We start from the raw sequence: 134,336 nt of genomic DNA, 5'->3' as shown, positions 1-134,336 counted from the left end.
GTTCCCAAGATGATATTTAGCATTTGTGTTACACACATATTTACGTGTTAGCATTTAGCATGCAATGTTTTGTTAGCCATAGAACCAGCAGTACATATAAAATGCTAACATAAGAATGTACATTTAGCATGTTATGCTTACATTTAGCATGTTACATTTAGCATTTTCTCTTGATACCATGTACAGTTAGCATGGTAATATGCAAATGTTTAGCATGTTAGTATAACGAACAATGAGTTGAAAAGTTGGAACTCTGAATGAATGTCCAATATTTGTGGACATATTACACTCTAAGAGAAAACATTACTTCCTGTGTGTCTGTGCTTGCATGTGTGTGCAGGGACACACCTGTGATGAGGCTGGAGATGATCAGAGGCAGGATGAGCATCTTCAGCACCCTCATCAAGATTTCTCCAGGGAAGGAAACCAACGTGAGGGCGGAGTTGTCCTTCACCGACATGTAACGCAGCAGCATCCCAAACAGCACTCCCATGACAACACCTGAGGAGAGGAGAGGAGATGAGAGGAGAGGAGGGGAGAGGAGAGGAGAGGAGATGAGAGGAGAGGAGATGAGAGGAGATGAGAGGAGAGGAGGGGAGAGGAGAGGAGAGGAGATGAGAGGAGAGGAGAGGAGGGGAGGGAATGGGGGAGGAAGGGAGAAAAAAGGAGAGGAGAGGAGGAACGTAAATAAAGGAAGGGGAGAGTTTAAATAGCAGATACTGTGTGTTCTTGGTTAACTGTAAAGAAAATGAAAATGTGTTCAAATTATCAGCCAAATATGAGAAATATCTAAAACTCTGTAGTTTTAACCACATGTTGATTGACCCTCTAGTTTCTAGTTTTTTTGAGGACTCTACTTCTTCTACTTCTCTTCCCTCGCAAAAAAAAGTGTTGTCTTACATCTGACATGTAAGACCTCTGACTAATGAGATCCGTCTACTTTAATGTAAACGTGTTTAAATCTGGGTGACAAATGACAGAGAAAAATAACACACGTCTCTACTTTGCAGGGCCTTTTCTTTGACAATGTAGAAACATACCAGAGTGTTTACAGAGGAAGACTAAAGACAACAACGAGCCACAGACGTCTCATGGGAAAATGATCGCAGACTCTGTACATCAAGTGTGTTTATATATATATATATATATATATATATATATATATAGTGTGTGTATACACACTATATATATATGTATTCTGCAGCACAAAAGGCTATTTTTACAACAATAAAACTGACCGCAAATGGAATTAATTTTGGGATGTTAAATGAGGAGAGTAGGGGAGAGGTGGGGGGGACAGGAGGAAAGGAGAATAAAAGAGAGGAGGGGAGGCAAGGAGAGGAGAGGAAAGAGGGGGAAATAGAGAAGAGGAGGAAAGGAGAGGACGGGAGAGGAAAGGGGAGGAGGAGAGGAAAAGAGAGGAGGGGAGGGAAGTAGAGGAGAAGAGAGGATAGGAGAGGAAAAGAGAGGAGGGGATGCAAGTAGAGGAGAGGAGAGGAAGGGGGCAGGAAAGTAGAGAAGATGAGGAAAGGAGAGGACGGGAGAGGAACGGGGAGGAGGAGAGGAGAGAAGAGGAGAGGACGGGAGAGGAAAGGGGAGGAGAGAAGAGGAGATGAGAGGAGAGGGAATGAGGAAAGGAGGGGAGAGAGGAGGAAAGGAGGGGAGAGAGGAGGAAAGGGCGGAGAGAAAGGAGAGATGGGAGAAGGAAGGAAGAGAGAAAAAAGGAGAGGAGGAAAGGAAATAAAGGAAGGGGAGAGTTTAATAGCAGATACTGTGTGTTCTTAGTTAATAACTGTAAAGAAAATGAAAATGATCAGCCAAATATGAGACATATCTAGACCCTCTAGTTTCTAGTTTTTTTGAGGACTCTACTTCTTCTACTTCTCTTCCCTCGCAAAAAAAAGTGTTGTCTTACATCTGACATGTAAGACCTCTGACTAATGAGATCCGTCTACTTTAATGTAAACGTGTTTAAATCTGGGTGACAAATGACAGAGAAAAATAACACACGTCTCTACTTTGCAGGGCCTTTTCTATACAGAGGACGTCTCATGGGAAAATGATCACAGACTCTGTACATCAAGTGTGTGTGTTAATATTTTCTGCAGCACAAAAAGCTATTTTCTGAACAATAAAACCGACCACAAATGGAATTCAATTTGGGACGTTAAATTAAGTTAACCAAAAGCTTTTTCTTCACTTTCATTCTATTTTCTTTAACAACTACAACACAGCTTTCACGAGCTAATGGAAATGTGCTGCAGTTACACACTGAATAGCGTAATAATAGAGAGTTTCACGGTCCGTGCATACCCAAAACGGTGAGTGCCAGCAGCAGGTTGTGGGTGTTGCGGCTGCAGTGGCCTGCATCTTTGTATGCAACGTCTGTGTTGTCATCTCGCTGGCTTTCCTCTTTCTCCTTCTTGTTTGTGTTGGACTGGTTGGCTGTCGACTGGTTTGTCATCCTGCCTGTGGAGACGGTGGGATGAGATGGGGTTTAACTGCTGCTGTGGAAAAAAACCCAAAACATGCTTCAACATCCTTCAGCACATGCTGGCCTGCACAGCGTTCAGTGTTGGTTAAAGATGTGCTCTTAAACTGATTCATCAAATGTGAAGACGCTGGATTGTTTATAGACTCATCTTAACAAAGCGTTCGTCCCCAGTGGCTAGTGAGGGTTCACATAGTTGCCATTCTGGCTGGCTGACTTCGGCTTAAAAAGGGGGTTGAGGGAAGACCAGGAACAGGAATGTCCTTTGAGCACTTGGTTTGGGTTCATTAGGGAAGTAAAGACGCACGACTGCAGGCAAACCAAACACAGCAGGCGATGACTAAACAGGACGTAAAGAAACAACTCAAGAGACGTAATCGTCTCTCTCTAAATGGAAACTGCTAGAATGTTAATACTACACAATATGGAGTCACTGATATTGCAGAGATATAGCTGATGAGTGAGTCAGTTAGGAGCCGTGAGATGTGGCCCCTGGCTGTCTGACTATCCGTGACTGACGGGTCGGAGGGGAAGTTACTTACTGGTGGAAGACTAAGAGCCTGCAGCCATGCGAGCTGCTGTGTGAAACTGTACTGAAGGGAGCAGCGGTGCTTTGATGCTAAATGCTAACAGCACTTCAACATGCTCACAATGCTAACAGGCTGATGTCTAGCAGGTACAATGTTTACCATGTTCAACTTCTTAGTTTTTTGCGAGTTAGCGTTCTACATTTGGTAATTTGCTGATTTTGACTGAATTTGAAGGTATTTGGTCGTAAATAAAGTATCAAACAAATGACAAAATCGCAAAATTATGACATGATGATGGCGCAAAATGAGAGGTCCTGAGGAGAACAAGACTATTTGTAAGAAATTTACATCCATCAAACAGTTGTTGAGACATTTCTCAAAATCACAAATGTAATCCGCATGGTGGTGCTAAAAGGATTCGTCGTCTAAGAATCATATATTTAGCTTTCACGGCGGATCACTTGATCACTTGAGAATCACAGATCTTGTCAGGCCTCGAGTAATGTGTTCTGTAATGAGTCTGGGGAGGAAAGAGCACGGACCAATCAGCATCCTGTGAGGAGAGACTGGTAGCTATGGGCGAGTTTTAGGTGTGTGAGACGATCCAGAGAACCGGCTGTTTGTTCTAAACAACAATGGGTTTCTGAAGGGGTTTAGATACATAGATGCTATAATAGCCTCAGTTATATCAGAGCTGGAGAGTATTTTCTCCATTGAAGGAAGAACAAAGAACGGCACTGAAGGCTAATTTCAATGAAAAATATGTTTTCACTATCTCCCAACTGGCTTCAATAAGGGTTTGATTTGGTTTGACAGATGGTTCATCCAATCACCTGCCAAGTATTTTTTTGAAAGCGCCTGCACTATTCCAAACAGTTTCCAATGACGGCTTCTCAGATGGTGTAACAAACCATCTGGCGGCTCAGATGAACCATAAATATCTTGATAAGACAATTTTCTGCAAATCCAACTTGTAGATATATTTCACTGGATAAGTGAAGCTTTTGACCTGCTGGTGGCGCTAGACGACAAGTCAAGGAATTACTGAAATCATTAGGATTCATCCTCTTGGCAACTTGAACATTTATATCCAGTTTCATTGCAATCCATCCAATAGTTGTTGAGATATTCCACTAAACACCAAAAACTTATGGTGAGACTAGATGAAAAATCAGGGGATCACCAACGGTTTAAAGATTCATCCTCTGTGGATCATGAATGTTTGCAGAAAAGTTCATGACTTTCTATCCAATGGTGGTTGAGCTATTTCAGTCTGATCCAAAGTGGTGGACGGTTCAACCGACAGTTATGCTTTAAGCAACAGCACTGGCATTGTTAAAAAAGATAATCTGACATTGATGAAATTCAAGTTTTGTATCTGTCTGAATGCAATTAAGTTCGCAAACAGCCAGCTCCAATAAACACCCGCCAACTGTTACTAATCATCCGTCAAAGTCTATTTTAGCTCCTGTGTGGTAAGGATTGCTATGGAAGCAATCAAATTTTCCTCCGAGGCAAAGTCATCACCTTCAACACGAAAGAAAGAGTCAACCAATAAGAATGTGTCCACTGTCCAATAGCACGTTTCTACTCAACGGGGACCCCACCGCCAACATCTCTAAACATTAATCGTATATAAACACATCTTGAGAGCGGCGCAGCCATGCCAAATCCTTGTCAGAAGTATGAATGTCACATTTACAAACAGTCTGACTCAGTGAGACAATCGCAATCAGACATGATTATAATCCATCAGCTGAGCGGATAGCATTTTCTGCAGCGGTGGGGAAACAGTTGCAAAAAAAAAAAAAAAAAAAAGTACATTAGACAAGGGGATCACAAAAAAATGTAACCTACTAGTTGGTCTGCTGTCACGCTTTCACCTCCACTCTCCGGCCATATCTCTGCCCCCCTTTCTAGTCTATGCAACAGTCGCCCGTTCTGGCACAAAGACGGATTGCCGGCGTGATCTGAAATTGTATATTTTGGGGGCGGAGAATGTCCTGCTAGGTTTCAATTGCAAAGATATAATCCTCGGTGAGCGGAGCGCGGAGGAGAGGAGGGGGAGGATGTTCCACTGTTACAGTCTTCACAAATCCTCTTTTCAATCCTTATGTCATTCTCAGCATCAACATTGTTTGGTAACATCAGTCGACCACATTCGAGATGTAGCTGTCTAATAGGGGAAGGGATGGGGGGAATCACCCAAAACAAACCTGGTGGACAAACTCAAAATTGAGGTCAAAATCAAGGCGTGGTAAAGGCTGCTTTGCTTAATACTTTTGACAATGCGGGTAATTCTGTTCCAACATGTACGGAAAAAGGTCATGAACTTCCTAATATACGACTGGGTATCATTTAAAAAATGGGAATGCCAGTACCCTTAAATGATACCAATACCAATACCTACAACAGTTCCCGCTGATATTGCTGTTGCAGAAGTGTAACGCCCACCCTCCGATTCCCCCCCAAGGTTAAAACTGTTACGTCAGCACTGTTGCCGCACTTCGCGCTGTTTGCACCGTTAGCTGCTAGCGGCCGGCTCAGACATCTCTGTGTTCAGGGCCGTGTGCAGGCAGGCGCTCTCAGCTGTATGGGTGGTAGCTGCTGCGACTTTGCATTAAGTCGAAGAACTTTTGTGGTGATTGGCTACAAGCAAAACCATGCATTTTCTAGATCCGTGCACAAAACAGAACAATCATAGGTATCGTTCGATTTGAGTTTCCATGCTACTTGGTACTGGGTTATTTCGGGCCATACCTTCAAGGTATTGAGATAAGATACCCAGCCCTGTGTACATGTGTAAAGCAACTTAAGCCCCAGTCACACGAGTCACAGTAAGAATAAGGATGATTAAACCTTTGTTCCCTGAGCAGGTCAGATGGAGGCCCTGAAATAATAAAGCAACAGCATGTATCCTGCGAGGAGGGCGGCACAGAGGAGTATAAGCTGCAAGGACACACTCAGGGACCTGAAGCTGCTCTGCAAATCTGTCTTCCTTCCCCAACAGGCAGATTATTTTCCTGCTCCAGGAACTGTCAAGAGCCGCCTCAAGACGAAACGTAGCTGGCCTCGAGGAACCAGCTCCAACTGCGCTGTCCCGATGGCAATTACAACTGAGGGAAACAGAAACTATTTACAGCCTTGTTGGGTTGAATTTCACTCCTTCATTTCTAACGACTTGCTTGAAAAGTACTTACCAAAGTAAGGGGATGCAGTTTATAGGGACGCAAGAAACAGATGCCGACCAGAGAATCAGAGCAACAGCCAGGCGAGGAACGAATGGTTGCAGACACGACTGTTACATCATATTACTGCCCAGCATCCCAAACAAAACACAGCAACTAAAGTCAGCAAGTTCAGACTGTTTGGTCAGGCAGCTTAGAGTAAATCCTGGATTTCGTAGCAACATGACAGAGGTATTACTACTCTGCCAGGTAGGCTGTGGACCAGGAGGCATTCCCCCTTTGAAGGGAAGCCCAGTCTTTGAGAGGGAGCTTTGAGAAACACATGTTAGTGATGAGAGCTGAAAGCAGGGGTTCAAAGTGAGTCCAGCTCAGGGGCAAAGAAACAAGGAAGCAGCTCCTGCTGGCTTGGTGGTGATGGCGTAGATGTTTTCGTGCCCTCGTGGGCCAGACAGAAAAGTCTCCCACAGTGACTCTCTAAGTGAAGCAGACTGGATAAACATCAGGGTCCTCAATGTAAATACTCTCAGTCCATCAGCCGTGTGATGGCGACCTTATGCAGTGCGTGATAACCATCACAATCAGCCTCCACACGCAGTCATGTACTTACGACACATCTTCTTAATCGTCATGGTTTCCGGGACGGCCGGCCCACCGATGACAGAATGAGTTAATCTCCCAGAGGAGAAGGCTCTTTGATTGCTGTAAATGAGCCCAAGCTGCTGGAGATGGAGGTGCACATACCATCAGAGCAGCACACGACGGACTACCTCGGTGCTCCAACAGTCCGGCTGTTAAAGGCTTGTCAGTGTTAACCCCCCCGCCCCATCCTCATATCCACATTAACGATCCAACCAGGTCACCAGCCAATCGCTGATGTGGATTCAAGAGATCAAACAGATGCACGTTGGCTATACATACACTCATACCTCCCCCTCCCTCCAACTCCGTCTGCCTGCCTCTGATCTGACCTCAGATATTACAGGAAGTTTCCATAGCTGTGATAGAAATCAACACAAAAAGATGACTGTATGTATTCTGTATGTACACCACTTATTTAGCTGATACTATTAGCCGATACGCCGATTAATACACATCTGTGGTCTGGCTTTAACTATTCATTGTGTGCATCAGGATTATGAATCTAGTTTTAAACAAAATCATTCTCTGTTTCCAGCTTTTCACGTGAGGTAATTTGCTGCTTGTCTTTGTCATAATTCATCATAAACTGAATATCTTTTGGTTTTGGACTTTTGGTTGAACAAAACAAAGCATTTGAAGAAATCACTTTGGACTCTGGGGAGTTATGATGTGCAATTCTAAAAGAATAATTTACATTTCATAGACTAAACGATTCATTTGGGGAACATAATTGTTCCCTAAATGCAATGTTTTTTAAAATCATTTTAGACAGTTTAACACTATAAGAGAACATGGAATTAGTGGAACTTAATATGCTGCCAGTGGAACATCAAAATGACCAAAACAATAAAAACTTGACATAATTGATTTTACCTTGAGATTATTATACGTTCTTTATATTTACAGATCAACACTAAACTGCTCAGTGAAGAGATCTGTAAATCGACACGTTGTATTGACATGTACGTGTGTTTGTAACTTTGTGCGGGTGTCTGTGTGTCTCAAAGGATTATTTTCAAGGGTTGATTGTTTGGTGTGAGCTTTGCAAAGGGATCGAGATATAATCCCCCCGTCCCCCCCGTCCTCCCCTCGTTCTGCAGAGGGAGATGAGGATGGTCACTGCAGCTCTACAGTGCTGCACTACAACACACTCGTCACATATCAAACACGCATACAGCTGGAATTAATGCAATTAAGAACAAATAAAGCACAATAGACACCAACTAGGGAATGAATACTGCACTTTTAAAAGCGAGCAATTTTAGCATGCACCTTGGCATTTTCAAGTAATATTGTCATTTTTTTCAGTTTTAATGCAGTTTATATACAAAACATAGTTACAATTAGTAGATATTATTCAACCGGCAATTAGTTCCTCCAATTAAATTTGGGTTCCTCTAGCTGCAGGTTCCTTACAGATCCGGTTCTCCATCGGTAAAATATTCTGAAGTCTGTTTGTGTTTGCTTGTATCGACAGTATGGAAGCAGAACAACTACATGATTCAAGTTGAATCGGAACACATTTCCTATATAAATATCAATAAGGGCACAGAAACATAACTTTCTCTCTCTCACACACACACACACACACACACACAAAGATCAAAGCAGAGCTGCATCTAATTCCTCCGACATATGCACAACTGCCACAAAACACGTGTGATGCTTGGCTTTACCAGACTGCTGCAGCAGGAGGTTGAACAGTGCGTATTAACCCTTTCACTGAAGGTCAGAGTCAATCAGATGTGGACGACTCGGCTCCGTCGTGACCACACGTGGGTCCAATACGTGTCCTCACTTGTTTTTACGCCTTATGATGTATTTGCCGCCCGACTTTTGACTGAAACCAGGAAAACAGATCACATGACCGGTTTTGTTTTGGGATTACAGTTTTACTGGATACAAACAGACGTCATGGCCGGAGCTTTAAAACGTCTGTCAGTCAAAATTAAAACTGAAAAGATTATGAAAGGAATCAGATTTTGTATCAAAGTCGAATTTGATCAATTCTGTTAAACAAAACAGTTTGCATTGGAGAAGCTGGACTCATCAAATGTTAGGGTCAATTTTTGCTTATTAAATGACTTAAACTTAATAAATACATTTTTTTGATTTTCTCTTATTGATTAATGAAGACGGAGCCAGAAAAACCTTCAGGGAACAGATTTGTGTGTGTGTGTGTGTGTGTGTGTGTGTGATTGTCAGTATTTGAGATTGGAGGGACATGGAGTGTGAGTGAGAGAAAACATGAGCGTGTGTGTGTGTGACTTACTCTGCATCTGTGTGTGTTTCCACACATGTCAGACCCTCCTCCCCCCTCCTCCCCCCTTCTCTCTCGGACGATAATCTGAGTGTATTAATCTGTTGTTTGAACTCCTTAAGTACAGACTATCACATCTGCTCTCTTCACCCTCATAAAGCTCTACTATTTATAAACTTTCTCCCCTCGCCTCCTTTCTTTTCTCCCCTTCTTTCTGTTTCTCTGCAGCAGGACTGAATTTCACACAGCTCATTCCCTCCGTACAGTAAATCCATCTTCTCATTTGGCCAACAGACGCCTTGGAAACTCTTTAAAGCGGACGGACATGCTGAAACAATGCTGACGATAACTGATGTAGGATGTCACAGGTCGCCACATGTTCAAACAGCAGGTTTAAGAAGGGAAAATCAACAGTTAACTTAACACCAATAACTTAACACTCATTCAAAATGACTGCAAGCTGAACAAATGTCTCCAAGCCAATAATCAGGAGAGATTGAGTTCCAAACAATGAAAGCGATCCAGCCTGAGACACCAAACACATCACCGCTGTCAAAGGTGACGAACGGTCCGAACCATGTGTCAGCTGTGAATGAATGGGAGCACGCTGAGGGAGGAGGGGGGGGGGGGAGGCGACCGGGCTTACCTGCTGTGTGTCGCTGTCTCCCATCCGACAAGAGCGAGGCATCGGGAGAGGACACGGACGAGAGGAGGGACGCGGAGACGAAGAGGGAGAGGGGACGGAGAGTCTTTGCGTCATCTGAGAAAATTTGCAGATTATTACAACAGCTTGGTGCTCTGAGCCTCCCCCCTCCCTCCCCTCTCCCTCCCCTCTTTCTCCCTCATTCACTCACTTCCTCTCCATCACAGCTTTTTTTTTAAATTAACCTTATTTGAACTGTTTGTTGTCAGTGATACGGGAATGCAGGAAGTGATGCAGGAAGCATGCTCTCATCAGGGAGTGGGGTAGTTAGGGACCTCCACCATGAGCAGAGGTGATGGTGGTGGGTGTGGGGGGGGTCATGATGGTTACCCTCCCTACCACAGGAGGGCGCTATGACTCTGCACTGAGTGGGGACATCTGCACACTTGTCTCCCCGAGAGGGATCCTTTGACAGGTATCGGTGTCAGCGTGGGGGCCCACTTGGGTGGAGCTGCGACATACTGTACATACAAGGGCCCCGAGCTTCTCCCACGAAGCGTGACACTTTATCAATACGCAGAATTAGAAAATAACTGGGGAGGAAGTTGAGTAGTTTCAGGTTTGCCACACGGTGCTGCAGCAGGGAAGAATGTCGGGCCTATGACTGGGCTTCATGAGCAGGGGGCCGGGATTGATTTATGAGCACAGCGTCTCAACTATCAAATACAATGTTGTGTAACGACGGGCTGACTCCGTTGAGGCCCTTTAAATCCAAACTTAACTCTCAGTGAGCGGCTCATTCTTTCATTACTTCAGGCCTGTTGGGTCTCAATAAATCCATCGAGCCTCATTCCTACCGTCGTATGTTTTACTGTCGGTGCCTCGTTTCCAGATGTTTGGATCTGGATCTTGGTCCTCCCTCTTGGTCTCTCGCCGTCTTGTGTGTTCGTGTGTCCTCTGTCCAGGTCCTCGTGGTGGACGGCAGGTTGAGAGGTTCAGGTCTCATCTGCTTGGGAGACACCTGGAAGCTGCTCATGAAAGTCATCTATATTTTAGTCATCCTCATTGTGTACTTTATCATGTTGGTCTATTGTGTTCACTCTACATCTAGTGGTTGTCTGTATGCTGAACAGACTTTCTAGCTCCTTGATCGATGTAAATAAAACTGACTTGACGTGATACTTGAACTTCTGGTTTGATGTCATCGGTTGCCGAGTCTGTTCTAATTTTAATGCATTTACCAAATATTTAGGTCAGTAAGACATTCATAATGTCGGTAATTTGATCATTTGCTGGGAAACACTTTACTTTAACGCCCCCTATATAGCATTAATAAGTAGAACATGAACATTTAATAAATGTTTATACGCTATATTGTAGTTATAATGAGTGTATTAAGTATTTGTCTCCTGTGAAGTCATATGTTATATTGTTACAGCTGTATTTTACTATATTGTCATTGTCATTGTTTACACCAGCATCACTTACAGGAGGAGTGATGATTGTTTATCTGCTCATAACCACATTACTGTGTTATACACGGAAGCCGGGAACGTTTTGTTATCTTCTGTCTTCTCGGGATCACAGGATGATTATGGAGAGTTTGAAAACGAGCGTCTGGTTCATTTAATCACATTTGATTTCAGCCTTAAAGATCACAACTAACTGAACAGTAGTTTAAGACATACAACTGTAATTTAAACCTTGAATTACTTATTTATTCCCAGCCGGGCTAGTCTTCTGAGAGGGCTGATCTGAATGCTATTTCTAACAGATACACCTTAATTAAAGTCTGATGCGTTGATCAATAATGGATAATCCTTGAGCAGACAGTTTCATCTTAAATATGCATGCTGATTTTTGATAAACATTATGATAATAAAACCTTTAGTTTTCTCGTGATAATGGTTTTATTATTTCATCATCTCGAGATAAAGAAGTAAATAACTTGTGATCTTGAGATAACAGCAGTAAAAAAAAAGCACGGCTTCCCGAGTTATAAACCTTTTTCTTTTATTTATAAAACTGCTTATAAATGCTAAATTGGGGGATTAGAAGTAAAGTGCTGCCATTTACTGCATCCGGTTTACTATCCAGCACTAATACTAAGAAAAATACACCTCCACGCACACGCAGAGCCACACACACTGTAACACACCGTGTGTCCCACAGGGGCGACAGATGGAGAGGGGCAGGACGGGGACAGGGGCTCGTACAACGGGGCCGGTGCCTCCATTGTGCAGTAGGTGCGCTGTAAGTCTATCCTCTACTAATTGCCAGAGCAGTTCAAACACAAAGTCTGCCTCTGAAATCCAATCCTGCGGGGTGTTGTACAGTGAGTAAAGTTTACAATGTGTAACATTTTTCCTCTGGCAAGAAAAAAGGGACAAAAACGCGGCTCATGGAAGAGGGCGAGGGGGACGCGGAGGAGAGCGAGCGAGAGGACAGTGGGGTGGACCAGTGCAAAAACACAGGGAGGCAGTGGATTGTTGCCGAGTACGAAGACGTAACTGTAAATAGACCATTCACTATTTAGGCTGCATGTCTCATCTCGGGGGGCCGTCCAGACTGCAACGGCTCAGTGACAAGTGAATGAAAGTGTAGCCGCCGTAGGTGGATGGAGGCCTGTAAGGAGACACTGAGGGGGTGACAGATAAGGAGGCGAGGACGAGTGATTGAGAGGTGATCTGTGGAGGGAGAGAGAAAGAGAGAGAGAGCGAGGCGCTATAAGAGGAGAGGGATGGGGGGGGGGGGCAGACGATGTAAACAAGACGAGCAGAGTGTGTGCGCGGCGGCACGGTGGCGTCCAAATACTCATAAACTGACGGCGACCCGACCGGCTTCTACGCCACCGAGGCCACACAGAGCAGAAAATCTAAACAGACAGACCTGGAACGGGGGCAGACTGCCAGTAATGTAGCGCAGCGCCAGTCTGCGTTTTTTGCACCCATTGGAAACCTGTTTCTCGTTAAGCATTAAACAGAACCAAACTAAAGTCCTCCACTCCCCCTAATGAGGGGTTTGCAACTCCGACGCTCTCGTGTTCCCACTCCCTCCCAATCCGTTTCCCCAACGTGAACATTCCATACACTCATTTTAGTTTCACGCAGGAAAGGCTTGTAGGTGCATGTGTTGTTTGTTTGTCGGCGCAAAATCGTATGTATGTGTGCGCATACTTTTGCTCAGCGTGCATGTGTGTAGTATGTGTGGTCTGGCCCCAGAAGCTGATCCTCAGCCTCTTTGACCTTTAGGAAGCTGTGAAATTTAATTTCAGGCTTGGGTGGCTTTTTCTGCACAATCCTCCATGTGTGCCAAATAAATAAATAAATAAATAAATAAATATATATATATATATATATATATATATATATATATATATATATATATATATATATACACACATATATATATATATACTGTATGGGGTAGTTGGAAAGCAGCTAAAGCGCTGCAGCCAGGTATGTTTAGGACAGACTGTGAGACAGACGGACAGACAGGAGGTGATGCAACCATCAGGGTCCGACCCCCCCATGTGAATGACCTCACCTTTGACCCTTTACCTCTTTACCACCATGGCTGCCGACTGGGGCATTTCCAGTAGGCTTCGGCTAATTGGGTCAGATTGCGCAGAGAGGAGCATTACGCCTGAAATTGGAAACATGTGCAGCTATACCTCAGTGTGTGTACGTGTGTGTGTGTGTGTGTGGTAATAATGTAATAATGGCAGCGATGTTGGTGCAGCTCTTACTAGTGAGAGGTTTGAATTTAGGGGGGAGGAGGAGGGAGTGGAGTGTGGTATGTGAGGCGAGTGATGAAGGGGACGATAAAAAGGATTGAAAATGTAAAACAAATTAGTGGGAGAGAATCAAAGTGTGAGAAGATGGAGAAGAGGAGATGATGAAGGACCGACACACCGCGCTCCTCGGAGGAGGCCGAGGATCCGTAATTGAGGTCTGACGTCTGACTCGGTGGACAGACAGACTGTCGGACTCGCCCTGACAGCTCGGCTCAGCTATTTGCAGTAATTGCCCTAATAGCTACCTTCCAATTACGCTCAGATCCGAGTTTCAAACGAAAAGGAGGAAGTCCAACGCGAGAGCAATACGTTGATGTGTGATGGCGCTGCGCGTGTGGGAAAGTGAAGTGACATCTGGAAATGAGAGTCGGTTGAACATGTCAGGATTGAAAAAAGGGGGATCGTGAGCAGAAGAAAGTGATTCTGGTGAAAGTGATATCAGCGCTACGAGGCACAGCGAGTGATGTTGCCAGAGGCTTTGCAGGTTCCTCAAGCACAAGGCAGGTTCAGAAAGAGGATCGGTTTTGTTTTTCGTGGGGCTTTAATAACCGAAAATCTGTTCACAAATCATATAAAAACAGATTCTCTGCATCGTATTGTGACTTAACTTTAAAGGCTTTTGGTGAATCTGGGATTTAGGAAATCTTTTAATGTGACGTGTGAGAGCATGAAGGAAAACTGTCACTGTGAATAAACCTTGAATAAACCTCGAGGGCTGGTTTGCACCAACAATGATTCATTGAATCTAAGATTAGAGTTTAGCAAAAAACTAAAATGAGTTGCACAATTAAAAACTAATCTCTGTTTATTAAATCAAATTTTAAACCAACATAAGAGTTAAATCAATATGGAGATGTTTGCTTACCCAAATTAGAATACATTTTAAAATAAATAAATACATTTGCATGTTGTCGGGATAGTAAGTTATTAAAGAGAGCGAACCTCAACAAAACCTGAAGTTGTTTTCTAGCTCACTGAAATGTGAGTTAGTAGCGTCACGGTACTCGTTAAGACTCCACAGAGTCTAATTTCTCCTCGTTTGAGAAAAACTTGGCCGAATAAATGGAGCAATAAGGCCAACTAATAGACGATAAAAATAAGACTGCCTGTTAGCCGAAATTCAGCAGCAGCATCATAAAACTGTCACTTAACTTTCCTCAAGGAACTTGATCATTTGGCTCAATCCATCTGAAAAAGCAGCCATTTTACAAGTTAAACCTCCTCAAGTGTCAGTAAATGAATACTAGGATCACAGGTTTAGAGTAAAAACTAAAGAGAAGTTTAAATGTAATCTTTCTTAATTCTGAGCCAGTTTTAAAGTTTGGTGCAACATGATTTAAAGCTAAACGATTTAATCAGGTTTAAAAACAAATCCCTGTTGGTGCAACCCAGCGGATATCTCCTTGATTGTGAAATGGTTAGTTTTGCATGTCTGAATGTGCGTGTGTGTTGTGTGTTGTGTGTGCAAAAGCGAGAGCAAGATAAACCTTTTCAATCGTCATCTTTGTTTGACCGCCACTCCTGTCCACACTCTAGCTAACAACTTTGTCCCTCGCTCTCTTTCTCTTGACTCCAGCTCTCACTGATGCACCCTGAGGCGGAAATATCCAAGTGCATGCAGGGCAAGTTCAGACAAAGATGGAGATCGAGAGAATGGTGGGAGGGTTGCAGGGATTTCGGGTGACTGACACGAAATGCCAAGAGGGAGGAACGCCACGAGGGAGACACCAGGCAGTGCGTATATGTGTTAACGGTGAAGAGAGAACATTCCCCCAAATCTAAATGTGGTGCTGCTGTACGGTGGGCACGGTTAAGAGAAACCTCTGAGAGACTGTGTGTGTGTGTGTGTGTGTGTGTGTGTCAGTCAACGGGTGCAAGCAGCTACATCATCGCTCCCCTCCATCTGCGGGTATTGACAGTGTTAAATGTCTCCGTCCCTCAGTGAAGACTGCACTTTAGTCCGCCTCTCTATACAGAAGTGACCCGTTTTAGCGGCTTTGAGTTTGAAAAACCTCTTTTCATGATCCCCCCCCCCTCTCTGTGTCTCCTCTCCGGTCCCTATCTCTCCCATCCCCAAACTCTTTCATGAGCAGTCTCTCAGGGGCAGGGTTGTAACGTAACCCTCCCCTCTTTTGTCTCCATTCTTTTCCTTATCCTTTCATCTTTTTAAACATTCAGGGGGAAAGGGGTTTGGTGAGATGGAAACCACTACTTGGTAAAGGAAAGAAAGAGATAGTATGTGAGGAAAGGGGGAGGCGGGAGGTAGAGGGGGGGAGGCAGAGTCTCCCCCTCCCTCTGCTCATCCGGCAATTTATGGCTCTCCTTTTCAACAAGGCCATTCAAGGTGGGGAGGCTCAGTGGACGCGCTGTTCTCGCGGGTCAATATCAGTGAAGCCTCGTCTGGTTTGTATGGGGGACGACTTATCTGCTCAGAGGACCCGTTGAACTGTCTGTCGGCCTGTGTGTCCTCCATAGACCCCCATTGTGTTTCCGCTGGGCCTTCGCCGACTTCCCCCCCCCCCCCCAAAGACCTGTGAGTGGACAGAGCAGCCGGTCACCAGCTCCTCTTTCCGTCCTTTCAACTTTCCAGGAGTCCTGAAGCCGCCTGCACTCATCTAACCGACATAAGCAGAAAGATAACTGTGTTTATGACTTATTATAACAACACCAACTGCAGTAGTTAACAACGTGAAAGTTTCAAATGGGAAATACCCGAGTGCACAAAGGTAAAGTTTAGACAACATATAGAGAACTTACATTCAGAGTGGGACAATATTACATCGAGAGAACACATCCATGTTGTGAACTTACGCAATTGTCTAATTTTGTTGGTATAACAAAAGAAAATGTGGAAAAATGCAAAAATGGATCAAAGGATAAATGTGTCAGATTTGTAACTTTTAGCACAAACATAATTTTTTTTACATAAATGATAAAACATGTTGTGGGTTCAATTTCTTTAAAAGATCTCTTTGGAGGACAAACAAAAACAAATCACATGCTTCTTTGTCCGCTGTGTCAATAAAGGATAAATACATTTATGTATTAAATAAATACATCTTTTTGCAAGCAAATAATAAAAAATATCACTAAGAAGCCGCATGAACGTAGAACACTGATGTTAAAGGCAAATGTTTTATACACCACTGAGAACAGCCGGCAGCACATTTCCTATAACAAATAAATGTAGAATAGTTGCTTCAGAACAAAACCCGTAGAAGACCTGTAGTTTTTAAACAGAGGTTATTCCAGGATGCAGTATTTTTAAATAACGGCTGGTTCGGTGTGATGGGGGTCAGGGTTCGGACCATGCTAACCATTGCCTAGGGGCCCCCAAATCAGTGAGTTCACCCCTGTTAAAACGTGTGTATGGAAGTTAGGATTTTGGCCTGTGTCCATGTTGAAACACGCATCTCTGGTGTTTGTGTGCCATCTGTGTTTTTACTTTTGGCATCCACTATATTTCGGATATGGTGTCCTGTGTCCAATGACGTATCAAAGCACTAATTGCAGCAGATGAAGTCAACAAGAGTCCAACCCATCCTGCCAAAGTGCCCTTCAGCAAGACATTCAGCAAAGCAGGAAACAATCTGAAAGCAGACTCTGATTTGGCATTAAAACATAAAGTTACATCCTCAGGTCTGACTGAGTCAGAGGAGATTATGTTGCACTTGCAGAACGAGAGGGCTTCGACGAATTGCGCCAGCTTCACTACAGCTTGTTTGTAATAATTCGCACTGTTACCAACCCATAATGAACTCGCATTGCCTGGATCCGTGCCAACGCAATTCATCAAATTGTTTTCAAGGGAACTGTGGGGCGGAGATGAAAAAAAGAAAGAAACGTGTGGGGGGAGGTAAAGGTAAAAGAAACCTCAGTCACGCACATGGGAAGTCTGAGTTTACAACTCGCACAATGTTTGTTTGAATGCATCATATCTAGCTGGCATGTTGGGGCTAATTCTGCTTTAAACCCTGGCTTACTGTTTTATATTGCATGCATGTGTTTAGGAAACACGTTTTAAGACACATCTGCTCTCCCAGATGTTACTCGTTGTGTTGCTGTAGGTCTCTTTTAATATACTAACCTCCTGAGGAAGAAAAAAAACAAAAAACTCCGGCTCGTCTTTGCGCTTCCCAGGAGAAACCGGAGGAGTAACTGCAGCGGAGAAGAAGAAGTTGCGCCGGAAGTGGCTGTTTTTTGTCTTCGAAATAAAAGTATCGCACTACTCATATCTCGCAGTGGATTTTACTTTGAAAGTAAATACCGGAAGTTATGTTAGCTAGTCATGCTAGCTTAACTATCTCCTCCGACTTTACGCGTTTCAGGCGGAGTTCAGGTCTTAAAACATTTGGCCAACTTCTTCACTGACATACTTTTCCACCAGTCTGCCTTAGAGGAGTAACAACTCATGGAATATCTCAACTTTGTGGCACGTTTATATTTTTGTTACACGTTTCTGGGCTTCATAATCTAGCTTCAGTGGAAGTGCTCCCAGGGACAGGAGAGGTTTCTTAACTCTTTTATTTTTGCTTTACTTTCTCCCTCTTCGGCACATGCGATGTCACGGAGTGTCAAAAGAAGAAAGAAATGTTCGTGTTTAGTTCTGTGGTTTCCGTGCGACGGCGTGTGTTGAGTTTATGTTCTTAAAGAAACCCGTTGAGTAACTGGCGACAGGACTCTCTAATCAATGTGGTGTCAGCTGGAAGGACGCGGGGTCCGGATCTCACCTCAACGGTACGTGGCTTTAAATCACACACGGAGGCCTTAAATGTGTAGTATTATGAACATAATGAACTAATATACAGACACATTTATCGTTGGATCCAGTCAGTAGCCCTAGTAACCACTACGTTATTTAATTAGGTCAATTTATTAGCAGTGTTTACTTATTTATGCATTTAATTATTCAGTTTATCAATGCATGCAGACATAAATGCCATACTGTTTTATTTATTTAATTTAAATATGTTTTACATATTTCATGCATTTTTTTTAAAAACTCTTTTTACTTATTTTTTTGCACAAGATTGAAGCATTTTGAACACAGTGAGAGTCGCGTCTCACTTGTTTTATTGTCTCTGGCAGTCCTGCAGCCTCGTTGTTAATGTGCCATGTTTTCGTTGGCAGTCAGTCAGGTGAGGTGAGAGCTACCGTGCCACAATCTTCACCCGCAGGTAGATCACACAGGTGGAAATAAAAAAACAAACCTGCTGCTGATGTCTTCATTTGATAAAGAGGCCGGACCGGCACAGTGGGAGGTTTATTATGGGGGGGGGGGGGGGGGGGGGGATCAGTAACCACTGAGAATATAACATTCAGTATTACAGCTTTTATAGTTTCTATAGAGTTGAATTCCACTTACTAAATGTTTCATCACACTCTACTATGTGATGTCAGGTCAGCTTTTTAAAAAGTGAATATGTGTTGTGCTATTGTATTGCAGTACTATGTACAGTACCTCATCATCAGCAGTGGTGGAGGAAGTACTCTACAATAACACATTGTAGAAATACTCACACAAAAGTATTGGCATCAAAATATAAAGTACCAAAACTAAAAGTATGCAGAACTTTTCAGTGTCGCATATATATATATATATTAGTGCTGGGCAACGATTCAAATATTTAATCGCGATTAATCGCATGGATTTTTTGCGATTAATCTCGATTGTCTGCGTTAATTAACGAATGCGATAATAACGCGTTAACTTGCCCAGCACTAATATACTAAGCACTAATATATATATATATATATATTATATTGCTGGATTGTGATACATATATATTATCAGCTGCTAAAGGTGGAGCTTATTTTAATGACCTCATACTTTATCTGCTGGGTAGCTGGTGAACTTCCCCACAGGGATCAATAAAGTTTAATTTCAATCTATAATATTACGTCATAATGTATTTATTGAGTGTCTGCAAAGTAATTAAAGCTATCAGATAACTGTAGTGGAGTAAAACGTATACTTCAAGCTGAAATGTAGCGTAATGTATAAAGTAGCAGAAATACTAAAGTACAAGTACCTCTAAAGTTGTAGTAGACCAAATATACTTGGTTACGTTCCACCGCTGCTCACCAGGAGTGTGTGTTGTCATGTGAAAGAGAAAAGAAAGATGTTCATGTGATGTGACAGATGTGACAGATAGACGTTTCATCTGATGTTAGGAGAGGAGGAGGAGGAGGAGGAGGAAGAAGAGGAGGAGGATCTGTGGTATGAAACGACCACAGAGCTGGAACTAATGTGCTGTTTGCACAGTGGGCCTGTTACTGTACCCTCACAGAGAGGACAAACATTTACCTGCATGTGTGATCTTAGTTTTTTCCACGTCGCATGGCGTCGCAGCCACTCCTGTGTTGTCACTGTGTGACGGTCGCACTCGGATGCGTTTCAGACAGACTTTATCAGCCCTGAACTTGTCACAAAGTCTGCTGAAAGATGTGATGTGAGGTGCAAAAACCGGCCTCCAGACATCTTCCACCCCCGTCGACTTCAAAGTATAGGCAGGATTAGGTTAGGACGGGGCCTGGTCCTAACACTAACACAGAGTGCATTAACTCTCTGTCAGGTGGACGTGTCTGACATTAGCCACGCATGAGGAGGGGGGGGGGGGCAGTACTTTGTTAAGCTATTGGTGCAGTAGCCACTGCCAGGTGTGGGGGCTGCTTTATGGCATCTGTTTCCTGGGGAGGGTCTCTCTGTACCATAACTCCCCCTGATTCCTCCTTCACTCAGGCGGTCTCGTGTAGATTAAGCCCCCGCCGTTCACACTGGCAGCACTCAAAACAGGAGTCAGACCAATCTGCCAGAGGCCAGATTTACTACAGAGACACTTTCCTTTATTATTCTTCTGTGTTCGTGTTTGTTGTGTTTTCAAGAGCAAAGCGCCTGAAGCTGCTGCACGTCAACAAGGGCGTTGGACTCGTGTGTTTTAGTCATTTAAACTAATAATCATAACAGTTTTAGAGCGAGAGGATTCTTTTAGGCAATTAGTTGATCAACAGGAAAGAAATCGGCGATTGTTTCGGATGTTTTTAAAGCAAAAACAATAAGCATTCTCTTCTAAAACGTTAGGATTTGCTGCTCTCTATTGTTTTACTTTATAGTAACGTGCAATCTGTTCGGGTTTCAGACTGTTGGTCGAACACAATAAGAAATCAGAAAACATCCTCTTGGACTGAAGGAAATTGTGTTATTGTTTCACAGTTTTTTGATGTTTTATAGACCAAACAATTAATCCACCAATCAAGAAAAGAATCACTAGATTAATCATTTAATATTTATATTTAATAATTGCTAGTTGCAGCCCTAATAATAATCATATAACACCCTTTAATGTAGGCCTAGCTCAGGGTGCTTAACAATAAGAAAACCAGTGTCATGGTTAAATAGAAACGAGTACCATCAGTAATAACATCAGTGACATAATGAGCTCGTGGTTGAGAGGGAGGAAAACACTGCGTGTTGTAAGACTCGTTGAAAGCAAAGTGAAATGGATCCGTCTCGAGCTGTCACTTAAAAATGTTGTGCGAGGTCGTCTCCCTGATATCCTGAATGTTACAGTATTGCTCAGTTTCTCCTCTGGAACATAAAACAAGAAGAAACAGGCGGCTTCTCCGCCGTTTGATTGGTGTTCGGTCTCACAATTGATGGTGAATAATTCCGGGTGCCACTGTGGCTTGTGGAGGCCTCGCCGCTAATGTCATAGTTTATTCTGTTAAGTCTGTTTATTGGTGGAGTTCTGCTGGGTGACGTGGTCGCTTCCTGTCTGTTCGTTCAGGCCCTCGTCCTGTGGTTTCATGCCAGTATTCCTGTGCTCCTCTGGAAGAACATCAGGGCCACGGAGGTTAGGATTAACACATGTGTGTGGTGTTGAGTGCGGTTCTATCCAATAAGTGAGGTCTTTTTTTGATTTAGACAGACTGTGTGTTTGTCTGGGGGTGTCCAGAGTGCTCGGGTTGGGTTTGGAGGGCGGGGGGCCGTCGTGGTGCTCGTCTAGCCTTGCAGGGAGCGGCAAATGATGCGTGTCATTGCAGCAAATGGAGCGTGGTGATGAAGTGCTGCTGCTGTTTTACAAAGAAACCACTTAGAGACTGTGCTCGCCTGCCGTCTGTGTGGTGCCTCCAAGAAAACCCTTAAGAAGCATAAAGAGTGCCGCAGAGACGGGGAGCTAGCGTCGCTCTGGTTCCCTCCACAAAAGGCCAACGGGCCAAAATAATCTCTGTGGCAAAGTTACAGGGTTTGTTCAGCAAGATGATCTTCACAAATGAAGACCGCTTTTATGATTTTTGAAGCATGAATACAATTGTCAGACTTAAAGAGCTAATGGCTGTAAAGGAGCTCCACCACGGTCACATGACTTCACGTCACCACCACTAAAGGAGGACTAGTGTTGTAGTGAGGACGGTTAGTCGTCTCATTTAGACTCTTGTTAGCGCCCACCTTTTTTTAAGACACTTAAAAATTCACGAGAAGTATTTACTTACTTATTTTATCTCGTTGAACAAACACCTCTGAAGCTTGTTTTAACCAGACGGCAACCTCCGGTTCTGACATATGAAGACGATCAGGAAGTGTGTTAAACCTGCATTCTCTCTAGTGTCCACCAGGGGGCGACTCCTCTGGTTGTATAGAAGTCTATGAGAAAATGACTCTACTTCTCTCTTGATTTATTACCTCAGTAAACATTGTAAACATGAGTTTATGGTCTCAATCTCTAGTTTCAAGTCTTCTTCAGTACAGCATGATGTTCATTTAGTACATTATGGTCCATTTAGAGTCACACAGACCATAAAGCAGGGTATGCTTTAGGGCGGGGCTACACAGTGATTGACAGGTCACTTTCAGAGACATATACAGCGTCTGTGCGTCACTCCTCAGTCCAAATATGGTCACTTCCGCTCACTGGCTGCAAAAAAAAAAAAGCACCAAGATGGCGAACTCGAGGCTACAAAACTGCAGTTCACAAACCAATGCGTGACGTCACAATGACTACTTCATCCAACCAAAAACCCATTAAGAAAAAACTATTGACTTCAAGACGAGGGACCCGGAAGTGGAAAAATGCTAAATAATGTTTGAGTTTTACAATAAAAGACAATAAATCTTTAAAGTCCACCAGAGTGGACGCTCCTTCAGGACTCTATAACTCTTCTGCAACAGAAGACACACAATAATCCTGCAGATTCTTCGTGGATATATATCACACCGTACCACCTCCTCGTCACCAGTTGGCTCATTAGAAATGATCTTCTATTACAGACTGCTTTCACATTTGCAGCACACACGCACGCACGCGCGCACACGCACACGCACACACACTTTCTCAGCCGCTGGCTGGCCTCTCCGTGTGTTAACAGCCCTTTTTGTTTCACCGTTTAACGTGCTTTCATCAGCCCAACACACCTGGGTTTATCTGGCAGGCCCGGTGGATCGGTAGCCAGAGCAAACGGGAAGCTCAACGCGCTTTGATGATATTCATCATCGTGGTGACGAGCGGGCACTTTAGAGACGCCCCGAGGCGACTGCGTGAGTGATGCGTCGACCAAACCTTGCTGCTGCTCGGCAGCTGCATGGCGTCAAAGGGTGTGGCCCCGCCGAGCACACACGACCTGTCACCGAGAGGCTTTGCTGTTGTCACTCATGTTGTCATTCATATATTCACACACACACACACACTCAGTCACCTTTGAGCAAACAAATCAAGCAGTGACATCCACTCCTTCACACTTACTTTCTGTGATCTCTCTCTCTCTCTCTCTCTCTCTCTCTCTCTCTCTCTCTCTCTCTCTCTCTCTCTCTCTCTCTCTCTCTCTCTCGCCAGTAAAGCTGCATCCTGACATTCTGATCATTCCACTTGTTTTAACTCTTCGCTAGTGACCTCCTCCCTGCTTTCAAGCAAACAAACAACAGCGCTCACCAGCTCCTGCGCGTCGGGTGAAATGCCGCCCCGCTGCATGGAGGGCTGGCTGGGATATTTATGCAGTTAGTCACAGGGGAACCTCACTGTGAAACACAAATGAAATGTGACTCACGATTCAGCCGGATGATGTCAGACGTGACAAACTACCGGAAAATGTTTACATTTGGCTTCCAGGAGGGAGTGTGTGATTTGACTCATGTACAGTTGTTATAATGACTTTTCAGTGTCACCATTACTGTAACATTTTTGTATTAAAATAATTTAGTTAGATATAGTTAAAGGCACATTTGATATCATTGTAATCTCATTAATGTCAAAGAATTAAATACAGCTGCAACTATTATTATATTATTTTAATTTAATCTACGTTTTTTGTGTTTTTGATTAAAAATATAAAATTTATAATAATATGAGACAAGAAAAAGACAAATGCTCACATTTTAGAGGATGAATATATGTTTTTTATTTGAAAAATAACTAATGTGATTAGATGATTATTAAAACAGTTAATAGTCTTTAATTTTCTGTCGATCGACTAATCGTTGCAGCTCTTAAATAAACTTTAAACAACATTTAGTAACATGGTCGACCCTGTTTAATCACAGTTATTGAGACTGTAAATGTCACCTGCTGCTGCAGCTGCATGACTGTTATTACAAAGATTCTGCAATATTTGTTTAATATTTTAGCGGCACAAAATCAACTATTAATCCCTTTGTGATAACAAGCTGCACACAGTTTAAATAGTGCAGGTCGTGGCAGGCTGGTTGTTTACACTAGCCATGAATGCAGATGAATTATATCAAGTTCAGGCATCATCTTCTCTAAGGAACCCCCCCCCCCCCCCCAGCCCAGGTGTAGTCCACTAGAATACCTGAGGTCTGCCTCGGCAGTACTCGGATGCTTTCTTCTAATTTGTGAGTTTTTACAAGTAGATCCGAGTTAAACCGTGTTTGTTGAAGACATTCCCAGATTCTCGGATGATAGAAAACAGAGCAAAATAAATAAAAAAAGCCTTTTAAAAGGAGGGCAGAGGTTCGACCTCGCTGTGCTTTTTTTTTTTTTTTTTTCACGAGTTCTGCCAAAGATGTTGAAGCCTCAGCGGTTAAAGCTGCGGGGGCCCCAGTAAAACCTCTCATTTTACATCTTAATTCAGGTACTTGGGGTTAACTTGTCTCTCCCGTCTCTTTGCTTCCTCAGCTGATACGTCTTGGGAGTGATGCACTGGCTTCCCCTGGTTGCCATGGTGATTGCCTCGGCCCTGCCATTCCCCCACGACCCCGTGTCCACGATTGCTGCCGCGACGACGGAGCACCGCCATGACCCGGCCGCTCGCCTCGCAGCGCCCGCCGTGGACCACGACTTCCGCGGAACTGCCTCACAGACGGACTACAATGCGGCTGCCAACAGACAAAACCTCCAGAACCGCCGGGATTATGTGAAATCCTCCGCAGATGAAGAGACGCTCAGAGTGGAGAACCGAGGAACCGACCGGTCGAATAGCAACTCGGGCAGCGATGGCAGAAGCAGAGCCAGCATGGATGTTCCCACGGAAGGAGGGACGCTCGGGGCCGAGGATATTAACCAGGATAGTCCTCTACCAAAGGACTTAAACGCTGACAGCAGCAGCAGGCGAGACTACTCCAGCTTTGTGGACAAGAAGGACAATCTTCAGGACTCTACAGAAAGACTGCAGGATTCTACAACGGAAACCAAGATTGCAGACAGTCCTGCTGCTAGTCTGAAGGGTCAAAGAGGACCAGGTCCAACTGTTCCCTCGGAGAAGCCGAGGGATGCGCCTACAGTCGGGACAGGAAGCACGTGGACACCGGGGGCTGGAAGAGGTCTGACCGAGGACGCGGGGCTCGGCACGGGGCTGGACGAGATGTTCCTGGACGCACATCCGCGAGTCCTGTTCTCTCCGTCCCCGTCGCCTCCGGAGCACCCGCCTCTCCTGCTCATGCTGGAGACCGGCCTGCTGGAGGACAGGGATGGAGAGGAGCAGGAGGACATGCACATCGAGGGTCACGGGGACCGGGCCATCGACAGGACTCTGAGCTGGGCGGACTCCCCGGGCGTCTCCGAGGTCACCCGGCCCGTTAAAAGGGACAAACGCTCACACTTGAACGACAGGAGGAGAGGGGAGAAGTCGGTGTGCGAGGCGGAGAGCGTCTGGGTCACCGACAAGAAGACGGCCATCGACTCCCACGGTCAGAAGGTCACCATCCTGCAGGAGATCCAGACCCAGACGGGACCACTCAAACAGTACTTCTACGAGACTCGCTGTCGCGAGGCCGAGCAGTTAAGCAACGCCGGCCGGTCGAGGGGCGGCGCGCCGCCGAAATCTGTCGGGACGGGCGTGGCCGGGGCCGGCTGCTTGGGCGTGGACAAGAAACAGTGGGTGAGCGAGTGCAAAGCCAAGCAGTCGTACGTCCGGGCGCTCACCAAGGACGCCAACAACCGGACGGGATGGAGGTGGATCCGCATCGACTCGTCCTGCGTCTGTGTGCTGCTGTCCAGAACCAATCAGGCGGTGGGGAGGGAGGTCTTAACGAGGAAGGGGAGAGGCTGAGAGGGAGAGAGAGAGGGAGGGAGAGAGAGGAGGGGGGAGTAGAAAGTGACACAGACCAGAGCAGCTGCGACATCCTTCTGTGTGCACTTCCTTTGACATGATGGATTTGGGTATTTCTCCCCCTCCCCCTCTCTCCCTCTCATCCCTCCCTCCCTCCCTCCCTCTCCCCCTCCCTCCCTCCACCACAACTTCAAATGACTTTTGAAAAAAACAAGAAGACCTCAATACTAGATCTTAGGGAAAATTGTCATATATAGAGATTTTACTGTTTTTGTATGATTTATCTTTCATAATCTAAGTTATTTTTTGATTAGTATGTAAGCATGTGTATGTCCTTGATATTAATATATTCCTTTTAATATATATATATATATATATAAATATATATATATATATGACACCAGTATACCTTTATGTATGAAGCTATGTATATCTGTGTATTTATAGAAGAAGTCTTCATGGAGTGGTAGGTCTCTCCAGTGTCTGATGATAATTCCAGCCTCCGGGCCGCTCGGCTTGTGAGAGGAAGCAGCGCCACCTACCGAGGCTCCGTTTCACTGCTCCACACCGGTTCCCATATGGATCACCATGAATGTGACAATAACCCGAACCCTTGTGTGGAACTCGCTCAATGTGGGTCATGAGTGAGAGTAACAACCATGTGGTTTGTAAATGACATGACACCTAAACAAGGTAGTTTTACCATCTGTTTGTTCAGTTTACCCTGCCAACATGTGGTAATAAAGGATCTTTGTACTCAGCACTTTATCTTTCACGTGACTTTGAAATCTCAAAGCACTCTGGGATTTATTTTGGAAAAGAAATGTTATCATAAGTCGTACATTTCAGGTGTTTTACTGTCGTAATCTGACCATTCCTCAAACGACAGCTTCATAAAGAAGTATTCAGATCTGCTATCTGTATAAAAGTTGCATCATTTAAAAAAATACTCCATTACAAGTAAAAGTCCTGCATATTTATACGTGCAAAATCTTACTCTGCCACGTAATTAACGGCTCCATCTATCAAATAAATGTAGTGGAGAATAAAGCACAATATGTACCCGGTACATGTGGTGCGGTGGAATAAATAAAGAACAGTAGAAGTACATTTAACATGTAATCAACAACAGTACTCAAGTAAATGTACTTAGTTACACTCACCTCTGCACACAGGTGACATCCTGCAGAAGGGAAAGAATGAAACGAATCAACGTGGAAAAGAAAAACGGAGAAAGGTTTGTGATGATCAGCGGATCCACCTGGATCGCTTTATTGTTTCTTTTACATCACCGTTTTCATCATCGTTATTGTTTATTCTCCAGATGATATTTTCAATTTGTATTACTATCACTTTTAATCATGGAAATCTGTTAAATCGTTGCACAATTTGCATCTCAAAATGTACACACACAGTAGCGTATTTGAATGACCGTTTTCATATTTAAAACTAGTTCAAATTAAGCCGAGAAGGAACAGAACGTGTACATACATTTATCCAATACATACCCTAAAGAAAAATAAATAGATATCGTAAAAAATAAGAAATACAACTGAAAAAAATACACACATTTTACAAATTGATCCCCAGGCTCCCGACCCCTGTAGGTCTATCGTACAGATATATATTGTTTAAAGACGCATATCTTCACCACCAAAAAAATGTATTCAGGTCATTGTCGTTTGTTTGACATGCATCGTAAACACAGAGGCTAAAGGTTTTGTTTCCTGGGCTTCCTCTCTCACCCTCTCACCCTTCCTCTCTCTGATCCCCCCCCCCCCCCCCCCCCACACACACACAGAGAGCTCTTGGTGGTCTGTTATGGCTTGTGTGTGCAGTAAAATGATCGGCTTCTGTCCATCTGTTCAGTTTAGTTTTTCTCTCTCCTCGCCCGTGAGTCGCTGTTTTGTCTCTCTGACAACTCTCCCTTTGTCAGGGTGACCCAAGACCCTGAGCTGATGAGACACCGTGGAGTTTAGTTAAGTCTGACCTAAATATGTGTCACGTCCGAATATAAAACACTCTGGTATCACTTTCTAATGAGACGTACTTTACCAACTATTTTAATCCTGTTTCACTTTGTACGCATGTTATTTATAGGCCTGTTATAAGATACCGTATTATTACAAAGTACTTTTGGGTTGCAAGGTTGTGAAATGTCTTTTTAGTTTCCTCTTTGTTCCATTTATTTACAATTTAAACTCCAAACAGGATAGATTTTTAGAGTGGAACACCTCTTTAATAATGACTAAAACAGATGTAATGTCTCTTTATGAAGTCAGAAAACTTTTACACGACGTCCCTCATCCTTAGCTACCAGAGTCTGCAGTTAATAAATGTTAATATAATGTTGATAACTGGTTAATAATTACCTTTTTCCACATGTTTTTCATGTGTTCGAAAATGGGAATGGATCTTTCACAACTCGGCAACCAAAAACTAGCAGCTTTTTTACTGATCTATAAGGTATTAATAGATGATTTATTAAATGGTGCTCAGTCGTTTTAGTATTGCGCTTCGGCGACTCCGATAAAAAAAGAAATTGTAAAGATCGAAGCATCAGAGGGCGAGATATCCGAGACATTTTAGTCCCAAATTTGAGTCGAGCTTTAAAAAAAAGCTTTTCCCTTTTCCCATAATGCCACTTAGTTGCGTCTTTGTGAAAAGCTCCCCCAGCACCACAGTGGACATCATACAACTGTTTTTTACACGCTGAATAGTGCAGTGCCCGTTTGGAGCGCGTGGCCTTTCAGAGCGGGCCGATTACTTGAGTCCCCCAATGTGCTGCAGCGAAGTGAAGAAGAGTTCGGCTGTAACGTTAGTATATTCAGCATGCACAGCCCTGAAGCTCCGAGTTCGCTTGTTTACTCTAAATGTATTAGTATTGACCAAATTGCACCAAATGTGCACAAAGCACTTCACAGGGTCTCCAGCAAAACACCCACGAAAAGTGAAGTAGACCGGAAGGGCGGTTCTGGAGAGATGCAGAGGACACAGACAGAGATTCCTCGCTGTCTAGTTAGATAAACGAGCAAAGTACGTCTTTTCAGAAAGTGGTACCAACACAAACTTGATGGATTTCCTGCCGTCATGAGCACAAAGCCTCTGTGGCCTCGCTCCACCCTTTGATCTCTATGACGGGGTCCCTTCAAAAGAGATCGGCTTTCAGGGTGCCAATAGACACAAAGCCTGAGGAGGCTCTCTGAGGCCCTCTGAAGTGGTCGGAGGTCTGAACTCGGACGTGTTTTACTACACCACTCCGACCAATTGGGGACACTAGGACACCCACTGACGGGACCATGGAAGCCAACAACAGAGCCATAATGGCCGACACTGGACACCACGGGCAGACAGGAGAACACCGGTGTTGTTTAACCGCCATTAACGGCCAATTCCCCCCAATGTTAACGTCCTTCCAGTCATTTCCTCTTGTTTATCAAATCCAAACTTTACGGTGAGGTTAACTTCTGCCCCCGGGCTCTCATCGAAAACACCTGTTGCTGAGCAGAAGTTATAAGGCGACTCGTTTAGTTGTTTTCCAAACTGTAAAGAGAATAAATGGCAGCAAGTAGCGGTTTCCTCTGAAGGTAGGAAAATGAGCCCTGATATTGCCAACTCTGCTGACTGTGTGCAGACTCCGACGGGAATGAAGAGAGGAGGGAGGGGGGACCGGCACAGAACCGAACCAACACCGGTGTTGTCCTTCATTAACCCCACACAGAGAGAGAGAGAGAGGAAGAGCAAAGACAGAAGGACAGGAAGAGAGAGACAGAGAGAGAAAACAGCTGATCGCATTCAACCTTCCCGGTCCGGTTGGAAAATACATTCATACATTCTTCATGTCATTTTCCGCCTTCGTTCCTTTGCTTCTGTTATTGCAGAATGGTCAGACCGATAGATTTATTTTTAAAAAGTTAAATGGTTATATTCATTGCTTCTTTCTCCGTGGATGAGCGAGCGGCTCCTCTAGTCCCAATCCAGTCAGCGCCCTGCGGAGAGAAACAGCGTTATGCACACGTCACTGCGTCCGCGGCCTTAATTCAACTCTCAGTCCCCACCGACCAAACCCAGCACTTAAAAAGACCTCAACATCCCGGACTCAAACCGATCCCCACCCCAACAAACGAATACATAAAAACAAAGAAATGTGCTCGGCACATGTGAGAGTTGTGTCTCACCGCACAGATAAAAAAAACACTACGAGACGGTTTCATTATTTGGGTGTTCTCACCTCAGAGCCCTCAACAGGAGTACGTCCTCACTGAGGCGGAATCCCCCCGGGCACCAGAGCTGGCTGTGTTGGAGACCGGGGAAACAACAGACACAGACGGGGTCATTATCGTAACTGCGATGCTCTAAACATGCACTGACCTTCAGCAGGCATTCCTATTAAGAAGTGGAACGAGGGATAATCGTCTTCCTCTGCTTTGAAGCAGTCTGCTCCTTGTTATTGACAGTTCCTTTGCTGGAAAGACAAAAATTCCTCCGCCGAACTAATGGCACAGTAGCATGAAAACAACCAAGCGCTCTGTGCACGTGAGTCTTATATAACATGGCTGAAAACAAATGTTTCTGTTCAGGGCTATTATTAGTATTAGGGCCAGACACAAAAATGAGAGGAGGAAAAATAATTTTTTTCATTTAGATTTTTTTTGTGAGTTATTCTCAAAAGTTCTGCGTTTATTCTCAACATTTTGATTTTATTCTGAAAATTTAAATGTTATTCTCAATTTTTTGACTTTATTCTTGACATTTCAACTTTATTCTCGCACAAAAACAGAACAAGAAAACATCTTCCTGTTGTAATTGTGTCTGCTATGCCTGTTGTCCCTCATGCTCTTCCTCATTCATTTCAAATGAAGATGTTATGTGCAGAATACCTGATCAGCAGTAACCTCCTGCCCTGATTCCTGCCATGCTCTTCATGTGAGTAATGCCATATAGAGTAACAGGTCTCGACATATCGTCTAAATTGAGACGCGCCTCGAGGGCTCAGAGGAGCCGAACATATGTGAATACGAGAGCGGAGGTGTCAGAGGTCACGGGTCGTACTCACCATCGCTCTGAACCTTTCTCAGGGTAACGGAGGGCGTGGAGATGGCTGAGGCACGGAAGTTGGCAGGCAGGGTCTCGGCGGAGTCGGAAGTCACGCCCCGGAGGTCTTTCTCCCTAAACATCTTCCTCCAGGAGGGCGAGCGGGTGAACGTCTTCGCTCCGTCCTGCTACAGAGACAGAGTGTGTGAACAGAAATACTTCGCTTTCACTTTGCTTTTTTCTCCATATTTCTTGGCGCTCGATTTAGCGTGCTGACCTCATCGGGTCGTCTCTCGGTTCCCATCAAGATGAGGGAGTTGTACTCTTGCTCCAGGAGCTGTCTGGCCTGCAGGAGAGAGTTGATGTAGAGCTTTGACATTCATTGGGACTCTGCAGGTAACACATTTTCATTACGTTTGAGTATCGCGCCTGCTTTAAACCAGCACGGTTGGGAATCTAAAGGGTCAGATGAGACTTTAAGTGGATGTTTTGAGCCCTTTTATTATAAATAGGAAATGATGGAGCGAGAGATGCAACAAAGGCCCCCGGGCTGTTCCCTTTTAAGGTTTTGGACACATATCATACAGATAAGTATGTATTCTTTAAGACAAAAAAACACCGCTTATTATCGTCAATATCTTTAAAGGCCTGACAGAAGACAATATTTCTTGCTGAAGTAAATAAAGGTTCCAATCATGCCTGTAAAAATGCCTTGATGAAAGATGCTTTTTAAACTAACATGAATGAAATGATGGGGGTTTAAATTGACAAAGATATTGATTAGTGAAAACCTAAAAGTCCTCCTCCACTTGTTGGCCCTTCACTGTGCAGAGCGATGCATGTGCAGAAGTATGTTTTACTTTACATCTCACACATGAACGTATGAGCACGCTTTGATGACATCACAACTCGCTTTGAGGCCAATCGTGATCCGATGTGAAACTTGGACTTACACACGTGTGACGACTTGAAGCCTCCAGGTCACATCTTGTGTTCATTTGAAAAGAAATATAGCTGCAAATGATAGATTCTGGATTTTTCAACAAGTGCGAAGAATTAGATGTAATGTATTTAATTTGTGGTAAAGCTGGCGCCCCGATAGCTTAACGGTCGGGGTGCATACCAGCACTAAGTTGATGATTTGATTCCTGCTTGGCACCTCTCTCCGTGTTTCCTGTCCACTCTCAAATATATTAAAAAGGGGGAATGCCAAAAAATACTAATGTAAAAAACATGCTTGGAGGCGGTGGGTCTTTACGTCCCCTTAAAACCGCTCTTCTCTCCGTGTTGCAGCTCTAGTTCCTCCTCATACAGTTACCTGTGTGTTCGGATTGGGGATCTGCAGCAGCAGCGCCAGGTCAGTGTAGTCAAAGGTGTCGTCCAACGCCAGCAGAGCCCCGTGGACGCCGCTCTCGCGCAGGTTGTCGCCGTACTCCTTCAGGCCGATGGTCTGCACCCAGCACATCACGCGCTCATTGGACCACACCATCACATCTGAGAGGGGGAGAGGAGGAAGGTGAAGGGAGGGAGCGGAGGCATTCGTCTGCAAGCTGTCCGCTCAATGTTTTTAAAAGCCAGATCAGGTTTCTTAATATGCTGCTCACTTCCTGAACTTCCAGCTAGATGACACATGTCCTCTGAGGGGGTTAAATTAGCTGTTCAGTGCTGATGAGTGATAAAGAGAAATAGTTGAAATGTTCCTGCTTCACTGATTTATTCTCTGGCTGGTCAAGCTTATCATCAGACGAACCCAAACCTCTCGCACATTTCCTCACTTGGGGAATTCTTCTGTGAGGAAATCAGCCAAGATGAACCGACTAGAAAATGTACATGTGTATCCCAGGGCGCAGCGGTGGGAGAGCGAGAGGTTTTGGGGTTTGTTTAATGACCGAGCCTGTTGACATTTATGTAATCGTCATCCAGCTCTAGAAGGCTGCGGTTTATAAGGGGAGCAATAACCGAGAGGTGGTCCAAACATCTTCCAGAAACGTGGACCACTGCGCTAATCAAAGGAAATGTTTGTTTTGTTTGTCGTTATTAAGTTTGTGTGTTTTTAGGTTTGCTTTATTTCATATGTTAAAGATGTAGTAAGAAAGGGAATTATTTTTAATGGTTTATTGACTTTGTGATGTATAATTACTTATTTTATCTCTCTTTTCTCTGTTGTTAAAAGTTTAAAAAGTAAAGTAAATGACACTGCAGCTGCCACTATTAATAACATCATGTTTACTAGCATTAGCTCTAAAAACATGAGGTTTGAAGGTCTCTTTATAGACCTTCATAGACTTGCTTTGTTATTTGATTTAAGGTCAGACTTCATGTTTTTTGTTCATTATGTGATGAGTCAAGGGAAACATGTGTGAAGGGCACAATGAATAACTTCTCTTCTTGCTCTTCTATACTCTGCTACCTATTTCTATAACATTATGCATTATGTCTCTATTATTGTCAATATTGTATAAAGTGTTCTCTAGTTATTTCCTTGTATTTATGTCTCATGTTTTCTTGTAAATGGCATTTACAGTAGAAGACAAAGGAGGAAATTGTAAACGGAAACTTTTAACTGACAATAAACGCTTTGACTTTAACTAATAAAAATAACAGACAAAGAAATAAATGAAGCGACAGAGCAAAATACACTAATAATTGTAATAATAATAAATAAAAAAAAGTGTTGTTAATAGTAATAATTGTGTAAATTGTGTTTATAAAGTAATCACTAAGGTATACTTTGAAAGAGACGGTAGCACAGCATGAATAGAGGAATTAGCTGGGTGGACAGAAACGTCTCACACCGTGAATAGAGAGACAACGGGGGAGACAAAAAGAGCTCACCTTTGTTGTGGTGGACGCTCTCCTCTCTCCTCCTCTCCAGCTCCTTGCGGTCGTAGTTGAGACGCTTCAGGCACATGATGCCGTAGTGCAAACTGACCCTGGGAGAAAGAGCCAGAGGGTAGAAGCAGGTTAACCGAGGGCGTGTTTCCACTCTCACCTGCACTCAGGAAGCATAAACACTTAACTTTAAACAGAGAGCCTGGAGACACACCCCTGAACAGAGAGGAACAACGACAGGACCTCTCCCTACGCATCTTTTAACACCTTCATATTTCACCACACGCACAACAGACTCAACAGACAAACAATGAGACTGAAAAGTTGACGAAATTGCGCAAGATATGGCGAGAGCGGCCGCGCAGAAGCCGAGCTCTACCTGTGGAAGCTGTCCACCATTTTGAGCTGTCCTCTCAGCTCCTTCTTAGTCAGGTGGTCCAACATGCGGGCGTCCACCAGGGACTCCATGAAGTAGCTGCGGTACAGTGGCAGACCCAGGCTGGGCAGCCAGTCGTTGCCCACCCACTCATGATTCATGTCGCCGTAGGCCAGTATCTGGAGGGGGACAACCACAGGCCATCAACGCTGATTCACGCTCGGCTTCATGTCTGACGGTAGTGCAGGTCAGCAGCTCGTGAGTCACTGCCGTTTAGACTCACTAGAGATACAACGACTGACAAACATCTTGTTGTGTTAAAGAGTGAATCGGGTAAAAATTTACGTTTTGTTAAATTACAGACATTTTGAAGACGCTACAAGGGAAATAATTCTTAGATATCAGCATGAAACTACCTCAGTTGATACTCATATTAAGACAACTATTTTTTGTATTACATGTTTTCTGAAATGTTATGTTTGAATATGCAAATTAAGCATTCTCTTATGGTCACTTTTGGTGAATTTAGGAGAAATCTACAAATGCAAATAGACAAAGTAGTAAAATAAACACTTTTATGTGTATTTTGAATTTAGCAACATTGACCAGTGCGTGAAAAAACAACCAATGTTTTTGCCTTAATTCAGACTTTTCAGTTGATCCTCACCTGATCCCAGCTGAACTCTTTGAGCTCCTGCAGCGATGAGAGAAGAGACAGAGAGAGAGAGAGAGCCAGAGAGAGTGATGTGGAGGTGGAGAGGGGACAAGAGGTCAAGAACGGGGAGGACGGATGGAGAGATGATGGAGGCGAAGCAGAGGAGGAGGAGGGAGCAGCAGCAGCAGCAGGAAATGAGGACAAAAGGAAGGAATAGTGTGTTAGTGAACGGGTAATTAGTTGGAAGCAGTTCACACTGAAACAGCAACCAGAGGGAGAGAAGAAGATGCACTCCGTCCTGGGCCACAAAGACAGAGATAATAAAGAGGCAGAAAATTCAAAAAGAGAGAGAGAAGAGAGAGAGAGACAGTGAGAGGAAGAGGAGGGAGGGGAGAGACTCGTCAACATGATTCAGACCAGACGAGCCACTTAAAATAATTTTAAAATAATAATGAGACATAAAAATAGTTTTTTATCAGACAGAGACGGGGCAGTGGGGGGGGGGGGGGGGGCACTAACCGGAGGCTTGGTGGCCGCGTTCAGGGACTCCATCTCTGCGTGGGTCATCCACACGTTACTGGTCGACTGTGAACAAGAGAAAAGTGACATTTTTTAAAAATGTATTTTGCACCATTTCAACTCGTTAATATGCTGTTCATAAATAAATAGGAAGCCAAACTCGTCTTTGGTTATTTGTGACTTTATCTTCTTTGGAACAGGAGACATTAAACGCATGTGCGTGCAACACTTTTACGACATTTTTCAACATCTGGTTTGTTTTTGTCGCTGTGTGAGAAGGCAACATTTGGATAAAAAGTTGCTTTTGTTGCCAAGTTTTGTTACAAGGCGAAATAGGTGGAACTTTATCAGTGCAGTTTACTGTCACTCTCCTTTGGAAAATACACTCGTATTTTGTATTATGACATTTATCACATGCAGGATTCGTTTCATGTCCTATATTCCTCCTAATAGAATCTGCTTTTCATTTGACATCATTCATATACTCTCAATTATATTTAATTGTTAGTCTTTCTGTATGTTGTTATTAGTTTCTGCTGCAAATCTGCCAACAGGGATCATTAAGATCTAATCTCAAAACTACAAACACCTGTTTTAACATGTCCCCCATACTGCTAACATCAAAGTGTATTATCGTTAAAGTCTCTGCATCTGCACGGAGAACACTGTGGGATTTGTTTATGACATTAAAGTCTGTATTCTCACAGAGCGGGTGCTGGCCGGGGCAGAGGGGCTGGTGAGGGACACCATCTCCTGGATGGCCAGCCGCAGTTTGAGGCGGTGAAGCGGGTTACTGATGCCGATCTCCCTCTGGATCTCCGTGTCCGACAGGTTGGCCATGATGGCGCCGCTCTTCACGTTGGCACGACAGGCGGCGACGTACCAGGCCGGCATTCCCACCCACAGCTGGAAGGAGGAAGACGACAGATTAAATAAAAGGAGGAAATATAAGAGAAAACGATGTTGTCTTATGGATCCAAATGGATCCTTTTACAGTTTGTAATGAATGATGACGGACGTAAGTGTGCAGAAGTCAAGCTGTGTAAAGGCATTAACCACCAAAGATGGCGAATGCAACCTAAACAAAGTGACTTTCCAGATCCGTGTGTTATTAGTGAGTGTATTTGGTGGAGAAACCTGGCGTTTAATGTTACACCAGAGAGACATTACGAGCTACAGGTCATTAAATCAGACATTTTGATGCTGGTAACAGCCTTAACTCAATGTTTAAAGGTTGACAACTTGTCTCGATGGTTGAGACAACACCACTTCTGTTGCAAACTGTAAAAGGATGTCTTGCGTTCTTTAATTACTATCTCTTTAGGTTTCTGTGATGGCACAGTACCTCCAACCAGGATACAACAGTGGGCCCGTCCCAGGATGCAAAGGGAAGTCCTTGGCGACATGCTTCCTCCAGTAGCTCATGCCTGGTAAGAGGAAGAGGAAGAGTTACATATTTGGTGAAGTTCAAGTGAGAGATCAGAAATATCCATCTGACATCCAAGTCAAAGGATAATCCACAAACTTCTTTTTGCTGCGGCGGTCTTTATCTGCCGGACCCAGAGTCCCAGTCTTGTTCATCCCCAACGGGTCTCCAGAGGGCATGTCTTCAGAGGGTGTAGACGCTGGAGGAGATGCAGTGAGGTCAAATGTCACACGAATGAAAGATAATACAGAGATGAATACAGTGTGGGTCACTAGTGTACACTCAGTGTTATCCTCCATCTGGTTACCAAGAGAAGCAGATCCGTCCCGCCCAGGTTGGCCCATCCGTCCTTTCTCCTTCTTCCCAAAAAGCCGCCCGATGGAGGACTTGATGCTTTTCTTCTTACTGGACTTGTGGAGAGAATCCTGGCTGCTGTTGGAGCTGCTGCCGTCTGCCGAGAGACTGGGAGGGACAAGAAGGAAATCACTGAGGGGCGAACGAGGATGAAACCGTTTTGTGTTGGATGTATTTAACGTGCGGCCGCTTTACCTGCGAAACTCCCGTGGGTCGTCGAGCATCGCCCCTGGATGGGTGAGGGTCATCCTCTCCAACCGCAGTGCACGGGGAGTGGAAGGAGGCGTGGAGTCAAGAAGGGCGAGGGAGCGGTCATCATCTTTGCTGTTCTGCAGAACGAAGAGTAAAAATATTTCTCAAAGTGTGAAGCTCGGATGATTCAGGAGGCTTTTTCAAATCAGAGCGGCCGAATCATTGAGAACCTGGACTGCTTGGAATGAAACTTTATTACTGTAAAGAAGACCGACTCTTTCAGACAAATCCAGGCTACAGAAGACAAAAGACACATTCTTTTACCAAAACAAACATGGACGCCAACCAGCAGCAGGAACATAACGAGTGTTAACGAGCTGCACACCTATTGATTGTGAAATGTTTTGGTAATTAGTTTCCCGCAGAGTAGCAAATTGATTAATCACGTCAATGTTAGCATCATTTATTAACGATTGTCTCACTGTTTTGGTCACTACGTTACCATCACATTGTTGGTTAGTATCATCACGGGTTTCGTCTTCCTGCTTCCTAACTTGAACCACTCTGTTCTTAACTCCCACCTCGACATTATCACTTTCACCATCACCGCTGTCTGCATGTTTGGTTTTCCTTTTATTGCACCATCGTTTGTAATCCATCCGCCCGTTTCCAAAATGCTGGAACCAGCGTGTCTGGCACCAACCGTCATACCATCCTCCAAGTTTCCTGAATCAGTCTTGCCCAATCGAACAAGCTGCTGTTAAAGAACAGCTGAACTCCTCTGACCCCGTCTGCGTGATTTACTTGTGCTTTCTTCACATGACTCACTGTCTGGAGGAGCTGTTTGCATAAACAGGGAGGTGGAACACGGAGGCGAGATATCGCAAAAGGTTAACGTGGGACGGGAATAGAAGCGGTACCTGTCTGTCCGTCTCGCGGGCCGGGGAGTGAGACAGGCAAGGGGTGGAGTGTCCAGAGCTGGGGGGAGAGGGGGAGGCCAGGGTGGAGGACGTGATGGACGAGGGGATGAAGCACCGCCCTGTGCTGTCTCTCCCCAGGGAGGACGGAGGGTCCAAAGCCACGCTGACCCGGTTCTCGATCTCTTCGGCTCGCAACTCCGTGTTCTCCTTCTCCTCCTGGATCAGTCTGGGTTTGAAAGTGGAGGGTGAGAAAACAAGAGGACTGAAACATTTGGACGATATGATAATAACGTACTGAACAGATCAGAATAGACTAAAAGAAATTGTTTAACATTTTGGAAAATAAGCGTAATCTTTTTCTTCAGATTCTTCATTTTTGTGCAATAAATAAGAAGCTACAGCGAGAAGCCAGTTAGCTTAGCTTAGCATAAAGACTGGAAACAGGGGAAACAGCTAGCCTGGCCACTATGCGACCTAAACAGACAAAGAAGACCATCAGCAAGAAGATTGGCTACTTCTTTATATATAATTTGCGGTGTATTATGCAGAGAGGTGCGTCCTTACTTGATCTCCTTGTTGATGGCCTCCAGCTGTTCCTGCAGCATGATGGCCAGAGTCTGCACGTCCGTCTGTCCATTGGGGGACATCAGCTCGGAGCCAAACCGAGGGTCCCCGTCGTCCTCGTCGTCGGAGCAGCCCACATCCAAGCCCGGCTCGAACCCGGTCCCCAGCAGAGCCCCGCTATCCCACTCTGGGTACTGTACACAGAGAGTAGTACTGTGGTTCTTCGATGAAAAAACAAAATGTCACGTTATGTTAATTCTTTTATTTCTTTTTTTCATAGAGGATCAGGATGAAAGTAATATGAACTTGCAATTAGTCAGCTCCTTTTTTCAAGTGGAAAGAACAACAACGCTGATATTATTGCAAAAAAGATTGAGGGGAAAAATGGGAGTTTACGATACAGAGGAGACACATTTCCTTCCTGATGTTAAGGTATTAGATATATTTCCATATTTTACCAATGTTTGTTGTTTAACAGAAAAGTAACTGATGCTTCTACAACGTGCAAAAAGGGGGGTTGTAGAGACGTTACAGCAGATTCTCACCTTGGTCGAGTCCTCTCTGGCGGAGCTCCAACGGGCCCGGTGACTTCGCCTGACCACGCCCCCGGCGGAGGCGTTACCGAAGGGATCCAGGTGAGTGGTTGAGCCGGTTGGGAGCGAGCCACTCCCGTGGGAATACCTCAGCTCCAGAGCGCTACCCGGCAGAGATCGACTGGAGAGACGGAGGCAAGAAGATCATACAAGATGAGATAGAAAGGTGCAAAGACGGTACAACACAGAAAAAAACAACACAGCTGGCTAAACCAAAACTAAAATATGTACAGAAGAAATATTTCAAAAAAGAAAATATGTCAAAAACATATCTGAAATTTGAAAAATATTGTGATTTAACCTCATATACTGTGTCAAAGTGCTTCATACTATATATACTATATATACATTAAAAGGTTTACAGAAGGCTGTAAGTGTCAGGACGTGCAGATGAGAAAGTGCTAATTGGATCATGTATGTGTGTTTGGGCACCGAGTCAACGCGTGTATGTGGAGGCCACATATCAACACTGTCTTAGCTCGAGAGTGCTGACAGTGTTAAACGCCTCCAACGTGGGGTGATTGATCGACAATGTCTGGCGAGATAAGAGACACAACACTGGGCGTCTTTACAGTCAGACGCCTCTGGAGACTCAGAATAGTGTTTAGAGCTCCGTCTCTCTCGGGGTCGGAAATGGCAACAAACCTGGAATAAGAGCCCCCGGGCCTCGCTCTCAGCTGATCTAACTCCAGCTGAATACGCTCCAGCTCCGCGATCAGCTGGTCCTGAGGGGGCAAAAGAAACACAGTCGGTCGAAAAAAACAAAGTTACACATGTCGACCAGGTTTAACTGAGAGCGAAGCTTAGAGGCACCTTGTTTGCCAAGAGATCGTCCTGGAGTTTCTTCATGTTGGATAGTTCCTCGGACAGGGCGTTCTGGAGGAAGAACGAGAAGCTTTATTACGGGGAAATAAAAACAGTATGTTCTTAATGAGAAACTGGTCTTGAACTGGCTGCACAGGAGAGAGGGGATTCTTTAATTCCTATTTTCAACCAGATTTTATGTTCCTGTGCTTGTGAAAAAAAGACACTAATCTCTGAATATTATTATTAATAATTATTCCAGTGAAAAAAACTGAAAAACAGATGGGAAATGCTGATAATGCACTGTAGTAAGTAGGTTAAAAAGATAGAAGACATTGAAGAGCTTGTGCTCCAAATGCTGTTTTCAAAATTCTAATTTCACCTCCATTTACACTCATCATTGAGATGCTTTAGTGAAGTAAAAGTAGCAGCACGACAGAATACTCAGTACAGCCACAGCAGTACAGTGCTTTGCTCCCGTGCTGGTACTCTTTTCTGTTTCTTCAAACTCCATCTACTGTAGTAAAACAGTGAATATGGAGGAAGTACCTCATACAACCACACTTCAAAACATCCAAACTATTACTGTAAGAGTAAAGTTGAGTTACTTTCCACCACTGCTCTGGATGAAGGACTGTTTTACAGCAGCTTACTTCTCCTAAAAATGCTTAGGATGGTTTATATGCAGAGGTAGAATATCATGTATGTACCCATATGACCATGAAATAAAGTTTTAACTGGTCACTTCCTGGAGGGCAGAGGGGTGCGTGAACAAACCTGACACCAGGAGTTCATTTGGGGAAAAGGGGGACACATCTTTAGGGGTCTTGATTTGGGGGACTGAGACATTTGCTTTAGTCTGAGCGGGTCACCTTTTCTTCCAGAGCGGCCATCCTCTCCTTCAGATGCAGCTGCAGCCTCTCGTTGGACTCGGACAGTAGCTTGTCCACCGTGTCGGAGAGACGCTTGTTGTGTTCGTCGTTCATCCTCTCCCTCTGCCTCGCCTGAGGGCGGGGAGAGAGTGAGACGGGTGAGAGCGAAAGAGAAGAAAGGGTGCGGGGATTTAATAACAAGCATTTTGCTTGACTGAGAGCGACAGACAAAGATTTCTATCTGAATGTACACGACCAAATAGAGGGTTTAGAAAATTAGCGCGCTGACAAAAGGAACGGCACGAAAGAGGGGGAGGGATGAGAACAGAGGGAGAGAAAAGAGAAAGAGATGGAGAAGCGAGCGTGACTCACCCTCTGTAGCTCCTGGTTCTTCTCCTCCAGTTGCGCCTCCATCTGTCGCAGTCGCTCCTCAAAGTTACCATGACGCTCCTCCGCCTGGATGATTGGAAAGGGGGGGGGGGGGGGAGGGAAGGAAGCGGGGGGTTAGAGCCTGAACTAACACAAAAGGAAACAGCTTGTTGACCGAGTCTACCAATTAGTTACATGCCTGTACAGATCACAGCGGAGCGGGAAACCTTTAGTTTGCTTGTGTCTCACAGGGCATTCGTCTCCTCCTGCCAAGGAAGCCGTCTCCTGCCCCAACACGCAAAGGAGTAAGTGTAGCCAATTTGAGAGGTTTGGCTACCTGGAGGAGAGCGAGTCTTTTTTTTTTTTTTTTTTGGCAAGAGGGAACATTGTGTTTACGGGAATGCTGGAGGTTAACACACGAGCAATCAAACGAGTCGCGTATATTCAGTTCCTGGCGTGTCGAGGCGCACCGAGGATCAAATAGCTGAGCCGACTCTGCGCCCTGAGCTGGCTTTCATCTCCAGATCGTTTGCTTGTGAATTACTGGCACCGCTCGATGAAAATATTTGCTATTCATCCTGTCATTTGACATCTCATGTTCTGCTTCACTCATGCATGAACACACACACACAGATATATATATATTTATGTACTAGCCTGCATGTCCACACACGCTCACACACACTTGTGCACTTGTGTCTGTGCACATATGCATGCATATATTGCTGCTGTCAGGTGAAAATAGGACTATTTTTATCTCATTGTATATAACTGTTAGATAATAGGGCACACACACAGACACACACACATACACACGCACACACGCACACACCTTGTTGAGTGCTGCCACTCTCTGGGCGAGCTGGGCCTCGATCTCTGGCAGCGTCTCGGCCCTCTGCAGAGTCTGCTGCAGCTTCTGTTTGGCGTCATCCAGACGCTCCTGGAGCTGCCGGTTCTTCTCCTCGCTCTGCAAGAACACAGGATGAGAGAAGGACCGGGGGTGAAACTCAGGTCGCGAGATTGCCGAGGGCAGCAGACGTGATTAAAGGCACCGGGGGAAAGAAGAAAAAAAGACATTGATGCCTCGCTCTAAGTGCCAATGTGAAACGTGGCCAAGCTGCCAATCAACAGCAGAGACATGGACACACACGGGGATGAGAGAGACTTTCCCCCCACCTGTCTGTACAGCGAGTCTTTGCTGGCCAACTCGTTCTCCAGTTTGTCTTTTGTGTCGTGGAGAGACGTCGCCTCCCTCTGGGCACTCAGGTACCTGCAAACCAGAACAAAGCAGGCAGACAGACGGAGCAGCAGTGAGCGCCGGAGCAGGTTTTTTTTTTATTTCTATTTTAGAGGAAGGCAATGAAGAGTTCACGGAGAGGAAAACACAAACCTGCGCTCTAACGTGGTGATTCTCTCTTCCATGTCCTCCCTTTGACAGAGAGCCTGGGTGAATTAAAGTGTGTGTGTGTGTGTGGGGGGGGGATAACGTATGTAAAAGCAAAGAAGAGCAGACAGAGAAAGTGAGATAGGGAGAGAAGTTAGGTTTACAAGTGTTGATCAAAGGGAATTCACTGGGCTTCAGCAGCTATTAGCGGAAGAATGATAATGACTTGTTAATAGTTGTTGTTGACAGCTTTGCAGTTGCACAAGTCAAAGAGAGACAGAGGGGGGAGACAGGGGGAGGGGGGGGGGGGACAGGGGGAGGATAAAAGAGCAGCGAGAGAGGAGAAGCAGTTCGACGTGGAGAAAAATGTTTGCCGAAGTCAACCGACTCGACCGCCTCTCGTCCGGAAAAACGCCCTCACACCTTTCGAATCGGCAAACCGGCACACCGGCTGATTTGATGGCACTGTCGCCATGGATACAGGGGCTCTGGTGCGTTCAGTAACAGCCGCCGCTGCCAAGGAGGCAAATGGCTTCGTTGCCATAGCGAACGGTTACATATTTCCTTTGGGTTTGAGTGAAAGAGGATCTTTGTGCCACTGAGAAACAGACCAGAGTCTCACCTCCTTCACGTCCCGCTGTAGCTTCTGGTTGGCCTCCTCCGACCGGGCCAGCTCCCTCCGGGCGGACGTCAGCTGCTCCTCGATCTCCCCGACCTGGAGTGTGTGTGTGTGTGTGTGGGGGGGGGGGGGGGGACACAGGGCTGAGCGTCTGATATCTATGTTTGGCTTTTGGTGAAAGCATTAGACGGCGAGAGTGCGTCCGATTGGAGTACCTGTCTGCACATGAGGGCCAGTCTCTCTTTCAGCTGACCCAGCTCTGACCTCTGTCGCTCGATCTCGCCCTCTCGCTGCCTGTCGACGTCGGCCTCATCCAAGATGGACGAAGGGCCGTTGGGAAGCCGCTGAGCGAAGGGAAACGATTTGAGTACAGTGATCATTATAGAGCTGATCAAGTTCAACCAGGGTTACTCATCAGCTGGGTTTAAAAATAAACATTTTAGTATTTTGTTTTGGAAGAAATACCTCAACTCAAACATCTAAATTATTGAGGATAGTGGCTCTTCACATTCAGTGCTCATCAGGTACCTTCATGAAAAAATATGAACCAAATCGGAGGGACGGTGAACTTCTCAGCGACCAGTAAAAAATAAAGTAATAAGTAACGAAAACCTACTCTGATTACTGGAAAATTAAAGTCATTACAACTCTTACAAAAATCCAAGATGGCGCCTAACTTCCTCCTCTCTGAGTGAGCTGAGTGCCGCTGGCTGGAAGCCATATTGCAACAATACTGATCAAAGATTAAACTGGAGGCTGGAGGCAGCAGCTTCTGGCTCCCGATCAGCTGGTGATTGAGAAAATAAGTGATGCAGCATTTTAATGTACTGAGATAAATGGAAATAAACCCTCGGTGGACGGACTGAATCTCAACTCTATTTAAATAGAAAGCCATGAAATGATGGCTGCCCACATCGTGAATCCTAACAACGTGTCTCTAGCGCCACAAGCAGGTCCAAGAATCTCGACATCTACTAAACAGCTTGGCACAAACTCTATTCCAGACATTCGTGGTTCCCAGAGGATGAACCTGAAGGACTTTAGAGATCTTACACCACCGAGACATTTGTAGTTTTGATTAAAATGTCAACTCAGCAACCGGAATGATTGACATGAAATTTGTTTCAGACATTCACGCCTCCCTCTGGATGAACTGTAATCACTTTGGTAGTTCTTCTCTTCTCCATTGCCATCATCAGATTTTTTTGTGACTGTAGACTCTCAGTCTTGTTACGTTACACCGGTCTGACATTGACCCTTGTCTCTGGTTGAGAAGTTCACCTTTCCACTGGTCAGTTTGTTCATAAGGTTTCTTCTGTCACTCTGGACTCATGGATGTCAAAGCAGAAATAGATCTGTAGCGTCCTCATCTCTACAGGAGGACTGTGATCGTGCGATCCACAGGCTGACCACTATCTTTCTCAGATTGTATAAGAAAAGCATCCTGTTACCTCTTTGCCGTTTTCTAGTCCTTGCTGCCGTCGCTTGATTTGTTCCCGTAAAGACACAACCTGAAACACGGAGGGGAACCGTCAGGAGAGACTCCATCACCTCACTCACCAAAGAGAAGCACAGAAAGAAGGTGGACTCACCTCCTGAGAGGAGGACTGCAGCTCTTCCTCCAGGGACGCCACCCGCTCCAGCGCCACCCGTAGTCTCTCCCTCACCTTCTCGTCCAGAGCTTTGTGGTGCTCGAACAGGGACTTGAGCGCCTTCAGGACCTCCACCTCGCTGGAGACCCCAGCCGGGGACTGGGACTGCCTCTTCACCACGGTCATCCTCAGGCTGCGCTCGTGGCGGGACACCAGACACTCCAGATGTTCGAGCAGCAGCTGTTAGACACATGTGGTTCACATACAGTTAAAACCTCTTATCGGTTATAAACAGTCGCAGATGATTAAAGTTCACGTTTCACTGTGAATTCTTTCCAGAGCAAATAAAAAAATGCCAAAGGAACCAGAACTTTAATTAACCAAATAAATGAAGAAGATAATACTGACCCGTGTGTTGTTCCTCTCGGCCTTCAGCTCTGCTATCTCCTCCTCTCTCTCCAGCAGCTGTTCCCGGCAGAGGTTCAGCTCTTTGGTCAGCACTGCAAACTCCTGCAGGGTCACAAGAGGGAGCCGTTATTGACTCCATGCTTCTGCTGCTGCATGAGGTCATAATCTCTCTCACACACACACACACACACACACACTTTATTTATTAAGCGCTGCACTTTCCCACTTTCCCCAAAACCGGCCCCGGCTGCTTCATCTTGGATTGGCGACTTTCCTTCATTTCCCAGAATGCCCTCAGAGAGCGGGCAGTGAGCCGGCTGGTTTGACAGTGAGAAGCGGGTGGAGTGAAGGTCTCCAGGTCTGATTGGCTGCGTTTGCGCTGAATGTGCACCGTCAGTAAAACGTTTTTATTTCCTCTGTTGCTTCCTTAATGGATTTTCTCCCCTGTCTGATTGATAAATGTCGAGTCAGAAGGTCTGAAACCAACAAATAAAGATCTCAGCATGAGGTCGGCCGCTTCTAACTTTGGCCAGTTATCCAGAAGAATAACAATAAACACACGCTATGAAACATAAGAACAGACGAAAAGACTGCAGACTGTAACGTTTACTGCCAATATTTCCCGTTAAGCCACAGAGTGCAATTAACTCCAGAGTCTCAGACTTTCAATGCATTTAAACAAACATGCTCAGGCGTGCAGCTATGTTTTGGCTGAAGGAGGAAACCCCTCCATACAGAATAATCCACATAACAGCGGCCAAGCGGGAGTCTTAAAGCAGGCCTCGGTATAAAATCTAACAACCAGGTTTATTGCACGTGTTGCACCTGAAATTGGTTTAATTGCTCAATAACCACGACTGGCTGTGCGTTTTGCCCGCCATTAAAACAAAACGCCCGGAGGTTAAACAAGCATGAGAGGAGCTGGAACCAAGCCAGCGCTGCGTAATGTTTTAGATTTCCAGATGACAGCAGTTGAGCTGAATTCTTGTGATTTTGTGTAATTTAATCCAATTATGTATAATGTGAGGTGAGCTGCATGATAGTTATGAAAACAAATATGTTGCCTTTAGTCAAACTAAATGGTATCTGTGGCAACGAATCAACACAGAGAGGAGGAGTGACATCATGGAGGGCACGTTCAACTTCACGCACGGATGATGTCGGCTTCCACGGAACACACACGGCCGTGTGCACACACTCGCTGAGCAGCGAGCGCTCGCCCGTGCACTGATCGTCCACTCTGCTCGAGTGTGATGGCAGCGTGACGCACACATGACACACACATACACACACACACGACACACACACTCACACGACACACGACACACACACACACGCACACATGACACACACACATGACACACACGACACACACACGACACACAAACACACACATGACAAACACACACATGACACACACACACACACATGACAAACACACACATGACACACACACATGACACACACACACGACACACACACGACACACAAACACACACATGACAAACACTCACACGACACACACACACACACATGACAAACACACACATGACACACACACATGACACACACACATGACACACACACGACACACAAACACACACATGACAAACACACACATGACACACACGACACACACACACACACATGACAAACACACATGACACACACGACACACAAACATGACAAACACACACATGACACACACACGATACACACGACACACACACACATGACACACACACGACACACAAACACACACATGACAAACACACACACACACATGACACACACATGACACACACACTCACACGACACACACACACATAACAAACACACATGACACACACACACACATGACACACACACGACACACAAACACACACATGACAAACACACACATGACACACACGACACACACACACACACATGACAAACACATGACACACACGACACACAAACATGACAAACACACACATGACACACACACATATGACACACACACATGACACACACACGATACACACACACACATGACACACACACGACACACAAACACACACACTCACACGACACACACACACATAACAAACACACATGACACACACACACACATGACACACACACGACACACAAACACACACATGACAAACACACGACACACACACACATATGACACACACACACATGACATGCAAACACACACATGACAAACACACGGATGTCCTCCAACCCACGTGTGCTCTGGACCAATCATGTGTGTTTTCACAAAGTGCAAACGAGCCATTAAAGGCCACCGATGCAAGCGAGGCAGTGTGGTAGTCATGAACCAAGAACCAAGAACCAAGAACCAAGACCAAGACCAAGACCAAGACCAGAGCGAGTCCCACACTGCATGAAACGCTTACGATAAACATGCAAACCACATCCACATTCCCACAGAAAACACATGAAGATTCCTCATCATTCACCTCTTATATATGATGAGGTCATTATCATATGTACTATAAGTCGCATTATGGGCGATACGACCAAAATCTTTTATCGCAGTAACGGTCATTACATATCTCCATAACGATATATCATGATGTTTTTTTATGGTTGTTGAATAAATAAATAGTCTAATATCAAATAACCACATAAATACTCGACGAATGAAAAGTATTGTCTCATTTAATTAAGAACTTTCGTGCCAAATGAACATAAATAGTGAAAGTAAAGAGAAATAAATGAATATTTTCCAGCATGTGTTTACATGCATGCACACGAATACAGAGTCATCAAATCAATACAACAGTTAAGGTAATTTGAGCGAGTCTGTGCCTGTTATTATCAATATAGACGACGTACTTGCGCATCACGATATCTCGATGTATGAGTTCATCACGATACGGTTCCCCTGAAGGACGATAAACCATCATGTTGAATTATCTATTACCTACCATGTGTGAGAATGTTCCTCAGTGTTCTATGAGCCATCACAGTAATGATGTTTGACTACTGAATCAAACGGGAACAATTAGACCAGACCGGGTGAACACGTGGTCGATTACGAGACCCTCAGAAGCCGGTCTGGGGACCGAGCCTGATGTGGAGTCCCACAACAACACTGGCGCTGCTGTTATCTTTGCACCGTGTTCAGTGATCAGTTTACCCACACAGGCGCCTCACCTCACACCCTCTCCCAGACAAAAAGTACAGCATGTACAGTCTGTAGCTGAGCCTCGTCGTGAAAGGAGGAAGCTTCGTTTGAAAAGATGGAAGTGAGGAGGATCAAGGAGGGAAAATTTGCTGCGTGCAGATGGCACGTTCTGGGCCCGAAGGATATCCTATAATTCTGGGATTAATTCATGTAGAAGACGGAGCGAGAGAACCAGACACTTTCGACATTCCTCTCTGTCTCTTTTTTCGGGGCGCCGTCATTTTAGGTTGATGCAAATCATTGCACCATCTCCACCCCCCCCCCCCCCCTTCATCCATGTCAGTCTCCCCCCTGTCATGATACACCACATCGAAAACAGCCTCTAGAAGCCACCTCATTAGTATGCAGCAATATGCAAATGAGCTTGATTTGTTAGTCTCTGTGTGTTTCATATCACCAGGTTTTTCTCTCTCTCTGTGTGTGTGTGTTTGCCATGCTGTCACTCTCTCCTGATTTTTCTCTCTTGGCAACGTCGAACACACACAGACGAACTGGCTGAACTCATCTACTGTGGAATGTAGCTCCATGTGCTGCTCTGTCTGTGTCTGTGTGTGTGTGTGTGTGTGTGTGTGTGTGTGTGTGTGTTTCTGCAGATATCGATCTCCTTATCGGTGAGGTAACATTGCTCTTTAATGTCCAGTCGCTCTCTCTGCTAAGTCTGTCATTTCATTTTGGATTGTTTTCTCCCAGCGTAGCGACAGTGATGGAGACGTCTAACAATGAGTCCTACCTGGAAATAGAGTCGGAGCACTTGTCTGTTGAATTACAGGATGATTGGCTCTCGGCCGCTACGATGTGCGATAATATGGTAACTGTAACATACGGCCGGGTCAAATCATCCCTCAGTTTATCCCCCATGACGTTTCTATCACAAAGCTCCAAAACATTTTAACCATCTTTGAAAAACCAAACAACACAACTGAACGTCTTTCCACAATCCTCAAAGACTCTTCTCACAATCTGGAGGGAAAAATATGCCAAAACAATAAAGATTTTTAGTTTGTTTGTCAAGTTGCGAATGTATTTCCTGATTTGAACAAAGATGACGGCTTGAAATTGCACATCTCCGTCCTCAATTTGTGCCACACGACCCACAATTGTATCCCCACGTTGATGATCCTCTCAGATGATTTATACCTTCATAAATAACACAATAGTTTGTTTGTGCTTTACAAAACCAGTGAGGACAAGAGTCATCTCCACAGCCCTGGGTGGTAAATACAGCCACAGGTCTTTTCTTATGATCCAACAGATGGAACATATTTTGAATCCGGTTGGTTAGAAGAACCTTCTGGGTTTGTCAAAGATCAGATCTTTTCAGAAAAATCTGATGAACTGTGAATTCAATAGAGACACAAAGAGGCACAAACCGGACAAAAAGTGTTTAAAGCAGCTTTTCTTAACGTGCAATGCTGGCAACTTTTAAAGAAACACTTCATGGTTACTGACTCATCATCCAGCATCATTAAGGAACATTTTGATGCATCGGTCCATGAGGTTTTTTGTGAGTAGCCATTGAATTCACTGATGTTTTCTTTTATTGTTGCTCTTCTTTTAAGTGAGAGAATATTTTAGGAGTCTTATCAAGATTTTCAAAAACAAACATCTTGTTTTCACACAAGTTTAATCTGAGGAACATAACTAAAAGCATGAATATCATATAATCAAACTGAGATAATTATGTTTTAGAGTAATTATAATGATTGGAATATTGACTGTTGGTCCATTGATCCCATTACGGCTATAACAACTAACCCAACCCTCTGGATGGTTTACATTCTGCCCTCAGATGCTTTTTGATTCGATGTTTACTGCTGAACATACAACTCTTCTTCTCACAGCCGTTTATTTTCATCTCTCCAAGTTGTTGGGCATGTGCCAGCACCTGTCCTTATATAGTGTTTAGTGGGCGTTACCTAATAAATAAACAATGTAGCCACACGCTGTGAATTATGACCACATGGGATTCATCATTCAGTTTCCTGAGGAAGAGCAGATTTGGTTGAAAAACGTTTGGAAAAAAAACTCTGAACAGAAAATGTAAAGAATGTTGCTGCGTGAAGTTTTATGTGTTTTGTGCAACTTCGCAGAATAAATCTTCATTTCAACAAAGAGCTCATTAAATAACCTCTGTCATATCTCGGCCGTGTTTTACCCTGACGACGTATTTGGGCGTCACATTCGCAGCTTCACCTAAAGAGCTTTAGGAGAAACAGAGGAAGGTGACGTTGATGTCGGAGGTGCGATGGTTGCTGTGCTTTAAACTCCGCAGCAGCAGCAGAAGAAGAAAGGAGTCAGACTCAGCGCCACCTGGACCGGCTACAACATTAAACCCTGCTAACAGGTTAACGCATCAATAATTCAACACTGTGAAAGGAAGCATCTTCACCACGAGCACTTCTGATACAGAGCAGGACTCTACTGATGATACTTGTTTACTTTGACTGAGGTCGGCCTTTGAATGCAGCATTTCGTCTTGAGATGGAGCATCGTTTAAAAAAATAACATTTTGGATTTGAGTGTTCGATTTTTAGTACTTGTCCTGCAAACTCACGAGGATGAGTCTTGAAGTTGATCTGGTGTTTTTGTACCGCATGTGTTTATTTATTTAGATGTTAATCTACAATAACAGGAACATGATGAGAATATGATCCCTGTACTTACAGTAATGTGCTAATGACATAATAAGACATCGACAACATGTTATATATCCTGTTCATGTCGTCTACTTTCTAGTAGTTTTGTGTTTTTACGGTGTAATATTTTGAGCTGAGCAACAGACTTGAGATAAGATGCTTAACTTCAATAGACTTTGAGTTTTAGTGACTTTTAATTGCATTTAAATCCTTTTGTTTGATGCTGACATGAGCTGTTTAAATGAACCTTTCTAAACGTGTTCATGACACGCAGCGTGAGACTGCATGCACATCCTAAACTCTACTGTAACCTCGAGTAGAGCTCTGAACTTAAAGGAGCAGTTCACCAGGAACCAACAGTGAATCCTTACCAATACTTCCATCTCAACCTTCATCCAAACTATCAAAGCTAGTCATCGCTTTCCTTCAAACATACTAGAGAACTCCCCAAAAACAGCTTCTTACAGATGCAAACGTTTTGTGGATAAAATACATGTCCAGATATTCACCCAATCGTCTCCTCTAATCCCCTCAACGGTGAAGCTTCGGTCACACGTGTGCATCCGTGCATGCTACTGTAGGACGTGCACGTGTCTGTCAGCATTGTGGGTAACAAACAACATGTGAGAGATATGTGTTTCATTTGGATGCAAAGTCTAAAAGAGACATTCTACTCTGACTGGAGCTTCATCTTGTAGGTGAACTCTTCCTTCAGTCAAACACGCACACGCACACACACACGCACACACACACGCACACACACACACACACACACACACACACACACACACACACTATGATAATGTGATGTGAATGAACTTGTCATTTCAAAGCAGTTGCATGGATGAAACTTTTCCTTCAGTCTGACCTTGACAAAATATTACAATTCATTTAATAAGAATAATAAAACCCTCCCACAGTGAAGGAGCTGTGTGTGTGTGTGTGTGTGTGTGTGTGTTTCCTCCACAGCTCCTGAAATCATTACGTGACGTAGGGAACAGGTGTGTCGTACCTGCGGCAGGGCGATGGACAGCTGCCTCTGGAGCGACTCCTTCTCGTGGCCCAGATCTCTGAGGCGCAGGTGGGCCGTCCCCAGACAGTCCTGGGTGTCCCTCAGGCTCTCCAGCAGCCTCTCCCTCTCCGTCAGCATGTTCACCATCAGTGACTCCAGGTTGCCCGTGCTGCCGCCCTCATCGCTGCCGCCGCCACTGCTATTACTGTTACCACTACCACTACCACTACCACTACCACGGGGCTCCCTGCTGCCGAAGCCCCCAATGCCTCCTATGCCTCCTCCTCCGCCCCCCGCCGGGGAAGACGATCCGCCTCCTCCGCGCCCGTCCTCCGAGATGGTGGGCATCACCTCGCACATCATCTTGAGGCCTGGGTGTGAGAGGCGGTATATCTGAGAGGCGGTCTAGGACACTTGACGGCAGCGTCTGGTGGACCACCGACTCCTAATCAGACGGCCAACCGATACTTTAGGGTGGGTGGGGTGTGGGGGGGGGGTTCCTCTCAAGCAGGAGACAAGTGCAAGAGGGGGGAGACGAGCTCTGTGGACTTGTGGGTGAGAGTTTCAACGTTGTTTTAGGAGGGGGGAAACAGTGTTGGGTGACGAGGGTGCTGTGGGTCTGGTGGAGGGGGGGGTGCAAGGGGTACGAGGGAGAGGTGCAGGTTTTAATGGATGACCTCTGACCCCCGGCCCAGGCTTCACTGAGATGAGAGACGGACCTGGAGAGAGAAGAAGAAGAAAGACATGTTTAGGAACACAAGAGGTTTTTATAAAGCCTAGATTTCTCACCAGACACACACATGTATCACACACACACACACACACACACACACACACACACACCTTTCTCCAAACCACTCAAAGACACAACAACCACCTCTGTTGCAGCACAGCCGCTCTCCTCCACTGACTTGGCATCGCGATACTCAACGTGTGGACTAACCCGCCCGTCCATCAGTGCATGTCTATGGATCCACAGACAGTCGTAACGGTGCAAATGAATGGCGCATGATGCACGGAACGAGTCGTTACCTCAGCAGCCTGTTCAAACACAGCCGTCACACACACACGGAACAATCATCGGGCCTGCAGGCTGGAGCAGAGAGACGCGGCGCTGTTTCATACATCTCATGAGGGGGGTGAAGAAGAAAAAAAAGGGTGTCATCATGAATTGTAATTACGAGCTGTATCCAGGAGGAAATTATTTTTTCTACGGCTCCGGAAGCCATCTGTAAAAATATATATTTATCTGTGTGAATCAGGTTTAACGTCCTCAGGGTTTGGACGGGAAATAAATTGCTGTCTTTACAAAAATAAATGGCTTAAAAGGGTGAAGCCTATTTTTTTAAAGCATGTATAGGGCTGTGCACGAGAGGAGGTGCCAATCACGCTGTAAATGATGGAGGCCTAATTAACACGTTCAACCGGGAGATACATATCACGCAAGTGGGTTATTTTTAGTGATATGAATGACCTAAATGTCGGAAAACGGTGCGTCTCTTTGGCTTTTATTCCGACTGCAAGGCGTCTATTTCCTATCAACTCCCCTCCCTCCCTCCTTCCTCCCCCCCTCCACCCATAAAAACAGCTGGACGGTCTAACGCACAGCTAGATCCGTGTGTGCAGCGAACATCACGGTGGATTTCGGCCGCAGCCGCCGAGCGATGCGTGTGTCTTACCCTCTCCATGATCGACAGAGACAGGAAGTAAAGGCGCCTCGGTGGCCGGTTCACTCCATCGGAGCACCTGAGAGACGGAGGCTGCAGCTTATCCCCCCGTTACAGCCCGGTTACCAGCCTGCCCCATCCCTCTCTCTCTCTCTCTCTGAGGGGAGCGACGCTTCGGCTCCGGCGTAAAGACGCACGGAGGAAACACAGGCTACATCCGGTCAGGACCTTTCAGAATAAAACGTGCAACAAAAACAGCTGGTGTGACCTTTTATTTAGTGGAAAATACACAACCCACAAACGCAACATCGACTCAATATTCTTGAATATTTTTTTTTAAATAATTACATATTTCTAAATATTTTTTTCTCATGGAAAATATATTCTTTAACTTTCTTTTTGTTCTGATTATCAATTAGTATAGAATTAATAATAATAATATATTGTTATTATGAATAATAATAATGTGTTACAAGACAATAAAAGGAGATTAGTGAGGCAAAACTAAAAACAAAACAATGATTATTATTATAATTATTAAGTCACTCTGCAATTGACTGCACATATTCTACCAGGTGACAAATAAAACCCCAGAATCTGATTAAATCATTGAGACTTACTCGAGAGTTTTACCTCTTCAGGCGTTTAAAAACTATCCAAATCTAACACTGAATGGAACATCCACTGACGGGAACATCCAACCTTTATTCTGAAGATAATTAATACAGTTTCCGGTCCCCTTTCTGATGCTTTGTGTAACTTGACGCCCTCCCATCGTTTCTCTCCCCTCGTCTCTCCTCCTCGGTAAAGATGCTGGGTCTTAAAGAAACAAACTCACAGCAGATACATGAACTCCCCACGTCCTCAAACTCACTTCCAGCTGCACGTTGTTTCACTTTCACGTCTTTAAACACAAAACAAATGCACATCAGCAGAGTGAGAGGTATTTCATTAATATGTTCTCACGCTGTGGTCCACAAAAACTTGCTAAAAATAATTAAACAATTGCGCTTTCTGGCGGCTCAATAAGGAGAATACAAAGCACTGATGTCTAGATATTAAATAACCTAACCATCATGGATTCACTCGTTTATGTGTAAAACTGAAGAGTATGAAGAACTTTTTAAAAGGTTACAATCAGAAATAAATAACCTAAAAATGACCAGAACTTCAACTTTGAAAGTTGATATTAAGTTTCGGGGATCTATGAGATATTAAGTTATATTATCCAAATAAATTGAATAAAAATGTTGACAATTTTCTTTCTTATTCAGCTTAATATGTCAGAAACAGTGTAACAGACACCTTCAGCAGTCATGAAAGGATTGTCAGCCAATCAGAGCGCAGAGGAGGCGGGACTTAAGCCTGTATACAGAGGGGGGTGACGTAATGCCCTCTTCAGAGAGGGTGATGTACAGTAGAGCCACCAGTGAGATTCAAAGAGCGTCCACATTTAATGAGCAACAATATGTTTTAAAGAGAAGAAAAAGAAACAAATAAAAAGTATATTTTTTAAGAAATTTACAGTTCAGAGTATTTTCTTTTTGCAGTAAAGCAGCCTAAAAACACAATAAAAACACAGTAATACAACAGATGCTTTAAATTCATTAAAGTACTTGTCAGTGTCCTGTCTGGTACGTTTTAGAGTCACTCTTAATCAGTGTGAGAGTGATAGCACTCTATATATATATTTATATTTATTTACATATGTTTTTATGTTGTTCTTAACTTTTGTCTGTTATTTGTGTTTTTATGTAGTGAAATAAAATAAATACAAAAAATGCCTCGGAAATATTTAATATTATCTGCAAAGGCCTGAAGATGAGTCCGCCTCAAATAAAAACTTCCTCTGAGATTCTTAAAACATAAAGAGACCAGAGAGGAACAAACACACACACACACACACACACACACACACACACACACACACACACACACACACACACACACACACACACACACACACACACACACACACACACACACAAGTCTATTTACACCATTTACAGAATGAAGAATTTGTTCCTCTTTGAGGGATCACACAAGTCACAGAGACCACATTCACAGAGTTGTATCCTTTACCTTTAATACTTAGAATATTAACATCCTTATCGTGGAATAATACTCCGTTATCAGCACAAATCCTGCTCCCGTTACAGTCAAATAGAAAGAGTCAGGTTATTTTCATTGTGTTAAGTTTTTGCTACTGCATCTTGTTTTTGAACAGATACATATATAAATCTGGGTACTTTAAACTATAACAGTGCACCAAATAGTGTGTTTATCTGCAAAATAATAGTGAGATTTTAAGAAAGAAAAGGAGAGAAACGGTATAATAAGTGTAGTAAATGTACAGCGCCTCAGTGGTCCAGTGAAGTCTCAGTACCTGAACAGAGGAGCCTCTAACACCTCACGACGTCCTAACAGACCCGCTGACAGAGTGTTGACAGCTGCAGAGTCTCCGCTGCTCACAAACAGCTGGATGAGATGTCAGAGGTCCTCTGAAGACCAGCAACACAACACAGACCTGTTAGAGTCCCACCGGGACCCGAACCCTCGCTGCACCTTCCACAGGGAAGACAGACAGTCCTACTGCATGAATAATAAAAACACATATATATATGTATCAGTGTTCATTATTGAATGTTGTGCATAACAATGCGATTAATTGCGATTCATTTTTTTAAAATAAGTCTGTTGCTTTATACTTCAGCTTAGTTTTTTATTCATTATTTCAGTTCTAAAAAGCATTTTAAAGACACATCTATGATGTATCTCAGCACACTATCTGAACCCGTCATCATCGGATATAAAACATCATTTTGGTATCTTCCAGTATTATTCTACGTGGACTGATAAAGAATCTGCACTTTTTCACGAAAAGTTTGCTTCTTAATAACAGAATAAAAGCATAAAGATTTGCCTGTTTTGCACCTGCGTTTGAGCTAAAACTGCAACAAAAGTGCGTTAAATTATTGATATTGGCTGAAAAATATCAAAATTATTATATTTGCTTCTACACACACCAGACTGAACATTTCTAAAATCAGCCCTCTGTGTCTGAACTCTGTGGATTACATCATAACAACAAACACTGACTTGATGATCCAGGCGGCTTCCTGAAGACGTCTCTGTTTGGGCCGATATGACAGCGGTGACGGACAGCGGGCAGCTGGGTGGACACCAGGAGAGGAGGAGGAGGACCTCCCACCCCCGCGGGGGTCACGGGGGGTCAGTGGGCCGGAGGAATGCTGATAGGAATGCCCTGAGCGGCGGGCCAGGGGAGCATCTCGTCAGCAGGACAACAACAAGCATCAGCTGATCTCTGGGGAGCCATGACAGTGGACAACAGGCCTGCAGAGAGACAGCCACCCGGAGGAGGAGGAAGAGGAGGAGGAGGAAGAGGAGGACGCACATCTAAACACCCACCCACACTGTATTATTACTTATATTATTCTACTCTAAAGTATGTTGTTTGTATCAAATCACTCTTACAGCTAAATACAATATTACAACAAATCAAATATACAGTCAAATAGATGCAATATGAACATTTTCAGAGTTTAGATTTTCTGCTTTTCATTCAACAACCTGCTGAGGTTTTGGTGACAGTTCTGCAGCTTCTTCTCGGTGTGAGCTACAGAGACATTATAACTACATTAGTTTACAAGCATGCAGGATTTTAGGGATCATTTGAGCACTGAAAGTACTTTTATGTGGTGAAAGTTTTACGCTGCCATCTTGGCCAGGACTCCTTCATCAAAGGGATTCAACATGTCATCAACGTAAAGATTTTTACAGATGTTTCATTTATAGTAATAGCCAGGCTGCAGAAAGAGAGCGTGGTGATTGGCTCTTTATTTCACATTTAACGCTGCTTCTGAGGAAACCTGACGAAGAGCTTCAGGAAAGTGAACTGCTCTGTGACCGACCTGCGCGGAGGAAGACGACGCTCTCCAGGAAAACAATCGTTACTGTGGGATGAGACGCGGCAGGAAGACGAGAGGAGACACTTTGGAGTAAACAGTGAAAATCTGTCCCCCCAAAAACTTTGATTTCAAGACGTTTGGTTTAGAGGTTTTAAATTAATTCTTTATTTAAAGATGATTTTACACTGAAGACCCTGCAATGAAAACTTCACTGAAACTGAAGATTTCTGAAAACACACACACATATACACATGTACAGTATATATATATATATACTGTATAAGTGTGTATGTATGTGTGTGTTTTGAGATCTTTAAATCTAACGGAGACCACAGAGATGAACACACAGTAGAATATGTCAGGATTCACGAGCCATATACAAACACTCCACGTTATTCAGTTTGTGGAACCCATCTGGATATCTGTGTCAGTGCAAATCGTGTGCGTGTGTATGTGTGTGTGTGTGTGTGTGTGTGTGTGTGTTTGTGTGTTGTTTGTGTGTTGCACTAAGTGTGTATAGGCAGATTCTGTGGCGGCTCTGCAGGCAGATTATTGTGGACCTCGGCCGGGTGTTCAGCTGTGAGAGAGAGAAGAGAGAGATCCAATAAAATAGAAGAAGAAATTCCACTCCAACAACAAAACACACTTGTCATATCTCAGATCGTTTACCTTTATCGTCCACTTTTTGTGCCTCTGGTTGGAACTGTAGTTCTCCATTAGGACCCGCGGGAGGCTGCCCGTCTGCTGCCTGCTGCTCTTTCTGTCTCTGGGACATTTCTAACACTGCCTGAAATAAAAAAAATGACGATAGAGTTATGATCTGTACGTGCTTCGGTGTTACTACAGGCTGAAAACGGACCCCTACATGAGCGACGCGTTGCACAGTTACCTGCTGGTACTCTTTCCTCTGGGCCTCCAGGGCTTTGCCTCGCTCCTTCAGCAGCTCCTGCTGCTGATGCAGATTCTCCGCCTTCCTCTTCAGCTCCTCCTCTCGGTCCAGGAGGTCGACCTCGAACCGCTGCAGCTCCTCCTCCGTGTACACCGGGCTGGTTTCCAGAGTCTGCAGACATATTTAGCGTCTTTACAGAGCATGCAAATGTGCATATTCTACAAACATATTGTGTATAGTCCACTGCAATAATTATACGCCCTCCTCTACTGGAAGATAATTCTATATTATGGTGTTCAACTACAAATATTCAGCGTTCACGCTCATGATATTTTGCTCACATTAAAACTCTTCACTGACACATTTACAGAATCGCCTCAAAGGAGCGGCTCAGAGTCTGTGAGCTGATGAGGGAAAGAATAGCTTCACCCGTTTAACTTCACCGCCCACATCCTCCCAGCTTGTCCCAGGGATTTGAACCACAGACCCTCCGAGCCGCCCGCCCGCCCACCTCCCCCGACCTGCAGCCCACCTCTGGGCTCCTTACCTCCCACTCTTTGGGATTACTGAACTCCTTCTTCTCCGTGGATTTCAGGAACTCCTCCAGGGTGACGAGACGATCTTTATTCACGTCCACCTTTTTAAAAACACGGAGACGAAAGCGGCGTCAGTCGAATAAAAAATAAAAGAGCAGAGAGATAAAAGCAAACAGTTCAGACTCACATTCTTCATCACATGCTCTCTCATCCTCAGCCTCTCTTCCTCCATCTCCGTCATATCGTCCTCCTCATTCTTTGCGTCGTAGACTTTCTCCAGCTGGAGGAGGGAGATGAACAGATGTTACAGGGCAGATGTGCACATCACTGCTGTCGGGTTCAAAGCTTTTACTAAAATAAAGTCTGCAGGAACACAGATGAAACAGCTGTATTTTCAAATGGATGATCATCCATTTTTTGATATTTTGTCGTTTTAAGGAGTTCATTGTGAAACCGAACCAGTAAAAGAGTTTGAAGCCGCGATGTTCTTCAGGGTTCTTTACCTCTTTAGTGAAGAGAGCCTCCAATTCCTGCTCATCTAAAACTCCGTCTTCATTTGTATCTAAACAGGGCAGAGAAGCACTTTATTCATATTCACTCACATCGTAACAAAGACCAGGGGTTCAACAGCAGAGGCGTCCCTCACCATGCAGTTTAAAAAAGGTTTTGGGGTTGAACTCCTGAGGATCCAGTCCGTCCGTCTCCTCCCAAACTTCCCGTAGCTGATTAACACTACCCTGCGTGTGGAGAAACGTGTTAGAGAGCTTCACTCGCTTCCAGAGAGAAGCAACACGGGTGCATTTGAGCATACCGGAGCGTTGACTTTGGGGTGCTGCCGGTGTTTGTCCTTGAGCTCCTGCATTCTCTTCTCCTCTTGCTCCCTCTTCTCCTGGTCCAGGCCCTTCAGGTACTCCCGTCTCTCGTGCTCCTTCAGCATCTCGTAGCGTTTGAACTCCTCGTGTCTCTCGGCGTCGTAGTTCTCCAGGTCCTTGGTGGCCTAAAAAGAGAGCCAGAATCATCAGATAAGTGGAACAGTCAGTAACAGGCCCGCCATCGTGTTCTGACCTGTAACTGTAGCCCCCTCGAGCCTGATCCGTGTAATTATGAGTCTGCAGGACTGTGAGGGGATTCATCACTACCCCCCACGCTCCATTTAAATCTGGTCTGAACATATAAACCATGCACTGATTCTCCGGTCTCTGGGGTCAACGATAATCCAGCTGTTGTTCTCTCTGGATGATCTTACCGTCGTGATTAGCAGCTCGAGGTCTTTGGCCTCGAAGGTGTTTTGATTGTGGGGATCCAGATGTTCAAACTGCTTCAGCAGGGAGGCGTGGTCCATCTGCAGACCTTCACAGCACACACACATCGGTTAACAAGGACATGCTGCACTTTTGACACGCATGACTTCCATTAAGTCCTACGCACACTGAACACATCTCTCTACATCCCTCTCTCAATAGAAACCTTTTTATATTTTGCAAGTAATGGCACACATGTTACTGTTGTGAATGTGCTGTATCCATGCACATGAACGGGTATTACACAATAGTATAATAAGTCTACATGAACATGAATCCACACGCTCTCGGTGGATAAATGAGTCCTCTCACTCTGTGTGTTGGTGCTGTCCAGTTTGGCCTTGAGCAGCATCCTGAGGCGAGAAACCTCCTGACGCTTCAGCTCATCCAGGCGAGTCCTCACGTGGTGACCGACCAGGTCCAGCTCTTTACTGAGACGACCGTTCTGCCGGAGAACACGAGACATCCAGGTGAGAACAACAGACTGAATGTGAGATCCTTAAAATAAAACGAAGGAAGCTCTGCGAGCGAGACCTTGATGTCCTCCGTGTTCGCCGTTTGCAGTTTCTCTCTGAAGTGAGGGTCCGTCTCCAAAACCTCGATCACCTCTCTGAGATACCGGTCATAGTACAGGCCGGTGTCCTGCAGGGGCGCGTTGTAAAGGGAAAGTTATTCGCAGCAAGCTGAGTCTCAACTTAAGTACACGACTGAGAATTTTGGGACCGTTACCACGTTCTCCTCCGGCACCTCCGCTTTAGCTTCCTGGTTGTCTGCATTGCGATCGATGGGCACCGACCAGACCCCGGCACAGACGGAGAGCAGCAGCAGCCAGCCAGGTTTGAGGTTCATCCTCCTTCAACATAAACAACGACGTCTGTAACAATACTGTATGTTTGACTGAACAGCTTCCATCTCAGCACAGGAAAGGAGAGGCAGAGGCGTGTGGCAAATAAAAACCAGTTCTCCACTTCTTTTGTTTTCTCCACATGAAATGAGTCAGACTCATTTAAAGGTGCACACACACATTATCACAACATGTGCGTAGTCATCACTAACTACACATATCAAGTCCAAAGCACACCTGAGAAGACACTAACTCAGACCCATACATGTAACATTGACAACTCATCATATTCAGATTTTAGTGAAATAGGTTGGTGCCTGGTGTAAACATTACCGGGAGACTTAAGAGATTTGAAACACAGTAAGATTTTAGACGTGAGTGTCTTCTCCGATGAGAATAAACAATAATATCAGATTTCTTAAATGGCATAACGACCAATGTTGAGCAGCAACACATCTCTAGCATGCTGCATTAACAGCACACCTTTAGTGTAAGACGTCAGAGTTACTTATCGGAACAAACAACACGGTTTAATTAGGATGTCAGTATAATACGAGGTCGTTTCTGTAGCTAGCTAGCCAACGTTAACTTACTTGATATCTATTTCCGTGATAGTTAGCAGTGAGCTACAGAAAACGTCCTTTACCCGTTACGTCACGATTTTCTATGAATTTCCTTTAAAATCCGCCGATATTAAAAACGTACTATTAAAAAATGTGTCATAACATAAAATATCTTTCAACAGCTCGTCTCGTATGTGTTGTCTGTAATACCTGATCCGAGATGCTCTGAACAGGATCTGATGTCGCGTCGGATAAAAGTGACGTCACGGGAATGCGGCACTGGTCCAACATGATGCCTTCAAAGACCGTCGGAAATAGTGGACGTATTTATTTCCTATTTTTGGACAGATTCATATTTTTTTTTTTCGTACTACAGCCGGTAATAGGTCAGAAAACCTTTCTGATTAAGAAAGAAAATCATCAGCCAACAACATATGTGCTCTTACATCTGTCCTTTACCGGGGTGATTATGTCCCATCAAACGTAGATGAATTGTAACATAGGCTTAGGACTCAGAAGTACTACCCTATGATTAGTAAGTGAAGGCAGCATTTCCCCATTGGTAAATAACACAAAATAACACACAACACGAGTACAAACGTTTTAAACGTTTAATTGCTTTGAAAAATAGATCTGTTGTATATTTAATTCCACACACAAACACAAAGTCATGGCAAGTTGAAATAAATTAACATAGAAAGAGCCAACAATTGCACGTGATAATAAATTAAAGGGTATAAATATTGTGCAACAAAAATAACATCTAGGCCTACAATAAAATTAATAGAAATAGATAATAAAATATGGCACATGCAAAACAGATAGCTGCAAAATTGTTCACAAATAAATAAAGTTTTAAAAAATAAATTAACAGTCACTCAATAAAGTAATTTTTAAAAATATCAAGACATGAGGTCTTGATCAATTTATATCAGTTTGACTGATGGACTTTGATGTAAGGTTTTTGATTGATTCACACTTCCAATGCAACCGTTGATTCGGTGTTTAGAAATCAATCTCCCTCATGTCTGTAGGTGTCCCGGGTCTCTCGTTCTCCACCTCTTCCTCCTTCTCCATGGGGCCCTGCTGCAGGCCACTCCTCAGCCGCTGCCGCAGGGAATATTCGATCATATCACTGTAGCACTGCAGCACTGCCTGGGATGCAAGACACAGAGAGAATACATGATTTTGTTATAGATGCAATGACTGTAGAACATGCAGTATTCTGAGTTTGCTTGCTTAACACTGATTGGTCTTGCAACTCTTATCCCTGCACACCAGAATAACCCCTAAATGTGATCAAATCAGATAACTAGGACCGAGAAGAGCCTCAGGCTTTGCAGGTGTCTCACACTCACCAGGTCAGCCTGACAGAGCTCCGCCAGCGCCTCACAAATCACAGCCAGCTGAGTGGGGCCCTTGTTGCCCAGACCCCGCAGGGCACAGTTCAGAGATGCTGCGGCGACGAGCGACGGCGGGGCTCCCAGAAAGCGGGAGTCGCAGGCACACATGGCGGCCAGCGTGTCGCTGTGCCGCCGCAGGGTGGAGAGCAGCGCCTCCTCAGAGTCGCTGCTGTCTCCATCTCCTCGCTCCTCCACGGAGGCAAGAAAATGTGGGAGGAAGTCCTGCGGAGTCACTGCTGCTGTGTCCCATCGGAGGGTGGCGAGGATGACACGCTCCATCTCCTAATGGAGGGAAGACAGGTGCATTTAGAAAGGCTCGTGTAATACATGTTGTAATTCAGACATTGTGATGTTTGAATAGATTTCATATTATATTGTGATACATAGTATGGTCTTCTCCTGGGCTTAAAGTCTGCATTAAAGTTCAGTCCGTTACTCATTTACCCTAATTTTAAATTCTAAATTTAATAAATGTATCAATATTGAATTGAATTGACTTTTTCTTTTCAATTTAAAACAATTATTTTGATGATTAAAAGTATTATAGAGAACAGAATACAACATTTAAAGACATTTAAAGATGTCTCCATGGGCTCTGGAAAGTTGTGTCTCTGACCAAATGAATAATCAATTAATAAAAAACAAAAACAACATTTGGCAGATTCATTGTTCATGAAAAGTTTGCAGTAAAAGCCTTAATTGTTTTGTCAATGTCATCCATTTGGGCTCTGGTCACTTAATCTTATATCCAGTATAAACCCTTTGATTGATCAGTCATTTACAAGTGATGAAAACAACATTAATAAAATAGTTGTAGCCCTCTTGGATTGTAAATTCAAGTTTGAAGTGGATTGTCATCCAGTTGATGGATGAACGAAGGCATCACAATCATAAAAAGAGAAGAAAATCTGTTTGTTTATTGTTTCCTTTTATGATCTGTCTTGACATTAATTTGAAAAAAGTATAAAGGCGGCTCCAACTCTTTAGAATAATGGCAACCTGAAAGGCTTAAAACTAGGTATTAATAATCAATCCAGTCGCAAGCCGGATTAAATATGTTGAATATATGAGAAACCGTGAGCTGAAAATTACCCCAAAAACTCTACTAGGGTTGTTTTATTTGAAAGAAAAGAGGAGAGAGCAATGTTCTTTTAGAACTAGCTCCACTACAGCCACGTCTCTGCTGACTCACCCGCAGGTTGGAGGGCTGGAAGCTGTACTCGGCTGCGGCACAGAGGGTGTCGGCGGTGACGTTATCGCACTCTGTGATTTTGGAGGCGATGAGGATGCAGCCAGCAGCCAGGCAGTACGGCGAGACGGGCAGAGACAGCGAGGCAGACAGGAACCTGTCCATCAGAGAGACGGACAGGGGGAACACGGCCTCGTCGCAGCCACACTCACAGCACACCTGAGGAGAGAGAGAGGGGGGGAGAGAGAGAGAGAGGCATCAGCATCACAGCTGCAGTGTTGACATCCAGGTAAAAATAGTATGGAGCACTCTCATACCTCCAGGGCCCATTTGGCGAGCTCGTCCCTGCGCTCTGGCTCCCGCTGGATGAGGGTGATGTAGAGGATGGAGGGCGTGTACCTCTGCTCCACGTGGAGCAGCCTCTGGATCACACGCTGCCCGGACACCGTGGGGTCCCAGGCGGCTCGCAGCTGAGACGAGCTCACCGTGTGGCCCCGGGCTTCAGTCTGGCCCCGGTCCTGACTCTGGTCCTCCTCCACCTCCTCACACCACAGCGACACAGACATGCCTCTGTCCATCTGCAAACGGCCTGCTGGGTGGAATATCAACTTGTTTTACGTCCAAATGGGAAATAAAAAAAAAACAGCAGCTAGTGTCCCTCTGTCACCTTTGTGTTGTGCAGGTAAACAGAAGCTGGGAAATCCTGTTTTCCCTGGGTGGAGTGGTTTTGGCTCCCTGTGGTGCTCTGATGAATGTCAGCGCTCATCTATCAGCTCAGACTTTTATATCCAGCAGGGAGAGAGAGAAAGAGAGAGAGAGAGGGGGAGAGTGGCACAGAGAGGGGAGGAAGAGGAGTGTAGAAAAAGGGGGCGTGGACCCTCGTGAGTGACATTAAATAATAAGAAGACAACAATATGGTCCGTGCAACAATTGCTTCAACAGGTGGGGAGAGGGAGAAGGACGGGAGAGCAGGGGGGAGGAAAGAGGAGCAGACAAGTGAGGGAGTGGCCCGGAGGGACGGAGCAACAGCTTGTCTTCGACAGTGAAAGAGAGAAGGGAGGACAGAGAGGGGAGAGAAAAGGTCATATCCAGACTGTGACAATGGGAATGGATGACAAAAGGAGGAGGTGTTTGTTTACAACGAGAGAGCCGGAGGAGATGTGTCAAAGTCTGGATGGATGTTTAAATCCTGCTGCCGGACCATCAAGATCCTCAAAGTACTGATATGTGTTTGTTCTCTTTAAGACATACTCACCCCTAAATACTTTGATAATACAATACTTGTTATACTAAAAGAAAATGATTTGATATGTTCAAGTCTGTCGTCTCTTTTATGTGAATTTCTTTTATGTTGTTTTCAAACGTGGGTCACAAAATGAATTTAGTGGAAAAAAAATATATACATATTACAAAAGTTATTTACATATTTTTAGACATTTCCCTAATCTTAAAGGTAAATAGAGCTGAAATATGTTTTAATTGTATTCATTATTTAATCAACATGAAATTAATCAGCAACAATCTTAATCAAAAATGCCCCAAAAGCAGCTGATTCCATCTTATGAATTTTTTTTTTTCTGTATTTCTTGATCGTATATGTATGGAAGCCCATTTCCAACAGCGGAAAAAAAAAGGTCACTAAAAAAATAAATTAAAAAAATATCCACCCCAAAAAATAAATAAATAAATAATTCTAATAATTAATTTATTTTGCGAAAAAAAGTAACAACAAAAAAAAAACTGATTAAAAAAAAAAATGGTGCATCCATCTGTAACCATAACACTGACCAGATGTTTCCAGTTGCTATAGAAAGTCGAAATGATGAGTCATAGAAGCAGCTCTTCATAGGTTACCCTACATTTGACATATAAATGGATTGAGAGTACATTGAAGACTTCTTTAAATGTGGCTTTACAACAGATGAAATACTTAAATTGCTTGATGTGTCACATGGATTGCACTGAGTTAATAGAACTTTAAGCAAGAAGCAGCTCTGGAGTATAAAGAATAAAACCAATGTAGCTGAGGTGGCGACCTTCAATAAACAGCAAATGGAAACCTCTGTTTGTTTGTTTTACTAAAAAAATAAATAATAATAATCAGGTTTTTTTTTCCGTTTTTCCCACCAGCAAAATAAAATTGAAATATTTGTAGTTTTTTTTGGGGGGGGGGGGGGGGGGGTATTTTTATTTTTTTTGCTGGCGGAAATGGGCTTCCATATATACGAGAGTGAATTGACCATCTTTTGGTTTTGAGTGTTTTCAAGACAAAACAAGAATTTTGAAGACTTCACCTTGAGCTCTGGGAAATGAGGTCAGACATCTTTTCTGACTTTTCATAAACTAAACAAAAGCAAAACTTCCCAAAAGTGCAGCACGCGACCTCCAAACACGATGGAGCTGAAACAATCACTCGTTGTAGTTTTTCTGATGAGGGGACGACAACAGATTTAGTTTGGGAGCCACTAGTGTAGATTACAGTAGATTACCTGGCCTTTAGTAGTGTATTGATCCCATATTACCATAAAATAAGGATAGATGCTTTTCAAAATAAAGTTACAAAGTGCTTGACATGGTTGAACCAGGATTAAAACATTTCAGGACCGCAAAGAGGCACAAATAATTAAATAAAAAATAAAATGGAATAAAATTCAGTGACATAAGATGAACGGTTACATTGCACATACATATTTAAAAAATAATTGTATTTTTAAACATTTTATTTGATTTTTTTTCCTATGGTCATGTTTGACAATATTTGACAGTAAACTGGATTCTGATTTAAAAAATTAAAAAATAACACGTTGGAAATAAAACTGTAAGAGTGCGACTCTTTAGAATATGAATGTGTTCATCATTAGTTTTGGCTCTGCCTCTTCTTGTCTCTGAGGTTTTCTCATTGTCAAAGCAACCTGTGGACCGCTGCCCCCCCCCCCCCCTTCACTGCAATCTGCTGCTCGTGTTTAAAGAGCAGCGAGGCCAGCGGGGAGGGCCGGGCGAGGTATGTGCAACAGACAGTGGAGCCTGCAGGTCAATGAGCCGTATTGTCTCCCTTTACAAATCAGTGTCAGACAACGGCCCCTGGCCTTCTGCCTGCTGCTGCCCCCCCTCTCTCTGACGGGGTAGGTAGACACACTTCTCACACACTCTCCTGGGACTCCTCTGGTGGTCACAATGGGGTCGCACTCACCAGAGGAGAATACAGATTGCATGTGACAGTCATTACAGGTGGCTCTTCACACATTAAGGCTTCAATGGCAGCTCGCGTTTCAAATGGGAGTTCAATGGACGACTTGATTTCAGCATCAATTATTCATTGTATTCAGTGGAGCCGGTGGCCCTTTTCACTAACTATGACAGCAGAGTCAGGTTCATACACGCAGAGTCAAAAGTTACCAGACCAAAATAAATACATTTAATTAGAAGTGGTATTTGAAGGATTATCATGAATTTAATAAAGTTACTTTGCTTTTACTCGAGCTTCTTGATTTAATTAGACATCCAGTCCTGCCTTAAAAGTACACAAGTATTATCATATCCAGAAGTTCAATATCTTACTGTCTTTATAGGTCACAACAGTTACATATTTGCTATTTAAATAAGACATATTCTATTTATTTTTGATATATGTGTGTGTATGATGTTTTACTTTATGATAAAGGAATTCTATTCTATTCAATTAGCAAAATAAAGGAACAAAGCAGAGCGTTTTCATGATTGTTGTTCTAATTACATATTATATTATTGTATTATTGTTACTGAAGCATTAATGCGTAAGTAACATTTAGCGGTTACTGCTAACTTGAAGTGTTTTCTACATTATGTTTTAGTTGAATCTATACCAGCTCGTCATATTTTAGTAAAGCGTGCAGTATTTCTCTCTGAAGTGTACAAAGTGTCAGGAAACAATAAAAGTACCACTGCAGACGTAAATACATTCAAGTAACGGATGTGGAGATGTTAAATATAAAAAGGTGTACTTTGGAAAACAACATTAACAAAAACTATATTTCGCATTTTACAAATAGAAAATCCACCCTAAAAGTATAAGATTGAATTATAATAAATACTAATAAAGGGTTTAAATGAGTTAATTTGAGCAGCATGTAAACCAGATGGGCTCACTTTCTGATGCATTCCTGGAATTCCTGCTGTTAAATAAAACCCACTCGGGATCAATCTGTCTGAAACAAAAAGACTCAGAGACCAACAAGCCCCACCTGACGACATTTAGACATCACGTCTTCATGGCGTCTGGTTTGACGTTGATATGTGCAGAGTTTGACTTTACTGAATTCAGTCTTTATTGTCCTGCATGAGAAATTTAGCCTGCAGCTCCAACCGATTAATACAAAAAAAAAGACTGAGAAGTATCAAAATAACAATAAATAAATAACAATAATGAACAATGAATACAAATAAAAACTCTAAAACCAGCAAATAAGAAAAACAAACGGGGGATAAATAAATAGTTTACATGCAAATTAAGCGATTGAGTGTTTGAATTTATCTTTGGACTCTGGAGAGGAAGCAGCTCAGACTCTCTATTAAAGAGTATCAGTGCAAACCAGGTTTACCTTCTGCAACAACATGTTTTCTTGTCGGACGTCCGCTCACCGATAATCTCGCTGCATACCGAGGACGTTGGGATGAACTCTCTTCTGCAGATAAAAACATGAGGTAACAAACATCATTCAGGCTCGTCTACATACATGTTTATGTTCAATTTAAGCTAAATAAGAGACGACTAGGGACAAAAGAAACCCCACCACACAGAAACACACCTCCAGATATCTAAAGGGTCACACTCGTGGGTTTTAGATCTTGAGCCACATCATCTACTTCTTAGACACGGAGCATAATGACAACATGAAGAGACCCTAATCCTCTAACACCTAGTCGATTGTAGCATTAGTGAGAGGATATGGGGTTTAAAGCTGTCGACAAGGCCTCGGACTCATAAAACAGGCTTTGAGAGGGGCTGAAAGCAGATTGAGTTTGAATGAGGGGCTGAGTGAGTTCGTCTCTGGAGGTCAGGTTGGGGTTGGACGGAGGGGAGGAAAGAGAAGCAGGGTGACAGATCGGCGGCCTGTTTAAGCACCCTGCTAAATTCATACGTCGCAGCTGTATTCAAACAACACGGCCGGAGGGGGACGGAGACAGCGATGAGCCAAAAAGAGGTCCTGAGAAAGGGGGCGTGGTTCTCCGCCCCTCATTTTCCAGCTCATTTCCCGGGACAGTGGAGAACAGAGGTCCCATTCACCTCACGCAGACACCTGCTGGCCGGAGGGGGAGGAGGGGGGGGGGGGGGCAGAGTTTAACCAGTTCACAAGTTAAGACACCACTTAAACAAATAGTTACTGTTACACTGGATAACTCATCTTCAGAGTTTGATCTGTTATTTATCATCTAAAGCCTGGGGGGAGCACGCTGCCCGAAGGAATTGTTAAATATAAACTATTTCTAATACAGTACACTGTTTGCATAACACATTTTCTGCCTGTTCTGTTTGTAACTTAATATTAGACAGATTTAGATATTTCATTTACATCGAACAGAAACCAATATTTGGCGATTTCTGTCTGTCTTAACTTAACTGATTTACACAGAACATCTTAACATTTTGAATAGGCACTGAGACCATGCGCTGTATTAGAGTTCTAATAGAGCAGCAGATACAGAAGTACTTTTAGTAAAATGTGGACGCACCAATAAACTACTTTAATGTCTAATGTTAAACTTCTTAGTAGTTCATTTGATATAAAATTCATTTTCTATGACACATGGGGGTTCCTCGTCTACAAATACAGATTTTCATGAAGTGAAATTGGTTGAAAATTACACATTTTATTGTTTGGCTCGTGATTCATTTTATATTTATATATTTTTTGTATATAACCCACAATCAAAAACGTTTCACCACCACTGATCTAAGCAGTACTTCTAATCTAGCTATTAGTCGATATAATGACATTATAAGAGTTTTTTAACATACAATAGTTTCAACAATTATAACTTCTTCTATGAAGACAAATTCTATATTATTACAACTGTGTTATGTCGTCATATATTATGTGTCATTTTCCCAGTTGTGGATGCTTCACGGGAGTTATAGTTGCTGATGAATGAACACGTAGGATATAGTGTGTGCAGTTTGCTTATAAGGAGTTTAACATTAAGTGTCGCACTATAAGTTGCTTGTATTGAACTCACATAAATGTGATAAATGCAAATAAGCAGGTTCCTCAGTGACATGGTGGATCCTCTCGGCCCTCTCTCTGTACCGACGACTTTCTGTTAAGAGCATCAATATGATGAACTTGAGAGTCTGTCCACAGACCTCAGAGTGGATCATTACTGGGATCATATAGACTCAAGGTAGAAGAGATAATAAAGAGGGATCAGTCACGAAAGATCAGCTGCTTGTCTTTGAGTTTATAGTCAGTTTCCTGCACATTTTCTCATTGATTTTTGCCGTTTTTAATACTTTCTTGTTGCGTTTTGTGTAATTTTTCTATTTTGTTTTTGATGCTTTTTCTTTATTGTTGTGTTATAATCGTTTATTGACTGTTGTGGTGTATTAGGTATCTGTATAAAGGCCCATCCAGAGTCTAGCATTGCAAACTAGCTTCGGATTCACACTCAGCAGCCAGTTTATTAGGTACACCTCGCTAGAACTAAAGCCGCGTGAAACACTTCCCTCATGAATGTTTTAAGGTTCAGTTCTTGTTGAAACAGTTGTAAAGAGCTGTTGATTGAATGTTAGGGTCCTTATGAAGGCTGTTTTTACGAGTCTGTGCTACGAACCTGTAAATAAATAAACCAGATCCTGGATGTGAGACGATCTGCAGACCGGTAACTGAGGAAAGAAATATAAAATGTGCTGCTTCTTTAAATTCATGATTTATTTTGGAAATAATCAGCGGATGAAAACGTTATGACATGATGTAGATAATTACAAAGGTTAAAACATTACCACGCCACACGTGTGGAAACTATAAGGCATGCAGTCAGCTTTGCATCGGGCAGCAATGGCATCACACTAACACGGTATCCTTCATCTTCTTCACTTCTTAAAGGAACGGTGGCGAGGGGACACAAAACACAAAATGCACTGAAAGCATCACAAGTGACAGGCAGAGATGAGTATTAAATAAGGTGTCAAGAGGTAAAGGAGGAGGAGGAGGAGGAGGAGGAGAAAGACACGGGACACGTAAACAAGAGACAGGCTGAGACGGAAAAGAAGGACGACACACACGAAGAAAACGAGATCGATAGTGTTTCTATAACATCTTGAATTGTCACGTTCATAAAAGAAAAAAAGCCTCAACAACGCCCCCTGCCTCCGACAAATAGTAACAACATTCTTCATTCCATCTCATTGGATCATATACATTCTATTTATATATATCTTATTTTTTATTATAAAGATCATCCATTTATTTCACTCCCTTAGCTGACCTGCAGATTTAAGGATAGGTGGGAACGCGTGCTGAACTAGCAGAAGCGGCTCCTTCCTGGGACTCGCAGAGGAGGCGTTGCGTGTCGCTGGCCTGGGAGTCCGGGCTGTCCTCCTCGGAGCTGGACGGGACGTAGAGACCCAGGACCTGCTGCACCTTCAGGGGAAGCTCCTGAGGGAGGACAGAGCGGAGACGGGAGGTCAGGAACCGCTGACCCCACAGCTTCTAGAACGCTTAGGTTTAGCCTTTTATAATACAGGTACAGGCCTCATCTTTGCGAAATCCTCCACTGACTCCACGCTGAACCTCATTGGCTCTTACCTTGCACTGAGTCAGCTGCAGGTAGATGGCCTCCGCTCCTCGCAGGACGCTCTGCAGGTCCAACTTCATCGTCAGCTCGTTAATGTGCTGGAGAGCATTCACAATGAGATGAGCAGAGTATTAAGTTAAAGACAAAGTGACTCCTCTCCTGTGTCACGCACACAAACAAACACTCGGTACTCACTTTCAGAATAGTGTTGAAGTCGTGGTCTGAGCCGATCAGCTCGCCTCTCTGGGACTCCAGGATCGAACAGGCGATCAGCAGGTGGAAGTTGTCGCACGGCAGACCAGACCAGGCGACCTGAGGGAGAAGGAGGAGGTTATTTTCTGCACAGACGTGAGCTGACGTGGAATCGTGACGAGGAAATATTTGGATCTTTTTTTATTCTGTGTGGGTTTCTCCACGCCTCCTTCTCAAAGCTCCCATGTAATGATTTTTGCTTTACTTGAGTGATTGTGAACATAAAAACACTAGATTATGCTCAAGGTATTTTCGACATCAAGAACATTTCCCAAACTTTGTACCAACTCTGTTAACACGAAGCAATGTCAATCGTCACACCCTGATGTGAAGCATGGAGAAGGTTTAAAGGAGTGAAGCATCACATAAATACTCATGTAGATAAATAGATGCAGCTCTGGTGTTCTCACCTCCCACATTATAAGGATGTCCTCGAAGGAAAACTCTCTCTTGAACCAGATGAGCAGCCAGCGGAAGCAGAAGCACAGAGAGCCGCTGTCCTGAGAGTCTGATGGAGAAGAAAGAGGTTTTCATTTTCAAAGTAACCCCCGACTACAACCAGACCTGAAAACGTTGTTCCAGCTCCTTCTATAGAGAATAACAGCAAACTTAATGAAAAAGTGTCTCCGCCTCGACAAATTGTCACACCTTCTGTAATCAAATTTTTAAGATATATCGAGAGTTGTTTTACATTTTCGGTGTCCTGGAACTCAATTTCGCAGCACACATTTGCATAATCATCATGCATATCAACACGGTGTGCACCCGTTCTGCAGCCGGTCTTGTTTCTGCCTGACTTTTTTGTTTTGTCATCCTAATAACTTGACTTTATTTGACTCTAATCCAGTCGGACTGGGTGAGTATTGGCTGACTGACCCAGGAAGTCACACAGCTCCGGGTCCAGAGCCTTCAGCAGGATGCTGAGCTGAAGGAGCTGCAGCTTCATGGCCTCCTGAGACTCCTCAAAGTTCTGGTGCTGCGGAGGAAACCAGGAAAGACTTGTTAAGTCAATGCATACATTCAATTACTGTTTTTTTTATATGAGGCATTAAGTCTGAAACCTGAACAAAGAACTTAGTGGAAGACATCCAAACTACAATGAAACTGCTCCAAACTTCATTTAAATCTGTTTTCATTTAAATCAGAAATGCTGATGAAGCATTAAGTCACCACACGGGAATCACAGCCACAACAAACTTTCTGTTTTAGTTTGTGTCGCTGCTGAGCTGTAGTCGGCTGTTTACTCTACAATGGAAGTAAAACTAAACTGGTTTCTGAAGGGAAAGGAGACGTTTCTACTGACCACCAGCTCCATGAAGCCTGTCAGACACCAGAAGGACTCCACCTCGTTCTGGGTGACGAAGAGCAGAGGAGACAGGAGATCGCTCATCCCCTGGACGTAACCTGGCCGGATGGACGCACAAGTGTCAGGGTGACATGGATGCGTCTGCCTGAATGATCATCTTAAGCATCGCTTAAATCATATAAAAGTGTCTAATTCTATTCCATCTCCCAGTGTTTTATGTAGCTTTTTGTCAAATAAATGCTAATTAATAATTATGAAGATTACTCAGTGAGCACATAGTCTGACCAATAATGACTAAAAGACATGCGTTGCTCTTGTTCCAGTAACTCATTTATAATAAATTGATCATTATCTCCTCCAGGAGAAACATGAGATGGCTTGTGTGTGTTGCGTGCGTGCGTGAGTGTGCACCTCTGTGTCTGTCCACGGCTAATCTCGCATTCTTGCAACTTTCTAGTTCCTTTTTGTTACATTTCCATCTGTATTGCTAAGTGTTTTCATACGTACCAAGATCAAAGTTGTACATGCAGTACGTCATCAGCACATCGTGCAGCAGAGTCAGTCCTGGGTTGTCGTTCCCGGAGAAGAACGTATTGTGTCTGTCTGTCCTGCTGACATCTCTCTCTGCCGCGACAGAACAAAGACAGTTCAAACAACAGAGATCTACGGCCGACTGGCTCCGTGAACAGATCTTCTGTTTCGTGACGGACAGCGGGACTGACCTATCAGGCTCCTGTAACCTCTGAGGAGGGAGTTCCTCATCTCCTGCTCTTCACTAACCGACTTCCACTGCACCTTCATTCTGAAGTACTCGTCCCTGTAGACGGAGAAAGGCATCAAAGAGGCGGACTGCATCACGGGAAGAGTTTGACATTTTGGGAAATACGCTCATTTGCTTTCTTGTCGATATGCTTCCCGAACACCGGAAGACTTTGAAAAGATTTTTAAGAGACTAAAGTCTGCCACCCTCTGACGTCTACAGATAATGTGTCATAAACACAGATGTTATGGTCACAGCCGAAATAAGCAAAACTTTCATGATTTTATTCCGACATTGGAAATTTGAAACACCAGCGTTAGAGGAGAAGATGGACTCTCACTCTCACTCTATTTAATAAATATGAAGCTGCAACCAGAAGCCGGTTAGCTTAGTTTAGCGCAATGACTGCAAATAGGAGGGAAAGCTACACTGGCTCTGTCCAAAAGTAACAAAATACTCCTAACGACACCTTAAAGTTCACTCATTAACACATTATAAATTGTTTGATGACGTGTGGTTTGTGCGAGGCTATTTCTTGACCTCATTTAACCAAATGTGGAACTATTCATTGAACCATTGAAAAGAGATGATGCTCAGTCCTAACAACACTCACGTTTTGAATCGCAGAATGTCCTCCCTTTCCTTCACCGTGCTGTTCCACGGGTAAAAGCCCAGGAGGAACTTCCATACCTCCTTCCTCAGGGACGGAGTGACGCCCTGCGATGGACCAGAACGGAACGAAAACAACACACATCAGGCGGATAGAAGGTTGAGAGAGTAAACACTGCGTCTTCTACATAGGAGACATACTGTCACTGTTTTTACTGCCTCACCCCTCTGAACACGAGCTCTTTGATCTTCTCCGGGTTCTTCACTCGCCCCTCTCGGTCCAGAAATTCGTCCCATTTGTTCAAAGGTTGTCCCCTGGTCACGTCTGGTCTGGGACCGAGCTCTACGCCCTTAATAGAAAGACAGACACAACCGTTAACAACCGATTAAGATTCTCTTAACATCAAGCTGTAATCTCTGTGCGTTAGCTCTAAATTGCTCCTTTTTTTGTTTCCTTCTCTTACACAGTTGATGAGTTCGAAGCCCGGCTCTTCATCGGAGTGGGGGGGCAAATTAGGGTCCTGAGCAGTACGGAAGTGGGCAGGGGAACCCGGAGGTTTAAGTGCCGCTTTGAAGAAATTGGTGACTTTGGAGAATCCCCCAAATGTGGTGGCATATGGGTCCTGGATGAATCTCTGAACAGGATCACAGCGAGAACAGACGGAGAGGTCATTTATACTTTGAGGGAGAGTTGCAACAAGCTTGACAGAGTTCATCTACCCCCACTTTAGACAGAGTGACACAGAAGTCACAAGCTTCATCACTGAGCGTACGGGACTTTGATCAGTGAGTCATTGGTATTGATAATAAAGATTTTATGATAAAAAAATAAAAACAAATCACCGAAACAAGATCAGCGCCTCCGTCGTCGAACAGTTGCAGCTTATCGAAGGACTGAGAGAGAGCGTCCGGGTCGTGAGGGTAGGCAATGAAGAGCCGCCCGTCCACCGGTGACCTGGTGATGACAACAGAAACCGTGTGATCAGCAAACACAGATGTGAACAGCTCTGTAGGTCTGGAACTGTACGTCAGCTGTCTTGAGAGGAATCAGGATGATGACACTTACTGGTCCAGCATGATGTAACGCTGCAGGGCCCTAAACAGCTCCCTGGTTCCTCCTCTGTGGAAGTGCAGAGCCGGCAGCGGGTGGCCGCCTCTACTCGTCAGCACCAGGAAGTTTCGCCCCAAAGAGAACCGAGCCCTCCGGAGAGAGTACAGCTCTGAGAGAGGCAGCGAGAACGACCACTGACCTGCGGGCGAAAATAGGAAACATTTAGTTTTGAATGCAGCCTTTTCTATAATATAACTGTTGGTCTAAAAGTGACAGACGTGTGAACGGCACCTGAGTCTTTGAGAGGGACCGGATCTCGTTCTTTCTTCACCGTGCTGATTACGGCCCAGTCGGGCTCATACCCAGGGTCGAAGTTTGTATCCTCCTCTCCTCCTTCTCCATCCTAGGAAGAAGTGGGTTAATGGCAGTTATATCAGAAATGAAATTAAATGAAATTCCTCATTTGTAGCAAGCAGACGATTACTGACCTTTTTGGTGTAGAGTACAGCGGGGGCGCTGCGGCCTTCATCCTCCAGTGGGCTCCACTCTAAAGCTGGCAATCCGGCCTAAAAACAAACGCACGTTTAACAATCGCAGCGCTTCTTTTGATTTCCCCGCTTCGTGTCCCGACTACTCAGCTTACCCGCTCCACAATGCGGATGAACCCGGGGATGGTTGTGTCCTGGTTACTCCTCTTGGCATTTGTGTGGAGGTAAACTCCCTCCTTCTCAAATATCAGCTGAGAAAAAACAGAATCAGTGTCGAGGATATAAATCATAAAATGTGAGCTGAAAATGAAGAGCAGCTCGTGTTCAGGTTGTGCCAGATTGCAGATCATGTTTGGTAAACGTTGATTATCTATTAATCTGCTGATTATGACGCTTCAAATTGCTTGTTTTATCGACCAAATGTATGAAGAGTATTATCATACATGACAAAAAAAAGAAAAGAAAAGCAACAACACAAAAGCTCCACATTTGTGAAGCTAAAATATATGTATTATTATTATTATTATTATTATAATTATAGGCATTAGTGATGTTTACTACCGATCTAAATAGTGAACAAATGAAATCAGGACATGTTTACGTTACTGCACACATAATCACATCACGTGACTACAGGTCTGTCTAATGAAACAGAGAGGAACACGTTGGTAGTCTTCACCATTATGACCCAGTATCGACTGGCTTTTCAAGCAGGTCTAACTGGTTATAGACACACAGCAGAGTCAGACATCTTTTATCCAGCCTGATGACAACATGTCGCTGTCAGGTGTGCTGACTTCAGAGCCGACAGCTAGCATGTAGTATCAACAATAAGCTAATAACGACAACACGCTCGAGGAGTTTCATCCTGAAATGTCGGAGTCGAAGAGGAAGAAAAGTCGTCAACAACTCAAACGTTTTAAAATACAGACAGCGACGTATTGTGAAACTTCAAAAAAATACCTTGTAATCCTCAACGTTTTGCTCCATTTTTCCCCGTCAACCGCTGCCTCCACTTCGTTTTTTCCAAAATAAACGTTACGTCAGACTTCCTGTTTAAGGAGAGCCCCGCCCCCCCCGAGAGAAGACGTCACGGTGGGAACGCCGACCAATCGTGGAAGCGAGCGAAACGAAGCGGAGCCGTTTAAAGAGGAGGTTGCGTCAACGGAAGTTGAGAATGCCTGATCGTCACGTGATTCACGTAGATAGTTACGGGAAGCACTTGGGCAATTTGAATGCGTAGATATTGGTATAAATCGGTACAGAACTGTGCTTTTTGCTATTTAGTAGTCATTTAAAATGTATTTACAATATTGATATTGAGCAATGACATATGTTTTATATATTGTACATATTATGATGCTGTAATTTTTGTATGAGATGGTTTGAGATCATAAATATGTATTGAGTTACATTCATTTTGTGTTTTTTAAAATTGAAATTTGCTCATATTTGAGGATTGGTAAGTGTAACAGCTGGACTTACCTACCTTGTTGTTTTAGACTGAAGTTCCCTTGTTTAAAGAAACAGAGTGAGATTTAGTGGCATCTAGTGGTGAGGTTCCAGATTGCAAGCAACAACATATCCCTCCGGTCACCCCTGTGTGTCAGAGAACTACGGTGGCCCGCTTATAGGTATTATTATACTACTACAAGGAGCTACTCTTATCAATGCGTGGTTCTTTTTCATAACTTAATAAATGCTTTAAAAAGCATATAGAATTTTTTTTAAATATATAAATTGAGAACAGGATAAGAAGGGAATTATAATTTAGACATAACAAAATATTGTTTTGACACCAGGAAGTTCACACATAAAGTCATTATTATCTCACTGGAAACATATTTAAAATGTCGAGGATGATAGTTTAAAGTCAGGCAGCTAATCATTAGACAAAAAAACAAAGTTATTTACATTATTTCTGCCTTTAGATTTTGATAGAAGGGGCTTTCTCACAGACATTTACTTTTTCTATGAATTATTTACATAAACCCATCTCAAATATTTAATTTGGTCAGCTCCTGAGAAGCAGAACCACTCCAACTGTCCACTAGATGTCATTATCCATTAGCCCTGGATCTACTGAGTAGAGTTATGTCAGAGTGTAACATAATGAGATGATTAGAGGGAACGGGTTCAAGGTACACCATCATTCTTATCAAAAACTAGTCTGAATGTTCTGGTATGGGTGGAGACAGTGGAAGTAATTACAAAGCATTGCCAAATGTATCAGACTTCCTCTGTGTAATGATGAACTGGTACAAGCAGAGGGTGTTGATCATCAATCATTCACCAACAAGTCTATCTGTTCGTCTGATCCATAACAATTTAAGCCGACCACAGCTAATCCTTAACAAACCAGTTTGATAATCGTACGCAGGACACACATTTATGAATTCTGAGATATCTGAGGCACAGCAATTCCAGAAATATGACGTTAACCACCCCCCCCCCCCCCCCCATCCCCACACTAACTTGATTGTTAATAGTAAACTTTCAAGGACTCTGTCAATGTTTCACACGTGTCCGTTCATTGTTGGCACCTCTGTCCACAGTCAGGCTGCAAATATCCCCTCAGACGATTATTGAAAAATCTGATGTCTTCTCTCTGCTCCATGTTTGTTCTCCTTTGGCGGCTAACTCCCAGATTTTTGGAAACTTGAACCCGCTTACCTCACGTAAATGCTGACTAAGAACATTCTCAAGTTTTCAGCGACACTGCATGCCATATATGAATTCCCACTGATAACCCCCGTCAAAACACATAGTGGACAATGTACAAATAAAAAAAAGAAGTGCAATGAGAGCTGCGTGGCTCTCTTGAGGGTCTGTGCAGATAATGAACAGGATAAAGTCATGAACAAATGGACCGAGAACACGCTCGTATAATCTGTATCTTATCAGAAGCACAGAACAACAAACTAAAACGAATAGACGCCTGCCCTAATTCTGATGGAAGTCATGCTGTTTCATTTTGTGTCCCTACATTTACGTCGGCTTTGCGAGGAATTCAATATTACAGTTTAATCTCATGGTTAGTCTGGAATGGTGACGATGGAGGTAAAAGGTCAGAGTGCTCCTTTATCTTATTTCAACATCATAATCTTACATTACATCTGGGTTCGCCCCTCGCATGAATTACACATCTGACTCTCTTATGATGGATTTGTTTCCCATCTCATCATGTTTTCATCAAAAGCCACCTACAAAGGTGAGGTGGAGGGAGAAAGACAGAGAGAGAGAGAGAGAAAGGGAGAGGGAGGGAAGGGAAGGGAGAGTTTAAAAGAGAGAGTAGAGAGGCTCCTCCTCATTCGCTGCGTGTGTTTCTTGTGTTTTTGCAGCCCGTTCTTCACTCACACTCGCTCAGCACAGATTCAGAGGTGGAGAGCAAAGGGGGGGAGGGAAGGGAAACAGATTTTTCTTCCTCTCTCGCCAAGAAAGAGACACAAACAAGAAAAAAAGAAGGTAAAAATATAGTGTTTATCTTGAAGGGAGGGGTTGCTCTCATCAGCGTTGCCTTCTGCACGTGCTCAGCTTTGCACAACTGTGTTTCCAGATGGAGAGGATGCAGGGAGAGGGCGACCCCCTGGAGAGACCAATCCCACTGACCGACAAGGAGAGGCTGATGGTCCAGGACTCCTGGGCAAAAGTCTACCAGAACTGTGATGACGTTGGGGTGGCCATACTAGTCAGGTATTGCTTTTTCTTAGTTTCAATCTCCTGTATGAAGCTTGAAATCATTAATGCACAGTTAGGAAGATATTTCAATCATTCTGACAGTGTAATTAGAAGTGAGATGCTTGATCAGCGGTTGCATGTCACACAAAGGTGAGGTATTCTCTAGTTTCCCAATCAGTCAGCACACGAATAATTCACATGTTATTCAATGGACGGCAATGATAGACAGGGTCTTGTTTGTGTCTTTCAAGGTAAGTGACGCAAACCAACAGATGTTAAAAAGCGAGAATAAAACATCCTCATAAATGTGGTGTCAATGTGAATGTTTCTTAGTTTATGATAAAAGTAAGGCGCAGCAGGGGGAGGAGAGTGTCTTTGGTTTGGGGACCTCAGAGTTGCGTCTCTGCTCTAGATGATGTGGTTCTGTTGGCTCCATCATCAACACACAGTGTGACCTTCAGCACGCACTGGAGTCGGTTTGAAGTGTGAAGCGGTTGGGATGAGAGTCAGAACCTCCAAGTGTGAGGCCGTGATGGTTCTCTGCAGTGGATCGCATGCCTCCGGGGTTCGGGAGCAAGTCACTGCCTCACCAAGCGAGGGAGCTCACGTATCTCTGGGTCTTGTGGAGCGGTTTCGGTGCGGCCTCAGCAGTGATGCGAGGGAGCGTTGTACCGAACCGTTCGTGGTGAAGAGGGAGCTGGGCCAGAAGGCAAAGCTCTTGATTTACTGGTCCATCTAGGCTCCAACCCTCACCTATAGTCATGAGCTTTTGGTAGTAACAGAAAGAATGAAGTCGTGGATACAAGCGGCCAAAATGATTCCTCCTGTAGAGGTTGTCTGGGCATGTCTGACTGGTAAGAGGCCAACCCGGGGTAGACCCAGAAAACGCTGGAGGGATTGTAGATCTAGTCTGAACTGGGAACGCCTTGGGGTTCCCCAGGAAGAGCTGTAGCTGTGGAGAGCAACATCTGGAATATCTTCCAAAACCTGCTGCCCCTGCGACCCGAATAGAAACATGAATGGTACATGCACTGATGATGGGTCAATACAAAACTGTATGCATAGTATCTAATTCCTATTTTGGGACTTTTCATAATTTCTCCTCATTTCCCGCAACTTTAATCAGTTCACCACTGATAAAGTCAAATTAGCCCCCCCCCCCCCCCCCCCCCCCTCTGTAACATAACTGCACCTGCTGGAGTAAAAGCTCCACTGATGCTTTTCTGCCGCACAAAAAAAACTGCAAAGATACATCAACTTGAACCCAGACTGGGATTATCCCACCGAATGCAGCTGCTAAATTCAAATGATCTCGTTGACTTTAGAAGTTTGCTAATCTGTCCAAAGGAGCTCATATTTTTGCAACGTAATACCTCACCTCACCTCACAGCTTTGGCAAGGGCTCCCTTTGATGCTTCAGATGATTTATAGAAGGCTCGGCAAGAACATGTCTCTGTCATCACTGGTAGCTGGGCTGCTGCCAGACTCTTTTCTCTGCTCCTCATGGATGAGAGATGTTATCACAACATGCATCATCACTACAGGAGGGGCATTCAAACACTTCACTGGAACTGCAAAAAAACAAAACCTCTGAATGGGAAAAGCGCTGACGTGAAGGCTTAGACGGTCTTTCGCATGTGACAAGATTCACGCCTTCCTAATCTTTTGATAGCAGGAGATGAAAGTTGAGAAGGAGGTCAGCAAAAAAGCAGGTCGCAACTTGTACAGACTCATCAGTAAGATACTGTTGTTTTTTACAGATTTCTGACTATTAGGGATTAAGCTGCAGCACTTTAACAAAACAAATCCTGCTCTTCTTCCTTTTATGATAAACATGTGGAAACAAAAATGAATTTAGCTCAATTTCCCCTGTTTTGTTTCTGTCGCATTCCTTCACAAGCGCCCCACCACCCTCAGGAATTTGAGGAATGGGGATTGATCGATAAGCCGTAGTAAATTCTCCCTTCAGCAGTAAAAACAAATCACTGTCACTCTCCTGAACCTTTTGAGTCCTCCAAACGAAAAGTCTTCAGGGTAGGAGATCCAAAGTATCAAATTAGGACGCTGTCTCTGGATTCAGCTCTTCAGTTAGTCTTTAAGAAAACAGCCAAGGAAGAATTAAGGGTCCAATGATCATATAAAATACTAATGAGGCTATTTAAATGCAGCCACAGTAATGCAATTACAAGAGAGAGCGATTAAACACTGCAGCTCCTCGTTAGATTGCGGTGAAACCGGAATCACAAGGCCCTCCTCCCAGAGCTGAGACGCTCTCAGACACTCAAGTTCACACGTGAAACTTATATCCAGCTATATTCTTCAGAGCTATCAGAGGAATGTTTGGTTCTTTGTGTGTTAGCTGTTGCAGAGACAGTGGGAGGTGTGTCGCCAGGTCAGCAACCAGATGCTTTGGCCCTCTTCCCAGACTGAGGGAGGGGGTGTTTTTAGGTTCGTCTTTTCTAATTCTCTGTGATACTTCTTGGGGTCAAACGGGGATATAAACCGAAGAAAGTTTCATTGAACTGACTGTTTGTTCTTGGAAAGAAAGCAGGATGTGCAAAGAAATATTAGTGCTGGAACTTGAACCAAAAATAACATTCATGCTAAATGAAATGAAGAAACTATGGTTTTCTGGTGCGAGATATGCTTGGAGTGAGGGCGTGATAACCACAATTAAATACCGGTAAGAAATGATTGATTCTTCAAACCTTAATTTACAATGACATTTACATTAATAGTAGGCTACACTGGGGTAACACCCAGTCCTGTAACACAAAAATAATTTACAAAAAGTGCAACGGATGTTATTTTTCTATAACTGCTTTATTTGCTTATGAATTGGAGCAACTTTTACCAACATACAAACTCTGACAGTACATCGGGAAAAGACAAACAGATATAAAACAACTGAAAAGAACTGGATCAACCTTCATGATAAACATTTTATCTGATGCTGCAAAATGTATTTCTATAATGTGAAATGAGAGTAACTAAAGGAAACTAATGTGGCTTTATTTTTGCCTTATACATATTATTATATAATCACCTGCAGTGTTCTGTCATGTTTTCTCTACAGATGAATGTTTCTTCCTTTGTACCATGCAGTACTTTGATAGTTTAAAGCAAACATCTAAAAGGAAAATATGCAGCTCCCTCATGTCAGTGCTGGTATTTACTCAGGGTATCTTGCCAGCTGGAAAACCAAAGATGAACGTGGGTTTGCAGGATCGAGCTGGTGCTGGCTGTAGGGCGATGAGATTAGCCGAGCTTCGCAGCTCACGTCTCTCGTTTGCTCTCCTTCCTTCGCAGGCTGTTCGTGAACTTCCCCTCGTCCAAGCAGTTCTTCAGCCAGTTCAAGAACATCGAGGAGCCGGAGGAGCTGGAGAGGAGCAGCCAGCTGAGGAAGCACGCTGGCAGAGTCATGAGCGCCCTCAACACGCTGGTGGAGAGCCTCGACAACTCAGACAAGGTGGCCTCGGTGCTCAAGCTGGTGGGCAAGGCGCACGCTGTGCGGCACAAGGTGGAGCCTGTGTACTTTAAGGTAAATAAAAAAAGAATTTACACACACATTAATCAACTTTAATGTTTGGTACAAAATATTTAGGCATGGCAGAAAGTAGAGCTGCAATATAAACTGAAAGAACTAAAACATGAACTGCAGGAGCAGATGTACATTATGGGATGTATCTAGGCGGCAAACTCTTCTTCTGACAATGAAGCCAATGCAGAAGTGTCTTAAAACTTGCATTCTTTCTACTGACCTGCAGGGGGCCAATTGTATAGAAGTCTATGAGAAAATGACTCTACTTCTCTCTTGATTTATTCCCTCAGTAAACATTGTAAACATGAGTTTATGGTCTCAATCTCTAGTTTCAAGTCTTCTTCAATACAGCATGATGTTCATTAAGTAAATTATGCTCCATTTAGAGTCAAATAGACCATAAAGCAGGGGATGCTTTAGGGCGGGTCAACCTTATGATTGACAGGGTGCTGACAATACCAGAGCCGTATACGGCATCTTTACGTCACTCCTCCGCATTCCAAATATGGTAACTTCTGTTCATTGGTTGCAAAAAAACAAGATGGCGATGGGCAAATCGTCAAACTCGAGGCTTCAAAACATCAGTCCACAAACCAACGGGTGACGTCACGATGACTACGTCCACTTCTTAAATACAGTCTGTGAATGTATCCCATAAAGGTCATAAAGGACCCTTTAACCCCAGGGTTTGGGTTTGCCAATTGCCGCCAAACGACGATTGTTTCTTAAACCTAAATAAGTAGTTTTGTTGCCTAAACCTAACTGAGCTTTCTGTGAAGACGGAAGTTAAATTTTGAAAAGATTGTAAGCATGTAACAAAGCGGCAATTGACACGTGCGAAAAATGGAGTAACTTTTTGTAAAATATCATACGAACTGTTGTCTGAGGATACGAACTACTCCTTTAATGGAAACTCAAAGAGTCACAACTAAGTACATGTTTGTTGTGTCATGTCCAGATCCTGAGTGGCGTGATACTGGAGGTCCTGGGAGAAGAGTTTCCAGCGGAGGTGACGCCGGAGGTGGCCGTGGCGTGGACCAAACTCTTTGCCACGATCTACTGCAGCATCACAGCCGTCTATGAGGAAGTGGGCTGGACGAAGCTGTCAACCTCAACCGGGTGAAGATTTTAGTCTGGGTTTATTGAACCATGAGAGACTTTTAATGTTTGGCCAATGGCCTCATAAGAGAGGGATTAATCAACTGTACTGAATGACGGGAAGCAATGTATGTGGGAACCAATACGAGGAATACTGTTTAATGTAGTCTTAGATAATCGTGGGCCATGGGACATGTACTCTAAATATAAACATGCACTGGATGTTATGGATGGCTAACTGTGTGTGTGTGTGTGTGTGTGTGTGCGTGTGTGTGTGTGTGTGTGTGTGTGTGTGTGTGTGTGTGTGTGTGTGTGTGTGTGTGTGTGAGAGAGAGAGCGAGGGAGAGCAAAAGGAAAGAAACTGCAAACCTAACAGTGGACAAGAGGTCACATTTGACTTGGATGTGCCTTTTACCGAATGTGTAAATCAAAAAAAAAAAATCAGCAACAAAACACTACTGAGTTTATACGGTTCTTTCTAAATATCATGTGATGTTTCCCTTTATCAGCCTGGGCCCACTTGTGTTCGCTTTATGGGATATTCAGCGGACATTTTTACATTTTCTAACAGTTAATTGTGATGGTTGTAATTTTTTTTCATTATGACTCACCTTTCTATCTGTATTCAACACAACTTTGAAATAAAAATACAAAGAAAAAACCCACTGCCTCAACGTTGGATCCTTTGAATATCTGATTCATTATTGCATTAAGTGTGACATAATTAGACCTTTCTCTCTCTTGCTCGCCCAACTGCTCCCTTATTCTCTGCTTGAGTCAGCAGTGCTAAGTATAAGCTGCTGGAAGTCCCTATTCACACCTTCATTTATCCCACGATACGCTCTCTCTTTTCATTACATATTCTAGGAACACTGCACTCTGCCCACGGTGAATTAGTCTCATCCAGATATATGTGTTGAAGTGCCGCTTAGAGACAATTTTAACAGGCCCTCTCACAAAATGTTGCCATTTCTTAACAGAAACAAACATTATCCCGCTGCGTTGACGACATGGTGACGAAGTGGGAACAGAAACAGAAACACACATGCTCTCTTTACCTCCTAGATCCTTGATCCAAGCTAATCCTCTGAGCTAATCTCCCCAGTCACGAGTGAGAGCCAACAGACTGAAATAGTCAGACTGTTACATGACAAAATTCTGCCTTTCCACCATTCAAGCCTTTCAATGGGAGGAGAAGTCTCGGTGCTGTGAACCATCCTCGGCCCCGAGGCGGGGGGGGATCCTTGGCAGGACCATGTGCACCACTATGGTGGTCCTCACCACCATCGCTCTCATCCTGCGGCAGAGATTCTCCAGCAAGATCAAACCGTGAGTACCGATCGTGAACTCTTCAGATGTTCAGCAGGTTGTTAGATGATCTGTCTTTTATATTCTGAAAGAAGAAACTATTATATTCGTCAAGATCTGGAGTCACACTGCGCTGTTAAGTGCCTGACAAAAAAACAGCTTGAGGCTTGTGAGTAAAATCATTAAATACTACTAAAATAAATACACATAAAATACTTCCACCCATACTACAAGTGTGAACACACACGGGTGCATGTGTGGGGCAGTGTTTGAAATCACTCCAGTGATTATTGTAGGATTCGTCTTGAGCAACAGTGTGCAGACATGGCTCGATACATAACAACAGTGTATTCCAGGTTTTCTTTCTAATGGAGAGAAGAATGGAGGGAAAATCATCAGAGCTCTGCAGCTCATGGCTGCTAATTGACTCAAAGTGCAATCTTCTCTGCCCCCCCCTGCCCTGCTCAGCCATTCACACAGCAATGGCAAACAATGCCGAGAGGCTACAGCACCATGGATCATGGCAACAGCTCGCTCACACAATTATGAGCTAATAAACAAGCTAAACCTCCATTATTTTAATGAGTTTCTTTACCAACGTGTTTCCAGATAAGTGTGTGTTCAAGAAGGCACCGTGATGATTCATACGAGGCATTTCATTTTTGAGTATTATGTTCTGTATCACAGGCAGAGAGACACTGGTGAGAAAGACGTGCCATACATGAAGAGCAACGGAGCAGCAGAAACCCCAAAAAGACAACAGTGAGCGTCACAGAGTAAGGACACCAAAACCATCAAGTCAATGAAAACTGACTGAGGATGTGTAGCCTACTGTATGTCCACAGGGGCTAAAAAGGTACTCCTGTGATTATAGTCTTGCACTTCCAACCGTAAACTGTATATCAGAAGTGGACGTAGCCGTGGTGACGTCACCCATTTGTTTGTGGACTGACTTTTTGAAGCCTGGAGTCCGGAGTTTTTGCCGTCGCCATCTTGGATTACGGCTGTCGCCATGTTGGCTTTTTTGCAACCAGTGAACGGAAGCGACCATATTTGGACTGTGGAGGAGTGACGTAGAGACGCCGTATACGAATCTGTTAACAACCTGTCAATCACAAGTTAGCCCCGCCCTAAATCATACCCTGTTGAAAAGAAATAGCTTGTTGAATTGAATGAAGTTGTAAATTCAAAATAAATCAACTGCCAAAACAAAGTGCATGACAAAGAGACAGGAAAACAGACGGACAAAGAGACACTGACAGTCATGTGGAACTAGTTTGCGTGTGTGTGTGTGTGTGTGTGTGTGTGTGTGTGTGTGCGTGTGTGTGAGTGTGTGTGTGTGTGTGTGTGTGCGTGTGTGAGTGTGTGTGTGTGTGTGTGTGTGTGGTGTGTGTGGTTTACAGAGGGGGCTCCAGACAAGGGGAGAAAGTGGAGCAGTGGAGCATGTTACAGAGGCACAGATGCATAAAGAGCGAAGACGCCTGCCCCACATTTAGCTTTTAAGCATTCACTGCTAATACTAAATGATTCAGAGGCAGAACAACAATCCATCATCTCTTCAGAGGGTTATTATTATTATTATTATAAGTACATTACCTCCTTACAACCACAATGCTTAATGCAGCTGAAAAGATCTAAATACAAAGACATTAACTAAGTCACCATTGCATGGAGGTTTCTTGCAGATCACGATGTGTTATCTTTCTGTTTTTACTCTGAATAATTGTACGTTGGCACACGCATTCAGCTGAGTCAGAGTGGTAGACTTCTTTATGAATGATTATTTCCTGAAATAATCATGACTTTGCATGTCGGCTTTTACTTCTCTTGTGTTTCCCCTCTCACCTACAGACCAGAGTCGGCTATCATCAAGTCAGGTGAGCATCAGGTGATCGCTGTCATTTAAATATATTTTAAGAATAAACAAGAAAACAAATGGACAAAAAAGCATTTGTTTGGTCTTCTTTTCTCAGGGACCTCTGCTATCAACACTTATTCCCTCCTGAGGTTTCCGTAACCTTTTTTGTAGCTTTCTCTCATTGATCACATTTTGATTTAATGCACCTGAGAGCTGTCGACGAGGCTTCCACCAGGCTTCACGGTCGATGAGGCCTGTTTTGATCATGGCTCCCCCTGTCTGTCCTGCAGGCGCTCTCATCACTGGAACAGGAAACGCCAACTGAGTGACAAATGCTGTATAATCATCATAAAAACTGAATTTACAATGTTGTACAATACTAATATTGATCAGGGTAAAAAATGATAAATTGTGTGCCTCTGCATAAAAACAAGCAATAGTTATTTCCTGTTTTGATTCAAACAATTTAATTATTAGTGTTAAATGTATGTATGAGGACAGGATGAGCTTTGACTGGATGCATATAAAGAGTAGCTGCTCTTAAGATCTCATAAGTGACCTATAATTTCTTTAGAAAACGGGGCTGAAGTCATGTGGTGTGTTGTAAATGGCAGATATGTCCAGTCTGCGAGTCTCTTAAAGGTTCATGTTGTAGAAGCCCACTGATTAAAAAAAAGAACAATGAAATGCCTTTGTGTTCTTCTGAATGGTGTCTCTCAACAACTGTGTTTAATTTGCTGATGATTTATTAAAAAGGTGCTTGTTTTTCTTATAATAACATCAGGGAAGCATTTATTTTCCTCATCACCACAGGCTTCCGTAGTTGGAACTGGTATTATTTTCTTGATAATTCATATTTGGTTACAGTCACAACCATTCATTCTGCCTGCACATTTGCCTCACAATCAATTATCATCTCTAAAAATTTGTGATTTTCAGCCTTGACCAAGTAAAAGCAGGAATTTCCTGTTTTGAAATCTTCAGTGTACTCAACAGTGCAAAAATTCCTAAATATTGATACGGAGCATGAAGCAACAAACCCCTCCATCATCACCGTTATCTACAAAACATATTCCTGCATGCATGGCCAGACATTTCGAACAGAGGGTGTGTGCTGGTTTGCGATGCTCATGTTATTAATCTCTGTGTTTTGACAGAATGATCAAAACAAAATCACGTGACGTTGGCATGCATGTCTAATCCTAACCATCCCAACTCTGGAGAAAAACAGTGTTATGAGCCGAACTTTGAGCAACATGCTCACTGGTTATCGTTGTGCTGATTAAGGCAACATCAGGCCTAGACCTTACTGAATTAAACATTGGCTTCAGAATATAAATTATTCAGCTCTTCAGTTTTGTTGAAACTGATTTATTTTGACTGATTTTCTACACTCTGACGCCACCTGGTGGTCAAAGCGTTTGATTGGCTTCACCAAGTAAACAAGCAGGTGAAGAAGTCAGAGGAAGTCCACAACAAGCACCTTCATCATGTCAACACAGCCCAAAACAAACAAAACACCTTATTCTAAAACGTGTTTCCTTAAAGTGTGCGCTAAAAAAAACTACCTTGGAAAGCTTTATATATATATATATATATATTTTTTTAAACAAAAAAAACTACAATACCCACAATGCACTGCGAACTGTAAACAGGAAGCGTCTGGGAGCTACAGCTGTAGTAGCGGGGGTGCGTTTCGTTTCAATGTTAACTGGAAGTAACGTTAACTGGGCCGTTTTAAAGATGCTCACTGGCTACACACGGTTGTATTAAAGCACGCAAACGATGCGACGCGTTTTCATATTAAAATACCACGAGCGTGTTGTTTTGGGTTGTTAACATGAACGCGCCATAGTGGTTACCAATGGAGACCGGAGACGCCTAATCAGATTTAGCTAGGTTAGCTACATTAGCTAGCTAAGTTAGCTACTCTCACACTTTACGCTAAGCTAACGTTAGCTGGAGAGATTTAAAAAAATGGTGAGTCAAGTTGGTTTTCTAGTGTCAACATTTTAATGATGTATCAGTGTTAACAGGATTCCTAAAAAATAAAATAAAGTCGTGTTTTAAATCTCTTGGTGTGCATATATACGAATGTTTACAGCTGTAAAATATCTCATTATATTCACTGTTGTGTGACGTTATAGGCTGCAAAGAAGGGCAAACCATCCAAAAGTAAGTTCCCATAAGTGTTATTTGAATTCTGTAACGTTACCCCATTTATTCTTTTGCTTACTGTGTTATTATTGTATCAGAGAAACAGAAATACATTTACAAACAAGTACTCGATTGCAGAATAACAGCAAAAACAACCAACACATATCTGGTGGTGGCAGTACAATCAGAATGGATATACTCTTATAGGCCAAGCCAACTTAAAGTGTACTAATATAGTGTATCATACGGTTTTCCTAGGTTCACTTAGAGAAGAAGCTTTGCTTGACAGCTTATTTGATGATACAAGTAAGTGAGCATTTCACCGGACAGAATCATCATTATTATTGTTTTATCACTGTGAGTGTTTAATGCGTTATATTTCCTTTTTAACGATTCACTCACCAGAACCCCCAGGAAGGGGAAAAGCAACTCGCAGTGGACCTTTAACTCGGTAAGTTGGAGGAATCAAAGAGTTACACACTAATTATGAATCATAACTGAGTTGTTGTTGTTTTCTTCTCCAGCACTTCTGCCACTGATAACATCTTCAGTATGCTCGCAGATGAGGTGAAGAGGGACGGGGACACTGAGGTATGCTGTGAAAAGATACATGTATACGTTCACAGTCTTGTACTTTTATCATTATTTTATTATATCTTTGTTACTATTTTCTGTTTTTGTCCAGGACTCTGATGTCTCGGCAGCAGACCCCAGTGACATCCTGAAGAACATGAAGGTAGGTCATTATAAACTGTGTAATAAACAGAGACAGAGTTCAGCTTTGTAGCTGTCGACACATTGTTTTTTCTGGCTCCTTGTACAGGACATGGATGATATGGATGCTGACCTTTTTGCATCAAAGAAAAAGCCCAGTTCAGCTCCTGCACAAACGAAGCCGTCTGGTAATGAAGGGCCAAAGAAAGACTCCTCCACCTTGGAAAGTAAAGTAAAACCAGAGGGAGCAGGTAATCCAGTGCGGAGCGGTCTTGCATACATTATTCTCTCATTATTAGCTCCGCATTATTACCAGCTTTGAAGTTTGCATTAATAGCAGCAATCAGAGAGAGCTGTGCTCCCCCCCCTGCTCTCAGATGAACCCACCGCAGCAGGGAGGAAGCCAAACTCTGCCCCCGCGTCTACAGCGCATAACTACAAGAAGTTCACCTTCTCTGGTGAGTGAGCCTCCCTGATGCATCCTCCTCTGACGACGAGCTTCACGTTACTCAGCGGTTGTTTACTTGCAGCTTTGCTTTGTTCCTCTCAAACTGCTGCATTCATTTAGAGAGTGGTGACGATGATGAAGGTCTTGGTCAGAAACCTTACACTACAGGTACATTAGTGTCTCTGTGTTTGGATTTAGATAGATTTGAACATATGTGTACATTGTAGTGACGTTTAGAAACATAATGATGATTCTTCATTTACTGCAGTCTGGTGCCCAAAAATAAAAGTATGCAAGAGTATAAAGAATGTAATTCCCTCTGCAGATCTGGACGACCCTCTGGCGGATCTACTTGATGACTTGCTTCCAGATGAAACGAAGCCCAAACCTAAACCCAGAGTACAGCCGGCCAAGCCGGAAAAATCTGCTCTGTCTCCTTTAGCATCTCCCATCCTAAAGACTGAAACATGTGAGCCTTCAAATGATTCCCCATGTCTTTATTTTCAAACTTCAAACCAACAAATACTAGAGTACAGTACGTGTGTGTGTGTGTGTGTGTGTGTGTGTGTGTGTGTGTGTGTGTATTCTTTGTTCATCAGCAGCAAAAAAACAGAGCGGTCTCACATTTGATGAGGATAAGGATGACCTAATGGACGCGCTGGGATTTGACAGCGATAAAAACAAACCCAAGAAAAAAGAGACTGCGCTTTGGTCCAACACGGAAAGGTAACAGCTCTGTTCTCACTCTCATTGTTGTCCTTATTTATCGTGCTCTAACGATAAATAATTACTGCTGTAGTGCTCTGGGCTTTGGGGATGCTGCTATAAACAAAGACAAACATTGACAGTGTTTTACGAAGCAACATCTTTCAGAATCAGGCTTTTTTATTTTGGTTCACCTTCACTGTTTCATGCATAAAAGGCCAAGTTTCCCTGCTTTCGTTTGTCTCTTAACATGGTCTCTTTCGTCCTGTTGCGTCCTCCTTTCCTCAGGAGTGAGACCCCTCAGAGACCTCGTACCAAACTCGATGAGATTCTGGAGAGTTTGACTTCCCCTCGACTTCTGGAGCGACCTCCGACAGGCGAGAGGAAGGACCCGCCTCCGTCTCAGGAGAAGCAGCAACACGAGAGGACCTCCAGCGGGAGAGGTAGTAAAGAGCGCCGCGGTCCTCTGCTCAGCACAAGTAACGCTTTTTAAAAAGGACCAAATATTTAAACGCTAATTCTGTGTAATTCATTTATCAGAAGATGACCTCACATTTGGTTCGTATCAGCCCACCCTGGGATCCACGCCTGAGGGGCGCCAGTCCCGCAGACAGTCCGTCAGGTGTGTGTGTGAACTCCAATCTCTGTGACTCTTTTTCTGCCATCGTAAACTGAACCCTAGATTTTTTGTCTCATCGTCAGGTTTTCTACAGAGGACGTCAGTCCCTCGACCCCGGAGAAGAAACCAAAACCCGTCACCCCCACTCGACAACGCAGCTCGGCCGACTGGCTGGGCCTCAAGACAAACGACGACCGCACCTTCCTGGTGGGGGATGCTGAAGAGGCCAAAACCTTCACAGAGTCTCCAAAGGCTCCTTCCTCTCCCTCATTAGAGAGAAGACCCTCCCTGACTGCTCATGCCACGTCCACGGCAGCCATAACCGATATTATCCCCAAACAAGCCAAGCCAGAGGTCTCTAAAGGCCGGCGGAGAGAGGAAGAGGAGGAGGAGGAGGAGGATGACTGGTTAGCAGGAGCGCTGAGCAGGAAGAAGGCTCTGTCAACGTCGACCTCTGAGGCAAAAACATCCAAGCAGACAGACCCTTCAGGCCTGGGAGAAGAAATGGATCTGGAGTCGACTGTTAGGTACACAACAAAGAATAAAGACACATACACTGACAGAAGAAGCTTGTTTTTCACTTGTGAACGATAAGCTGCTCTCGTTTTCAGTAAACAAGCTCCCAGAGGCCGAGAGGACACTCTTACATCTGTCAAGGAAACTAGGTAAGATTTTTGTTTTGTGAATCCATCAAACCCACCAACTGTTAGGTGAGATTCTTTAGCTATTTTTGTCATTCTCCTTTTGTTTTGTGCAGCAGCACTTTTCTCGGACAGCCCAGCCCCACCGCTCACTCCACTCCCGTCAGAGAGACGACCAAGCGAGGTATTCATCCGAATATTTACTCTTCGATTACATTTACTGATAAAATGGTGACTTTTCAAAGCCACGTCCCTCCCCGGCAACTCTGCTCATTTACAGTAGAAGCGGACGAGATTCTGACAAAGTAAACGCAGCACACAGCGTGGAACGCACGTACAGGAGCCGCGTCCGATGCCACATTCTATGTTGTATCACGTCACGGTCATCAGCTCACATTCTGCTCCTCCTCTCGTACAGATACTATCGCCGCTCACCCCTCGACTCCCACACAATCCCCTCCTTTTGTCACAGAGTGTACACCCGCCACCCAGCCTCACCTCCCCTCCACCTTAACATCCTCCTCAGCAACCGCTCTCCATACTAAAGTAGACCTCGGACAAACTCTAAATTTGTCTCATCCCTCAGATTGTCCTCCTCTTACTGGTCCTTTGCCGGTCTCTGCTGCTAGCGTTAGCCACAACCAACCCCAGCCACAGCCCCAACTCCACCACCCACCATCCGATAGGGGACCCAGGGTGCTAAGAGGGCCCAGTCAGGCTTCGGATGAAACCCTGCAACAGCCTCCGTTGTGGTGTAGGTGATCTTGGGATCTGAAGTAGTTCTAGATTCAGTATTCAACATTAATCTCTAAACGTGAGCAGGTCATCAAAAGTCATTACTCATGGTTGTTTTTTCTTTCCAGCTGTTCAGCAGCCAAACCAAAATACATCAACTGCTGTCCAACAACAGGTATTTATGCTTCTCTGTACTAAGGCTGTCATGATTGGGCCAACCCTTTAATCCGTTTGTTTAATCCCGTCCGTTTCTTCTGAAAAGGTGGCGCTTTCAGCGGACGGTCTGCAGCAGCTGCTTCTACAGCAGCAGGTTGGGTCTCTACTTTTAGATTCATTCAAAATGTAAAGATGCTTTTATCACCGGGTTTGTTCTCGACTCGCCTGCTCTTCTCTTACAGATGATGCACTCTCAGATGCTGGGTCTAGGGAGAGTCGTGGATCCAGTGGTCCTGCAGAGACTCAAAGAGAGAGAGCAGCACCCTGGAGATTATCAAGCGCTACAGGCTCGCGTCATCCAACTGGAGGGACAGGTACGTCAACGCTGCTGAGGGAAACGAAGAATAACCTCCCCTGTTGCCCTGAATTCCCTTTCCTTACCTCCATGTACCTGCACAACTCCTCTGTGTTACTGTCCAGGTGAAGACTCTGCAGCTGGAGCGAGAGCAAAGCCAGATGTTGCTTGAGAGTGTCCAGCATCGGCATAAACAGGACATGGAACTGATGGAGAACGCACACAAGTAGTTTATTCTTCACACACACGTAGCACAGATGTGCATCGCCTGTGTGCATGCTTAACATACATTATGCATAATTCCCTGCACCTGAAGCAGCTTGCGTGTGTCTGTATGCTCAGCGAAAGCCTTACGTACGTTTGTGCACCTCCAGAGGTCGTGTGAAGCTGCTCGAGGACTCGGCGGCCCAGAGGGAGACGCAGGCACGGAAGGAGTGTGAAGACCTAATGGAGCGTCTCTCTGCAGTAACGCGTTCAGCAGAGCAGGAACGCTCAGAGCTGCAGGCTCAGTACCAGCGCAAAGTGGCACAGGCCCAGCAAGACAGAGACCGTGAGGTGGAGCGACTCAGAGACCTCCAGAGGTACACCAGGAAAGCCTTTTCTATAAAGACTGAGTGATTCTATAACTATAGCAATTATTAACACGTGCTGACTGATAAGTCATCTTTAAAGTAATGCACATGCAGAAGAGTCAAACGGGATAAAATAATAGTTCCATCGGCACCTCGAGACACAGACACTAGGAATCAGTAAAGCTATTCTGCTTTGCTTTACAGTATAAGAATGAACAATAAATAAAACGGCTTAAATGCCGTTTATTGTTTCCGCACATCTGGAGTCTGATTCAAGAGGCACAATCACAGTAATCTGGATAACAGAATAAAACCCAGAAACCCCTCAAATCTGGAACATGGACTGATGTGAAATAAATAGTATATATTTAATGATAAATAAATGAGCTTGAAGTTATAGCATATATTGGTGTATTTGTCCTTTGTCGCTGTCTAGGAAGTCTATCTTGGAGATGAAGAAAGACCACGAGGACCAGGTCAGGAGGCTGAAGAAATTAAAGGACGAGGAGATTGATGCAGTTACAAGCGCAACGTCTCAGACGAGGTCAGAGGTCATCAGAGGAAACAGACAGAAAAATGATGACGACTTATAACAGCAGCAGATATAAAAATATACTCCTGTAAATACTAGTCTGTTCAGTGCTGATATTTTCCATAATAGACAGAATGTAGCAAGAGCAAACAAGAACAGGATGTTTTTGTTCTACTTTAACAGATTTAACAGACACTGACCAACTCATCTAGGTCAGGATCTCTGTGATTGTTTTATTAAATAGCTACTCGTATGTTTGGTTGGATGTGTTTTTATTCCTCCAGGTCTCTTACGGTGGTGATTGAGCAGATGGAGCAGTTCTCCTCTCGGCTCGGGGATCTTTCTTCTCGGGTGGAGAGCACACATGAACACACGGCTCACGGCCTGGAGCAAGGAGCACGGCACAGAGACGAGCAGCTTCGAAGTACCTCAGAAACACACACACACACACACACACACATAGATGTGCTCACTTTGCACAAATAGGTCAAGATACAAGTTTGTCTAATAGCGTGCTGGAAGTCGGCATCACATTGTAAATGGGTTACGGTCGTTCTCTGAATGCACCTCTCAGTGACGCAGGACCGTCTGGCCCAGCAGCAGAAAGCCATGGTGGAGGAGAGAGCTTACCTAAAGGAAATCATTTCCAGGATGGACACTCAGCTCAATGAGCAGCAGAGACAGCTTGAGAAGGTCCGGGTCAAATCTGACTTTTAAAAATAGACTCATGCATTTGCTTTGTTGTAGCAGCACACCACAAGTGCATACATACAAAGACTGAAGGTACCTTATTTTTCTCTACCTCAGGACCGCTGGAAGATGACAGCAGAGCAGGCCAAGGCCGAGTCGACCCAAAGAGGCCTGGAGGGAGAGCGACATGCCCTCAGTTTGCAGATCAACATGGAAAGAGAGGAGCTGGAGAGAGCCAAGGTGAGCCAGGTGAACATCTACATCCACAGCGTCTGAGTCCATACGCGTATCCCTTACCTCTCCCGTCCGTCTCCCTTTCTCACCAGAGTGCACTGCTGGAGGAGCAGAAGTCGGTGATGCAGCATTGTGCGGAGGAGAGGAGGAAGCTGGCCTTTGACTGGGCCCACTTTCACAGCCTGGAGAAGCAGAGGCATGAGAGGGCTGAGCGGGAGGTCAGCAGTCTCTTGGAGAAGAGAGAGGGCTCCATCATCAGTCTGGCACAGGTGAGCTTCACCAAAGAGAAAAGAAAGAGGGGCCTCGTAAAAACTATGTTGTGACTTTGTTTAAATTACTACATTTCGTTTAGCTCCACGGGACACACAGAGGACATAATAAATGTAATTTATTTTCTGTTTTTATTGTAGGAACAAGCTGACTTAAAGCTCCTCACTGCGGAGCTGAAACAAAAGGAGATGGCTGTGGCACAAGAGAGAGAGACTCTGGAACGACTGAGAGCTGAACTGGACAGAGAGAAAGAGAGAATAAGCAGCACGGCCTTGAGACTCAAGACACGAGCCCACGAGGTGGAGGCCTTTAGCGAGGTAACTTCCACACCACGCAGGATCCTTACGTGTTAGCGCAGTCGCCTGTGTGATATCTGAGCTCTGACCGCGTTACGCTCTTTGCAGCTCGCTGCAGAGAAGTATGAGGAGGGAGAACGAGCGCTGCAGGAGGCGAAGCGTGTGGAGGCGGAGCACGAGGCAAGGCTTCGAAATATCCACACACAGACGGAGCGGCTGAGGCAGCAAGAACAACGAATCCTTCAGGTGCGTGAGTCACTTCAGATATACTTCAATGCACATGACATAACTTAGTGTTAGAAACCTAAAACCTTCTTATTACAGGAGCGAATGAGGTTAAGTCATCTGCAGAAGGACACAGAGAGGCGGAGACAAAACGCTCCAATCACCTCGTTACCTCAGATGATTCCAACCACCATACCAGGTGAGGTCAATGACCGTCATTCAACAAAGAGTAGTTACTCATACAAGTTGTAAAATGAAGTCTATAACATGATTTTATCTTCATCTGTAGATGCAGGTTCTGTGTTGCCAAATCCTGAGCTGACATCGACCCTGAACATTCCCCCTCCGGCCTCGTTAGCCAGCTCTCAGTCCACGGCTCTCCAGGCGAGTCTGGCTCTGTGGAGGTACACTGCAGAGAAGGTAACACACACACTTCCTGCTGAAGGTTTAGGAAATCCTGTCGCAGGCCCAATTCCCCAATCTCCACACTCAGTCTGTGAGGGTTTAGGGCGGTCCCACTGTCACATCGTCTGAGGGGGTTCTCACAGATATCTTGAGCCCTTCATGAACACGTTAGTCCCCATTTCTGCAGACTTTGCCTCAGGGAATTACCCACAATCCATAGCAATGTGACGTTCAACACTGGGTTATCAGCCTGGCATTTTAATATTACTCAGAAACATTAAGGATGGAACATGAAAACAGAGGAATGCTATTAGACTATTACAAGGATTTATTCTTGAAACATTTAATTTAGTCATTGAAGCCGTTTAAATAGATTTGACTTTTTCCTCTCATGTGAGGCAAGAGCCTGGAAGACGTTCAGATCAGGAGTAAGAAGAATGAAACACCCACAGCTGTACGTAACATGCTATCAAGTGTACATGTTAAGATGTGATGCAAAGTGCTGTCCTTCGTATTTACAGCATATCAAGCCTCACATTCAACAGGAGATGTCAGTGTATGAGGGTTTTAAGGCTTATGTTTGTATTCAGCCACATCATGACTAGTAACGGCAAGTTTAGTCACGTGACCATTTTGATCTTTGGTGAATAACTTCACTTTAAGTGACAAACCTTCAAAAAGCCATTTCAGAGTTATATTTTGCATTAATTTAATGCTACATGACATCCGAGTAATCACTGGTGTTCAAATGGTTTTAAGACATTAACCCGAGTCCTGAAGCACAAAGATCATTAACTCAAGTAGGTTAACGTGATACCAACTGGTCTGACTCACGTATAGTTAGCTGTAATGACTCCTACATTAGTACATTTTAAACTTAGATTACTTTCTCTTCCTCCCCTCAGGACCGTGAATACCTCCAGGAGGAGCAGATCTTCTTGGAGAATTTGAAGAAGAAATCATACAGATCATCTTTTAACACAGATTGACCAACACGTGCTGGTGTTCCCAGTATTGTATAATGTGTAGAAGATGTAAGAATAGAATTCACTTGTTTTTTTACTTGCAATGAACTTTATTTAGAAATACATTTCAGTCATCAGACCGTCCAGCAGGTGAAGCAAACAGAACATTCAGAATACTTCAAACGTGCCATCGGTTTCTAAGTGTGTTGTACACTTTTAATAAAGATATTTTCATTAAACATGTTTCAGAGCAAACTTTTTAATGTGTATATTCACACAGCCACTCCATCATACTGCAGCATCAGACTTCTGGATCAACTCCAGCTGGTTTGTCCACTTCACCATTGATGTAATCTGCAAGTTAGAGAAAAACACTTTTACAATGATGCGACAAACTTTGACATCAAACGATCCACTGGTCCTTTATCTACAGTCAAGCCTCAGATTACCATGACTCATCACTTAAATTCAGACAGGGATAACTTGTATCATCACTGGCTTGACTTTAACCATCAGACTTCAGTCTCACAACATTTACCTGTTTAACGTTCCTCAGGTCCCACGTGTCGTCCTGTACAGTCATGCGTTGCAGATTGTCACGTCCTGTAGGGGTGAAAATGTACATCTAGATCATCAAGTGTTCAGATTATTAACACCATAAGATATCAGTTTGTCTGCGTTTCTCAGAACAGCTATTTCCATCTTCAGTTATCGCATAAGACGGCACTTCCTATGCAGCAGTTATCATCCCTGAACACGGTCACGTGGATCACTAGAGGAGAGCGTGGTACACACCTGGTCGCCAGGAATCCTCATTCTCAGTCAAGAGGGACAGATGAACCACAGACCTGTGACGTAAGGAGACGTTTAGTTAACGATAGTTCAGCAGCATCACGTGACTCCACACACGTGGTCTGCAGCTAGTCAGATACCATTTACTTCAACACTTGTTATTTCAGACAGGGATAACAGAATCATCACGTGCACTGCAGAGAGTCAGGAATACATATTAAATACAACTATTTAAAATGAGTTTTACCTTTCATCGTGTTGAATTTGACCGTGTTGGCAGGATGATGAGCCTCATTCTGCACTCAAAGCCTCCTGTAAAATAGATGTAAAATAGATATTAAATAAATCAGACATGTGGATTTAGTGCATGTTCGCTGGTCCTTCTGTAACGTTTGCCCAACCTGGTCTCCCTCCACGTGTTGGCCTAGCTAACAGCTAACAGCTAACAGCTAGCACAACTCACACGAAACAGTCTCCATACTTCCGCACACTTAAAGTCTCGTTTACTACCCAAAGAGTATTACCTGTTCACGGCGGATCATCTGCAGGAAACTTCATAATTAGTCGTAAACTCATCGTAACACGTGAGAGCTGCATGTGTGGAGAGCTGGAGCTTCTCCTCTCGTGCCCCTCACACCGGTAAGGAAAGAGAACCAAGGACGGAAGTCTTGCGTGATGACGCTTTTATACGTTTGAAACGTCACATCCCACGTGATCACTGACTGGGTGTGGTAAAAGTTCAACTTGTGTTCAGCCTGCAAAAAGTAGGCTAGTATTCTGGAAACTGGACTCAATACTAATTGAGATAAGATTTAATAATTTATGACATAGATGATATACATTATTGTAAAAACTGTTGTTATCCATGCAACAAAAAAATAAAATACAGCGGAAGTAGCAGTTCTTCTCACAGCCGTTTCAACATTTTATAATTCCAACCTTACTAATGTGAAATGTTATGAATATGAGGTGAAATGTGTCAAAAAGAAAAATATTACATATCATTTAAGAGATAAATTCGGATTGCATGTGTCTTTTTTCATTGCTCCACGTGCCTAAATCAAGTAATTACAGCCAATGATGTGACTGAGGCTGATCATTGGGATCACATTCAACAAGTCATTAGAACATCTCTTCCGGAGGACATTTAGCGGACATTTTTGGGAGTGTATCTAAATATTTAATAGACTTAATAGATTATTTGATGGAAAAAATGATAGAGATTCTCGTAGCCTGAGCAAAAAATAACAGTATAGTGGAATTAATTCATTTCACAAATAAGAGATAAGTCAAAGGCACCTCTTCATTAGTTTCCCTAATGTATTTATGAAGCAACTCTGGATAAAAGATAATATAGTTTTCACCCTTTTCTCCGAGCTTCTTGATATTTCCATCACCTTATAAAGCTGGGTGCACATCCTGCAAATACATATTCAATGACATTTAAGGGAGTCAAATCAAATAAAAGTCGATTTTCTGATAACAAAGTTCCAATTTGAATTACTAAGTAAATTGCATAGTAATATTTGGTGAATTATTCTCCACATAATTGCCAATAGGCCTATAAGCAGAGGCTTGAAATTGACTATCAGGTTAGCTGATCCGGTTTCCTCGCTTGCAGACGGAGGTCAGTCAGCTGCTCGCTCCTCCGGCTCCATCACTGCCGTTCCCTCTTTCGGTCACTAGGGAGAGACAGTGAACTAGGAGAGCCGCTGTTCTCATCATCACACTCGGAGGGTCCCACAGCGGTGCTGATACCGGAGAGCGGAGTCTGCAGCCGCGCCGCCATCCGCCACATCGGCCTGCGGGACGCGTCGCTCTCTCTCTCTCTCTCTCTCTCCGCCCCGGGATGGAGAACTCTGAACCGGACCCATCCCGCCAGCGGAACGGGGTCGTGGGCGTGCTGTACGGGGAGTTCACCGACGCGCTCAACGACAGGGTCCGGTACTCGGTGAGTTTGACGGAGAGCGCCCTGACCGTCCAGAGGATCTCCTCGTCGCCCGGCCGCACGAAGGTGGTTTTTAACTTGACCGACTGCGTCGGATGCCGGGCGCACCGAGGGCCGGACGGCGCGGACGTCGGCGCCTACTTCACAGCCTACTTCTACCCGTTCAAGAGGCGCTGGATGAGCGCCGGCGTGGCCCGGCAGAAGGTGGAGCAGTGCTTTCGGGTCGCGCTGGTCCAGGACCCGCTCGCCAACCTCCAGGAGGCGGAGAGGTGGGCGCGTGCCATCAGAGACGCCTCCGTGCTGCAGGCGCCCCGGAGAGACGGTGAGAAAAATGAACTTTATATGAGAAATAATACACGAGAAGGCTGTGAAATATTATTTTAACGTGATGATAAAACACCATCACGTGTGCAACGAGCTCGGTCATTTTCTTTAAACAAAAGTCCTTTAAAGTGAGGGACCAACTGCTGCATGAAACATCAACCATATTGACAAAAACGGGTTCAGCAGAGAGGATGCACACACTCTGCTCTCAGTAACATGCTCCACCTGCTGTGAAAGGTGATCCAGATGTTCCAGCAGCAATTATACATTCATTCATGAGAGGAATGCTTCTGGATGTGCACACACACACACACACACACACACACACACACACACACACACACACACACACACACACACACACACACACACACACACACACACACACACACACACAACTGATCACTAAGTTATATTTCTACTGATCCTCTGTCAGCAGACAGTGCAGCTGCTGATCAGGCTTCATTATTCCTCCTCAGTAGATTCCCACTGAGAGTTTATTGTTGACGGGTGGAAAAAAATCACATTAAAACAAAGCCAGTTCATTTTTTTCATCCTGCTTTTGCAGCAGCTTCGTCTCATTACGTCTCGCTCTGTTTAAAATGCACACTGTCCTCATGGTTTCCTTTGTCTCCCAATCTCATTAGCTCCTCTGTGCTCCATCCTGGTACACAGTGAGCGCCGTAATTAACATGAATACTATATGAGAAGTGTTTATGCAGCTAATCACCCCCGTCACTCATTTGGGAGGAAGTTGGCGATACGCTGACGGTGAGACAAAGCTGTTTGGGTCCCAGAATGATTCATCTTTTTGGGTAACAAGTTCAGAATGATATCCTTCGACTCGTATGGAAATATTTGGCAGTTTGAAATATAAAGCAGCCTTGTTCTCCTGGACCGAACCCAGCAGATCAAAGAGGAAGAGGATATTTGACTTGACAGTGACTCATTTGGAATGTTGGTTTGCCAAAGATGGAGGCAAGTGTTAGCGGGCAGGATGAGGAATGAGCCACAAAGTGTACACTGCAAATATAAAGAGAGAGAGAGAGAGAGGGACACTGGGCTTCTTTGTGATGGGGAACATCACCTCTCTTCATGGTCTGTATCCCAGCAGGAGTTTGGGTTTCAGCCCTGTATGCCAGGCGTGCAGGCAGATGGTAACCTGAGAGCTGTACAGCTCACTGCCCTCTCTCACTGGACTCATCAAAGAGCTCCAGGTTGGGAGCTTCTTTTTCAAATCACACATACTAATGAGCCACTTCAGACATCTAACCATTTTCCAACGTGGTCTCTCATCCAAGAATTATAATTTTTGCCTCTTTTGAACACCGTCTCAGTGATGATGTGATCATATCATTAATTTATAAGCTTGTTTTAGCATTCCAGATCCAGGCCAGCCAATAATACAGTATTTAACAGAATATGATATGCGAGTTGAATTTGTAATGTTGTGGTAATAGATGCTGCTTCACCGTCATGTCGGAGAAGGGAGAGTGTGAAGGTCAGTTGATTCACTAATCCCGTATAATGTATTTACCGCCTCTAAGTTAATTGCGTGTCATCTCATCTGGTATTGCAGATGTAAAGGTTGGATTAAAAGTGCAATTGCGGCGCAAAAGATTTGTATTTAGTCAGTGACGCACTTTTGCTGAAATATAAAGTGGATAAACTTGTAATTTAACATGTGCTGGTTGCAATGAGGTTCCTAATTTAACTCTAGTTTATTTTTTTTTCGTGTGATGGCTCCAATACTCTCACTGCAGGTTCCCTGGTATGAATGAGCCGTAAATAATGAAGTACACAGACTATGATACAGTTCTGAACACACTAATGGCCTGCTACACTCTGTCCCCTGCTTAGAGGAGCCACAGTGAGATTGCATGCTCAGGTATGAGATGACGGTTACTCGCTTTGACTGTTTCTACTCGTGGCTGCCGTCATACCCGACCGGCCGCATCCTTCTCTGCTTTACAAACAGCTGGTAGAGGACCAGTGACAGATTTAACGTGCATTCACTGTAGAATTTTACATTCTTATGATCCAGTTAGTGCTACGATGACATTGTTGATTTTTGCCAAACTTCTCTGTCTGATCCAGTGCAAGATGTGATTTCAGGGGGTATATGCAAAGAAGGGAAGGGCTGCAGTCTGTCCGTCTCCCACACACACACAGGTGTGTGTCTGTCAGCTGAAGCAGTCGCATGGAACTCCAGTGAAGGAGACGAAAAGCTAAAATGTGTCACCAGACGACCTTTAACCCCGGCCAACATCTCGGTCCCTCCGGAGCCTTCGTCTCCTGCTCTGTGACACACAGCTGTGATGGCCTGTCAACCCCCCCCTTCAGCCTGGTGATGCCTCAGTGGGCACTTGTGTTTATACCCTTAGGACCTTCTCCCCTCCTCTCAAGCAAACACTCGCCCAACCTCGGAATGCAGCTTGTTTGCAGACACGTCAGTCCAGTCTGGGTTTACAGTGCTGCTCCCGAACGAGACGGCTTCCACTGAATTCACAGAATGGTGTCGCGGTATGAGACACGCCGAAGGCACTTTGCATCTTTATAAACAGTCAGCAGGGCGATGCACTTGTGGCAACGACATGATGACACTTCTCTAGCAGCTCAGCACCGTCACATCCAGTCTGCCTGTCACCTGGTTGCCTGTGGGAGTGTTTGTTTGCACACTTGTAACTGTGAGGAACACACACACACACACACACACACACACACACACACACACACACACACACACACACACACACACACACACACACACACACACACACACACACACACACACACACACACACACACACACACACACACACACACACACTGCAGTTGAAGGTTTGCTTGCCGGTGTGATGGGCAGGATCTGCCTGCAGGTATTTTCACTTCACATTGCAGACTGATTTCACATTCACCCTCATACCCTACATCTATCTTCCTGTCTCGTTCTATCTCAAACACACACAGACACACACAGACACACACACACACACACACACACACACACACACACAGACACACACAGCCCAGGAGGAATGTCTGGAGAAAAATAACATTCTTAGAGACAGAAATTTAGGGCAGCACATTGAAAAATAACAGACAATGAATCATTAAGTTCATCAGTGTAGTGTTGAGCTGATTTGAAATCTTTTTGGTTGGGTCGACTTTAAAATATTTTACTTATTTTGGCTTGTAATACCCTAAAACAATGCAGTGTCTATTTATGACCCCTCGCTGGTGTTGCATGTATTTTTTATTTCATTTTTTGAGACGACAAGTGATTCAGCAATTCAATAGAAAAAAGGGGGAAAGATCAGAGGAACCTTTTGAAAACATGTACAATTTTGTGTTGCAGAAACATGAGTTTATGCAGATAATCTCGTGACCCCTTGGGTCTATTTTATGACCCCGTATTGGGGTCTTAACCCCCAGTTTGGGAACCAGTAGTGTGCTGTCTAGACCTGATAAAGTTACAGGAGAGTAAATCAAACCAGGCCGTCTCCTGATTAAAGTCCTTTGCAAAATGAATTATCATTAATAATCCCCAGATATATATTTACTGCCTTTATGCTTTACAATGGAGAATATTGATCGCAATGATATTCAGCAGCATTTACACTTATCACTGGGTAGACTTAATATTAGAAACATGTCTCAGTGGCTAAAGACCGGATCCATCTGTTTTATTGCACATAATAAAACTGGTGACTGATTCCACATCGGCATTTAATAATCATCCATCCCTGACAGATAAATGGATCAGAACATTTACATTACAACGTCTCAAATGCAGCCTTTGTGAAGTTTTACAACTCAGGTATCAGTAATATATACAGAACTATTTGTAGGAATTATTAGTCGACCAGCACTCATACGATGGTGTCGACTGATCCATTAGTTGATTTAATTGACAGATCTGTGAAACTGAGTTTCTCCTCAAAGAATAATCCAAAAGCAGCACTTTAAATCTTGTGTTTAACAGAAATATGCTCTTAAGTTTCTGGTAAATGATTCTTAGTCGACTAAGACATACATTTTGTCTTACGCTAGGGTTGCTAACTCATGATTCTTTACATCGTGGATTAGTTAATTTCTTGGTCTAAAATAAAATGTAATAGTGAAGAACACTCCTTCAAATTGCTGTTGTCTAAAATCTCAAGATATTTTGTTTATAACCACATAAGACGAACAATGTTTTTGCTTGAAAACTGACGATTTAACGATGAATCAATTATCAAAGTAGTTGCAAATCATTATTCTGTCGATTGATACTTAATTAATTCAATTTAATCTAAATACTGAAACTATGTATAACCATGTTTTAAAGTGTGATTGCCCAAGGATCTATCATATTATTTAATAAGTAGATTCCCTTGCATGACAAGTGATTTTCAAGCAGCCCTTCAGAATAAAGCAGCATGGGTCTGAAGGTGTAGCATGATAAACCTGACTGAATTACCATTTCTCTTCATCATTCATTATTCAGTTTGAATCTCTGACATCATCAAAGATGTGTGCAGTGATTCACAGGCCTGGAGACATGCAGGCTGCTGGAGGTGCCGGACACATTTCTCCACCTCCATCCGGCCTTTAGGCCTCGTGAGTTCCAGCGTCAAAGTTTCCAGAGGAGGATGCTGATCTGCATTTGTTTAGGTTCGACCTTTTCAAGTGCGTCTGTTACGCGTTTGCGATTCAGCTCGGCACTCTTGAGGGCAAAACCTGATTCTAAAGCTCTTTCACCGTCAAAAAAGCCAGTTTCTACAATATTCTGGAAGTGCAGAGAGGACCTTTTGTGTCTGAAAGCCACATTGTGCTCTGATAAAAAAAGAAAAACACAATGGTCACCCTGTGTGTGTGTGTGTGTGTGTGTGTGTGTGTGAGAATGGAGGCAGAGTTTGGCATGTGGCTGTGTGTTTTCGCACCCTCTCCTCACTCTTTCCGTTGGGTTTTACACCTCTTTCTCTGAGATATTTTTGTACCTCCGCTGAGTCTTATCACCGCGGGCCGAATGAGGTCGAGGGTGGACAGAGCGTTACAACGAGACGCCTGGCCTCTCTTTTGATTCATTTACATGATAAGCAAGAGGTGGTGGGATTTAACCAGCCATCACATTTTGTGCTTCTGGTCATTTTGTCTGCTGATATCAAAGTCAGCGTCACCTGCAGCCAAATGATTACGGTGGAAAGTGACACTGATGAGTTTCTGTCCTCAGCACCACGTAATGGATCGTATTTTCCAGACGAGGCTTCTCTCTGAATTCGCTATCCAGTCTTTCAATTTAGCTGCTAAACCTGATCTACACGTAAATATGGATTCAAAAATAATTGGAACATTATGAGGTGGAACAAATAACTCCTGACTCAGGCAGAAGTCATGAGTGCTGTATGATGTATTTGCATAGCCCAACCCCGGGAGTTAGCGTCGGACTGGGATAAAGCAGTTGGTGCATGTTGCAGGGTGCACACCAGGCTTGGACTGCATTTTGTAACCAGAGCCATCCTTTAAAGGGCAGTGGCTGTATTTGGTCTGAATGACTCGACCAAAAATGTGTCTCTTTGGAAATTCTTTTGCATGCTGTCATGTGTGCGACAAAAACATGAATCTGCTCATTTGTCCTTTCCAACCTTTCCAGTAAGTAAACAGATTTAGTCCGTACAGCAGTTTAAAAGGAGAGTGAATGTGATTAAGAGCGCCTAATGTTAAATCAAGATTACAACACAGATGTGTAGAATATTGAACTTACACTGGTATTTTTCTTATATACAGAATACAGACGTGAGAGTGATATCGCTGTTCTAAACCTCACTTGATTTATTACCTCAGTAAACATTGTAAACATGAGTTTATGGTCTCAATCTCTAGTTTCAAGTCTTCTTCAATACAGCATGATGTTCATTTAGTAAATGATGGTCCATTTAGAGTCAAACAGACCATAAAGCAGGGGATGCTTTAGGCACCAGAGCCGTAGACGGCGTCTCTACGTCACTCCTCCGCAGTCCAAATATGGTCACTTAACCGTTAACTGGCTGCAAAAAACCAAGATGGCGACGGCCAAATTGCCGAGCTCGAGGCTTCAAAATGTCAGTCCACAAACCACTGAGTGACGTCATGATGACTACATCCTCTTATTTTATACAGTTTATGTTCTAAAACAACTTTCTGCAAGAAAGCAAATATTTTTCCAAAATGTCAAACTATTCCTGACACACACATAGACTCCCCCTCCCCCTCCCCCTTTTCTCTCAGCAACAGGATTTCCTCACAGGGATTAATCAAATGTCACAGAATTGCTATAAATAATCGGTCGGATCCCGAATGAGAAGCACCTGTAAGCCGTCTCTCCTTGAAGGAAAGTAGCACGTCACATTAACGTTAACCCTCGTCTATCTGAACGCTGTCACAGCCTCTGACATTACTGTTTCATGCTCGTTTTCAGCCCTCAGGGACGAGCCTGTCCTTATACATTCTTTTGAATATTTGATCATGCATAAGAAGACCTCCTCTTGTCTTCTTGTGTCGTCTCCAGCCTCGCCTTCGCTCACATCCACCTCTCTCTCTCTCTTTGTCTCAGGTGTGGTGTACGCGGAGGTGCGTCGGCCCTGCAGAGTCATGATCCTGGTGAACCCTCAGAGCGGGCGGGGCCAGGCTCTCCAGCTCTTTACTGGCCACGTACAGGGCATGCTCACCGAGGCCGCGGTTCCCTACACACTCGTCATCACAGGTCAGTGGCGTTCACGCACACACAGACCTTTATTCTCTTCTCACGGTCACACCGACATCAAACAGGGATTAAACCTTCAACCTCCAGCGTGGGACAATTACGCTGAGAGCACGCACGCACAATTTTGATTGTTTGTGTGGTCACAACAACAATCAAATAGCAATAATTATAAACACATCATGTGCAAAATTACATTTAAATATCACATGCATTATTATTTTCACATGCATAACTTTTTTGTTACTTTACAATATCATTATCAGTGTAATGCTCAGTATTACTTATCTACTTTAGTTTATATTAGGCATTAGTGCTAGCATTACTTCTTATACTTTATATTTGTATTCTTGTATTTAATCATTTGTTTTACTTTCCTCCTTACCCTTCATTGCTACTCTATTCTTTTTTATATTTGTGTCAGTATTGCTTATTTTACACTTAGTGTTTGTTACTCTTGTTGTATTCTTTGATCAAACTCTTTGATCTTATCTTGTCTTATGTTATGTTATCTCATCTCATCTCATCAGACATATTAACAGGCCAAATCTGCAGCACACTGACACTCATTTAGTTCTCGTTTCACTCGCCCCAGCTGCTCCACATTCTGAATGAGCTGCTGGTGGCTTTTTGTGACCTTAAACGGCGTCATGTGTTGGTTTCTGTCATCAGAGGCTCTGAACTTCATGTGACCTCTCTCTGAATAGCAAGGAGCTGCAAACTGGGACAGGTTTTAATGCCGGGACAACAAAAAAACAACATGCACGGTGCATCATTTAGCCTTTCACTCTCCTCCACTACGAGCCCGACCCGGAACATCTGATACAGCTCAAAGTGAGATTGAACATGACAATGAAGACGAAGGAAAAGCAGGCAGAAACTGTGCTTGTGTGCGTTTGTGTATTTGAGAAAGAGTGCTGAAGCTCATGCAGGCTCTTTGTGCCGACTCCTGGGATTTAAAGGAAGGTCAGCAGCTGGATGGCGATGAACAAAGACAGAGTAATTACTGACGGCGACCGAGGCCGGGCAGAACAGGATGGAGGGGGGGGGATGGGTCGCTGACGGCCTTCAGTGGTCGGATACGGTAGCCAGTCAGAAGCGACCATGAGTGGATTAACTGGCACAACCCATTTAGCCGGCACACAGCTCCTTGATGAATGTATCGCACAGCCTTCGCCCGAGGAAGGACACGTACCAGTGGAGGCGCCTCTTGTGTCAGCATGTACCTTTTACATACTGTATGAAGCATCCAGTGTACCCAGCTCCATCTTCACCCGGGTTAACCTCAGAGGAAGGCGGTAGAGCGAGGCACGGCCAGGAAAGTGTCGCATTTAAAGCGACAACAACTGGAATTCGCCCCAGATTTGTATTGCCTATATCAGAGTGTAATTATTTAGCTGTGATCTGTGCAGCTCAAAGAAGAATCAACGGCGGACATGACAGACTGGATTACGTACATCAACAACCATGCGGCCATGCTGTTGATGTATGTGTGTGCACTCTATTAATGCAATGCCATAATTGGTCTTCAATTCATTTCATCACAACCCTTCAGCAGGTGTAATACTTCTCAATTACTTGAGCTACAGCCGCCTTCATATCACATCATCTGTCTAGTTTTTTCCATCAACAGCCAACGTCTTTCTCCACCTTTGTATTAAAAAAAAACTATAAGACATTTTGAGAAATACACTAATTCGCTTTCTTGCCGAGAGATAAATGAGGAGATTGACATCACTCTCTTGTTTGCACAGTAAATATGTAGCTAGCATCCAGGGATCTTAGCTTAGCATAGAGAGTGGAAACAGGGGGGAAACAGCTGACCTGGTTCCATCCAATGGAAACAAACTCTGCCTACCAACACACGTCAGCTCACCTTAACAAGTAACATCTCATTTGTTTAGCCCGTAATTGTAAAAACGACAATTTTACCTTTTATGGGAGTTATCTGCCAGACTACTTCTTGGCCGGTAACTTCCTGGAGTCTCCATGTTTTCCTGGCTGCTTCTGGATTAATCAAAGAGATATAACAAGTTCATTAGTGAGCGTTAGAGGTGCTGGGAGGTAGATTGTGTTACCTGATGTGTGTGTGTGTGTTTGGTGAACGCTCGAATAAGTGGCCGGGAAGTGAAGCATCAACCCTGAGCCCCGGCAGGTTTTCAAGAGCCAAGTCAGCTGTGCAGTGCAGTTACTCCCTAACTGCCTTTGCCTGTCAACACGGCACTCCATCACCGCCTCCGGCCTCCCGATCACACGGCAAACAAACAGCAGCAACACTGGGAGCACCGTGGGGGGGGAAGAGGGAGAGGGAGAGAGAGAGAGAGAGAGAGAGAGAGAGAGAGAGGGAGAAGACCAGGAGAAGAGGAGAGAGGAGAGGACAGGTAGAGGTTGAGCAAAGTGAAAGGGAAGGAGAGGGCAGTTGTTTTTTATTTCACTTCTGCCCTCAATCAATACTCGAGCGGAAAAATATTTCCGTAATGATGGCAGTGCATCAATACTTTGCGAACTTCTTTGCTGTCTGCCTCTCTCTCTCTCTCTCTCTCTAAAGCTAACTCTCTCCCTCTTCCACACACACACACACACTCTGGGGAGTCTCGGCTGGTAGGACTGTAGACTTTAATGCTGGCGGGATGAGCCCACAGAGAGCCTCTGCAGAGGGACCCACTCAAGGACGCTGCCAATAAAACTAGGCTGAACAAATGGTTCAGTCCTCCGCTGGGCGCATTAACAAACACACACGCATACATACACACACACACACACACATATACACACACACACACACACATACTGAACACATGCATCATGCACACACACACAGATATTTGTCTGTCACAGATGTTTGCAGGACGGCTAAGCTGCCTTGGAGCTGTTGAGTAGCCGCTGGATGGGCTAATCTGATATGTTTGGCCTCAAAAGGGGAAATTGAATCTCTTTTCTGCCTAATCTCCCTGATCCTACCCCAGAGGCCGGCGGTGAAGGCAGCACGCCTCTGTCTCTGCCCTTGATTTTTTTTTAGTGTTTTTTTGTCAGTTTGTCCTACAAATGTTGTGTTTTTGTCTCTTTTCTATTTCCGTTTCCCCTCAGAGCACCAGAACCATGCACGGGAGCTGGTGAGGAAGGCGGACCTGTCGCAGTGGGACGCTCTGGTTATCATGTCTGGAGACGGGCTGCTGTTTGAGGTGCTTATATCTATATGTAGAAGATTTAATGTAAAACAAAAAAATAAAGTGCAATACAATATGCATTATTATATGTATCCCCTGTGATCCAACATATGTATTTAATTGATTTATTGTTTTACTAATACAGTTAATACATAGGAAATACATACAACTATACGTATTGTATTTCACTATATTTTATTTCTGTTTGATGTGTTATTTGATTTTAAATCAATCAGTCACAGATGTAAATGATATAAAGTCTCTCACCCGTTTTCTATTTTTAACACTTTTCAGAATAGGTCTGGAAAAAAATAATTTGTACTCACATGACAACATGTTTTGCATTGTATCTGCATTGTATTATGAATATATAAATCTTGACAGCTGTAGCTATCAACGAAACACATTTTAACGAAGCGTTAGTCATACACAGACACTGCTTTCTATTATCTTACTCTGTTTTTGTATTTGCTGTTGTTGGTTCAGGTGATAAACGGTCTGATGGAGCGAGAAGACTGGCAAGAGGCCATCCAGACCCCTCTGGGTATTCTACCAGGGGGCTCAGGCAACGCCCTGGCTGCCTCTGTCCACCACTACTCACAGTAAGTCTGTCCATTAATGAGTCATTTAAATGCATGGACCAACAGCACAGAAGAAGGACCTTTATCAGCCTTAAAAAAGAAAAAGAACGATTTATCTCCTTTCGGTGTAATTATGCCAAAGGCTGACTGGGCACATCATTCCTCAGGAGGGAGGAGAGGCAGCGGAGCGGCCTGGAACTGCTTCGCTGTGCAGCAGAGGTCATTTCGGGCTGCTGATAACTCTCAAAGGAGTGATGTAATGGGTTTAGAAACTTCCACATTATGAGTGATTATGGTCCACAGTGCAGCGGTGGAACCAGTCGACCCAGCACACGTCCAGGGTGTCATCTCCATCTGCTGGTTGGCTGTGGGCACAACGTCAAAGGAAAAAAATAAAAACAGGACTATATGTGTCACCTGAGCTCTCCTTCAAGCTGCAGGTGTGGACAGGATTGTAAGACAGGATTTTTTAATACTATGGTCATGTGTCCAAGTGTCCTAACTAACACGCCTGTCAACAAATACTAACCAACCAAAGTTGACTAGATTATGGGTCAAGACATTCTGTAAAGACACGTCTCTTTCTCTCGCTTCATTGTTGTTCTTGTAATGTGCGTAACCCTCTCTCAGGTCGCCTCCAGCGTGGAACGAGGAGCTTTTGTTGAGCTGTGGCTTCATGCTGTGCAAAGGTCTGGTCGGCTCCATGGACCTGGTGTCGATCCACCTGGCCTCTCGGCAGCGCCTCTTCTCCTTCCTCTCTCTGGCCTGGGGCTTCGTGGCCGACGTCGACATGGAGAGCGAGAAGTACCGCCACGTCGGAGCGATCCGCTTCCTGATGGGCACCCTGGTGCGCCTGGCGTCCCTCAGAGTCTACCAGGGCAGGTTAGCGTATCTGCCCGTGATTGAGGAGCCAAAGCTTCCCAAAGGGAGCATCAAGGCTCATCACCCTCCCTCCACGCCTCAGCACCCCTCACTCTGCTCCTCCCTCCCCTGCCGGCTTATACCCAACACCTCCCCAAACCAGAATTCTCGCCACAATCACAACAGCACAAATTCAAACCGCTACACCATCACCAACTCTTCCAACAACGCAATCACCACCAAGAGACCAGAGACTCAGTGTGAAAGCAAGATCAGACCACAGGAGGAGTCCCTGCTCCCTGGCCTGGACCAGCCGGTCCCAGAGAGCTGGACAGTGGTCAGGGAGGAGGACTTTGTCTTGGTGCTGGCTATTTACCAGTCCCACCTGGCCGAGGACCTGTGGACAGTCCCTGGCGCGATGGCAGACGACGGCGTGATCCATCTCTTCTACGTGACGGCGGGAATCTCCCGTCCAGCGCTTCTGCGCCTTTTCCTCGCCATGGAGAAGGGCGGCCACCTGGCGTGCGGCTGCCCCCACCTGGTGTACGAGAAGGTGAAGGCCCTGCGGCTGGAGCCCATCTCTCCGCAAGGCATGATCACTGTGGACGGGGAGATGGTGGAGTACGGGCCCGTTCAGGCTCAAATCCATCCAGGACTGGCCAGACTCATTTGTGGATGAACCCGGATTATTTTAATCTTTTCTCTGGCAGTAGAGCTTTCGAGTTCGGCCTTTTTTATCCTCAGTGTGGATTTCTCTCTTTGTATGCTGTGTTTTCAGAAGTGCCAAAGACATTTTATCAGCCTATTTTTCTACAGAAACAACTTGTCCAGTTTTTATGGACGCCCCTCTTTCTCTCAATGTTTGATTCAGGGTCAAAGACATGGATGGTTGTTCTTGCTGCTGGCTGGCTTATAGAAATTGATAGTGTGGAGTGTGTGTGTGTGTGTATAACCTAGAGAGATCTTTATGTGTGTGTGTGTGAGAGGAGCTTTGGCACATAGCAGTGCAGTGGCTGAGGAGTGCATTGTGCACTCTGCTGTCGGACCTCATAAGCATGACACACGTGAAGAGAAGCTCCCGAGAGAAACCACACCCCTGGTCCTGCTGTACCGCCCCAGGCCGACGTTGTGCCTCCTGGGCAACCGCTCTGACAGCATCGCTCCCCCCCCCACAGCCTGGTGGAGAGGAGATACAAATCCACCCCCCCTCGGGGGGATTTGATGCTGAAAAATCTTTAATCTTTGCATAGTTTATATAAACTCCAACAAAACCAGATCCAGTCACACGAAGCAGAGTTCAACACCTGGCCAGCTGAGGTTACACCTCCAACCACTTCCTGTCCTGTGCGTTCTCCCGCTTCATCTGCAACCGTCATCAAACTGTAGGAACCGCCTCCACTCACATCAACACACACTTTCTTTGCCCCATCCCCCCCTCCTCCTCCTCCTCCTATGCACAGCTCCTCACACACATACACATTCCCTTGCATCTCTGCAGCACTTAGTGGGGGGGGGGAGGGGTTATGGTCTACTGTGCATATGATCCCTTCTCCTTCTAGCTATCTTAGGATTGTCCTCTCCCTCCCTCCCTCTGGTTAATGAGCCATCAGCACCTAATGTGTCTTAATATGAAGCGCCTGCAGCAGCGTGCACAAGTTTGCTTTTCAATCACACAAAAGAGATTTTTTGAGTGCGCAACACTTATTAGACTGGTTGCATCTCACCAAAGTGGAGAGGGCAGGTTTTTTTTAAATTATTTTTACACCGGGTCAGTCAGCATCTGTGTATTGAGAGGCAGGCGATCGATGTGAGCTGGACCAAGTCAAGTGCTCTGCTCCCCTGTGTGGCCTTTTTTTCCTCTGGTGCTGCGGCGGTGAGCGTTAGTGAACCGGAGCAGAGGAGAGTGCAAATGTTAACATTTTCATCAGTGCCCCAGTTTACCGGGGTTTTGATGAGTTCATCGCAATACAGTCGATGCAATGAGCTGATTGTTTTCCTGCTGCTTTTTCTGGAGCTTGTGAGAGAAGAGAAGCGTTTGCCCTCCGCTGGAAGGAGCGTAAATATTCAAATCTCTCCCCATAATGCAAACAGAAGGAAGGTGGCTTTAGGCAAACAAAAATATATCTTGATTTTTTGAATTTTTTTTTTATTTTTTTTATAAAATATATATATATATTTTTGGGACTTCAAGCTAGTTGAGCATTAATAATACAATCCTGCACCACCTGCATTATGCACATTCAAAAGATAGATACAGGTTATCATGGACCAGACAGAATTTAATTATCCAGCAGAAATAGACCAGAAAGATCTGCAGACTCATTCTTCTCCTGATGTTTGTGTTTCTTGACACATGATGTCTGCAGACATGTAATCCATCGTTAGTCGCCCAGCAGGTAAAGACTTAAAGAATGAACTCAAATGTGCACACTGATCGCTCGACTCTTTTTAAGAAATACCATTTTATGCACATTAAAAAAAAGTTACATTTTTAGCAAATCATGCATTTTACACACAAAAAAACCTTCCCATCACCGAGCCCTGCAACACATTTAACTTAACTATAGTATTGCTGCTGATATTTGGAAGGTGGGAGCTTCTGTTGGCCTGTGAAAAATGACTCCGCCCCTCATAACCGTATCGATCATCATCATCATGTTAATCAGCCTCTCAACATCATACCAACCCTGTTAACTACGAGTCGATTGTGTCGAGGAAAGAAGATAAAGACATTTTTTCTTCCACATATGGAAAAATGCATCATGACGACAATTTTCTTTTTTGTACAAATGAACCATAACGTACTTGAAGTTCACCTCTTCCATCCTCCATCTTCACTGCAGTGCCGATTTGTTGCCTATTACTTGATTTTACATTCGGAGACATTTACATGTACTTGTGCGCTCGTCATTGCAACAACATACTGTTCTTTCCACCACAACGGTATCCTCAGCGAAGTTCTCCAGGTGCTTTGAACGCTTTGTCATGTTCTGCAGGGCGCATGCACTGTTCATTACTAAATGTATGACGTACATCTCATTAGGGCCGAGATAAGCTATGCAAACGCCTCGTCATGGCTGCAGCCGTCTGGAGTGAGGGGGCCCTCTGCTGGACCACTCATCCAACAAACCTCAAGTAGATCTTTATATCAGACCATGCAGTCTCTTCAACGGTCACCTCTTTCCTGCTTCTTAAATGTACAGTCGTGGATGGATTAGTGGAGTTTTTCTGCTGCAGGAGACATTTCACTCTTCATGCAATGTCTTCCATAACAGAAGCCGACGTCCATCTTATTGTAACTTATAGAAACACTGCTGCAAATAATAACCAGTGTCAACATCTCAGTTGTAGGGCGTTGCTACACTGCTGTTAAACTTATGGTACTGTTAAATGGTTTAGTCCACTGGCTGCTTTAATGTAAGTTTGAAAAGACTTTGTCAATACTCTCATGGCATTTTATCAATGAGTTGAGAAAGTTGTGTCACAGAACTGAAATGAGACCCGTCTGTTGTGTCCACACTTATCAAAAGCCTGAAATAACAACATGATTTTGGTGCTGAACGTTTTTGTTCATTGTTTTCTTGTTTGATGTGGTGATAGATGGCAGTAGATCAGCGGATCCACCTGATATGGTTGAATGTGTTATTCTGTCCCAAAAAAGAAAAAGAAAAACAGTAATTGCGTGCCACGTATTTACAGCTTTTCACTTTGAAGTAAGTGCAAATGGGGGAAAAACAGTTTCTCCAGAGAGTGCCTTAGCTTTTACCCAAGACAGCAGACAGGTGGTGCCCAGAAGAAAACAAAGAAAACAAAGAATTCTTTAACACATGAAATACTCACATTTCAGCTTTGCGAAGGTTCACTGGTGTGCATCAGTGTAACAATACAAACGCAGAGTATGTCCACTGATTCTGATCTGTGAAGCTTTCTGGAAGAAGGGTCGATGGGTCCTTGTTATTACATCCATTGAACTGTTGAAAACCAGGTATTCCTCATCTCCTTCTGCTTTCTTAGAATTCCTTTTTATTTAAAGACTTCTTTTTTTAAAAAGACTAATAAACATATTCATATAGAAAAAAAATGGCTTCCTGTTTGTGCTGATTATTTATTTGACAACGTTGCAACTCTAATAAACTCCCAATGGATCAAAGGAAGTGGACCGGTGTATGTGGAGAGGGAACGAGATGCAGGTGTGCAGAAGGCCAGGCAGAGCTGATTAGGGAAGTGGGAACAGGTGTGTGGATGGGTGTGGCTCTCAGGTGACGGGGAGAGGAGGGAACGTCTGACGGATGGAAAAATGACAACGGTTTGATTTGGAGAACTAGAAATGTGTCTGGAGAGGAAATATGATCCAAATATATCTGGAGTTATATCTGAGCTTTGGCATCAGATTTTGGGAAAATAAAACAGCTTGGGATCTGTATATTATACATTATATTATCTAAAATAGAGAGACATTCTGACTTTAGTTCAACTATTTTAAATCCTAATCAGGTCAATAACTGACTGGTGGCGCTAAGGAATCAGGTCCAATTAATCCAAAGTGTGTACAGGTGTGAGCTCCTACCTGTGGTAGAGCAGAGTGCATCCTGGATACAGAGAACTTGTAGTGCAACATTTCATCCACCAGAGGGCGATAGAGACGGCGTCTGAACTCCTCATTTCCCATCTTGTGTTGTGCACTATGTTTACTTCCTCACTTCATACTTAAGAGCCTGAATGTCAAACGTAGCTCTGTGTAGGTCTCTTAACATGCTGGAGGCTGTGGTTTTGCGGTGCTGTTAAACAGCAGCCATCAAATGAACTTTGAACCTTGAAACAAATATCTCTCTTTTTATGATACTTCAAAATTGAACCTTCAAACATCCATGAAGGATTTATTGCAGGACTATTTTATAAGCATAAAATATACATAAACTGGCAACTAAATATGCATTGCTGCTCTAAGAACCCATTAAAGTTGATGGCCTGCAGATGGCAATATAGTCTAGTAATAGCTTTCAATGTGATCAGGGAGAACAGGGATGTGTGTGTGTGTGTGTGTGTGTGTATATTTAATTTAGGGCAGTTTGTTCGAGAGGCTGCAGAAGTATTGTTCCACAGGAAGCCACAGATCGGTGTGGCGTGTCCTGTCTTTGTCTCGGCTGTGGCGCTCCGCACTCGCTGCCTCTGACTCCTGACAGCCACACACATGAGTCACAGAGAAGGACACCTCTAGAGCTGCTCGTGTCTCAACTGTTTCAATGCATAAAGAGGATGAAGTACAGGCAGGCCCCGGTCCTAGACTGCTTTTTGAATGTTGGGGCATTAAGAGATGACCCATTACTAATGCTAATACCAGCGTTATTTAGGACACAAAGTTCATTGAGGAGAGACTTCATTTACAGTGAACTAATTCATCGATTACATTTGTACACAATAAAGTTAGACTTGTGGAGAGTCTTTGACCCTGGTGGTGGTGAGGTGGCTGACGGATGATGGGATGCGGAGCGGGACTTCTGCTGAGCTCAGCGGAAGTAACCTGGATGGGATGAAGATCGGTTCGTACTGAAATGACAAAACTGGCAGCAGGAGAGGAGAAGAGCTCTTTAAAGTTTGATAGAGACGATATGAATGGCTTCAGAAAGTATGTCGCTGATAGAGCAGAAGCTGCAGAGCGAGAGACAAGAAGTTGGTGAATGAATGACAGCGTAAAGAGACTGAACTTCATTTTATTGTACAATACTTACAGTAAAAGTTATTCAATTTGCAGCTTACCAGCTGTGATATAATGACTGCTATAATAACGTTTTAAACTGTTTGTGGTTTTGTTGCCTAAACCTAACTGCCGGATTTGGTGAAACCGTTTATGTGATATAATTCGGACCAACACCATTTTAACAATAATTCTAACGTATCTCATCTCGTACATGGTCACATTTGAGCAATTAATGTTGTGTGTTTGCACTGCGATGTGCCTGGAACCAACCTCGTGCACATGGCCACCTGTTAACACGTTATGCACAAGTTTAAGTGGCTTTACGTAATCTACAACTTGTATTAATCTCTGCTCTTCCTACACATTTTATCTTCACAATATAGAGGAGCTGGATCATTAGAGCACAGATCCCTCAGAAGTTCTATATCACAATGCAACTAAAGCAATACGGCTTTATCATTCATGTTTCGTCTCCTCAGATGCAAAAGAAAGAGCCATGTCAGCAAAGTGTCTCCTCTTATAACCTCCTGTACTTATGTGAAGGAGTCCGTGTTGAGGATGTTCAGTTGGGTCTCATTCATTCACTGGGCAGGAGCAGCTTACATAACGTTCACACCCTCAACAAGTCTCCTCCTGCAGGGGTTGAATGCATTGCTCAAGGGCTTGATAACAGCAGAAGGGGATTCACGTTAGCGTTCACCGCCTGGATTTAGACGTAAAGCAGTGAACTGAGATGAGAGATAATGAACGTGGATGACTGTTGACTTTTAATAACATGCTGCAGATGTGAAAGCTTGTAACACCTTTATTACTCACACTGACCTTCATCTTTGGCTTGCAAACACAGTTGGATTGAAGCCACATCAGTGTTCAGGTACCAACTCAGATGTCTGCAGAGTGAAGCTAAACTTAATTGCTTTAGTGAAATTGTGTTTTTTTATTTGGGAAATAAGGAACCTCACAGAGTCCCTCCCTCCGTCAAAGTCTTTCATTTTGTTCTTTCCCTCCTTACGTCTGTTCCATAACCTTTCCTGGCAGGATTAATTAAATGCCACTCCAACAATCAGCTGCATGCCAGAGGAGGGAGTGGATGTGTGACCTTAAGCTGTGTTTCTTTTCTTCTTTTCTTTTACAGGACCCTCCCTGCTGCTCTGCCTCAACAGATCCTAAATCTGCGTCTCCCTGATTGGTTGCAGGGCAGCCGGTGGAGCTTGGATGTCCCATCTGCTGGGAGACTTCAGAGTTTGAAAATATCCTCTGACAACGTCACACCGTCAATAAAACAACACTATAGATGATCTCAAGCGTCCTTTCATAATGTGCCAGTTAGTCCTGAGCTAGTGTGTAGATGTCAGAGTTAAGCTCCATCCTCTGAAACCAGGTGTGTCTTCATTCAGACGTGTTTGTCATGCAGTCGTAAAACTCAAAGCCTGGGTTTCACCAGTAACTTTTACGATGCAATAAATCATGTTTCAATTATACAGTTGCACTTCCTCATTGTGGAACTTCTGGACTCATAACTGGCAATGTTCACAGGTGGGAAGGGATCATCGGACTACTTCCTGTTGGGTTGGTTGTTAAATCTAGCTTGATATGAACAAGTGTCACATGAAAAACAAAAAGTGAAAGGACAAATGTGTGTGTGTCTTTAATCAAGTCCAAGCAGGCTAATGGGACACTTCATTACCCAGAGGACCAAGTGAGCAGGAAAACGTGCTGATTAAAGAATGACTCACGTCTTGTGTCAGAAATCGTTGACATCAGAGGATGTCTTGACTAAACCCCAGTCCACCTCCACCTTCCTACACACACACACACACACACACACGTAGACCACAGAACTCTCTCATATCTGTGCATCTGCAAGGCAACCAGTGTCTATATGTACGTGCATATGTGTTTGTTTGTGAGCTGCTTGGCAGTTGAAGGACCCAAAGGGCGGTTCAAAAAGCAGAGAGACCCAAAAGAGGGCCGAGTCACCGCTTTCTGTGTGTGTGTGTGAGCCCATTGTGTCATCTTTATCTGTATTGCTACTCCTGAGGCTGAGTGGAAGTCTGGCATTATCATTTATGATGAGCTTGGAGGGGTCAGCTCCAATGAGATGATGTTACGATGAGCCCTATGAGCCACTTTGTGTGTGTGTGTATTTATGTGTTTGTGTGTCTGTGTGTCCGTCCGCCTGGTCTCTCATCTCCATATAAATGGCCTGGGGGAGAGGGGACGGTTTCTATTTAAATGTGAGTGTTTGTATGTGTATGGTGTGCTATTCTGGGATTGAGCCACCACTATCATGCGGTCCAATCATCCTCGAAAAACAAAAAACATCATCACAAGACCTCCATCACGGCTACTGTGTGTGTGTGTGTGTGTGTGCGTGCGTGTGTGTGTGTCCCTGGCTAAGAGATTTGCTTGATGTTTGAGATGGTGAGGAAATGAAGCCAGCAGCGTGTAGCTGCTGAGTTCCGGTTAACGTAACAGGTTACCTGTGTGTCTGGCACATATTCACACTACAGTTGGCTTTATGTGTTTTTGTTTTCTTTCGCGTTGCTGCTTGTCTGTCCCACCTGAATACCATCCAGGCTCCACCTCAGATAATACCCAGATGAGATAAGGTAGCTGCAATCAAACTCCAGGAATGCAAACATAGCTTCACAAGCAGGTGATATGACGGTGGTTATGTGCGTCTTTCATAACAATCTGAAAGTGTTGTTTGTGAAGTCAGCCGTGCTCTTAAAGGTACAGTGTGTAGCATTTAATGGGATCTGTTGGCAGAAATGGAATATAATATTAATGAGTGTTTTTTCTTTGGTGTATAAATCACCCAAAAGTATAAATCATTGTGTTTTCGTTACCTTAGAATGAGCCGTTTATATCTACAGAGGGAGCGGGTCCTCTTCACGCAGCCGGCGGCCATGTTTCTACAGTAGCCCAGAACGGACAAACCAAACACTGACCCTAGATGTTCACCGTAGTTCTCCTCCACTCTGAGCATACGGGAGAAGTTTCAGTCTGCTGCGATCTTCAACCTCACCGCTAGATGCAGGCAAACCTTAAACAACGCACATTTAAACAGAGGTGTTTTTGTGCTGCTCGTTGTATTTATCGTCAAACTCCCAGAGAGTCGTACAAACGAAAGGTACTGTGAAGAATCAAGAAGATGTAACCGCCAAAAAGCTTATATACGGTGTATGAAATCAATCTGTGCAATGCAGAGGAGGCATCGCAGTTATGCATTTTATGAATCAATAAAATGTATAAATCAATCAATAAATAAATGTAAAGTTTGAAGTTTGATTTGGCTGCAAAAATATTTACTGGAAGATTTTTAAGACCTCCGGTTTCTAAAGCATCTAAAAACTAATATTTAAAATCCATAAACATGTAAATCTTTTACTATTTGTGACAGTCAGCGGTAAGTTCCATGTTTCTTCAAAACAAGGAATACATTGTGACGTTCTTTCATTACCATAAATGAAGGAAACTATTGAGCCCTTTTCAGAAGGAACCAGAGGAGTGACAGCCACAGTGACAGTCCTGTGAGATGTACTTGTAGATTGCTGCATGGCACACTTAAATAGATGAGCTGGAAACTAAACTTGTGAAGAAGCCGGTTGCTAGATGCTGAAGTCAACAGTCAGATTTCCCGTCTCTGTCTCTTGCTGTGTATCTCTGTCTCTCCATCTTTCCCTGCCTCATGCTTTATTCGCGTTTCTTTCTGTTCCGGGCCTTTTGCCATCTCAGTCCATTCAGATAAGAAGGGATTTTCTGTTTCTCTCTGTCCTCCATCTCTCTGCTTTCTGCATCTCAATCGCTGCTCCCCCCCCCCCCCTATTCTGTGTGTGAGTGTGTGTGTGTGTGTGTGTGTGTGTGTGTGTGTGTGTGTTTGACAGTGTCTGACTCATTCTAAATCTGTATGACCCAGAAAACTATTCTATTCATAAAGCGTATTTCATCTCATGTCTTTATGACTTTATGAATTCAGTTTTTGTTTCACCATCTGCCACTCTTGTGTTCGTTAAAGTGCAGGTAGACAAAACCACATTGACGATTTACTTCTTTGTTGCTGCAATTCTCATATAGCATTTTGGCATTTTTGGCATATACAAAATCTATAATCTAAATAGAACTTTTGCAGTTTTTTGGTCTCTGTGGAGCAGTGTTTCATTTTGTTTTAATTTCATTGTCAGACCTCTTTTATGGCCAACAAATGCTGTCAAATGGTATTTAAAGAAATGTTTTAATGGCTTTGTTGCTTAGATAAGAAGATCGATATCACTCTCATGTCAGCGACAAATATGGAGCGACAGTTAGCCTAGCTTAGCGCAAAGACAGGAAACAGGGGGAAACAGCTAGCCTGGTCGTTAAAAGTTAGTTATTGTTTGTTCCACTCGAAAACAGAAGTGTGAGGTTATTTCTTTGCTCTGAGCAACACACAGTCACTTCCAGGAAGTTACTGTGGTGAAGCCCAAAGCCATCCCATAAAAGGGCAAATTGTGATTTATACCGGTAAATTGTCCCCGCAGCTGTTCCTGGATGAAACGAACAAGACATAACATGTTATTTGGGGAGCTTCATTTAGAGCTTGTAGGTGGATTTCAGCAGGCTGGTGCTTCATATACAGACATGACAGTGGTATTGATCCTCTCTCCACTAACTATAAATGAACTATTCCAGAATCCAACAATGATTAACCTTTGTAGCAGCACTTCCAACTATAAATCGTTTCATTATTCTATCTAGCCCCTGTTTAATACACTGCATCATATTCTCAACCAATGGGTTTTGAGCCACATGCAGGTGTTCAGATTGTCATGCTGCTCACACAACCTCACCAGGAGGAGCTTCTGTGCTGCATGTCTGAATATTAGACAGCATCTGATAAAAACGAACCTTTGGGACCATCTCCAATGTGCTGTTTACTTTTGGAAATGTGGTCTACTCACATGGATTACAACCGATATTTGCAGACGTGCTGTGAAACCACAGAGGCATCGTGGGACTGCACAGGACCTCAGCTCGTATACTTTCTAACTTTTTTTGTTGTTGTTGTTGACAGAAGTGAAGCTTGAAGAAAGACATAAATCAGATGTTCAGTACATCTCATGCAGAGCTGCCTTTCGCAGCTCCAAAGGGCAGCCATCCATGATTCATAATCTATATTTCATGACAGAATTCAATCCTAGTTTTCACTGGGAGACAACAAAATGTCATCTGAACAAATCCGGACCAGATTGGGAAATGTAGTTCTGCTTTAGAAGTAAAGACGCAAACAAACACTCGGCTCGTGCACAGATTCATTGTCTGTGTCCCACAACAAGATGACAGACTGCAGCTTTCCTCATTCCAAGACAAGACGGTTGTTTATTGTCTTACACATGAATTCTGTTCACATTAGCCATTTCATTGATGACATGCATTAGTTTATTTGTCATGCAAACAGCACCTCGGCACATTTCCTTTCACCTTCCTTCAGAGGGACCATCTTGTTGTTGTAATCTGCAGGACATCTGTCCCTCTGTCTGCCCCGTGCTCGTCTGCAGATAACTTGCGCTTTGTTTGGGCACAGTCGCTCTGACTTTGCCTTCCAGGCAAAAAGCCGTATGAATGTAAATGGGATTTGGTGTAAACAAAGAATAGATCAATTACCTGACACCCTTTAGTCTTTCGATGTACAGCACACAATGGATGAATACAAAATAACCACAATAAGGGTCTGAGACAAAAAGAAAAAGATTCAGCATCATCGGATGTAGCGTTCAACACCTAAATGCACAGAAGAGGCTCGTTATGATACAGAAGTGGGACGACTGCAATATAAACAGCCACTGTCATGAGGTTAGTCATTTTGCTTATTGTTGCGCACAGAATGTAAAGTGGTGGAGGAGAAGAGGGAATCTCCGTGTTAGAAGAAGCAGTCTGTGACGTTCAGTGGTTTTCAGCTTTGCTGAGTGTGCACAAAATACAGTACCTCCATAAATACACTACGTTTTGACATTCTTGATAGTACCCTCTCTTAAAACTGGAAGCAGAAATTCACATTCACATGGCACCATCCTGAGATACCAAACTACTGGAAGCAAAGAATCTAAAACAAAACAGAGCGGAAGTGACTTTAAGATATTTCACTAAGAATGTATCACGGTGACTCCAGGAAGCAACTGCTTCTGTTTCCGCTGGATCCTCAGTATATGTCGAGTTGATCGAGGCCACAGCAGCTTGACTAATGTGCAGTATGTAGAAGGAAAACTTCTGGGTGAATATATGATCTGTTCATATTCTTTGGTCATACAAACAATTTAAACATTTTTCCTGTGGGAAACAGTATAAACGGCTCTATTATTCAGTTGAAACAGCAACAAGAAAACCTATACATCTTTAGGAGAGGCAGCTGGTTCAAGTCCAGACGACCAGGCCACTGAAAGCATCAGCATTTTAAAACATTTAAGACGCAGCCATGTGAAGGAGAAGCCAAGAGGAATAGAAAAACTACTGCCCAACCAATCACGCTTCATCTGGTCCAGTAATGAGCATCACCACCGTGTGGAAAACAACTCAATGTGCGTCCTCCAGCAGACGAGAAGGGAGCCGGCAAGAACCACAAGTCATAGGTCAAAGGTCAAAGTTCAGACATTCACTAAAACGGTCAGCGATGCCAGGATGACGGCATCAGACTAGCTGGAGCTGTTACGTCCCTGCACGTGAGAGCTGTTGCTGTCTGTCTTGCTCTGTGATGGCAGCTTGCTCATCTTCTCCTTCAGGACCTTCAGGCTGTACAGTTTGCTAACAGTGATTCTAAAAGGGGCCTTTTCTTCTTCCTGCGGTGATACCGTCTGGTTCTGGGAGGCCTCGGGTTTCGGGGGAGGATGTTGATTCGGCGCCGGTCCGGCTCTCGTCCTGCCCTGCGCCGCCGGAGGCTGTCGGGAGACTTCGTCGTACTCCCGCCCGGCCGCTAACCAGACAGCACCCGCTGTCACCGGAGGAGGCGGTCTGCGAGGAGACGAGGTGTTATCCGCGCTCTGGACACTACCGGGGAGCACCTTGCTTTCCACCTGGTTCAGATGACGGCTTCCCCAGAGTCGAGGCCCCAAAGCCTGGTTGATTGAGAGGGGTTGAGGGGGTCTGGATTGTCGGGAAGGGGACGGCGCTCTGATGTCTCGCTGCTGTCCTCTGGGAGTTTTGAGAGGAGTATGCAGAAGCTAGGGAAAGAGAGGAGAATAATGTATGCATAATGAGCTATCAGTACATTTCACTAGGGTTTATTATCACACCATATTGTATTATATTGATTTCCTGGAAACTTATCTACAAGGCAGATAAAACATTTCTCACAAATGCAGCTCCGGTGCCAAGTGTCATAAAAGCTTTGTTGCAAATGGAAAAGACAGGAACTTGGGTGCTAATGTGAGAACCGTTTTTGTCACTCAAGTTAATATAACATAATAAAACAAGGCAGCAACACCTCACTGACTTAAAAGGACTATTGCGAGATAAAAAAAGCATCGGCTCGACGGTAAGCGAGTCAAACTAAATAAAATAAAACCATCAATCTTTTACCGAATCATCAATATTGCATCGTTGTGAACACACGCGGTGCTTCATTAAAAGTATGTGACTTTAATTCGGGGCACAGTCTCCTTGTTCAATAATGACTGAATGTGTCGGATGTTTCGGCTTAGTGACGCTCCGCTGGCGCATACTCAACAGGACTAGACACACACACACACACACACGAACCGAAATGGTAGGCTAGTGTTAGATAGATATACTGTATATATATATATATAGAGAGAGAGAGAGAGAATTTTGCAACAGGTCATTTCATTTTGTACAAACCAACTGCTGATATTGTACTAGCTTTGTCTATTTAGCATGGTAATGTAATTTGGGTAAATACAGTGAAGCTAGTATTACTCAAAAAGTTAATTAATATTAATATTTACTCTATGATTAAATATTACATTTTAAATGATGTACAACATGGGTCTAACTTGTCACTTACGTCATGAAAAACCCTCAAGGTTCATTTTTATTGATAAGAGTATCGATAAGGAACCGAACCAATAAGCAGAACCGAACCGAGTAATAGTATTGATAAAATCCTAACGATACCCGTCACTAGAGTTAACAGATTGGAGAGTTCAATCTACTGACATAATACATTGATATTTACACATCTCAATTTTCACTGCCAACAAGAAAATATAACAAACTACAAAGAGATCAAATATTCTCAGTAAAACTACTTCCACAACCACTTTTTCTGAGATATAGTTGTGAAGATGTCCCCTCATAAAGTGGGTGAACTGTGCTTACAGCAGTTAAATATAAACCTCCACCACCTTCCTGTTACCTTCTGTCCGTCAGTGTCTCCGGTTGACGGGGGCCTGTCTCTCCTCTCCACGCCGCTGGGTCCTAATGCCGCCCCGTCCGCCGCCTTCTCCATGTTTGGTCTCTTCCTCTCAGAAGAAGACTTCCTTAGCTGACGGTCGCCTGTGGACAATCGCCGTGGCTCTGTCCTCTCATTGGTTAATTCAGCTGGAGTCACTCCAGCGTCGACCGGTCTCCCCGCTGCTGATTGGCTTAGCACCCTCTTTCTCTTCAGGGCTTGAGCCTCGTTTTCTTCTTCTGAATGTTTAAAATGTTTAAAATGGTCGGCTGTTCTCTTTGCGTCCTCGCTGCCTCTCCTCTCTGTCGCCTGGTAATCTCCCTCTGTCCTCCTCTCGCCACGTTCATCCTCTTCTCTCCCATTTTCAAAAATTTCCTCCCCCATTTTCTTTTTTAAAAAAGCTGAAGAGGAGGCGCTAGCAGGCCCAGACAAACTCTCTGTTTCACTGATAGAGGTACTCCTGTCTGCTATGCGTGAAGTAGCAGCCCAAGTGATGGTTGTGGCGTTGGGAGTATTTGCGTGCGTGAAGCTAACATGGTCGTCTGTCGTCCCGTGGTTGTGGAAAGCTGCTCGGTCAAAAACTGGCTCGTGAAAAGGAGAGTCGTTACACTCGTAATACTCCTCTGATGCGGTGGAGAGAGCCGAGTTTGTTCTCGGTGAGATGAACCCGTCGGACGTCGGCGTTTGAAAATCTGGAGGGCGCGGATCCGGCGTGTGCGTGCGTGAGTCCGGGGTGGGCGTGCGTGGGAGAAATCCGTCCGGAGTTGGAGTGCGTGGGAGAAATCCTTCCGGAGTTGGAGTGCGCAGGAGAGCCGAGAGCGACCGCGACTCTCTCTCCGGCGTCGGCGAACGAAAGTCTGGCACGTGTGTGTCGGAGAGATGTAAGTGCAGAGGTCTTGCAGGTGTGTCTCTGCTCGCTTGTGCTTTAGGGATTTGTTCTTGGAAGGTGCCGTGTGTGTTGTATTTTGCAGCTTTTGGCACGCTGTCTGTGACGCGGGCCGGTGTAAAACTTAGATTACCATGCGGACTTTCTGTGTCTGTACTGTGCTTGGATGTGTGCGTGGCAAAAACGGTGTCTGTTGGAGCTTTTAAAGAGTCCACAATCTCTGATACATCTACATCCTTTGGACTCAACTCACTATATGATATTCTCTGAGGTACATGTGCTCTCACGCTCTCTGCCTTTGGCGCATCAGTAATCAAAACATCTGACTTGGCTTTGTTTCCAGCGGCCAACTGCATTGCTGCTCTCTCATGTCGTCCATCTGCCTCTTCGGTCCTTGTCTCTCTGGAGGTCCCGCTCTGCTTGTGCTGTGGAGCTTCTCCGGCATCCAGCGTGTTATCGTCATCTTTCTGTGCTCCCGGTTTGCCTCTGCTGTCGCTCTGCAGTTCTGGGACGATCTCGGGCACGTTTTCTGGTGAAGTCTGCACCACAGCTGCCACGGCGGGCTCATCGTGGACCCCTGTGCTCGTCTCAGGCTTCCTGACAACACTGAACTCCGGCAGCTTCTGGCCATTGCCTTTGAAAACCAGCTGGACAGTACGAGGTTTAGGGACGGGAGGGGTCGAGGTCGACGATGGGGCTGCCGAGGAGGAAGGGAGGGAAGGATTGGGAGTTGTAGAAGAAAAAGTAAGAGGAGGAATGGAGGAAGAGGACAAAGGAGAAGAGGAACCAATAGTCCTGCTTGTAGCGGTGGAGACGTGGCTGTTTTCTGAAAGCGAGGAGGAACTGACAGAAGTAGAAGAGGAGGACGTGTGGCTGTTGGCGGTGGGAGACTCAGCGTAAGGAGTCATTTCACATGAGTTCCGTGGCTGCGCGTTAACAGCTTGTGCGTGTGAATCTGTGCACAGCGGCACCGTCTTTGTTTGTGCGTGCGGTTCCGTGTCTGAGTCGGTGGGAGGACGCAGGTGCGGCGCTTGCGTGCTGTACGAGACATCACGCTGTGTGTTTGAATTAGTTTCTGCTGCTCTATCAGCGTTTGATCCCGGGAGGGGTCGTGTGCTGTGCGAAGGGCTCCCGGTGTTGGGAGTGCGCGCTTTGCTGCTGGGTTGGCGAGGTGTGCGTGCATCTTGCTCGGTGGGTGTGTTTGAATGCTGTTTGTTCTCGGTGTTGAGGTTCTTAGTAGTGTCAGAGTCACTCTTTGGTCCGGATGCAGGTGATTTCTGTCCGGTTGCCTCTGCTTTACGTTTGACGTCAGCAGGCACTGCGGTGAGCTGTGTTGGCTGAGCTCCGTCCACCACCGACTCTTCGGTCTTGGTTTCATCTTGTGCTGGTTGGAGTTTATTCGTCTCCTCGTGTTTGGCTGTAACCTGTCTGGGCTTGGCGACATCTGGCAGGCTTTCCTTAGGCATGCTGAACGGACTGCTAAACCGGACCGCTTGGCTGGTTTCAAACATCTCAGATCTCTGATGGACTTGATTCGGTTTTCTGGTATCACGAATGTTAATGAACCCGATTACGTCACTTGGGGGGTCAGGCTCTGGCCAGGTGGGCAGGTATGACATCATACATGCTTTCTCTAGATTGGTGAGTCCGGGGTGGATTGGAGGATCCTCCTGAATGGCTTCTTTACTCGCCCTCTTCCGCCTCCCCTTCTTGGTTTCTGGGTTCTTGGAGTTCTGTGGATTTTCGGTCTCTTTGGGGCCAGCGGTAGGGGTGGGGCTGGGGTTGGCTAAACCCAACATGGCATATTTGGGGCTGTACAGTTTCCGAGCCATATCGGCAGAAGTGGTCACCGGGACCGGCTGTGGGAGGGGCTCCACTTCAGGTTCGGTCTCAGTAGCGACCTGCCGGAGGTCAACCGAGCTGGAAGTGGCGTAGAGGACGCAGAACAGCCTGTCGAAGGCCTCCACTGCCTGGCCCGTCACCACCGTGATGAGATTTTTGTCCAGCCGCGATGAAGTCCAGGTGAAGCTACAGAACATGCAGCAAAAAGTTAGACTACTTTAAAGTACAGCAAGACATGACAAAATAAACAGCTCTTATACTGCGTACGTGTATAGTATGTCGGACAAGTTAAACAGCAATTATTATTTATTAAGTAATTTAATCGCATCTCACAGAAACAAAGACAGGTGGAGCACACAGAGATAACCTGTTTCTCTCACCGTCATTGTCTTTCTCACTTTCTCACACTCTCCAACTGACACACTCACGCACACACACACACACATATACACACACACATAAAAGTGCACTGACCTGTATGATCCAGACACAGCTTTGTCTCCATCGATGAACATGAATCTGTGTCCCATTTGCCCTCTGACCTTTGTGCAGGACCGGGTGTAGAACTCTGCTCCATCTGTGCAGCGGACACGGAGGTTCTGTAACGCGCGCACACACACACACACACACACACACACAAAGAGGATAGATGTCATATCTCCTCCAGATTCAAAGCTAACTTTATAACATGAGATCTGTGTGACGTAAAGCTGCAAAACAACGACAGCGATGACTTTCATGTTACATTGTGGCATTCTTTATTTTAAGTTTAGAAGAGAGGAAAATTAACTGGAAAGTGTCGAGCATACAATGAACACAAGTTATTTTCATGATTTTATGAGGTGACCTTATCTCCCGTTTTGAATATCTATTGGCTGATTGACAGCCAGGTTATATGTAAATACAATACAAAAGAACAGGTGTAATCCACAGGCCTGTGTATGGTCTTACCAGCACCATCCTCTCACTACTGTAATGTGATTAAAGCATGCTCACAATAACATCAGGAAAGCACCGTATGCAAGACAAGTGTCTCTATTATCACATCTAACCATATAAATTAGAAGTTTAAACTAACTGTAGTGTTTACAGGCCACACAGTGGTTTTAAATAAAGACATACATGGACAATATGACCAGTCATGTACTGTGTCCTGCCCTATAATTTAAGCAAATAATTACACCGATGTAAATACTGTGATTAAATCTTACACCATGGTAATTACCATGATTTAATCTGTCTTGTCTTCACTCGATTGGAGTGCTGCATCTGACACCATGGACCTCACCACTATCTTGAGCAACTTTAGTCTTTGTTGGGACTTGCCTGCTTTGCTCATCTCTGTCTGAAAAGCAAGGCACGTATACTGTAAAAAAAAAATACTTCTCGCTTCCCTCAGATTAAAATCTGGCGTCCCACAGGGCTCAGTTCTCTGTCCTCTGTCGATCTAAGATGTTTCCTGCACTTCTTGAATGTTGTTTTGTTGTTTAGCTCAGCCAGATGAGGTTGCTTTTTAACATTAACAACACAATGTCATCGTCATACAGTTAAGTAGTTTCGTGTGTATGCTTTTTTTTTGTCGCATTGTGCACATGTAAACACAGGTACTGTGACAGGCCGACAGGTGTGACCGTATCGTCAATGAGGGCTAACGTTCATGATAATAAATAGGTGGTACAGTATGTGGTGCTGCAGTCATAAAAGACTGTAACAACAGTTCAGATAAGCGGTTACACATGAAAGGAACTTCCAGCTAAATCATTTCATCAAGTGTTTCTCTCACTGTGACTCACTTCCTTTCTTTGTTTCTTCTGTCCTCCCTTCTTTCTTTCTTTAGGACAGACATGCTGACCAACATCTGTACTGAAGGAATCTCAAAAAATATAAAAACTACATCCTAAGTTATGTAGAGGCATATGAAGCCCTTTTCTAATTGCATCTTATATTTCCACTGTTTGACCAACATGGTATTTGAGTGTTGAGGTGGCCCTTGTAAACGTGGACACAGACAGAAACACCAAGTTTAAATATGGTGTTGCTTTTGTCACTGAGATCACAATCTGTCCAACTAAATATAATTTTTGTCACCCAGAATTACTGTGATTCCAAAAATATGGCAAAGAGCTAGAAAGTGAAATGCAAAGTCACAGCTTCAGCGAGACAGTTGTCTGTCTGACTCATTTGTTAGTCGATGTTCAGCTCTTCGGCTGATTGACTTTTACTTAACAGACACTACTTTGGTTGTTATGAGTTTAGATTTAGGACCTTGGGTCCTCAGAGAGACTTCAAAGTCTGTCTGATCGACCAACTCCTGCACTGGCACGCAGCCAGAGAAATTATGGAACCAGCAGAAGATTCCTGGCATGGCTTGGGTGTGGCTTGTCTCAAAGTAGAAACACTTGTTTTCCTTCCTCCTTTCGCCCCACCCTGAACTTTCCCTCAGAACATTCCTTTTGCTAAGTGGTTTGCTAAAATGAGCAGATTGCATTTCTCTCTGTTGGTATTCAGCTCCAAACCGTAGAAGAGTGTTTCCCAACGTTTTATATGTGACAAACCATCGCGACCCAATTAGTAATGAATCACGATAAATGAGTGTTCCTTCTTTACTGCCACTTCCACATCACTTTATCTTATCTTGAATGCGTAAACGATGTATTTGTTTGATAAATCACAACTCTGTTTTATACATACACACGTGTTAAATACTTTATAAATGAGAACAAAGGCAAACAGACTCTAGTTTTTTTCCTATCATCGGTAAAGCAAACAGAATGTACGCTAGCCTTTTCATATTAGATCCACTGTTATAAGGCGGCTACAGTTATCAGTGCAATATGAACATAAATGTTCAATAAAAGCCTACGGAAGATATTCTGCTAATTTATTTGGCGACCGATCCACTCCTCAAGCTGCCAACAAGCTGTCATATCTGTCCTCTACCCTTCCTGCCAGTCATCATGTCGCTCAGTTTGTGTTGCGTTAGCTGCTCATCACTGTTCCTGGTCATAGTTGCCACTCGTACAGCTGTAGCCTGAATCTAATAGTCTGTAACGCCACAGAGTAACTGAGGTGATTCTGTCAGAGACGTACATTGAAGGATACAGGACCACTTTAAGGGCAGATCCCAGCAGAGACACAGTATATAACCCAGATACGGACACATAAAATACTTGTGCCAGCTGTCAAACACACCTCACTGAGCTCCTTTACAAACACTCAATCTGTTTAGGACTCAGCGTTGGGTGCCAGTGAACCACACAGAAAGAGAAAGTTAGCCGTCTGTCTCCATTAATGATATTACATTACATTACAGTCATTTAGCAGACGCTTTTATCCAAAGCGACTTACAATTCAGATTCTATCACATTTCTACACCGTAGGCACAACTACGGGAGCAATTTTTGGGGTTAAGTGTCTTGCTCAAGGACACATCGACATGCAACTAGCAGAGCCGGGGATTGAACCGCCGACCCTCTGATTGAAAGACGGCCCTGCTATCCACTTAGCCACAGTCGCTCTGACAACGAGCGTCAACATGTGCTGCCAGCAGAGTCGGTTCAGGTTAAAATAACAATCGCTTTGCATGTATTGCTGCAACATTTCCCAGGCGTGCCAGGCCTGACCGGTTTCTATTCTACGAAATAGAAAAGCGTTCAAGGGGAGCTGTGACACGGGCTCATTTAAATGGAGGGCTTGAGGCTCAGTGTGCACCGTGCTGCTGTATTACTGTCTGGTTTGCACATTGCACTCGGATTTTGGGCCAAAAACGTGACATCCCTTGAGAATAATTCAAAACAACAAGCGCGCCGACTCACCTTGAGGTGCCCGGCATGCATGTTGGCCCTCTGACACATGGACTGGAAGTGAGGTAGAGTTGTGCGTTCCAACAGGATGTAGACGGAAACCTTCCTCTTGAAACCGGCATCCAGCAAATCTCTGAAGATGTCGACATCGGTGAAC

The 134,336-nt window shown here is 44.2% G+C and overlaps 8 protein-coding genes, 1 long non-coding RNA gene and 2 other non-coding genes across 20 annotated transcripts in view; 3 read left to right on the top strand and 8 right to left on the bottom strand.

Annotated features, from left to right (window-relative positions):
• The window catches only part of slc1a9 (solute carrier family 1 member 9), a 17,479-nt gene extending 10,641 nt beyond the window's left edge, over positions 1-6,838 (bottom strand). The window contains exons 1-3 of the mRNA XM_076081531.1: positions 6,817-6,838; positions 2,314-2,469; positions 349-501 (exon numbers count right to left, since the gene is read on the bottom strand). Of these exons, the coding sequence (XP_075937646.1) occupies positions 349-501; positions 2,314-2,469; positions 6,817-6,838 (331 nt within the window). The remainder of the gene's footprint in view (positions 1-348; positions 502-2,313; positions 2,470-6,816) is intronic.
• A 23,451-nt stretch (positions 6,839-30,289) lies between these two features.
• ppfia3 (PTPRF interacting protein alpha 3) lies at positions 30,290-52,774 on the bottom strand. Its single transcript, XM_076081519.1, has 29 exons — positions 52,412-52,774; positions 45,562-45,663; positions 45,154-45,393; positions 45,013-45,072; positions 43,777-43,905; positions 43,565-43,657; positions 42,949-43,001; positions 42,735-42,828; positions 42,391-42,525; positions 41,562-41,645; positions 41,190-41,321; positions 40,327-40,389; positions 40,159-40,238; positions 39,466-39,634; positions 38,921-39,114; positions 38,357-38,582; positions 37,440-37,573; positions 37,198-37,352; positions 36,990-37,089; positions 36,810-36,891; positions 36,170-36,370; positions 35,465-35,530; positions 34,958-34,984; positions 34,294-34,469; positions 33,918-34,015; positions 32,401-32,576; positions 31,360-31,428; positions 31,105-31,270; positions 30,290-30,342 (listed from the first exon to the last, which is right to left on the bottom strand). Exons 1-29 carry the CDS (start codon positions 52,772-52,774, stop codon positions 30,290-30,292), a joined length of 3,720 nt encoding a protein of 1,239 aa, XP_075937634.1.
• Positions 52,775-58,143: 5,369 nt separating this feature from the next.
• On the bottom strand, positions 58,144-62,427 carry nucb1 (nucleobindin 1). Of its 2 annotated transcripts, none has more exons than XM_076086546.1 (13): positions 62,351-62,427; positions 61,463-61,586; positions 61,268-61,375; positions 61,046-61,178; positions 60,679-60,782; positions 60,244-60,429; positions 60,079-60,169; positions 59,936-59,994; positions 59,620-59,712; positions 59,444-59,533; positions 58,897-59,067; positions 58,677-58,794; positions 58,144-58,584 (listed from the first exon to the last, which is right to left on the bottom strand). In XM_076086546.1, the coding sequence occupies exons 2-13, from the start codon at positions 61,580-61,582 to the stop codon at positions 58,514-58,516; spliced, it is 1,344 nt and encodes a 447-aa protein (XP_075942661.1). In that variant the 5' UTR covers positions 61,583-61,586; positions 62,351-62,427; the 3' UTR covers positions 58,144-58,513. The 2 variants fall into 2 exon arrangements, with proteins under 2 accessions (XP_075942661.1, XP_075942662.1); XM_076086547.1 differs by lacking the exon at positions 62,351-62,427 and adding an exon at positions 62,171-62,344.
• A 310-nt stretch (positions 62,428-62,737) lies between these two features.
• ccndx (cyclin Dx) lies at positions 62,738-69,339 on the bottom strand. Of its 2 annotated transcripts, none has more exons than XM_076086545.1 (6): positions 69,310-69,339; positions 65,400-65,511; positions 65,050-65,324; positions 64,736-64,951; positions 63,499-63,825; positions 62,738-63,295 (listed from the first exon to the last, which is right to left on the bottom strand). In XM_076086545.1, the coding sequence occupies exons 3-6, from the start codon at positions 65,308-65,310 to the stop codon at positions 63,146-63,148; spliced, it is 954 nt and encodes a 317-aa protein (XP_075942660.1). In that variant the 5' UTR covers positions 65,311-65,324; positions 65,400-65,511; positions 69,310-69,339; the 3' UTR covers positions 62,738-63,145. The 2 variants fall into 2 exon arrangements, with proteins under 2 accessions (XP_075942660.1, XP_075942659.1); XM_076086544.1 differs by having other exon boundaries at positions 65,050-65,321; positions 69,310-69,338.
• tbc1d17 (TBC1 domain family, member 17) lies at positions 65,464-78,057 on the bottom strand. 5 transcript variants are annotated; one of them, XR_012952921.1, is made up of 21 exons: positions 77,932-78,057; positions 77,124-77,219; positions 76,969-77,046; positions 76,772-76,883; positions 76,496-76,679; positions 76,273-76,384; positions 75,894-76,064; positions 75,654-75,779; positions 75,434-75,537; positions 74,783-74,877; positions 74,568-74,684; positions 74,058-74,158; positions 73,631-73,730; positions 73,165-73,262; positions 72,698-72,814; positions 72,514-72,600; positions 71,709-72,363; positions 71,540-71,591; positions 69,517-70,008; positions 69,310-69,393; positions 66,901-67,159 (listed from the first exon to the last, which is right to left on the bottom strand). XR_012952921.1 is itself a non-coding variant. In XM_076086543.1 (17 exons), the coding sequence occupies exons 1-17, from the start codon at positions 77,956-77,958 to the stop codon at positions 72,202-72,204; spliced, it is 1,887 nt and encodes a 628-aa protein (XP_075942658.1). In that variant the 5' UTR covers positions 77,959-78,057; the 3' UTR covers positions 71,620-72,201. The 5 variants fall into 5 exon arrangements, 1 of the variants encoding a protein (XP_075942658.1); XR_012952922.1 differs by having other exon boundaries at positions 69,850-70,008; XR_012952923.1 differs by lacking the exon at positions 69,517-70,008.
• Positions 78,058-80,524: 2,467 nt separating this feature from the next.
• Positions 80,525-85,310, top strand: LOC142938239 (cytoglobin-1-like). The gene is made up of 3 exons (XM_076081506.1): positions 80,525-80,661; positions 83,956-84,187; positions 85,146-85,310. The coding sequence occupies exons 1-3, from the start codon at positions 80,525-80,527 to the stop codon at positions 85,308-85,310; spliced, it is 534 nt and encodes a 177-aa protein (XP_075937621.1).
• Positions 85,311-90,119: 4,809 nt separating this feature from the next.
• fbf1 (Fas binding factor 1) lies at positions 90,120-99,409 on the top strand. 4 transcript variants are annotated; one of them, XM_076086540.1, is made up of 32 exons: positions 90,120-90,431; positions 90,599-90,626; positions 90,867-90,914; positions 91,014-91,059; positions 91,133-91,199; positions 91,294-91,344; positions 91,432-91,573; positions 91,700-91,780; positions 91,891-91,938; positions 92,096-92,239; positions 92,373-92,496; positions 92,764-92,918; positions 93,016-93,097; positions 93,178-93,621; positions 93,706-93,759; positions 93,852-93,919; positions 94,322-94,489; positions 94,599-94,645; positions 94,733-94,780; positions 94,869-95,000; positions 95,107-95,207; positions 95,356-95,562; positions 95,990-96,097; positions 96,370-96,509; positions 96,660-96,778; positions 96,893-97,015; positions 97,102-97,278; positions 97,420-97,596; positions 97,684-97,821; positions 97,900-97,999; positions 98,090-98,220; positions 99,111-99,409. In XM_076086540.1, exons 1-32 carry the CDS (start codon positions 90,429-90,431, stop codon positions 99,192-99,194), a joined length of 3,585 nt encoding a protein of 1,194 aa, XP_075942655.1. In that variant the 5' UTR covers positions 90,120-90,428; the 3' UTR covers positions 99,195-99,409. The 4 variants fall into 4 exon arrangements, with proteins under 4 accessions (XP_075942655.1, XP_075942656.1, XP_075942654.1 ...); XM_076086541.1 differs by having other exon boundaries at positions 92,370-92,496; positions 93,855-93,919; XM_076086539.1 differs by having other exon boundaries at positions 92,370-92,496.
• Positions 99,257-100,620, bottom strand: LOC142945139 (uncharacterized). The gene is made up of 5 exons (XR_012952920.1): positions 100,487-100,620; positions 100,210-100,274; positions 99,966-100,018; positions 99,709-99,773; positions 99,257-99,524 (listed from the first exon to the last, which is right to left on the bottom strand). It is a non-coding gene; the product is annotated as an uncharacterized LOC142945139 (long non-coding RNA).
• LOC142945317 (small nucleolar RNA R38) lies at positions 99,604-99,673 on the bottom strand. Its single transcript, XR_012952934.1, has one exon. It is a non-coding gene; the product is annotated as a small nucleolar RNA R38 (small nucleolar RNA).
• LOC142945318 (small nucleolar RNA SNORD49) lies at positions 99,852-99,925 on the bottom strand. Its single transcript, XR_012952935.1, has one exon. It is a non-coding gene; the product is annotated as a small nucleolar RNA SNORD49 (small nucleolar RNA).
• A 1,191-nt stretch (positions 100,621-101,811) lies between the features above and the next one.
• sphk1 (sphingosine kinase 1) lies at positions 101,812-114,243 on the top strand. Its single transcript, XM_076086729.1, has 5 exons — positions 101,812-102,232; positions 108,809-108,958; positions 112,043-112,137; positions 112,609-112,724; positions 113,334-114,243. The coding sequence occupies exons 1-5, from the start codon at positions 101,812-101,814 to the stop codon at positions 114,241-114,243; spliced, it is 1,692 nt and encodes a 563-aa protein (XP_075942844.1).
• Positions 114,244-134,336: the final 20,093 nt, after the last annotated feature.

This window comes from Anarhichas minor, unplaced genomic scaffold (genome assembly GCF_050575085.1).
Source record: "Anarhichas minor isolate MPS153535 unplaced genomic scaffold, ASM5057508v1 ptg000007l, whole genome shotgun sequence".
Classification (NCBI taxonomy): domain Eukaryota; kingdom Metazoa; phylum Chordata; class Actinopteri; order Perciformes; family Anarhichadidae; genus Anarhichas; species Anarhichas minor.
This window is presented reverse-complemented; position numbering and strand designations above follow the sequence as displayed.

Bases quoted from the DNA above. Each gene is read 5' to 3' on its own strand.
- sphk1 (XM_076086729.1), top strand. From the start codon at position 101,812: ATGGAGAACTCTGAACCGGACCCATCCCGCCAGCGGAACGGGGTCGTG. The intron at 102,233-108,808 runs GTGAGAAAAATG...TCTTTGTCTCAG, and splicing joins GCAGGCGCCCCGGAGAGACG to GTGTGGTGTACGCGGAGGTG. The intron at 108,959-112,042 runs GTCAGTGGCGTT...GTTTCCCCTCAG, and splicing joins CTACACACTCGTCATCACAG to AGCACCAGAACCATGCACGG.
- tbc1d17 (XM_076086543.1), bottom strand. From the start codon at position 77,958: ATGGAGCAAAACGTTGAGGATTACAAG. The intron at 76,385-76,495 runs GTAAGTGTCATC...TGTCATCACCAG, and splicing joins CGTTACATCATGCTGGACCA to GTCACCGGTGGACGGGCGGC. The intron at 72,815-73,164 runs GTGAGAACACCA...CTTCTCCCTCAG, and splicing joins ACATCCTTATAATGTGGGAG to GTCGCCTGGTCTGGTCTGCC.
- LOC142938239 (XM_076081506.1), top strand. From the start codon at position 80,525: ATGGAGAGGATGCAGGGAGAGGGCGACCCCCTGGAGAGACCAATCCCA. The intron at 80,662-83,955 runs GTATTGCTTTTT...CTTCCTTCGCAG, and splicing joins GGGGTGGCCATACTAGTCAG to GCTGTTCGTGAACTTCCCCT. The intron at 84,188-85,145 runs GTAAATAAAAAA...TGTCATGTCCAG, and splicing joins TGGAGCCTGTGTACTTTAAG to ATCCTGAGTGGCGTGATACT.
- ppfia3 (XM_076081519.1), bottom strand. From the start codon at position 52,774: ATGATGTGCGAGGTGATGCCCACCATCTCGGAGGACGGGCGCGGAGGA. The intron at 43,002-43,564 runs GTGAGACTCTGG...TAATTCACCCAG, and splicing joins TACAGCGGGACGTGAAGGAG to GCTCTCTGTCAAAGGGAGGA. The intron at 34,016-34,293 runs GTAGAGCTCGGC...TCTTTCTCCCAG, and splicing joins ATGGTGGACAGCTTCCACAG to GGTCAGTTTGCACTACGGCA.
- ccndx (XM_076086545.1), bottom strand. From the start codon at position 65,310: ATGGACAGAGGCATGTCTGTGTCGCTGTGGTGTGAGGAGGTGGAGGAG. The intron at 63,826-64,735 runs GTGAGTCAGCAG...TCCCTCCATTAG, and splicing joins TCCAGCCCTCCAACCTGCGG to GAGATGGAGCGTGTCATCCT. The intron at 63,296-63,498 runs GTGAGTGTGAGA...CTTGCATCCCAG, and splicing joins AGCTCTGTCAGGCTGACCTG to GCAGTGCTGCAGTGCTACAG.
- nucb1 (XM_076086546.1), bottom strand. From the start codon at position 61,582: ATGAACCTCAAACCTGGCTGGCTGCTGCTGCTCTCCGTCTGTGCCGGG. The intron at 61,376-61,462 runs GTAACGGTCCCA...GCGCCCCTGCAG, and splicing joins AGGTGCCGGAGGAGAACGTG to GACACCGGCCTGTACTATGA. The intron at 59,713-59,935 runs GTAAAGAACCCT...TCCCTCCTCCAG, and splicing joins AGGCTCTCTTCACTAAAGAG to CTGGAGAAAGTCTACGACGC.
- fbf1 (XM_076086539.1), top strand. The intron at 91,200-91,293 runs GTATGCTGTGAA...GTTTTTGTCCAG, and splicing joins AGAGGGACGGGGACACTGAG to GACTCTGATGTCTCGGCAGC. The intron at 97,016-97,101 runs GTGAGCCAGGTG...CTTTCTCACCAG, and splicing joins AGGAGCTGGAGAGAGCCAAG to AGTGCACTGCTGGAGGAGCA.